The sequence below is a fragment of the Protomyctophum parallelum genome (assembly GCF_964188405.1).
Source record: "Protomyctophum parallelum genome assembly, chromosome: 4".
In the NCBI taxonomy this organism is placed as follows: Eukaryota; Metazoa; Chordata; class Actinopteri; order Myctophiformes; family Myctophidae; genus Protomyctophum; species Protomyctophum parallelum.
In genome coordinates, this window is record NC_139700.1 from 12,716,395 (window position 1) to 12,860,573 (window position 144,179).

Below are 144,179 nucleotides of genomic sequence, written 5' to 3' on the forward strand. Positions count from 1 at the left end.
GCGCCAGCAGGCCGGAGCTGAAGAAGAAGAGACTGAGGTTGAGACCGAGGATGGGTTTGGAGCCGAGACTGAGCTTAATGCTAGTGTTGATGAGACTGAGCTTAATGCTAGTGTTGATGAAACTGAGCTTAATGCTAGTGTTGATGAAACTGAGCTTAATGCTATTGTTGATGAGGCTGCTGGCGAGGATCCAGGCATTGAGGCTGGTGTTGCAGCCGGCGCTGCTGAGACAGACGGTGAGACTGACGTGGAGCCAGCTGTTGTTTTTCCACAGCTAATTTTGATTTCAGTTTTAGTCATAGTCTTTTGAATAAAACTTAAGCTAGTTTTAGTCATATTTTAGTCATCTGAAATGTTTTAGTGTTAGTCTAGTTTTAGTCGACTAAATATCATACGATTTTAGTCGACTAAATCTATAGTTGATTTAGTCGACTAAAATGTATTTGATGGCTGATTTTACAGTTGCTGAAAATAAATAATACAAGCTCCAAACGCGTCGCAGCGCGACGTGTTGGGAGCTTGTAGATCGGCTATTGTCAGCATGCAAGTGCATGCAAGTGTAAAATTACTTCTGTCTTTTACTGTCTCTTGTCCACAAGTCCCTCCCTAACATTTTAGTCTAGTTTTTATTTGTAATTGTCAATATATTTAGTCTTAGTTTTAGTCATCATAGCTTAGTTTTCATTTAGTTTCCATTTCGTTTTTGTCAGTGAAAAAAGGTAGTCGACGAAAACAGAAAAAGGTCATAGTTTTGGTCGACGAAATCAACACTGCGTGGAGGCTGGTGCTGAGGCTGATGTTTTGGCTGGTGTTGAGACTGCAGGTGCTGCTAAGAAGACCTGTGCTGAGGCTGCTGGTGTGCGAGGGGAGACGGAGAGCGAGGATTTCTGTGGCGTGTGTCTGGACGGAGGGGAGCTCCTCTGCTGTGACGGCTGTCCCAAGGTCTTCCACCTCGACTGCCACATACCTCCTCTCATCAGCTTCCCATTGTGAGTGTATACGTGCTAAAACATGGACTTCACCTTGACCCTGCAAATAATCGGAGATCGGATTTCGGTCATAATTTCATAATCGTGCACCCCTAATATATGAACCCAAATACTTGTACAGGTAGTCATCAAACTGTTTGAAAGGAGTGTTGTTAAGTGCTTTGATAACGTGGTTATTGTTGGATTCGCATAAATGTACGTATTCAGCTTTTGTCTTGTTGAGATAAAGACCAACACAGTTGGAGGCCTGCTCAAGAGACTGAAGTAGAGCCTGTGCGTCCTTCAAGGATTGAATGATAAGCGCGATGTCATCAGCGAAGTCAGTGTCAGTTACTACAGTTAGGTGTTTAGCAGGATGACGAGAGCTTCTAGGGTTTATTTGGTAGCCCTGGCCACTTATAATGACTGGTGACTGGTACCAGTCTGGTGTCTGGAGGGTGACTGGTACCAGTCTGGTGTCTGGAGGGTGACTGGTACCAACTACTCTGCCACAGTGCCCTTGAGCAAGGCATTGAACCCCGAAGATTACACAGTTCTCTGACCTGCCTGTTTAAATGCATAGGAAATGTAAAAATTAAACTAATTAATTAATTACTTAATTAATTGTAATTATAAACTAATTATAATGCATTTTAAAGCCTAGACTGATATTACCCTGAGAATCGGCAAAAGTAATAATAATACCAATAAGTAAGGATAAAGATATTGGATGATCACTGAGACCGACAACTATACCTATACAGTGTATAGTATACACTATATCAATCAGTGTTTACTTCCCCCGCGATAGAACATGGAATGCCCAAACCACACCAAAGGGTCGAGATGGGAGGTGGTTATGGTCGGTGGTTAAGGTCAACCAAACCTCAGTGCCCACGCTTTTATTCTCATTCTCATTCAAGGTCAACCACACCAATGCAACTCATTGAGTTGCAATGAGTTGCATTGGTGTGGTTGAACCTTAAAACAGTTTTGTCCCAATAAGGAGTCCCTACAGACCGGTGTGGTCTGTGCTTTATTAACTCTTCAACTGTTGTTGAAGAGCATCCATCTTCATCCTACAGGGGCAACTGGGTGTGTACACTGTGCAGGACAGAGCAGGACGACTCTGTGGAGATGATGTATGCCTGTGAGAACACACAACCAAAAACAAAAGCCCCGTACACGCTATCCAACGTGTACCAGAGGGTGAGTAGTAGTAGAATACAGTTCAGGAAATATTATGTCTGAACAACAACAATCTTACAACAACACACGATGATTGCTTTTGTCATCGTTAGGGATGGAGCTCGAAACCCGATACCCGGAAAAACCCGATAACAAGCTTATTGAGTACCTGGTATCAATAAGCTTTTGGCCTTATCAAGCCTGTTACCGAGCATAGCGGCCCATGACGTCGGGTTTAAACAATCAAGACAAGAGGCGATCAAGAAATAAATGTACTATTCATTCATGCTGGCACAAACATGTCGGTCTAAAAGTGTATTGATACCTGCATGCCAACCAACGCTGCACGGGTAAACAAAAGTAGTACTATAGTAAAAGATACTGGTTCTGTTCTGAATTTATTGTGGTCTCTCAAAATCATATAATCAACTCGATAGTGGGCTCGATAAGAGCCTGGCTCGATAAGCCTGATCAATAAGGTGCTCGTTATCAATCAAAATCTACGAGCTCCATCCCTAGTTGTCGTTCCCCGATGTCGTGTCTCCGCCCCACAAGAAAAAGAAAGTCCACATTATATTGTTGAGAACAGTCAACAGTGTGTCTGTGTTTGTCTTCTGCCCTTACAGAGATGTGAGAACAGTCAACAGTGTGTCTGTGTTTGTCTCCTGCCCTTACAGAGATGTGAGAAGTTGACCCTGCTGTTGTCCTGCCACAAGCTCAGTGCTCCGTTCCATGAGGCTGTCAGTCCATTGGTCAGTTACGTCAGTGGTTCACAAACGTTTTAGCCCGTGAACCAAAAGAGAGATTAGACTTCAATGTCTTTATATACAAAATAAGAAAAAAGTACAAATCATAAAAAATAAAAAACAGCTAAAGTTTAAAATAATGGTTAAAAGTGTTTAAAAGCTATAAGGTGACACAGATGCATCCTCGGGTCTAAATGGGTTTTAATATCCTAATGCTGTGACAGTGTGGGGTCGATTAAGGACTTCTATGTTACTTACTTCTATATTACTAATCTAATTACAGTATTATGATCTGGGGGCGTGTAGTATGTCATATTGCAATTTTGGGCATGTTAAGAAGCGCTTTTGACACCCCCCGGAGTGCGCAAAACGGCCTTGAATTAGTCATGGGTGTGTTTAAGGCGTGTTTGAGACGTACCCAATCAACATGTCCGTACTATTCTCTTTACCAGTCAGCTGATGTCACATACGGAATGCGCACTTTGGGGGTCGTGGTATGACATTTCTTCAGGCTGGCACCATAGAAGACATGACATGCCTTTGTCACATTTGGGTTAATTATTCCTATTGCACTGCATGCTGTCACCTTTATGCCTCAAAAGAACAGACCCACCTTTCAGATCGGAATGGAATTGCGAGTAGATAGCAGCATATTGGCAAATTGCCAATCCATGCGTAATTAATTAATTCGATAACGATAGAACCATGTACCATACAGCGAATGAAAGCAAGATTCCTAAGGAATATGGATATTTTTACATTTAATAAAACGGTTGAGAAATGAGAGAACCATGAGTGTTTATAGGCTAATATCAACGTTTTTTTATGAAAGACCAAACGGGCTGTGAACTTGAAGAGCTCAATCACCATCCCGACACGGAAGAAATATAGCCTAGTGCATGCATGTATATGCACTGTGACTGTTGCACTTGCACACAGTAGCCTACACACGCTCTTTATTTGTTTCTATTGAAAAACACCAGTAAAATAACGTTTATTATATTTTATTTCATTCAAGTCAAGGAATGAGTTGAATGCGTGCTGTAATGCTGTGGCCTGGTATGGTCTTCGCTGAGTTCGCTCGTAGCATTTTATTGAAGAAGACTTGAATCGGGTGTGATACAGCATATGAAAGCACATTTCCCACGGATTATGGAGATGTTTTTATTTATTTTTAAGGTTGAGAAATGAAAGAATTATGGCCGTTTCTAATCTCAACATTTTTTTTAAATAGACGCAAAACGGCCATGTCTCATAGAAACAAGTAAATGGGTCTATAAAAATAAGCGCATATAACAGGGGTCTGTAACCTATTTTAAATGAAGTGCCATGTTTTTATTTTCTAAATAGTGAGTCTGCCATATCCAGATTAATTTGAATGACACCACATTAAATTAAAAAAACATATTTTGATTGTCCACAAATATAAATTTCTTCCTTCTTTTTAAATATGTTCTTGCACATTGTTATAATGATCATTATATATCCCCCTGCAGTCAGAGTTCATAGTTTTAATGAATGAATGTGATGCATTGTGAGCTGGTATAGATCTGCTATTTTCAAAAGTAATCTTTTTATTTAATTTTTGGATTAGCTGTCCTTAGTTGGGCAAATGCATTCATCTGGGGATCCTTGACATGGGAATGTGCTTGTTTTGCACTGGTTTAAACAACATTAGGAGAAAAGCCCAAATAACCACTTTAGAAACAAGAAAAGCAATCACACAGAAAGCAACTTTACAGAAAAATAAGCCGCTTATAATAAACAGACATGGCAACACTCTACCAGCTTCCCAGAGCCGCTCAAGTGTCAAATCAAACAGTGCTTTTTGCGTTTATGAGGTGGTCAGACCCACGTCTAATCGTTATGCGCTGAGTGTCTTTAGGTCAAGGGGCTTAATAGCAAATTGCGCAAAGCGAGAATAATTAACATATGGACACTCCCACAATGCTAAAATATTCAGGGACGCGGTATGCCAAATGTGTGTGCGTTCAACACGGGCCGAGTGCGTTCAACACGGGCCGATATGCCTTTCATAATATGAATGTGCGCAGAGCGAGGCCAATTTATGTATTTCCATTGGTAAACCGCACCTTCAAAATCGACCTGAGTGTCTCTGAATGGCTCTCCAGGCTCGTAACTACTACCAGACCATTAAAAGGCCTATGGATCTGTCTCTGATCCGGAAGAAGCTGGATCAGGGAAACACTCTGCACTACTTCACCCCCGAGCACTTTGTGGACGACGTCCTTCTCATGTTCAAGAACTGTGCCACTTTCAACTATGTGAGTTCACACAGACAAACAAAGAATTCAGAAATTATATGCATGGTGGCACACTCTGTAGTGCGTCGCCTCACAGCTAGAAGGTCCAGATTCCCGCTGGGGGCGCTGGGCGGTGTTTTCTCTCCTTTGCATCATCAGTGCCCATACCCGAGGTGGGGTTGGTGAAAGGTAACCTCGCCTCACCAGGCTTTCCACCTCTGAGGAAAGCCTGGTCTCTGTTCCAAAAGTGCCGTATGATCCGGTCGGGAGCGGATGATATCGTTACGTCATGTTGTAGTGTTGTTTTGTAGTCATCGGGAAGGAACAATCAAATGGAACTTCCTTTTCCCTCAAACCGGAAGAATAACAATAAAAGCTCTCGTAGCTTTTATTGAGAAAAATCTGTTTGAGGGAAAAGGAAGTTCGGGAAGATTGCAGACTACAAAACAATACTACAACATGACGTAGCGATATCATCCGCTCCCGACCGGTTCATGAACCCGAAATGGAATGGTGCCCAGGCTAGGCCTTTCTGTGTGGAGTTTGCATGTTCTCCTCGTGTCCCTATGGTAGGTACCCTCACGTTCTCCCCATTGGTTGGAATAACGTGTTCCTGGACTCCTCATGCATAGAAGGAAGCATGATGTAGAGTGTAGAGCCCAGGATTACATTAGATAATTGACACTGGGTGAAAAAATGGGGTACAAAATCGTGGGATAAAATTTAAAAGGTTAGAGATTATATGATTTGAGCTTTCACCTAACTATAATCAAATTATTGTTCATGATTAATTCCTCATCCAACTACTCACGTGTCTCAGCGATAGGCAAAGTAGCATTTGGATCTCGGCATACATTTGCATAATGAGAACAGATCTATTTTTGAAATTAAGTGTATACGCTATTATTATGAGAGAGCGTGGGAGAGAGTCCCTGGCTGTTACAGTGCATTAGAACCAGTTCCCAACCACTGGTACTTGTACCACTGGTGGTATTGAGCCCCCCCTCAGGTGGTACACAGATGAGTCGCTCAGTGGAATGAAATAAATAATATTTATATACAGGTAGTTCTTCTGACCAAGCAATTGGATGAAATAGGCTATCCAGCCGTGCTGAAATGGGCATGACAGCACACCTAACAGTTAATAGAAGATTTGAGAACAGATTAGAAATATCATCAGTTGTGCTGATTAGTGATTAGACCGAGTTTGGTCAGAGCAGCAGCATTATTGGCGTAGGAATGGAACAAAAAGGGCAGGTATACGCTCCTGTATTTTTAACACCAGTTATTATGGTGGTACTTGGAGAACCAAATATTTTCTGAGGTGGTACCAATTGTGCTTTACAGTTTACACCACTGAACAGGTGGTCACTAAACAGGACACTAATAAAGTATGTGTCTTAATTGTTGTGTGCTTTGTGTTATAGCCAGACTCTGAGGTGGCCAAAGCGGGCCGTGAACTGGAGAAGTTCTTCTTGAAAAAGCTGCAGGAAATGTACTCTGAACAACACGGCTTCCCATTGGCCAGCCAGGGCAGAACGGAAAGAAAAAGACATTATATATTCAGTGGGAGGAAATACTATGACCTATGATTGGACCGATTTTTCGCACGCACGCACACACACACACACACACACACACACACACACACACACACACACACACACACACACACACACACACACACACAAACATGCACACAGTTTCATTTTCAGAATCTGATATTGTGTTTTATACAGAAAGAGGATAAATTGTTGTGCTTTATATAAAATTGCTGTTCAGTCATGATGAAGAATAGGAACAGGTGGGGAGAAGCAGATCTACAAGTACATCTACATTGTAGATCTGCTATTCTCAGCATGCAAGTGTAAAATGACTTGTGTCTTTTACTTATACTAGATCTCTTGTCCACTAGACTAGATCCCTTCCTAACATTTTAGTCTAGTTTTTATTTGTTGATGAAATATTCATCATAGCCATCATATAGTCAACATAGCTTAGTTTTCATTTAGTTTCCCATTTAGTTTTTGTCAGTGAAAAAAGGTAGTCGACAATAGTTTTAGTTGACAAAATCAACACTGCTTTACTTTATATTATTTTTGCCTTGACCTGGAGCCATGCCTCTATAATCTTAGAACTCTGCCTCTCCTATAAATAAAGAAACCAGTGGTTCTCTAACGTTTTCATGTAAAGGACCCCTAAATTGAGATGTGGACCCCCCCCCCCCCAAAAAAAACAAATATGTGATGCCAGGGACCCCCATACAAGATTTGTGTTGTTAAAATGTCAAAAGAATATTCACAATGTGCTGTAATGGATTGCGAGCTTGTGGATCTACTACTTTCAAATAGACAATATAAGGTTAAAAATGATTCTATCATTTGATAGATGACTCTATCAGCTAATTGGGAGTACTGGGGCTGCCAGAGTATTGTTTTGTTGCAGGTTTTTTTTGTTCTCTTCTCTATACATTTGCTAATTTTCCTGTGAGATAGTAAGATGTAAGAGACTTGAAACATTGAAACTACTGAAATGTTTGAACATTGAAATACTTTGGAAACAAAATGTAGCCTCTGAAATTGTATGGTTTCAACTGACCACATGGTGGTGCTATAATCCGCCTCCAAGTAAAAAAAAGTATACTGTAGTGTAGATGTTATCTGAACGTTTTCAGCTATTTGGGGGCAGTTCTTGTCCTGCAATAGAGTCAAGATGTGCTTGAATCTTAATAATAACCACTTCAATGAATTCCTTGGGTCCACACTGTACAGAAAAGTTGGTTCATTTGTCTCAGTAGGTTGTTTCCTTCAAAAGTTATGCTTGTTTCATCTTGCGGTTTAGGGTCAGGATGTGTAAGATAGGTTAAAAATGAACCCCATGGGACATATCTTTTTTGCCTGTTACCTGACAGAATCTTAAAATACACCCTTCAAGTATCCACCCTATGCCCGTTCCATCTATACTGTTTCTACTATTTGGGAATTAAACATCTAATTGTAGTGCGTTGAAAGAGTGCTTATCTACACATAATGTTTCACATTAATAACAAAGATTTATGATGATGGAGCACTTTCTAATTTTCTGCATGAGGACACATACATTAGGCTAATACTATTATTAAAATTTGTGTGTGTGTGTGTGTGTGTGTGTGTGTGTGTGTGTGTGTGTGTGTGTGTGTGTGTGTGTGTGTGTGTGTGTGTGTGTAGCTTTGAGTAGGCACGTAGTGCATAGAAAAGCGCTATAAAAATGCAATCCATTATTATTAATTAGCTGACTGCTCAGTGTGAATGACCCCAATGATCTGCAGGGGTCAATACGTCTACAAACCATTCTGTGCTCCAAACAAACAGACACACAGACAGACCTACACACAAAGCCCTTTATTGTGAGCGGTTAGCACCGCAAAAATAAACTATACTGGCATACTGTAAAAGTTGTGTCTTTGATCTATAGAAAACTTCCACAGGGATCCAGATCTAACAGCCCATGATTAGAATGAAGACGTATGGAGGCAGATGAGAGAGGTTTTTTTTTATGGGGCCAGTCACCCTGTGGCTAATGTTGAGTAAAATAAGGGAAATTGAGCATGATATGTTATCAAATCATGGTTTATACCCTGCTCGTGTCTGCTCTACCCCGTTCTACATTGCCCAATAAACCTCTGCCACATGTTTGTTGTTTCTCCTGCCCGCCCCCTTTTCCATATTGTTTGTACCACTTTCTCTTTCTTGCTCTCCATCTTCTTCTATTCCTTCCATCTTCCTTTTCTGTTCATCTCTTTTCTCCCTGTCTCTGTCTCCCCATTTGTCTCGTTCCTGCCTTTCCTGTTCTCTTTTTTTGCCTTTTTTGCTCTCTTTCAGTTTTTGACTGGTGCTATCCACTCCTATAGACAGCTATGTGTGTCCCTGGCTGTGTCTGTCTGTCTGTGAATACCAGACAACCCTTTAGAGACCCTTTACCAACTCGCCCCAGGCTTACAGCCGGCGGAACTGTGCGGCCTCATATTCCTAAAGTAATTAACCTAAGTAAATTATGCTTAAACGGTTAAACCTAACCTTATTCCTAACCTTTAAACTCAGTAAAACTATGCCTAAACCTAACCCTATACCTAAACTTAACCCGAGTATAGATTAATTCAGAAACGTCTGTAGGCGGAGACAACATATCTGCGGTGTAAACTCGCAGGTCTTCTACTACATTGAATGGTAGAGTGACTGATGTTAGTCTGCTCAAACGTTACTCTTTTACCTGCTTTTTACTAACACTAACTTTACAAAGATGCCCAGAACATCGGGATGAACCTGTGTAGTTTATGGCTGCTCCAACAGTAGAGGCAACATTCAACTTGGGAGAGAAACGGAATGTCAAAAAATACACCACCAGAGCCATAGAGTAATGGTTGAGACGAAGCAGTGAAAGGTCCTGAAAGATACATAACGGCAGTCTTACCCAATAGCCAATCTTTCTGTTGTATGAACACATGGCTGCTGTACTTTTTATACCTCATACTTAAATGCTTAGTAGCTGTACTTTATACCTCATACTTTAAATGCTTAGTATCGCCTGCAATGACATACATCTGGTCATCCCAGCTTAGTAAGATGTTAAAAGTAAGAATATTTAGGACCACCGATTCTACTCTATGGCTCCGAGACATGGACACTTTCAAATAAATTAGATAAACGGTTGGATGGCACTTACACCCACCTTCTAATGAATTAATGAATAAATCTGTCTTGGAAGAGCCACCCATCGTCGTCGAGTAATCTAATAATTATACAGCAACCTTCCCTGTGTTTCTTCACTAGTCCGATCCAGAAGAACACAGTTTGCCGGCCACTGCTACAGAGCTGATAATGAGGTTATATCTTCCCTTCTCTGGAGTCCTGCCTCAAAGCAGACCAGAGGTAGAAAACTGTCGTTCCCTGATGTCATCACTAGGGACACATGCATCAGTAAGCAGGAACTGGGGATGGCAATGAAGGACCGGAAAGTCTGGCATGGCATTGTGATGATCTCGACCGCGGTCGAAAAATGATGATGATGATGATGACAGCATGTGTACAGTACAGCACCACTCACTCCAGACTAGCCTGATTTTCTCTTCCTCTTGGTCTCTGCATCTTAATGCACGCATGATTCAAATCCTCACATCCTGTTCACATTCTGGATATCAAAGCGATAGAAATGAATGAAATGTGAGCACTGCAGGGAGCCCTCTTCATAGAGGGTGTGTTTATATCAGAGCCTGCAATACAAATGATTAGTAACTTTCAGGATCAACTTTATTGTCACATCACAGCTAGGTTAGAAATATGTTTTTGTGTGAGCTCCATGCATTGTTTTTGTTATATAGGGGAGGCATTATCATGTTGTAATGGCTAAAGCATGCAGAGCTCGTTTCTAAAAGCTCAAATAAAGACATTCACTCACCCAAAGTAAGTGATTCAATCAAGATGCAAGAAGTGTCCAGTAGAGTCCAAATTTTAATTTTTTTGTTTTGAGCCAATGTACTTTAGTTACTGTCTGTATCAACCATCTTGCTAATAACTCTAATAACTATTTAAGTGAACGTGTAGTTTAAGTAACTGTTACCAATCACAAATTTCTGTTTGAGGTGTTAGCTGATGATCTTGGTCACAGTAAGTGCCTCAAACAACACGGTAAGTTAATCAGCATGCTGGGAGAACAAGCTAGGCCGAGGTCTAGTCTAGATGTCCAGTCTAGTGGTCCAGTCTGAGGTTCTCATAAAAGCTCACATCGTTGTGTGCTGCTAGATCTGCCTATTTATGGTCAAGAGATTACGTAGCCTAAAGAGGGGGGGAAAGGGGTTCAATGCCGAGGTCTGTTTTATTACATCTACACGCCAAATATCTGCAAACTGCAAAGCTTCCTCTAGATTCTAGAAGGCTAGAGGAAGGTTTGCAGTTTGCAGATGAATTGGCGCTCCTCACTTCCTCGTTTTTTTTTTGTAATAGAGTGGTCCCTTGATTGATAACATAAAGAGGTTTTCTTTTGCTTTATTTTGGTCTGTACTTTTTTCAGGAGGAGAAGATAATGGTTGGATGATGTTTGTTCTAATCTAGGCTTTGACTGTTGCTATGTTGTGAAAACCGAGGTTTTGAATGTTTTCTGATAACTGAAACCAATGTGGAACCTCAGAATACACCCGGCCAAACCGTCACATCTATTTTACTTCAGACGATGTTTAAAAGTGTCTCTGCCATTGCCCAAATATGGGAATCCAACATGAGGGAGAGCATATGGCTGGAGGTGCTTCGAGTGTGTGTGTGAGCGAGGGGGGATTAGGATGGAACTGAGGCTATAAGGCGACAAAGTAGAGGGGTCCATTAATTGGTTCGTGGAACAAAAGCAATAGGGTCTTTGAAATGATGTCATCAGGCTGAGAGGGGCTTCTATATCGCTGCACTTCAAACTAACTGAAACCATGCCTCGGGGTCTTAAGTCATATGTGTGCTCAGTTCCATTTCATTTCACTGTACATTCTCACATTGAAGTTGTTTAGCTTAGCTTGTAAAGGCAGGCAGCGTGGCCAGGCCTGAGCCGGTGCATGGGCAATATATGGCATCATACAGAGTAAACATGACCCACAACCACAACCATGGTGTAGGCCAGGTGTGTCCAAACATTTTTCAAAGGGGGCCATATTAGAAAATATTAAAACACCCAAGGGCCAACTACATCTCCTCGACTGACATAATGTGCCTTCAGATAACAAAGTCACATTAAACCATTAATGATTTTATGTAACTGTCATCAACAATATTTAATATCAATGGTCTGTGCTGGTGTGCTGTGAACAAAATACAAAAATAACTCAGCCTTTTTTCAGCCTTATTTCACTACCAAAATGTAGCCAGACGGCCAAAGTTAAATATGAAATAAAATGTTTTGACCCCTTCAGAATGAGACAACAAGGAACATTGAATGCTGACAAATTATACTCTGGGAAATGCCCAGGTTAATAAAACACTGGGATTATCCAATTCAGGTATGAAGCAGAGGGCCGTATAAAATATGTCCCCAGTCCAGTCCCCCAGTGGTCGTGGTGCACAGGAACTTACTCTCAGCTCTTTTGTCTTAACTTTGACGTGACATTTAAGACCATACATACATACACAGTAAAACATTGAGGATTTTACTGTGTATTGTGGGTCGCACCGTTGCAGACATATCATGTGCGTGGACACTGTTTGCACTGACAGAAATGAGTAAATTGTGTGCAATGTTTCAGGACCCCCCCCCCCCCGCCTCCCCCACCCCCCAAAAGAAAGAACAAAGATTTGAGTTAAAAATGTTCGCTCTGACAGAATATATATTCAAAGATTTGCGCCACATTTTCACGGTTTTTCTAAAATAGGCACTCGGTGCGCGGCACTCGGTGCATCGCTATGATGAGCTTGTAGATCTGCTATTTTTCAATAGCTAGAGAATAACATAATGCTTAAAACACCAAAAGGGGTTCCCGTCATGAATGGGTTAACCACTTCAACCCTCTACTCTTAGTAAAGCAGACCTGTGGTTACAACTGTATATAAAAATAGCAGCAATGCTATTTTTGGTAATTATTTTGGCGAAGACATTTGGTTCCTCTTGTCTCTCTCTCTCTCTCTTTCTGTATCTAGGGGTGTTGTGGTGTCATGGGTGGCTGGGCCTTACTGTATGCTCTCACCCTGGAATCAAAACGGAGGAATTTGATTCTGATCAGAGCTGGAATGTAGAATGTTCATTGAGGAGATTATGAGATTGAATGTTGAGGGGCATGTGAGGGAAAAACACAGACCCGATTTGGGATTTAGAAAGTTAATTTAGTCTATTATTATTATTATTATTATTATTATTATTATTATTATTATTATTATTATTGTATTTATTTTCCTATTTGACTAAACCAACCAATCAAGTTTGAATGCTTCAACAATCTGCAGTATGGGTCAGATTTAGATTAGATGTAATGGTTTAGGATTACGTGTGATTAGGCCAATCACTGGAAACATATTTTTCCCAAATACGCAAGATGAATTAATTAATTCTGTTCTGATCCCTACATTCCACAATCAGATGAATCTGAGAATTAAAGTGAGGTATAGGCCATTACTTTATCCCCATCTGAACTTCTTTTAAATATGAAAATGTCTGGTAACAATTATTTTCCCTCTCATGCGAGCTGTACCATGGTGCTGTGAGATTTCTAAACACCATTGACAAGAAAGAGCATATTTGGTAAAACCTTTGAGAAAGCCCCAGGCAGACTACATGGACAGTGAATGGCTGAGAACTGACATAATGCAATTTTTTGCTCCATTGTTATTGCTTTTGGTTCATGGTATCTAAATTCCACTCCATGATCCAAACACACATCAACAACTAGCCCAGCAACAACAACAACCAAAATTGTGAGTCATTCTGAGGCTTTGAGGCATTTTCAAATTGAGTTGTATATAGTACGGTATATCCTGAAGATGGAAGGTGTGGAAAAAGTATAATAATAACTTGCGATAAATGTATTTTGAGACACTTAGTTATTATATTATATTCCTGGTCCTGGTCTTGGTGAGAGCAGGAGTGCATGGACCTGGTGAGACGTAGGAGGGGCCCGGACAGGAGTCAACCCACAGCCTATAGTCCTTCCACGTGCCATAATCTGGTTAGGGCCTAATCAAAGGCTCGCAGCCTCCGGGTTGCTTGGATTTTATGCTGTAACCCAAGATGACAGCCATGTAAACTAACACACAATGTCATTTAACTAAACAACATGCTTTCGAGGATGTTTTTGAAAACATTTGAAGCGAGAAATAGACAATGCTCTACCCACAAATTGATTCCATTTGATCAACACTCACTTCCTTGTTTCCGAGGCGACTTGTTGCCTCTGTGGAAACAAGGCGAACTTGGAATACTTTCATTATCGTAAGCAAGGCAGTACTTTGTTTTGTTGTCACTTTTGGGTCAATTTATTAATTTGTGTATTAGCCGTTGAATAAGCGGGATAATGTCTGGCTATAGATCATTTTTGGGAGATAATTCACCTTGAGGGTGATTAACCACCTTACCTCTGCTTAATTATCTCCCAGCCACCTAGCACCTATAGCCAGACATTATCCCTTACATATTATATTATATTATATTATATTATATTATATTATATTATATTATATTATATTATATTATATTATATTATATTATATTATATTATATTATATTATATTATATTATATTATAGGCCTGGGAAAGCTCATAAAAACTCAAGATATACATACACAACATTTAAAATGTTCTATGGTCAAAATAAAGTTATGGGCGCAAGTCTAATAGGTGAACATAGGCAAACCTTCGGCAAAAATAGCTGATATACAAGTTCACTTTGCTCATGTTGTGAGCTTGTGGATCAGCTATGTTTGCTATTTGATGCACAACAAAGTATGGTTTAAAACTTTAAGTGGTTAGAAAGTGTAGTTTTAGGTTTCCAGTCAGAGTTAAAACCAACCCATACACAGCAGTCACAATTAACAGACTTTCTTCTGTAAAAGGCTGAGCAACGGCCACAGATACAGCATCAAATAGAACAGTTTTGGAACAGGGCCCCAGTGGGGAAGGTTGGACCGCAGGGGGAAAATGTGGTTGAAGTCTAAAGATGTATTTGTGTTTTATTGGCTGATGTTCCCATCTGTGAAATGGCGGTTAGGGGCAGATGATTTATTGGTTGCGTGCGCCACATTTCATGTGGTGGGGAAGCCAATGGAGATGGATGGCCCAAAGTGATTCTGCAATTATTAAAACGATATTTCGATACAGTTACTATATCGTTACACCCCTAGTGTGTGTGTGTGCGTGTGTCTGTGTGTGTGTGTGTGTGTGTGAGAGAGAGAGAGATAGATGAGAGAGAGAGAAAGAGAGAGAGAGAGAGAGAGAGAGAGAGAGAGAGAGAGAGTACCTTGTGTTTTTATTTTATTTGTAATTATTATATCTTGTGTCTCACTCCAAAGTGCAATGCTGTATGCGCTGTTCATGTGTGGTAAGGTTTTTCCACTATACTACAATATCTTTATAATAAGTAATAACATTAGGTGTCTACATGAGATCAGACATGATTAATATGATGTGAAGAAAACAAAAAAATATGTGTTAGGACCAAATACATAATACTGTATATGCATGTTTTGGTAACATTATATTATTTTGAAGAATGTCCAAATGTGTGTTAGTCAATTCAGTTGTGCATATAACAAGCATATTCAAGCATACCGTAATAACGTTTGGACAAATAAAAGTGTTACCAATAAATAGTATTCCCTCGAAGCTATATAATAAGAAGCCAAGTTCTGCAACAATATATTGTTTTTTATTTCTTGTTACTGAGAGTTACCTGCATGATGCCAGACATCAACCCCATGAAATACTACTACAACTATGAGTAGTACTGACGCTGAAACTAGTTCTACTGCTATACTGCAAATGATGCTTCTTCTAGTACTGTAGATTTCAGCCAGACAGTAAACACACTATTCAGTGGATAATTAAAATACTATAAGTGTCTGTAAAAAAGCAGTGCAGCCAGTAGCCTTTGTCTCCAGGAACAAAACAACACATTTACCGGTACTCTGGGCCTGACCCTTGAGTAGCCTCTATCTCAGAGGGAGGGGGAAAGAGATAGAAGAGCTAGAGAGACAATGTATAACAGCCTAACAGGAGAGAGAGAGAGAGAGAGAGAGAGAGAGGGAGAGAGAGAGAGAGGCTGAAATGTGAGAGGGAGGAAATAAGAAGTAGTGAGACCGGGAGACAGGGAGCGAGAAAGCATTTGAGAGTGAAACAGAGAGGCAGAGAGAGAGAGAGAGAGAGAGAGAGAGAGGGAGAGAGGGAGAAAGAGAAAGAAGAGGAGTGACAGAGAGAAAGAAAAAGAGTGAGAGATAAAGAGAAAGAGAGAAAGAGCGCACAAGGAGGGGGCACAAAAACAGGGACCTGGAAAAAAAACTCCTGACGGAGTGAATCGAGAGGGAGTGGGAAAAAGTCCTCACGTCTCTCAGGAGTGAAATGACCCTTTGAAGAAGAAAAGAAGGAGAAAGGAAGGAGGAGTCAGACAGTCCTGTCAGACAGTCCTCTCGTGGTCCAGACAGTGCTAGAAGTTAGTCCACTGACACCATAAGTCACAACAGAGCCACGTACCTGTGGACCTGCAGGCAGAGAGCAGCAGCTGCGAGGGGGGGCCTGTGGACCTGCAGGCAGAGAGCAGCAGCCGAGGTGAGGGGGGGCCTGTGGACCTGCAGGCAGAGAGCAGCAGCCGAGGTGAGGGGGGGCCTGTGGACCTGCAGGCAGAGAGCAGCAGCCGAGGTGAGGGGGGCCTGTGGACCTGGCAGAGAGCAGCAGCTGAGTCAAGGCGAGGGGGGGGGGGGGGCTGTGGACCTGGCAGAGAGCAGCAGCCGAGGCGAGGGGGGCCTGTGGACCTGCAGGCAGAGAGCAGCAGCTGAGGTGAGGGGGGGCCTGTGGACCTGGCAGAGAGCAGCAGCCGAGGTGAGGGGGGGCCTGTGGAACCAGGCAGAGAGCAGCAGCCGAGAGGAGGTGAGGGGGGGCTGGGCGTCCAGCCATGAACGACATCAAGCTGGCCCTGTTGGGCAGTGAGGGAGCTGGGAAATCAGGTGGGTGACACTACTGTACAGTGAACACCAGTGGTTTTCAACCAATGGTCCTTGAGGGGATTCCAGGTGGAACCCCAGCTAAAAGATGGAGAGTTGGTAACCAACCCTTCTTAAAATCGAGTAAAAGTATTGTTAAACATCTGCATTACTTAATTAGTAATGTGTACAACATTTAGAGAATGGAATTGTGGATTGTGGAAATTCTATCCAACGATAACAACATTCTTGAGTTTAGGGTCAGCAAGTCTAAATGTCATCAAATGGTGGCCCGTGGCTCACATGCTGAAAAAATAACGCTGGCCTTGATATGAAAAGGTTTGAAAACCACTGCTACACCACTCGCGTGCTGGATGGGTTTGTTGCTGATGTTTTCATTTAGGTTTTCAACCCTTTTCACAGCAAGATCCATTATTTATTCGGCATTTGAGCCGCGTACTGACCACCATTTGATCAGGGCCGGATCTACCATATGGGCACTTTGGGCACCAGGGGCCCCTAAAAAAAAAGGGGGGGGGGGTTTCTTTTAGTTCCACAGATAATTTCCCTGCTAATCCGAATGAAATAAATGGTGTCTAAAAAGATTAGTGTTTTATTGTTGGTGAGAAGGGCAGCTGTAAAGTGCAATTGTGTCTAAAGCAGCAACAATGCGCTAGATTGGCTGCCAATATAACGGCATAAAACTGCCCCAAAACGGCTACAAAACAGCAAAAATGTTGCGTGCGCGTGAAGGGGGGCCCTTCTAGCTTCAGTGCCCAGGGGCCCTCAGAGGTGTTAATCCGGCCCTGCATTTGATGACATTTAGCCTCTCAGATTTCATCCACAATTCCATGCTGCATTGATGTTGGTAGGCTACCATTAGGAGAGAATGATAACAGGCAAACATTGATCAATGTAATAATTCTTCTACATTCTCTAATTGTGTCAACTTCTTGTAAATTAAGTAATTCAGATGTTTAACAATAATTTAACTCTTGAGAGCGTAAAATGAAACCAAATGGACCATTTGGTTTCATTTTACGCTCCCAAGAGTTAAAGATCAATTAGGGTCCATTTGGTTACCAACTCTCCATCATTTAGCATGGGGACCACTTGGAACCCCCTCAAGGACCACTGCTGGTCCCCAGACCACTGGTTGAAAACCACTGATTCATAATTTGAGGTGTTCCTTTTATACTCCACCACAGTACGTCAGTGACCGTGTCGATTACATTTCGCTGCAGTTCGATAAGACCGATATCTCCAGTGAAATGTGTTACCAGGTATTTTTTCCCCATTAAAGGATTCAGTGCATCACAAAAATTGTAACGCAGACCTCTGAGACTATATATTCAGAACTTGAACATTATGTATAATTGTACTCGATACTTCTTAAGAAAGAATTAAGAATTATGAAAATACAGCGTAAGCAAAGCAACAGTTTGAGCAACAGTTGCACTAGGGTGGGTAAATCAGGCAACAGGGCAGTTTAACAACACACAGATGAAGAGTGAAGACTCAAACATTTTTATGAAGATTTTGTGCCAGCTAGGGAGCCCCACAAGATTTATTTTGTTAATATGTTTTCAAGATTGCTCCAAATGTTCCAGGCTGGTATAGCTGTGTATAGCTAGTACACTCTACAACTGGGTTTGAACTAAGCTAACTTTACCATACGAGTAGACCGCATGGGGAAGATGCGAAGAATAGGAAGCGGGCCAGGCTCTTATAGACACTGGAGGTGATTGGTGATGGAAGGCAGGTGTGGAGACTGGGAACTGCATGCAGTGGAGCTGGGAATGTGCTATGGAGCCCTCTGGGGACACTGACGAATCCACAGAGACCATAGCACAGGGATGTGAAGGAGATGGGGAGCGAGACGTAACAGGACCTCTGTTACTGTTTGCACAGTATGCATTTTAACCATTGTTTAAGTGAACAATATTTGCACAGCATATGGGCACTTTAGGTATTGGCACTTTATTAATCATGATTTTATTATTGAATAGTCCCTTCTAGTTCCTCTCCCCACTGAACAGTACAGCTCTCCCCTGCAGCTTCCTACCCCCCCATGCAAGCTCTGTACGATGAACGCTGTGTCAGCAAAGCTTGAGGAATCATGAAGGATTCAAGCCATCCCAACCGCAGACTGTTTGAGATGCTGCCTACATGGGAAACGGTTTTGCAGTCTCAAAGCCACTGGAAATACACTGCAAAAAAGCTTCTTTCCCCTGAACAATCAGATACATGAACAAACTGATAAAAACACTGACCAGAACAAAACAGGGAATAGCACTATTAAGCTTGAATTGCACATTTATGGAACATAGCCTATACTGTGAAGTTGTTCACAAAAAGTACACCTAACCTTGCTACTTTAAGGAAAACATGCACATGCACATATGATACTCTTTTTCTACTTTGTTGTCTCCACCAGGCCGAAGGCATGGGGAGAGAGTATGTTTTGCACTCCGCCCGTCAGTCCGTTTGTGTGTGTGACTGTGTGTGTGGCCGTCCGTCCGTGTGTCCGTCCGTCTGTGGACAGCTAATCTCCGGTACCGTTGGCTTGATCTTATAGCCATACTCTGCACACACACTCCCTGAATGCCACAGCTGATCCTCTGCCCCAAGGTTTTCACATTGGCCTCTTATAGCGCCACCACCTAGCTGAGTGCTCAGTTTCAAACAAAATGCAGCAAATCATGAACACATTGTGTGATTTCTGTGAAATTGTGCATGCACATTCCCACTAGGCCGAGGAAGAAATGCCACTGGAACATTTTCAACTCAGCCTCATGGTGGCGCTATAACTGGCTTTGTATGCACACTCCCTAGAGGCCAAGGAAAAACCTTTGCCTGGAATTTTTCACATCTGGTCTTTATAGCGCCACCAGGAGGCCGACATATGTAAAACACATTTTCTAATATTACTCCTTCAAATTGTATTCAAATTTCACGCAAATCGGTACACATGCTCTCCATAGTCATGTGATCAAGATGGGTTTGTTTGATTTGTCATTATCCATCCTGATTGACAGTTTTCAAATCAGCATCATGGTGGCGCTACAACAGGTCAAGTTGTGTCACACACACACACACACACACACACACACACACACACACACACACACACACACACACACACACACACACACACACACACACACACACACACACACACAAAACATGTTTATATTACTCCTAAACATTTTGCCAAACTGATACTGGGAGACAGTCAGATTGATTTGGAGAGCCTTTCAACTTGAGTTATGAGTCTGCAGAATCATACAATGTTATCCCATGTCATATACAGTAGTACATTAGTATAGTTAGTATGTTAGCCCTGGTAAACCATAACCTGACTCCGTAGAGAGTACAGGTTCAGGGAGGGGGAACCTGTGTACTCTCTACTGCCCCATCTGGCAGAGTCAGGTTAGGTAAACCATCCCGGTCAGTCTTCTCTGCAGACGGGTCTCGCCACAAGCGCTGGGTGGGCGTTTTGCCGAAACCCTGTGATTGACAGACGCTGATTCCAAGTTTTTTCATCCACGTTTTGGTTTCTGCCAAATGCCCTCCCAGACCGGGTCTTCAGTATAATAAATTGTTTGCTATTAAATATAATGTTTGATTACATTACAATTGCCTGTGGCCACACTGTGAACAGCTCTATATATTTATTTTAAAGCCATGCTTTTAGTCCTTGATTTAAAAACTCAATCTCAAATTGAGTTCAAGAGCACACCCATGTGTATGCAGTCATGCACGGTTTTGATGGTCAAATAAATTCTTTAGGCCTCAATAAAAATGCAGGTCAGAACGAGGCAGGGGGGCTACAGTATTAAGAGTCAGTGTGTCCTGTTGAATGTCAGTATTGACTCTCTGTGGCAGTGGTGCTTGTGGTTGTCTGGATCTGTTCTATGTTGCTGTCATAAAACAACACAATGTATGTCCCTCTCTGACCTACCCCCGCAACTGACTGCCAAGCAGGGTGTGTGTGTGTATGTGTGTATGTGTGTGTGCACGCGCGCGCGCGCTCGTGCAAGTGTTTATAGACCTATATACAGAATGAGGGTCCGTTTTTCTGGCTTGTGATTCTACTATCTACATGCAACTACACACGTCTCTCATGTGTGTCTAATAATTGTATCAGTTTTTCTGTCTTATTGCTGTACTCTAGGTAGTAGGTGTGTGTTTAATATACATGAGCAAGGTATAATAGATAGGCTACATACAGAAAGAAAGAAGGAGAAAGTGTGTCCATTTTCTATGTGTTTCTGTATGTTTGTATAATCTCTGTGTAGCTGCAGTGCGTTTCTGTCTGAATGTAAACATAAACCTAGAGCATCAATCTAGGACTGCATACCAGAGCACACCAGAGCATACCATACACGAGACATGGACAACGCATTTCCGGGGGTCCCCAGCCAAATAAAAAACATGAGCAGTGGTTTTCAACCCATCAAGATCTATTATTTATTCAGGATTTGAACCACGGAGGGACCACCATTTGATGACATTTAGCCTCTCAGACCAAAAACGTTGAATATTTTGTTGTCTTTGGATAAGATTTTGTCCACAATTCCATGCTGTATTGATGTTGGTACCATAGGAGAGTTAACAGGCAAATGTTGACCAAAATAACAATTATTCTTCTACATTCTCCAAATGTATAGAATTCTTTCAAATTAAGTATTGCAGATGTTTAAGATTTCTACGGGTACATTTGTTTTCCTTTTGAGTTCCAGATCTAACTGGTCTATTTGGTTTGGTTATACCAACTCTCATCATTTAGCTGGGGACCACCTGGAACCCCCCCAAAGAACACTGATTGAGGCCAACCTACAAGGGACGGCTGTCACGATATGTGACAGATCAAGGCAGGCAGATCAAGTCCAATGATGACTTTATTATCAAACTGGCCAGGGCATACATGGGCATGACACACAACAACTATAAACTGGCAAGCAAGGGAACACCCCCTCCAGTTGTCCTGGAGGGGGGGGGGGTCCTGTTGGTTTCACTGGTGTCTAATGTGTCTCTGCCCCCCCATAGCTGTCCTGGTGAGGTTCCTGACCAGGAGATTCATCGGTGAATACGCCTCCAATGCTAGTGAGTGTTCTCTCTCAGCATTGTAGCTTGATGTCGCAAAGGGTTCGAGTCTTTGTATTTTACGTGTCTTAAGTACCAGGTCTTATTACCTAACTTGAGTAAACTAAAGACCTGGAGGCGTGATCAATGCCATTTGGCTATTCTGAGTGGCCAAAGAGCATTGATCACGCCTCCAGGTCTTTAGTTTACTCAAGTTAGGTAATAAGACCTGGTACTTAAGACACGCAAAATACAGCAATTTGTGTCATATGATTGATCTATTGATCAACTTTAGTTACTAGTTACTTTGTAGATTTAGGTTATTATTACAAAACATAAATTAACCATTGCGCTGGAGAGGGAAGTCTGGAGCTCTCTGGTGGAGCTGTTGCCCCCGCGACCCGACTACGGATAAGCGGTTGGAAGATGGATGGATGGATAAATTAACCACTTCAGCCCTATATACATTTCGGGCAATTTGAAATTAGCCGATCCTCAAGCTCACAATGCGTCACTATGCGACGCATTGGGAGCTTGTATATATTTTCCTAATATTTGTATACATACGAAATGGAATATTCTGCATACTTTTGTACTTTTACTCTCAAGTACATTTTGAATTCCGGACTTTTACTTGTATAAATGGAGTAGTTTTATATTACAGTTATCCTTATCTCAGACTCCCTGTACCATAAGAGAATGTTTTACTCCTTATCTCAGACTCCCTGTACCATAAGAGAATGTCCATCGATGGAAGACAGCTAAACCTGGACGTGTTTGACCCCTGCTCACAGGTAACATGGTAGCAACAGCCCACTCAAACATGGCTATAGCCTACTGTACTTCCCACTGTAGGCCACTTTTCCACCGGTTGGGAACCGGTTCAGTTCTTTTTGGTGTTTAGTCCATGAGCCTCCAAAATTGGAACGATAATTATGAATAATTGAGTGGGCAAAAACATACCTATATTAAATTGTTTATAGGATCAATATATGATAACCCTTCTAGTAGCTTTTTCATATTTTCTGCACATTTTCCTATGTAATGCCTCATTTGCATATTTAAATGAATATTTGTAATACAATAAATCATTATTTATAAGTACTGTAATCAACTGCATGGGGACGTTTCATGGTGTATAGGTGAAAATGACAAATTGTGTGATAAATATGAAAAAGCTACTACAATATATACAATTTAATATAGGTATGGTTTTGCACACTCAATTCATAATTAACGTTCCAATTTTGGAGCTCTGGCTCATGGATTAACAACCACAAAGAACTGAACCGGTTCCCAACCGGTGGGGAAAGGGCCATGAGAAAGGCTTGTGGCTGATGATCCACCTCGATTATTAATCATTTCTGGAACTGGTTAAAAAGGTAGATTATGTTACATGAAAAGCAGGCTATGATTAGTGTCATGTATCTCTTGATTCATGTCTCCATAAATGACTGTATGAATAGCGTACAGCCAATGGGCAGACAGTGTCCACAAACACTGTCTGCAATATGCCTACACATCATTGCCACTGTACAAACATTGCTACTGTAGGCCTATACACACAGCTCCGACCTAGAATGAACTCAATTCTGCTCAAATGTTTACCTTCGCCAAGCACGTGTACCTTCCTTTCCGTGAGGGTCCAGTGAGATTTACGAGTGTCCCGAGGAAATGGCCCTTTGAAGGAAAGGAGCCACAAAGCCTCCGACATGTATCTCCACCGACATGGCTGGCCAGAGATGCCGAGAGGACCTTTACGGCTAACGCTTACGGCTAATGCTTTTATTGGAATTGCCCCCCAGCCATTGTCCTCTGCTAAGTTCACTGTAAAGCTGAGTCCTCTAAAGAAGGAATGCTATACATTTAGTCTATTCCCCTTCCTTTATGACCTGGCCCTCAATGTAAGGAGAAAAACAACAGACGTACTGTAGGAATCTTTTAATGGCGTTGAGGCATCTGTGTTCCAGCTAGGGGTTCAGACACGTGCTTTGGCTGCATGTCCTTACGGTTAACTCTCCCGAGTCCGAAACCCCCCACCCCCCACAGGTTCATTATAGGTTGTGTATGACGACATGTTTTCTCTGTGCACGTGTCATGGTCATTCAGGATAAGAAGAACTACTGCACAAAATAGTTATGTAATGAGGTGGGCAGCGTTAAACTTGATTAGAGAGCTTGTTGTTTCATTAACCATGCTGAAGTAATGTTGCTTGGCAGGACCCATGTGTTCATCTGTATTCATGTGCTTTCATGCTCGAACATTACGTTGTCTCAAGCCTGTTTCAGGATCTGATCAATTAATACGGTTGCTGGCGGTGATTTGGCAGAGCTCGGAGGCCAGGTGTATCCTGGAGGAGCCGGTGGACTGGGCAGACGGTTTCGTGGTGGTCTACAACATCAGCGACAGAACGTCCTTCATCGATGCAAAGAACATTGTGCGTCAGATCAGGGAGGCACGCGCACACGACTGCAAAGGGTAAGACGCAGTACAAGGATGTTTTAATTAGCCCATGTTTGGACAGTGGGCATGCAGGCCGGGCTTATCCAGTTCTTATAGCTACACTGTACTGTAGCCTACCTGTTGGATAAAAAGGTCTCAATAAATTACATTATACATTTTCCAGAATAAATGTTTATAAACAAAATATTAAAAGAAATTGGACTGGGCCATGGCTCAGTGGTCCAGGCACCTTGGCTGCTAATCCAGTCTGGCAGTGTGCCGCGGGTTCCACTCCCGATCCCGACGGCCCTTACTGCATGTATCTCCCCATTTCCTGTCAGACTGCTGTCTTGTCCCTCCATAAGAAATATCAAATAAAGGCGAAAGCCACAAAAAAACATTAAAATAAATAATGCAATGGATAGATATATCATGTAGCATTAGTAGCTCTGTTTGGAACCTCATACAGTATCTACACCTGCACAGGTAGAAATGTATCAAAGGTATCAGAACCTATACAGATGATAAACTTAGGACAGGCACACAACATTTTAAGACAGGGGTGAAACAACTGCTTAAATCAGGCTTAAATAAAAAAGGCAGTCCAGCCAATTAACCCCTGACCACATGTGCAGAACTGCTTCCGTAAGATTGCATTGGGAAAACATGGTAATGGCTGTACATGTGTTCATAAGCTTTGTAAGCGGTTGTTTCACATCTGTCTAAAACTTGTATGTGCCTGTCATAAGTTTATCATATAGCTAACCAGAAATATCTTAACTTTTTGGAAACGATACTGTGAAAGGGGTTTTCGCCAATCTCTCCGGTTCAGTCTCTATCCTTTTAATACTCTATGGCTTGCACCAGAGTAATCTAGTAAGAGAGTGGCAACACGCTTTGATCTCGCCACAGGCTATAGTTGCGGGCTATAGTTCCAAACATTGGAACTATCCCATTGAGATAGAATGAGCACTTAAGCATTCCATTGTTACAATGGGAGTCAACGCTAGTGTTGCCACTCTCTTACTATATTACTCTGCACGCTTGCACATCGATGATAGACTCAGCTTGCTATTGCATAGCAGCTGGTAAAAACTAGTTAAAGCTCTATATAATTATTTTGCTAGTAACCATTGCTAGAGTGTTTGTTCAGTAACAGGAGTCTTTCCAGCTCTTTAGTAAACAGAAAATAGCAGGCTTCTCATCTTTATAACTTCCTACCACTTTATTCTACAAACACATGTTGCCGAACACACTAGCATGTGCTGCAATGTGAGGTATGCTGGAAATTTTGACAAGACCTGACATGATATATGGAGGGATTCACCTCAGAGCCAGAAACATGATGGAGATGCAGTCTAAAAAACACCACAACGTGGGCCATATCCAACATACCACATTATTCCAAAAATATCAATCATGTAACAGGAAGAGATTTACTGTTGGTATGTAAGCCTAATCCGTTTTTTGCTCATAAAAATAAAATAGGTTTAAGTCCAGGGGTATAGTTAAAAGTATTAGTTAGGTCATTAAAAATAATCTTTGTGACCTGTTGGCAAAGACGACTCGTACGTTCTGTACAAGGAACTTGTTTTTGGGATGAGAGACTATCATGAATTAATGTCAGGTGGCAAAAGCAACAGCTTTTATTCCATTTCTGGTCCCATTACTCAATTTAACCAAAGATACCAGGGATCACAAGGGACAGTTAAAATGAATAAACTTGTCTTTGTGTAATACACCACCAAACAAATAAGCATAATGTCCATATGATTCCTATAATAATACACATGGTCTCTGCACACATACATGTATGATGTCTCTTATTTTACTAGTAGGCTATGCACTTTAGATGCATCCATAACTTATCATGCAGATTAGTTACATACTGTAGCATATGTACATTTGTGTCCTCTCCCCCTCTCCTTAGATAGATAGATAGATAGATAGCTTTATTGTCATTCAGCAGATACATAAAATGCATAAGAGAACGAAATGTCGTTTCACTGGCTTTTAGTATGTTAGTTAAAAGAGCTAAAATACTATTAAAATCTAAAATCCACTTAAAAACAAATAAATTAAAAGCACCATTAGTTCATTTGGAGACAAGATATTGCACAACAGGAGTCCTTATAGCAGCATATAGGGGGAAAGGTTAGGGGATATTGCACGTGTTCAAAAGTCTGATGGCTTGGGGGAAAAAGCTCTTGGAGAATGTTGCTGTTTTACTTCCAATGCTTCGATACCTTCTGCCAGAAGGCAACAGAGTGAACAGTCCCTGGTGTGGGAGGGTGGGGTCATTTCTGATGTTGTTGGCCCTAGACAGACAGCGGTTGTGCGCAATGTCCTTGATGGAAGGCAGTGATGTCCCGATAATTTTCTCCGCTGTCCTCACTACTCTCTGTACTGTTTTCCAGTCTGCTTCTTTGCAGCTTCCAGACCAGACAGAGATGCAGTTTGTCAGGATGCTCTCTATAGTTCCCCTGTAGAACGTAGTGAGGATGGGAGCGGGGAGTTATTATTCACTTTATGCTCTTATTCTCTATCCTCTCACTGCAATGATGGGTCTGCACAATCAAGAATTTCACCCATATTACCTGTATTGTGATGTGACAAGTAAGGGTTGATTGACTGATGTACTATACTAGCAACTTGTTGATTATAACATTTGTAGTTCAATTCCAACCCAAAAGTCCCAATTAACGGCCTTCTTCATTTGATTACCAAGGTAATCAAAGGGTCTGAAATCTGAACCATTTTTTAATACATTTCCGTTCAGGTCTCGTATCACAGGCTATGTCCTGACCCAGTGTCCTGACCCAGCCCTGCCTTCAAATAACTGTCCTCATAACTGACTTCAAATACACGTTACTTGCTGTTCCCAGCCACAGTACTCAAGTACAATTGTACTTCAGCTTTATTTTTGTGCTTTACTTGTAGTGTTTCCAATTTCCAATACTTTTACTTCTACTCCAATACATCTCGGGTGCAAATATTATACTTTTATACTTTTTTTTATACATTTACATAAATAAAAGACTTGAGTACATTTTCCACCACTGTGACCAGTGTATATTTGTACTAAATAATGTTCTGATGAATTGAAAATGGTGAACCCTGTTGTAAACAAGTGCTTAATCATGGATAGTCCACAAAGTACCAGTTTCTGAATTGAGTTGTGCTTTCGTTTTGAAATGTACCCATTCTGCATAGGCCTACTGTGAAATAAAAATGTCAATCAATCAATCAATCAATCAATCAATCAATCAATCAATCAATCAATCAATCAATCAATCAATCAATCAATCAATCAATCAATCAATCAATCAATCAATCAATCAATCAATCAGTCAGTCAGTCAGTCAGTCAGTCAGTCAGTCAGTCAGTCAGTCTATCAATCAATCAATCTCTCATGTCTCTCCCATGCAGGGAGATGGAGGTGCCCGTGTGTCTGGTGGGCAACAAGCGGGACCTGTGCCATGCACGGCAGGTTTGCGAGGAGGAGGCTCGCTGTGTGGCTCAGGAGAGCCACTGTGCCTTCCAGGAGGTGTCGGCGGCAGAGAGCTACCAGGACATTGCCAACCTCTTCACGCAGCTCATCCGTCATGTGATGGAGCACCTGAAATACCGCGCCGACAGCCGGCGGCGCCGCTACAGTGGCTCCAAGTCCATGGCCAAGCTCATCAACAACGTCTTCGGGAAAAGGAGGAAGTCTGTGTGATGGTTTGAGTTAATATATAGTGTTATTTTAGCGGCATCTCTTGAGGCGCTGGCTAGACTGGAGTGTTTGTCTTGGGTCTCTGCAAATCAAAATGAGAGGGAAATGCATGGGCATTTCAACAAGAAGTAATGTGCTGTGTCTGAAAACCGCTGCGGTACATTCAAAATACGTTGCTGTCGGGAGGAGACCACATAACTCAATTTTTGAGGTTTTATTTTTATTTTTGCATAAATCAGTAGACTACTATATTGAACACCCTTTACGTCTGTGTGTTGTTTGAACCAATGAAAAGTAGTAGCCTACTTCGGACAGAACCTCTTAACTCCAAACTGTCTGCTAAAGCAACTAACTCCACCATCTCCTCATCTCATCATACTATCATCATACTATAATTCTAACAATGTCTGTCTGTCTGTCTGTCTGTCTGTCTGTGTCAGAGCCGTAGTGTCAGAGCCGTAGCTCCTCATTGCCTGCACCAATCGCTCCCACTTTTCACACAGGCATTGGTCAATGGACGGGCGTAACGAAGCCCTTTTTTTGATTTGACACATTAATGATTATTAATGCATTTATTAGTGGGGGGGGGGGGGGGGGGGGCAAATATCTCACAACGGGTAAGGGCTAGTGGAGGTAATTGATAATATATAAAGTCACAACACCCACTTTGATGAGGCAGTGTTGCTTTGTTTTCAAAATATACGGTTTTCTTCATATTTCATATTTCATTTCCTGAAAAATGAACATTTTGGAGATGGTTTCTTCCCGACAGCAGATATGGTATTTCCTATCAGTAACTAAGCACGATACCAGTGGTTCTCAGTAACCTGCAGACCAAAATTGTAAAATGGTTGGTTTCATTTTATGCTCTCAAGAGTTAAACTTTTGTTAAACATCAGCATTACTTTATTTAGAAGAAGTCACACAATTGTCAAATTATTGTTATTTTTTATCAACATTTGCCTGTTATCTCTCCTATATCTATATGGTACCACACATCAATACAGCATGAAATTGTTGACAAAATCTTATAAAAACAATAACAAAATATTCGTTAGTTTTGGGTCTGAGAGGCTAAATGTCATCAAATGGTGGTCCGTGGATCAAATGATGAATAAATAATGGACCTTGAGACGAACAAGGTTGAAAACCAATGCTCTAAAAACCACATACTGCCAGTCTGTCACACAATAATGAAACACATAGTAGGCCTACTTCACTTCAGGAATTTCACTCACTACCATGTCATGCAGAAAAGCAAGATACGGTATTATTATACTGTAACTGTATGTAGATTTTTTAAACATATTTGTTTATATAGGCTATATAGGCTACTAAACCATTCTTAACCAAAAAAGGGGGTCCGTACACTTTTCCGACTTGGCCCGACATGCGGAAAACGACCAGATTAAAGTTGGCGAACAGCCGAACATGCATTAACCCATTCTGACCTGAGATCAGATTAATACGAGGTTTCCGCCGGACACACACTGGTCTGACGAACCCATTCTGACCTGAGATCAGATTCTAAAAATGTCAGTCATTCTTCGATTTTTACAAAAATAGCAGACCTACAAGCTCGTATCGCGCCACTCGGTGGCGCGATATGAGCTTGTAGATCTGCTATTTTTCAATAGATAAAGCATAACATGATGCTGACACCAAAATGGGTGCCCGGTCAGAATGGGTTAAGGTTGGCGACCGGATTAAACATGCATTAAGGTTGGCGACCGGATTAAAGTTGTTGAACATGCATTAAGGTTGGCGAACATGCTTGATTGATTGATTGATTTACAGTACATTTCAAGCACAAACTCAATACAAAGACTGTTAACTGTGAGTGGACGACCCAATTAAGCATTACACTTGTTTACAAGAGGGTCCACCATGTTCAATTCATCAGGTTGGTGACCGGATTAAGGTTGGCGAACATGCGCTGCTCCGTGTTTGCAGTTATGGTTAGGTTAGGGTTTGAGGTAGGTTGTCGTTGTCGGACCAATGACTGGTTGGAACTTAGTAGGCCTACTGCACCATGCAGCTAACTGACTGATCAGCAGATATTACACACTTTTTGGACATGCAGACAATTTCTCTTCACGTTTGAGAAAGTATGTTTTTAAATAACACATGGAGCTATAATGCTAATAGGGTTTTTACGTAGTACATAGGTCCCATTTAGCCTGACACTCTGAAACACTCTGAATTATTATTATTATTCATTATTTAATCGCCAGAACATATTTTCTTAATGGGCGTGGCTAGCGATTCAGGCTGGAGCCAGGCTAGGTCTAGCCTCGGTCCCAGGCTTACTTATCTGCAAAAAGAAAAGCCTGGTCACAACGTAAGGCAGAGAAGCTATCGGAACATCGGAAAACATCCGTCAGCTGTATTTCCCCCGAATACGATATTTTCCCGACCAATCACACACTTTAATTCGAAGAGAATGTAAACTGATTTGTAAAGCATCAACGTCATTTCCTTGGGCGATACTTCCGCTAAAATCCTGCAACTTCCGATGATAGTTTTTTCAGCGTAGGTCTTGCCCAGGGTGGGCTAAGTCCCACTTGTTTACATGCTTTAAAAGCTCCCCCACAAGACAGCATGCTAACGTTCCATTAATATACTTCCCTTCACTTTACCAATTTAGCATTTCTAAATATCTAGAAGTTAAAAGAACAGAAAGGTTTTGAGAGGACACTAACTAACTCACTCTGTTTGTAGGCTACCACTATACCACAGTTAAAGGGTAAGATCACTTTTGTAGAGGTTTGGGTTGTGTTAGTTACTGAGCCATGATGTAACTCCAAATGTGGGCAAGAAATCAAAAATAATTGCTCCAGTGATTAGAAATTCATAATTCAAAATATGCTCCTCATTGACTTACATATTGTACGCAAACAGCTCTCAATTAAAGTCACTCTTAGTACGTTTAAATCAAAATGTTAACTTCCGGTTGATTTTACAGTCCCGGTTTTCTTCCTAACCCAGAAAGCCAAATGACGTCATGATAACGTTATGATGACGTCATCCAGTGACTCCGGTGACGTTCAGGACTAGGCCAGATCACAGCCCATATGGGGATGATCTTTACATAATTTCCAGGACGTCTTCACCAGTTTAAATAACATAGCTTATTCTGGGCCAGATCTGACTAGTTATGATATGACTTAAATTGATCTGGCCTCGATCGGACTCTCTCATCCAGGCTCTGACCGTGCTTGCTGGGAATAAAAATGGCAAAATCAACAGGAAGTTAACATGAGTTTTTGGTGATGCTCTATATTGTCTGAATCAACTTTGTGGCGTGTACGTACTAAAAGAGAGACTTTGAGTGCTGTTTCAGCGTACAATGTAAGTCAAGCATATTTTGAATTATCAATTTCTAATCACTGGAGCAATTAATTTTTTATTTCTTGTCCACATTTGGAGTTACATCATCTAGGTCGTCCTAATGCCACATCATGGCAAGGTACAACCCAAACCTCTACAAAAGTGGTTTTACCCATGTGTCCATTTGCATCATGTCATAAAAGGTAAATTAAATAAGAAATAATTATATAAGCTTGAAAGATATATCTTACATCAAACCCAGGTATGCCAAGTATGTCTGTCTTTCTTTTTTTTTCTTTTTCTTTTTTACAGTGTTTGGTCATTGTTATTACTGTATATACTGTCAAAACATTTTCAGTTTGAGAGGAAATGAAAGTAAAACATGACTTAATAAGACTCCTGTTTTCCTGCATGTGGCTGATGCTAGGAGCTGAAAGGAAAAACATTCCTTATGTGTGCACTGCAGCGCCGTGCTTGTTGAATGTATTTGGGGAAATGGCACGCACACACGCACACTCACACGCACACGCACACACACAAACTACCGGTATAAAATTGGCAGGGAGGGATGTAGGGAGGGATGTCTCTAAGTACATTTACTATTTACTTAAGTACAATACTTAAGTACAATTTTGAGGTATTTGGACTTTTTGGATTTTGTGTAGATTATTACCACAAAACATACATTAACCACTTCAGCCTTATATATACATTTCGGCCATTTGAAAATAGCTGATCTACTCATGAAGCTCATAATGCATAGCGATGCGACACGTTGTTTGAATATGAAGGAGTCGGACTCCAATGGAAAAAGGTCATAGGCCTTCTTGGGTTTTAGATCCTCTTAGTAGACCTTGTATTTGAAATATGGGTTAGCGCAGCCTGTGTCCTCCGTGAGGAGGAAGCCCAACACACCTCGGTGAGGCCTTTATAGGAGGGCCATTATAATCCACCACTCCTGAATGAAGTGCCTGTTGGTGGGAGTCTGGTGCAACGCACAGGTCCTGGGCCTGGTGAGAGCAGGAGTGGACCTGGTGAGACGTAGGAGGGGCCCGGACAGAAGTCAACCCACAGAGCCTAGTCCTTCCACGCGCCAAAATGTAGTCCCAGCAGAGTAGTTCTGGAGCAATGGATTGTGTGGCCTTGCTCATTCCCTGATGGAGGGTAGCTACTGGGACGTAAGTCAGGATTTGATCAACCCTGGCTGGGTCGCCTGAGTGAGGGGTGATGTAAACCCGAAACCCTGTTGACCTCAGGATACATCACTGAGGAAACATCCCAGGTGCATCCATGCGATGTATTTTAAATTCTTAATAAAGTATTCAATCAATCCGTCTGTATGTACAGTATGTCTGAGCACAGACAGCTGCAACACCTAAAGTGGCCGGTAGAGTACAGCACAGAGTAAAGTGGCACAGAGCAGAGTCCTGCAACGGGTCGGATACCCGCGATAACCCGTGGGTACCCGAGTTTGACGGGTGGGAACGGGCGGGACAATATAACTTTATAAGTTAATGGGTACGGTACTCTACAGTATGAGCCCTGGGTGCATTCCTGGGAGTCTGGATGTTCCGGGGACCCCCACATGGTAACTCTGTCATTTCTCAACCGTTTTGGACGCGGGCAGCTCGCCGGAACCGGGGACCCAGGACCGATGTTCCGGGGACCGCCACACAGTACACTACAATACAGTACAGAGCACAGTACAGTACAGTAACTATAACAATAAATGTATAGTTGCACCAGCACCACTCAGTTCACACAGGTATGATTTGAAATGCTCTTCAATAAACCAGTATAGTTTTTAGCAAGGAAACATTCCAATGTTGGACCCACTAAACTAAAGTACAGTATAAGTAACCTTAAAACACCCTGAACAAATGTAACTTTTGTTATTTTGTTGTGTCCTTTAAGCCCTTTTCTAAAAACGGCAAGCTTGCAGTTGCAGCCAGGGAAGGTGTACAAAACAGGGATATTTCCCATTTGTAACCACTAGATGGCATTAGACTTCTGTTACCACTTGCTTGCTGCAAACAGCATACTCTAGGAGGGAGGTACATTTATAGTGCCCAGTGGAAATCAATATGCTTAGCCTTGCAGTTATAGTGTCCCACCAAAGTATACTAAACGTATACATACAGCATAGCCTACTTACAGCATCAACTACGTACGGTTATGCTATATAAGCAGTTTATGGAATTATTGTCAAATTTGTCACTAAACCAAAACCTACGGAACACTAATGTTACATTCTAACAAGCACCATTATACCATTTAGGCTACTCGCCTTTTTGTCAAATCCTCTCTGTTGAATTCTTATTTTTGAATCTAATTGACATTAATAATTGCAGTGGGCCATCTCTATAGCAATAATATAGGCTATAGCTTATGTTAAACAATTTTAATGAACTCAGCAGCAACTTTCCCTTTTCCTCACTCAGACACACAGGCCTTTTCCCCACTCAGACACACAGGCCTTTTCCCCACTCAGACACACAGGCCTTTTCCCCACTCAGACACACAGGCCTTTTCCTCACTCAGACACACAGGCCTTTTCCCCACTCAGACACACAGGCCTTTTCCCCACTCAGACACACAGGCCTTTTCCCCACTCAGACACACAGGCCTTTTCCCCACTCAGACACACAGGCCTTTTCCCCACTCAGACACACAGGCCTTTTCCCCACTCAGACACACAGGCCTTTTCCCCACTCAGACACACAGGCCTTTTCCCCACTCAGACACACAGGCCTTTTCCCCACTCAGACACACAGGCCTTTTCCTCACTCAGACACACAGGCCTTTTCCCCACTCTCAGACACACAGGCCTTTTCCCCACTCAGACACACAGGCCTTTTCCCCACTCTCAGACACACGTTATGTCAGTCCATGCAGCAACGCATCTGACCTGCTTCAATGACTTGAATGCATCCCACACGCATTCATGCAAACACACGCTGACGCACGCACGCGCACACGCACTCACACACGCACACGCACACACACACACACACACACACACACACACACACACACACACACACACACACACACACACACACACACACACACACACACACACACACACACACACACACACACACAACCATGGCCTGCCTGTTTAAATAGGTCAAAACTTGTTTGTATTAATTTGATAATTATATCTTGACTGGTATATTAAAATCATAGTTTAGATCTCAGGTCTCTGTAAAAGTAACTATTGTGCTGCACGGCCTACACCATATATAACATTGACTAAACTTGAACTTGATTCTGTGCGGACTCTTTCTCTCTTCCTCTCCAGCATCTCTCCATTACCCTTCTCTTTTCTCCCTGCTTGTGTTTCTCATTTCCAGGGGCGGAGAGACGGATGACAGCAGAGCCTCCAAGTGTGGCCTCTCAGCTTCAGGTCAGCGATCTTATTCGGCCCTGGCATGGAGGAGGAATTGGTTTTGGCTCAGTTGAAGACAGCCGTCCAACAAAGGGGATTGGATGCCGCTGGGACACACGGGGGGAGGGCCAATCAGAGGGGCCATCGATCAGTTCCCCTTAATCTCACAGCTGGTGAGCATAGCGTCCGACACTCTGGAAAAAGTCCACCAGCTAGAGTCGTGCATGGGGACACTGGCTCTCCTCCAGACACTCTGACTCTGGCGAGAATACAGGAACCTTTTCTCTGAAGCATCTCTGATAAATACTAATAATGTTTCTCGCTAAATCACATGTCCTCCCTTTTTCCTGCTCATACCTCTCCGGAGCCTCAATGTGTGGTCAAGCACGATGCCCTACAGCAGTGACTCTCCTTAACGCCTAGCTGTGTGTTGTGGTCCCAGAGTACTGCAGTACTTTCATTCTACAGTAGTATAGCGATCTATTCAGGGACTAATTCAGACTATATAATCTCCTGACTGCATGGCATCACACATATCCAATTTAATGATTACGTTTTGCCGATAACATGTCAGTGATAGGCCTGATCACTGACAACAGCGAGATGGCCTATACTGGAGGAGAGGTCAATAACGTGAAACAATGGCAGGAGAATTAACAACCCCTCTACTCAACATCGACGGAACCAAAAGGAGCTGATCGTGCATTCCAGACAGAGGAGAGATGCTCGACCCTGTCTACATCAGAGCCTGCTATGGAGAGACGGTAGACCCCATCTACACCACAGGGTCTGCTACAAAGAGGAGAGATGCTCGACCCGTCTACATCACAGGGTCTTCATGCTACAGAGAGAGTTTCTTAATGACAACCAAAACACCACCAAAGGACCTCCGCTGGGATGAGCACACCGGACACTTGGTCACCTCAGGCAACTTCATGGCATGGGGCCCAAGATCCTATGGAGTACTTCTACAGAAGCACCCACTGAGAGCATCCTGACTGGGTGCATCACTGCCTGGCATGGCTGCAACTGCACTGCCCCGTAGAGCAGAGGTTTCCAACCACTAGTACTTGTACCACTGGTGGTACTTGAACCTCTTGTGGTACACAGAGAAGTCGCTCCAAAAAAGGAGAAAAAAGACAAAGGTGGAATGAACTATTTATATTACTACAGGTAGTTCTTCTGACCAAGCAATTGGTTGAAATATACTGTAGGCTATGCAGCCGTGCTGAAATGAGCATGACAGCACACCTAGCCGTTAATAGAAGATTAGAGAATGGATTAATCATGTTAGAAATATCATCAGTTGTGCTGATTAGTGGCTTAGGAATGGAACAGAAAGGGCAGGTATACGCTCCTGTATTTTAACTAACTAAATAAATAATACATGTCATTTATTATGGTGGTACTTGGAGAGCCAAATATTTTCAGAATAAAAAGGTGCGGATATAAAAAGGTGTGGATATTCCTTCTTCTTTGTATCTTCATGAATCTGCACCCAGCTATTGAGACTACTCCTCAAGACTCCCCCTGAGTAGAGCGCGCTTCGATTGGTTTCTGATCCTGGATTATCATCAAGGACCTATGATCATCAAGGATCTATGATCCACCCCAACCATGGGAAGCATCTATGATCCACCCCAACCATGGGAAGCGCTGCTGCAGCCTGCATGGCCCAGACCTGCAGCTTTTCCCACCAGGCAATTAGGCTTGTAAACAATACAATACACACAAAGGCTTGTTGCCTAGGCCTTACTCACACACAATTAAATTCAATTAAATTCAATTCAAAGGGCTTTATTGGCATGAGAAAACATACGTTTACATTGCCAAAGCAGAAAGAACAATACAACAATACAGCAATACAATCAAAACAAAAATGATGTACATTTGAAGGTCAGACTCTTCAATAGATCAAATTCTATGTACCAAGGTCACTCGATGCAGGTATAGTGCAGGAATATACACAATGATTAGTCTTTAGGGTGGTTGTGTTCCATTTGATATCCTTCTCCTATCACAGCAACTCACAAATCTTGCTGCTGTGTTTGCACATTGTTGTACTTCGCCCAGCAGATATGGGAGTTTTTTGTCATTGCTCATGTTTTCAAAATCTCTTTCCACACTGTCCTGTGTCTTCTGTGTGTCATGGTCGCCTCAATGCATTTCCAATGGGAGTCACATGGTTTCATGACACAACCTTGTTGCAATGGCTGTCTTCTGCCCTCCCCCCTCCATGCAACAAAGTGTTGTCTTCAAACCATGTGACTCCCATTGGAAATGCATTGACACACACACACACACACACACACACACACACACACACACACACACACACACACACACACACACACACACACACACACACACACACACACACACACTTGTATGCGTGTTACATTCAAGGTTCAAGGTTGTACTTTATTGTTAGAGTAAAACATATTTTTGTTTGGCTTCCTCCAGACAATAGCAGCATAGGTAACATCAAACAGCAACAACAGCAAAATATAGAATAAAGAGAGTGCCAAAACAAGAATTGTTAAGGCAGAACCTACCGTACAGTACCCACACAGCACCGTATACACGTCACCGATATTTAAACACATCTCAGACACACAAGCATGAAGCACCTGACACTGTATGTACACACACGTAGGCCAAACATAGAAAAAAACACACACACACACACACACACACACACACACACACACACGCACACAGACATAGTTTCACATATGCCGCAAACATACAGTACTCATGTACACGGCCCGCACCACAAACACTGCAGCACTGGGAACTACCCATAGATCCGAAGTCCCGTTAGTCCGAACATGCACTGCTCCCGTGCTTGCGGTTAGGTTTAGGTTTGCTCCCGTGCTTGCGGTTAGGTTTAGGTTTGCTCCCTTGCTTGCGGTTAGGTTTAGGTTAGGGTTAGAGATGGGGATAGTAATTTCGGAACAATGAACCTTCTGACTAATGACACAGCACCGCAGCACTGAGGCTCACAAATGTGCATGAGACAGCTCTCAACACGCCATATGACGCCAACCGACTTTGTGGTTGTAAATAGAACTTTAACCCCTAATTCCAGTCTCCCCTTTAAAGGGGGAGAGAACTGGCCCAGGCGGTGGCGTAACCGTCTGGGCACCCGACTGGTAATCCAGTCGCAGTGTGCCGCGGGTTCGACTCCCGAGCCCGACACGGCCTTTACTGCATGTCTTCCCCCATCTCTCTCCCGTTTCCTGTCAGCCTACTGACGTCCCTTCAAAAAAACCAATAAAAGGCGTAAGGCGCAAAAAAAAATATATAAAAAATAAAAAAAAGGGGGAGAGAACAACAACAGGGGGAGAGAGACATGAGAGAGAGACCAGCTTTTTCTAACCACTTATCAATAATAGGAAAATGAAAATTGCATTAAAGGACCACTTCACCACTTTTCAACCTACCTTCATATAATTGGTCCTCACTAATGTTCATGATAAAATGCTTTCCAGAGTCTGTTATTCATGAGGCATATATAACTCCTCCCTAATAACCCAGGAATGTGAGACAGCTGATCCTGATTGCCCTCAACACTATCAGTATGTGATTGGTTGAATGTTTAGCCCTGGCTCTATATAATTGGTTCTACTCTTCATCCTAATAAATAATCAGCACTTTGGCTATCAGTGTGTGCGGCCACTCCTTTGTCTTCTTAATAAAATGCCACCATTTGTGGGTCTTTTTCTGCCTTTATTGATAGGATGAAAGTAATCTGACAGGAAATGGGGAGAGAGATGGGGGGGGGAAGACATGTGGCAAAGGCCGCCGCGATCGGGAGTCGAACCCGCGGCTCAGCAGCCTAGGTGCCCAGACAGTTGAGCTAACCTCCAGGAAAATGCCACCATTTGTCTGTGTCTCATAGGTCTAGGAGGGCTGTGGGCATTTCAGAAAATGGCAACGAGAATAACCCGCTCTGGGCGAAACTCCTCCCTGATCCCTATAGTATAGCCTGCCCTATAGAGCCCTGTCCAGTCAACTAAGAACAGGGTTAAAGTAGCGGCAATAATATATCAAAATGTTTGTATTCATTCAAGTGTTATTTATTCTCGAAATTACTAGTAATTAAACTCATTTTTAGTGTCGTTGAGTATTACAATAACATATAAAAAACATCACAATACATCAGTAGATCAGGAAAAGGGAAACAAAAGGTATAATGTGAATTATATAGGTTACAAATAGAAGCTGAGACAGATTTCAAAACGATCTAAAAACAGATCCGTATGCTCACCAAGGTTTTAAAACGACTCAGGGGTACCAATGTGGTCAATTTTAATGTAGTTTGCAGGTCATTCCATGTATTAGGGCCACAGAAGCTCTACCAAGTTCAGAGTTAACTTTTGGTACCTTGAATTTGGGGAAATTAGTTGATCTGGTGTGGTAGGATTCAGAGTCCCATTTCAGAAATGGTCCCATTTCAGGTATTCAGACAGCCAGCAATGAATAAAACGCTCCCAAAAAGAATTAGTCTCTGTGACACATCTAGGGGCCACAATCTGCATTCAAAGATGTTCCTAGATGCTTTGTCATTGGTCAAAAGAAACCTGGTCGAAATGACTAACCAATCAGGAAGTAGGTCAGGCAAATCTAAGACTACATTTTTGGAGCGTTTTACCCATTGCTGGCTGTCCGAATACAAAAAAGAAAGAAGAAAAAAAGGTCATTAAGATTTGGACATAATATTATTGTTTATAGCAGCTTTAAGGGCAGATTCACGTGCACTCAGGACCACTTGGCAGATGTTGTGGTTAGTGTGAATGCTGCATACCGTTCCCCGGAGCAGATCACCCAACCGTTCCCGGGACCGCATCGGGACTGATTGAAGTGTACTCGGATATGGATTGATGCATTGTGAAAGCATTGAATACCGTTGAAGTGTACTCGGGTGCGGAAGAGCACCAGGCAATCGTATTCGGAAACAGTTTGAATCAAAAGGACTCAGTGTGAAGTGTTGGGCCGGAACATCCGTCAGATGTATTTTCCCCGGATACGATATTTTTAGAACAATCACAACACAGATTTGTAAAGTGTCAACGTCATTTCCTTGAGCGGTACTTCCGCCGATACACTCTACACTACAGCTTATAGGTCTTGCCAAGCGTGCTATCCAATAATTTATTTGTGAAAACACACGGTTCTTAATTGTCTCCACCAGCCGAAGGCATGGGGAGAGTATGTTTTGCACTCCGTCCGTCCGTCCGTGTGTCCGTGTGTCCGTCCGTCCGTGACCAGCTAATCTCAGCCACCGTTAACCCGGTCCATGCCAAATTTTGCACACACACTCCCTGGATGCCAACCATGAACCTCTGCCCCAAACTTTCCAGAACGGCCTGTTATAGCGCCACCAGGAGGCCGCTTTGTGCAAAACAAGTTTTTTCACAGTACACCTACAGATTTTGTCCAAACATCACGCAAATTAGTACACAGTCTCTCTAGAGCCATTCAACGAAACGGGTCTTTCAGATTTCTCAGACTCCATCCTGATTGGTTAAGATTGGCTTCCAAAGTTCACAGGAGTGCTCAGTTTCAAACAAAATGCTGCAAATCATGAACACATCGCGTGATTTCCCTGAAATTGTGCACGCACATTCCCACTAGGCCGAGGACGAAATGCCACATGAACAATTTCAACTCAGCCTCAAGGTGGCGCTATAACTGGCCCAAAAGTGTTTTTACCTCTAACTGCACAGATCTGTGGATAACCTGGTGGAGACCTGTGCCCAGAAGGGCACTTTTTCTAGTTGTTTCTGTGGTCAATGGGGGTAAAAATAATCTATGACAAGAGGAGGCTCACCAGTCCATATTTGAAACCACCACTGCCTGCCTGCCACAAATCCAACTGTTAGGCAGACTGAATGAGATCAGGCTCCTTAGCTCTGGTCCATAGCCAATGCTTCTATGATTCTGCCCTGCATTGGCTATGCTACTTTCGCTTTTAACTCTCACATGGAACTCAGACCAGCCTCTCCTCTTTAGAGTACCGGTAAATAAAAATAATGTTTTTGCTAATCACCAAAACAAAGGCGGGTTGTGTCATTAGAAAGCCTACTTTCCTTAGTGGACGCACTCTGAGCCCCCCACCACACGTATAAACGGTACTTTTTGGCCAAAAAGGGATTTTGTTTCCACCGGGAAAAAAATACTTTTAGTTACTCCAATGCGCCCTCTACCGATATTGCCCAGAGAACTGCCTCATAGAGAATATTTTTCCTCCGGTGAAAAGAAATCCTTTTCTGGCCAAAAAGTACATATTATACGTGTGGTGGGGGGCTCAGAGTGCGTCCACTAAGGAAAGTAGGCTTTCTAATAACACAACCCGCCTTTGTTTTGGTGAGTAGCAAAAACATTCTTTTTAAATAAGCTAAAGAGGAGAGGCTGGTCTGAGTTCCATGTGAGAGTTAAAAGCGAAAGTAGCATAGCCAATGCAGGGCAGAATCATAGAAACTCCTCTGACCCAAACTGCAAAGGCATCGTGACTGATAAACAAGCCTTTAGTTTACACTGAACAAAAACACCATCCAAATGTCTTCCTGCTCCTTTCACCAAGTACGTGACAACCAGGCACTGCAGGCAGCAACAGCAGATGGCCCAAAAAGGGTTCCTATTTCCCCAGACTGCTAATTAGAGCCGTAGCAGCCATCTACCCCCACTCACCTTTAATGTCAACGAGAAAACTCCCTTTTAGCGCAATTAGCCTAATGGACCCTGGCTGTGAATAGTGTGTTATGTTCATTCCAGGCTGTATTTGGCATTGATGTAGCAAGGCCTATATGTCAAAATAAAGACAATATGTCACTAATGCACTGTTCTCCCTCACTACAGGCACTGAGAGAGAGGCTGCAACAATGGTTACCTAACAAAGCTATTTAATTAGACGCATTCATAATTGAAGTAATTAGCTCCCATGTGTCTCACAAATGAACGGCAAAACCCGGAGCCGTATCCACTGATTAATTAGTGTATTGATCGTTAGCTGTCTTGACGTCCCAACGATCGGATGAGAGGGAGGATAATGAGGGTGTAGGCTGTCAATAGGGCTGGTTAATTAGTGTGACCCGAACTAGAGGCCATGCTGGAACAGTTGTTTGTGCCTGGCTCTAATGAGCAGGATTTAGGCTTGATGATCTGTTTGGGAGAGGAAGGAGATGGCCCTGGTTTTCAACACAGTGGACAAGGAGCTATAATATAGCTCCTTGTCCACTGTGTTGAAGCTATATGGTCGAGTCTGACATTTCGATATTGCTGACTAGAATAGAATAGAATATGGTAGAACTGTATAGGCCTGTTTGTCTACTTCAAAAGACCACTAAAACAAACATAGAAATGAACAGTACAAACATATAAATAACATATGCAAAATTATGCATGCACACTCACAGGCACTCACAGGATTTGTGAATGGAGGATGGTGCTAAACAGACATCAGGTTAATGGTAATTGCTTAAGGGGGTATCAGGGATATCAAATCTATCTCTATTTTCTTCTTTTTCCAGCACTCTCTCTCTCACACACACACACACACACACACACACACACACACACACACACACACACACACACACACACACACACACACACACACACACACACACACACACGAAGTACAGTATAGACTTGAACGTCTGCTGAAGTACAGACATTAGTATAGTACAGTACTTACAGTACAGTATACAGTATAGACTTGAACCCACTGTGAGGCAACCCAGAGGAGAGCGAGCCGTCATAGGCGAGGGAGTGGCCGCGCCACATGGTCCGAAGTCCGCCTCTGCTGACTCAGCCCCGTTCATTGGAGTTGCATATCAATAGGCAGAAGAGGGTAAAGCATCCGTCTTCGTCAACCTACAACGCCACAGGACCCGTCAACGTCAAACAGGGGCTGATATAGAGCGTCGCAGTCCCGCCCCCTGTCATGGCGACGCCAGGCCTAGGAAATGATTCCCAAAGCATTTTTCCCTATAGACATTTCAAAAAGTATTTATTTAAACTAAAGACGGTTACGCCGCGGACAAAGCCAACTCGAGTCGTGACAAATCATGACAATAAACACAATATTTTGGACCAAACAAATAATTACAAAGAAGAAAAACAACAAAAAATGTGTTGTAACCTGCCTTTTTTTCCTTCTTTCTAATTCTTTGTTCGGCCCAAAAAATTTTGTTTGTTGGCATGATTTGTCACGACAAATCTCTTAAAAGGTCTTTAAATAAATACTTTTTGAAAAGTCTATGACGAAAATGAACGGAGAATAATTTCCTGGAGCCTGGTAGGGGCGGGACTGCGACGCTGCCGGTTACAACTAACCCGTGCTGCGGGTTAAAACTCACCCGTGGCTCCCGACATGCGCTGCCGGTTACAACTAACCCGTGCTGCGGGTTAAAACTCACCGTGGCTCCCAACATGCGTGGCAGGTTACAACTAACCTGTGATGCGGTTTAAAACTCACCCGTGGCTCCCGACATGCGTGGCAGGTTACAACTAACCTGTGATGCGGTTTAAAACTCACCCGTGGCTCCCGACATGCGTGGCAGGTTACAAACAACTAACCCGTGTTGCGGGTTAAAACTCACCCGTGGCTCCCGACATGCGCTGCTGGTTACAATTAACTAACCCGTGCTGCGGGTTAAAACTCACCCGTGGCTCCCGGCATGCGTGGCAGGTTACAAACAACTAACCCGTGTTGCGGGTTAAAACTCACCCGTGGCTCCCGACATGTGCTGCCGGTTACAATGAACTAACCCGTGCTGCGGGTTAAAACTCACCCGTGGCTCCCGGCATGCGTGGCAGGTTACAGCTAACCCGTGGCAGGTTAAGACTAACCCCTGGCTTCCTGCAGGTTAGGTTTAGGGTTTGTTTTGAGTATAGGGTGTCGGACTCATGACTGTTAGTATGTCGGACCAAACACACCCGGCAAAGTGAGTTTAATGCAATCATAGGCCTATAGGACTTCTAGTGTCTCTCCTCCCACACAGTTGTAGAATTGTATCCTAAATCTAATGTAACAATATAACATCTACTATTGTCCCCCCCGCCCCACCTGGGTCTTAGATCTTTTTCAATAGGGGTCCCTCCTCTCACACACGCACGCACGCACGCACTCACGCGCGCGCACACGGAGCGAGGGGGGGGGGGGGTCGGGGCACGCACAATAGCAATGCATCTGATCTGTTCGGTTGAAAAAGAAAACTATAGAGCGCCCTGGAGATAATTGGTGTCCTTGGACTTGAATATAAGCTCATTGTAAACCACCTCAGGCTCTGGGCTGTCCTGTCCTGACTCCTGGTGTGGTGCGACTGTGTATTGAATAATTGATTTAAAGAGGGGTGGGGGGGGGACTATCAGATCTAAGCATAATGACTTCATATAATTAGCATTGGGCAGCTATTGGACTGACTGTGGGAGTTTTTTTTACATGGGCTAGCTAGAGTGAGACCGGGTTGTCGAGCGAGAGAGAGGGAAATAAAGGCACCGAGAGAGGATTGAGATTGTTTGAAGTGTTTAAAGCTTATAAGAGAGATTAAACACCAGTTCCCTCGGTTCGCCATCGACTGCAAGATAATGCTGGAGTCTCTCTCTCTTGAGGACATTCATTCTTCCAACCGAGCTGACATGGAGAGGAGGGAGCAGCCGCAGTTCTTCTGATCTAATCGGTGCTTTCACTACTCGCATCCAGGCATCCTTATTAGGTTTTTACGCGCACGTTTTTTCTTTTTCTTTTTTCCACTCCGTCCGGACTGGAGTCCACGACCAATCGACCATGATGACCGTTTTGCGTTTTCCTCGATTTGATCCGAGATGATAGGCCTAATAACGCGCTTTTCTGAAGTTTGATAGGCTACTGAAAACTGTCAAGATCATACCGTAAATCCCTGACTGACTGACTGCAGAGAAAGCGATTTATTTTCTAGCAGGAATTGCTGTCAATTAATATATATAAAAACTATGGTTTTGGACAAGGAAGACAGTGAGTGTACAAATTAATTATCATTCCTGCACTTCAATGATTCTGTTGAGAAGTTAACTTTGGGTTTACCATATCACTTCATTAAGTGAGGGCCACCTGCAAAGCAAAATTGCTTCAGAGATATCTAGGCATAGCAGCTACAAATATAGTTTTACTTAGAACATAGCCTGCCTTGTTATTATTGTGTATAGGTTAACAACCATAGCCTATAGTGATTTAATGTTATTGTGTATAGGTTTGAACAACAACCTTAGATTTAATGCAGATTTGGACAATATTTGTAGCTTAATTTTCATCATAGGCTACTGCTGCTTTCATTGTGTCATTTGTAATTGGTCTATAACTATAATTCTGTATCTGTCTGCCTGCCTCATCTCTGACTCTCCTTCTCCGCATTCTTCTTTTCTGATAGGCTACTCCAGTGGTTCTCAATTAAAGTGGGGTCCGGGGACCCCCAGGGGTCCTTGAGGGAGTTCCAGGGGGTCCCCAACTAAATGATAGTTAGGAACCAAATGGACCCTTATGGGACTGTAACTCTGAAAGTTTATACAACTGGACCCTAGCTAGGTGAGGTAATTTTCTTTTGTCAAACTGGGGTCCTTGGAATTAAAATGGTTGAGAATCACTGCTATAGAGCCATAAAGATCTTCTCTTATGGAAGTTATGTGGGGTCCCTTGCGAATCTTTTCAAATGGGAGTCCGCGGGCTAATAAATGTCAATTTGGGGGTCCTTGATATGAAAGAGTTTGAGAACCACTGGGCTACTCTACCCGTTTCTGGTCTTGCTGCACAGAAAGACACCTGCCAGCAAGAGTCTTTCTGTGTCTGTGTTTGTCTTTCTACTCATGTGTCTGTCTCATATGTCTCTGTCTTGCTGTCAGGTGTCTCTCTGTGTCTATGTTTGTCTTGTTTCTACTCATGTCTGTCATGTGTTACTCATGTCTGTCTCATATGTCTCTGTCTTGCTGTCTATAGGTGTCTCTCTGGTGTCCCTCCAGTCCAAGGAGAAGCCGAGAGGCTGCGCCGGGTGCAACGGGAGGATCCGGGACCGCTTCCTGCTGCAGGCTCTGGACAGGTACTGGCACGAGGACTGTCTGAAATGTGCCTGCTGTGACTGTCGCCTGGGCCAGACACCAGGCTCCACCCTCTACACCCGCGCCAACCTCATTCTCTGTCGCAGGGATTACCTGAGGTAAAGTCATGATGACCTGAGGTCCCCCGAGGTCATGCTTCCACAGGCATGTGTTTGAGTATAGAGTATTGAAATGTCTGACAGTAATTCATCCTTATATTCTGGTATGCTGTTCAGTGCCATGGTCACAACCAATTACATCTTAACCCATTTAAGACCTCATGAGGCAGATTTTAAATCAGTAGTTCTCACTTTCCAAGTTTTTGAGGGGCGCTAGCCTCTCCTATATGCCTTTTGTCACAACTCATGTCACATTTGCCATTGACAATGACAATAATTTACGTCATATGTGTCTGAACAAATCGTCTTTTTGTTTCAACACAAACATTAAATGCCATTGACAATGAAAGTATAAATATTTACTGCATGTTCATTATTTCATATTTGTAGATGACATATTTAAATACAACCACCTGGATTTCCAACATCTACTGCTGATTTACTGCTCGTCCAAAAGGGAATCCTGCGTGGCCATGATGGGAGATGTTTAGGTTTCTGTTCTCCATGGCAGGGTTACTCTGCTACACACTCACCCCCCTTTGACCTCCCTCCAGTAGGAAACCCGATCCAGATGAGTCCCCAATGTCCCCAACCACCTGGATTTAAACCTGGGTCACCCTCATGGGAAACCAAATGTCTACTACTGCTCAGCCCAAAGGCAAGACCTAGGCTGTAAAGTGGATCGTTTTTTTGGGGGGGGGTGGAAGTTGCGGGAATTTGGTGGAAGAATACCGCTCAAGGAAATGACGTTGACGCTTTACGAATCCGTTTACATTCTCTGTGAATGAAAGTGTTATGATATTATTATGTGATTGGTCGAAAACATATCGTATCCGGGGGAAATACATCTGATGGATCCGCCGATACACTCTCTGCCCTGGGTTGTGAGTGACCAGGCTTTTCACAGATGAGTAAGGCTGGGACCGAGGCTAGTCCAAAAGGAGAATCACCCCTTGGCCAAGGAAGATAGTGTATAGGCTTCTGGTCTTCAGGAAGGACTACTGTCTGCTACATACGTTTTAGAGCTTAAAGAGCATAAAGGACTAGTGAACTGAAGATTGGCAATTATACTCATATAATAATAGTCACAGTGAGTATTTTCAGATGTGGGTCCCTGGCCAAACATGTCAATTTTGGGGGTCCTTGCACCAGCCCCCGACAGGGGTTAATGTCACGGCATTGAGCGGTTGAGGGTGGCTGAATAGCGTGATGTGACCCACACACCACTAAGGGCACTTAGTAACCCATCTATTACTTGAGATGGATAATTGAGATAATTTTCAAAACTGTGCATATTGGTAGACTACATTAACAGCCCTAGTTATTTCAAATGGAACCAAACGGGTCCGTTTAAGGTTCCATTTGAACACTCCATGTTACAGACCTGTTATTCAGGGCTATCTATTCATGTGTTTCTGGTATTATTATTGTCCACTCATTATATTGACAAAAATGTCCACCACAAGCCAACATGGCGATGACCCCTGAGCATTGCATGAACTGTGTCAGTCTGCAATGAGATCAGCCATGCTAATAAACTGCTGAAGGAGTCCACTGAATGGGATATGATAATGGAATCTTTCATTATACAGTCAGTGTTACAGTCCCAAGTGTTTCCCAGAGCCTGATCGATGCCACATTTGTGGGTCCGATCCAGATTTATGACCCATTTGTTTTGTGTTTATTAAAGAGTTGGAGAGATGGTGAGACCCCAGTTACCAAAGAAACACTGTATACTTATTAGCAATTATAGCAATAATGTATATCAATATAGAGATTTAACTTCATAAGCATAAACATATTGTTTTAACCAAACAAATATCAATTAGAGCAGCTTTACTTATAAAACGAACAATCCAAAAAGTTAATATAAAATGTACATAAACAACTAATCATTCTTTTATTTAACCACTAGGGCTTTTCTCTTCGGAGATGAGTAAGGCTGGGACCTTAAGCACTATGGCACGTGCACTTGAATATTTGCTATTTTTGCAAAATAAACATTTTAAAGGTTAAAAACCGGGACACATTTGGCTGCATAATTAATTGCCAAGACCGATGTAGTCAAATAATGGCCGAAATATCGTCCAAAGCGATATATCGGTCAGGCTCTATGTGCTTCCCAGGAGTAAAGACGGATTGGCGTCAGGTCTGTGGGAGAACTCCTGATATCTCCACCACATTGCTGAGCTCATGTGTTAGTCTCGTGTAGGATCCAGCTGGATTTGGTTGGGGCTAAGTCTCTCATTAGCCGCGCTGCTCTTATACAGACCAAAACCCCTTTTGACAGTTAAATTGGCTAGATTGCCTCCTGTTTTCCTCATCATTGCAACGGCGCAGGCCAAAACCCCTTTGAAGACCGGGATTAAAACCATGTGATTTCTTTTAATTGGACCATTAGTAGAGAATTAGCATCAAGCTTCGTACACTCTTTAAGGAGGGGGGGGGGGGGGGGGGCGGACCCTCACCAGGTGCCTACCGAAGGACTAAGGCTCCTCGTTAGATCAGAACATTCTGTTAATTAGAGCCTTGCTTTTGTTCTCTCACTGGCCACTTGTTCCATGACATTTTCATTTGTCTTCTGAAGTTCTCTCAGCGAGCCGTCTTGTGCGAGACATCACTGCCTCCATCTGGGGATGTACTTCCTCTTTAATGGCTCTTCCAAGACCTTTTCTCTCCAGGTGGATGGAGAGAAACACGTTTCTCACCCTGGTTCATGTTCATTAGACCAGCAGCCAAAGAGTATTAGCGAATTCTCTGCAGCGATTGTTTTAATCTGCTTGGGCCCGCCAGATGAGTGGCATTACTGCCGTAAAGACCATCTGGATTTTGTCACAGGTTGTCAATGACAGGCATGCTACATTGATTTCCCTGATTGGCTAAACTAAACTCTAGTGCTGATTTTGTCCCACGTGTCAAACTTGAATTACGGTAGTTTCTATATGCTTCAAGTGGGAGTAGAACAAAGACTTTAAAGTTATTTGCAGAAACAGTTGAAAACGCTCAGAAACAAGGACCAGCTGTTTTGAGTACCATTCCATTAGTTCTCACTTAATTATTACTCAAATCCACATTAATACAGATCCTCACTCATCCCTTTCATCTCTCCCTCTATGCTTCTTCCATCTTTCTTTCTTTCTTTCTTTCTTTGATCTCCCTGTCATCTCTTCTGTCCCCCCCACTTGTCTTCTCTCTTTATTGCTTTCCTTCTCTATCCCTCCGAGTCCTTTCTTCTTTCTCTTTTTAATCAAACTTTCACTGTGTCGTCTTCCATGCTCTCCTTCCTGTGCTCTGCTCTGCCTCTGCCTCTGCAGGCTGTTTGGGTGACAGAGAAGCATGGATCTATTCTACGTCCGAGCATAGACATGGTAACACCCCGCCTGCCTCTGATTGGCCTACCGACACTGCCCGAGGTGGATAGCTGTGGATAGTGTGGTGAAAATGATGCAAGGTTACTCTGTGGTCGGAAATAATATAGCTTTGAGTTGTATTATTAAGTACGGTATAATACGAGGGACAGAGAATGACAGCTTGGGACGCACGACAGATGATGCTCCAGAATGGAGCCTTGTAACTTTTATTTTTGTAGAAGAGGTAAACTAATATTGTTTATGCCGTTTGCTTTGATTGAATAATTGATTGAACACATACGTTCTGTGTTCTAAATAAAGTGTTTGTGTTGATTATCGTGTATGAATCTAATTATAGTAAACTAATACTATTATACTAAAAAGGATAAAGATGAAAGGAGAGTTTTTCTCTTCTACAAAAATAGAAGTTACTGTCGCGCGTGCCAAGCTGTCATTCGCTTGCATTATATCGTACTTGTATTAGTCCACCACGGAGTAACCTCGCGTGAGACTATCCAGCATAACAGCTATCCACCTCGGAGGAAAGTCTGGTAAGGCCGGCAGTGTCGGTAGGCCAATCAGAGGCAGGCGGGGCGTTACCATGTCTATACTCGGACATAGAATAAATTCACACGACAGGGAACTGTGCAGCCTGCAGTAATGCTCTCCTTCCTGTCCTCTGCAGGCTCTTTGGGGTGACAGGGAACTGTGCAGCCTGCAGTAATGCTCTCCTTCCTGTCCTCTGCAGGCTCTTTGGGGTGACAGGGAACTGTGCAGCCTGCAGTAATGCTCTCCTTCCTGTCCTCTGCAGGCTCTTTGGGGTGACAGGGAACTGTGCAGCCTGCAGTAAACTGATCCCAGCCTTTGAGATGGTGATGAGAGCCAGAGACAACGTCTACCATTTAGACTGCTTCGCTTGTCAGCTCTGCCGCCAGAGGTAAGAATGGGGAAAGGCCAGGGGGAGGGGGGCAATTAGGCTGAGGGATCAAATTCAGTTGAGTTATCTGGTATAAACTACTACACCTGCACCAGCAGGCTTGCTTGGTTCCCCCCCAAAATAAGCCTGTGTGTTGTATGGACCCTAAACAGTGCTGGAGAGGGGGTCATTTAAGCGTTCTCACGGAAGACAGTTGACTGGCCCTTAAATAGGCTACGCGCTGCTTAATAATAATATTAATATTAATATTATATCACAACATAGCAGCATATCATTGACCTAAACATGCAGAGAGGCGCATTTACTTAAAGTAAGTGCGATAAAACCTTGGCAATAGGCTATCGAGGGATTAAATAATGCTGGCGGAAATTGGGCTAAACAAGTACTTGTCTTGCTGTCATTGATGCAAAGGAATGTTGCGAAATTGCATACCTACTGACAGTGATCATATGGTGAAAAATGGAAATTGGAAGTACGCAATAAACTACAAATAAAAAAACTGATATTTTCGTTGCAGGACACCGCTGCGCGGAATATGTAGCCTATAAATCAGGCATCACATTACAGTACCAAAACACTACACAACACACTACACTACATTATACACATTACACATTTACAGTACCAAGACACTACACAAAGAGGGCTGTGCAAGACCATTAGTGGACACTCAGTGGACAGCAGACTATAATTATCACTCTACAAATGTGCATTCAGCTTTCAATCACTATGCATTCAGGCAGCATGGCACAGCATGGCCGCAGCTAAAGGAAGTATCATGGCATGTGTTTCTATCACTATACATTCAGACAGCATGGCCGCAGCTAAAGGAATTAAGCATCATGGCATGTGTCCAGCGGTGAAGTTGCTCACTGTGTCATGACGCATAGCTGTACTGACCAGGATGAAATAGGTTAGTGCTGCCGTAACCCTCTGAGGCTGAGAGGTTTCGTGGTATGCAGACTGGATTTTGAGTGTTGATGTTGACAGCAAATTTAGATTTTTAGTTTTAGTCATAGTCTCTTGAATAGTTTGTCACATTTTAGTCACCTGGAATGTTTTAGTGTTAGTCTAGTTTTAGTCGACTAAAATATTTTAGTTACTAAAATGTATTTTGGCGGGCCTTAATGCCGTCGTAATGACAGATTTTACACTTGCTGAAAATAGCAGATCTACAAGCTCAAAACGCGTCACAGCTTCACAGCGCGACACAAACTATACAACTGTAATGCCTGGTAATTGCGAGTGGGCATGCAGTTTATGCTTTTGGTTAATTTGGGGTCATCCAATGTCGGTAGAGGATTGATATGTCATTGTGATATAAGTGTCGGTTTTTGAAACAGAGCTGTACTGTACATAACAGTATGATTTAAGCCATTTAGACCTGAGGAGTCAGGACGCATCTGTGTCACCTTACAGCTTTTAACCACTTTAACCATTATTTTAAACTTTAGCTGTTGAAAAATCTTGAATATATATGTAACGGTTGTGTACCCGTCCCGTCATGAAAGACACACACAGAGGCACTGGGTTGGATGTTGAGGTTCTTTACTGAAGTAGCTCTGCAAATGAGTGGTTTCAGACACAGAACAAAATGAAATGAAATATATAGTAAAAATATAGTAATACATGACGGTAGACAGAATTAATTAATAATCTGCATAATAGCTCTGGTGGTACACAGAAAATACAGTCGGCACCACGTTAGGCGCGATCATTCTAAAATGGCTTCCGCGGTACACAATACAATATAAACTTGTAAACATATCTGACTTAATACAGAACGTAGTGCAACAACATTTACCTGCAAATGAGTGGTTTCAGACACAGAACAAAATGGTTTAGCTCCTCCACTGATAGTGACGTCTATAAGAAAGATAACATGTATTGAGTATCAAAATAAATAATACAATTTACAATTTACAATTTAGGCATTTAGCAGACGCTCTTAATCCAGAGCGACTTACAATAATCAGGAACAAAAGCATGGGAATACATCACAAAAGCATTTATCATAAAACATGCGTAAGCTAAGAAAGTAACAGTGGAATATCTATATTATGAGACTATACATATAAGCTATATATATATACTACTATGCTATACAGTACATATGTACTATGGCGTGCTATGACTATATACAATGCAATTATAGTGCCGTCTACATAACATGCTATAAGTCTGTATCAGATGCTATCTAAGTCTACAGAAATGCTATCTAAGGGGGTAGGGTAAGTGCTATGGGCCATGATGGAGTCTAAAAAGGTGGGTTTTCAGACTACGGCGGAAGATTGGGAGTGATGCTGCAGTAATAATACAACCAACGTGAGCAACAAATACAAAACGAAAATACACTGGGGTAGCATCTCCAATGCTGTTACATGACTGTGTATCATACAACAAGTCTCATGTGAGCTTTTTAGTGTACTTTATAATACTTTTTTCAGAGCAACTCCAGACAATACACTTACCACAACAGAGAGCTAGTCAGACTGTGGGGAACTTCCGTTTCCGGTCACCTTTATAGACTACCAGTAGGGGGCGCTAAACAACCACTCACGCAGGAGGATAAACTATACACACATATCTTAGCAGGAATTTCACTACAATAACCAGAGTATTTCTTATACCCATTACATATATTCGTTCACAATAATGTTTTTAACTCATATCCTTACTTCTGGGGGGGGTCTCTGGAACAACATATTTTCAAATTGGGGTCAGGGGCCAATTACATATAATTTGACATGAATTGTTTGCTTGACTGTGTGTTTGCTTGCATGTTTTTTTCCCCCAACCTGGGCTCCATTTTCCTAGTTGTCTCCAGCATTATGCTGATCAGTTGTGATAAAACGTTTCATGACCTGTTTAACATTCTCCTTTTCACACATCAATATCACCGCTTCATGTAGCTGTCAAATACAACCGGGTATTGTAAAACCATACATTACAAAGCCATATTACACACCCTAACCGATAATCTATTAAAACACATTTCAACACAATAACACTACACAGTATAAATCCTCAATTGTAACTCTGAGAGTTAAAGTAACAGTGTGTAACATTCCAAGTAGACCTTCAGCAAACGGAACAGACCTGTTCTTCAAGTCCCTGAATACATAACTAATTAAGCAAGGCACATGCAATGTAACCCTCTGCCCCATGGTGGAGTCGAGTTGCGTTGCTCAGTAGCCAATGGTAAAAGACTGTGGTTTATTGGGCTGAAGTTATGTGACTGTGTAAATGTTAAACAGGGTTTTGTGTAAACGCACGCAGAGCAGGCTTAGCAAATTCTATCCCAGGGTAAACACAGTTTAAATATGATCACCTTCTGGCTAAACCAATTCATGCATTTGCTAATTATTGGGCAAGGGTTATGTTCCGTCCCATCCTGTCTGTCCGTTTCGTTTGACTGACTTTGAGCAGGATATCTACAAAAAATAACATTTGATATCTCGTATCGTTTTGCAATGCAAATAATCAGTATTGAATCGTTTTGCAATGCAAATAATCGATTGTATCAATAAGCACTGTGCGTTGTGGGACCCTGACGAAGGCTTGTAGCCAAAAAAACGTGTTGGTCCATTTCTAATGCTCATTGCCATGCCATAAAATAAATGCTTTTTCACTTGACTGGAACAGAGTGCCTTGGACCCCTTTTCATACTTGTGCGTTGTATTTAGCAATAGCAAAAAGAAGAAAAAGGGAAAAGAGGGGGTTCATTACTTTTCCATTCGATATTGCTACACTTGGTCTATTGATAAATGTGTGTATTCTCTGTGTTCATGTCAAGGTACAGGTTTGTCCATATGTGTTCAAATATAATGTCCATGTATTTGCCAGAGAATCACTGTTTACCTATTTATATGCATATTAATACATTTTTCCCTTTAAAAAAATCTGCACTGTTCACACAGATTAATTTCTTTTGCTAAAGCTTACAGGACAACTTTTACTTAATTTACTATTATTTACTTGCATTTTTGTATTAGTTAGGAGAGAATGAAGAGCCAGAAAAAGCGAGAGACAGAGTGAGCGGAGGACATGGTTTGAGTAAGATTCAAATCCCTGTACTCGTCGTGACTCACACTCGTTGAATATTTATTAAGAAATATTCGACAAAGCAGGTCTCCTAGTTCAGCCACATAACTCACGAATAGAATGACCCAATATGTTATTGTCTCCACCAGGCCGAAGGCATGTGGGGAGAGTATGTTTTGCACTCCGTCCGTCCGTCCGTCCGTGTGTGTGTGTGTGTGTGTGTGTGTCCGTCCGTGAGCAGCTAATCTCGGCCACCGTTAACCCGGTCGATGCCAAATTTTGCACACACACTCCCTGGATGCCAACGATGAACCTCTGCCCCAAACTTTCCAGAACGGCCTGTTATAGCGCCACCAGGAGGCCGCTTTGTGCAAAACAAGTTTTTGCACAGTACACCTACAGATTTTCAGATTTCTCAGACTCCATCCTGATTGGTTAAGATTGGCTTCCAAATTTCACAGGAGTGCTCAGTTTCAAACAAAATGCTGCAAATCATGAACACATCGCGTGATTTCCGTGAAATTGTGCACCCACATTCCCACTAGGCCGAGGACGAAATGCCACATGAACAATTTCAACTCAGCCTCAAGGTGGCGCTATAACTGGCCGGAAAGTGTTTTTACCTCTAACTGCACGGATCTGTGGATAACTTTGTATGCCAACTCCCTAGAGGCCAAGGAAAAACCTTTGCCTGGAATTTTTCACATCTGCTCTTTATAGCGCCACCAGGAGGCCGACATATGTAAAACACATTTTCTATTATTACTCCTTCAGATTTTATCCAAATTTCACGCAAATCGGTATACACTATCTCCATAGTCATGTGATCAACACGGAGCCGCACCATTTCCCATCTTCCATCCTGATTGGCTAAGATTGGCTTCCAAAGCTCACACGATTCGTCCATTTCGAAAAAAGCCCACAAATCACAAACACAGTGTGCAATTTCCGTTAAATTAGACACGCACATTTTCACTAGGCCGAGGACGACATGCCACAATTTTATCCTCAATCAGCCTCACGGTGGCGCTATAACAGGCCAATTCCTGTTTTTAGCTATAACTGCATCGATCTGTATACAACTTATTTATGCACACATGGAAAAACATTGTACCTGCATCCCTCCAACACGAACCTCCGGCCCAAATCTTCCTCAACAGCCTGTTATAGCGCCACCATGAGGCCACAACCTGACCTGCCCTGGTGGAGACCTGTGCCGATTGGCACTTTGTCTAGTTATAGAATGTGAATACAAGTGTGGATATAATATTTTATCTTGGCTCTGGCTCTGCTACATTTTCTCCTTGCTCAGACAACCGTCATTAACCATTAAGAGCAGGGAGATAGATATACAATAACAACCCCCCATGGGGAGCAGAACTAATAGAGCCCACCGGTGGCCCTGGGGTGGCGGTGGGAGCAAACAGTGCATAACAACCAGGAACGCATACACAGAAGGAACTTGGGTGAGCTTAAATAACCCGACCAATTGTCAGCTGATTGCCACGTCAGCATATGACGTTACTTGACGTACAGTATGGGACTTGCAGAATGCTGAATACACTCACATAGTAATGCGCATGTGTTTAACCTCTCGTCTCGAGTTATTCTGCCTGAACTAGCTCACAAGCTAGCTGAGCATGGTAGCTGACCATTCCACCCCAGGAGAAATGTCCATTTAAACCATTAAGACCTGAGACCGATTCTACAAATGCCTTCTAAACCAGTTCTAAAACGTTTCCGTGCCAAGGAAGGATCCCCCAAATTATATGTTTTCGGCCGCAGACCCCCCCATCTGAAAATGATTTGTGCCAGGGACCCCCAGAGAAACGAAGATTTGTGCTCTCCCGATTTGAATGGGTTAATGACTACAAAGTTGAAGATAAATGCTCTCTTTCACAGTGGGTTGGAATGTTTTGCTCTCACAAATGTTACATATTTTACATTTCTCTCTCTTACCCTCTGCAGATTTTGTGTGGGAGACAAGTTCTTCCTCAAGAACAACATGGTTCTGTGCCAGCTGGACTACGAAGGAGGCGTGGATGTTAATGGCACAGAGCGACAGCCGCAGTAAAGCAGAGATGTCCTCTTTTTGGTGGCAGGATTTCATGTGACAATGCCGTACAATGCCTCGTTGTCACCTGACTGGCTGGACGATTTGGACTACTGCTATGAATGGAGACAGCGATGGTCATTGTTTCAAGTTTCTCAATGACAAGTTTGGACTCTCGGGATAATGTTTGCTAGTGATCTCTGACTGCTATTCCCGATCGAATGGACCCTTGAATCGATACTACTTACAGTAGAAGATGGAGTAAATTCACATGGAGATATTCCCTAAAGATCAAAGCAGATGACAGGCAGTGTTTGTAGTGTTTGTTTTACCAATCTTGGAGTAGCAGTCGTGTGACATTTACCACATAGACAGTTCATATAGGGCATAGTAGTGGACGTGATTTGCTGTACCCACTGAAAATTCTGCCATTCATTTTTCCCCATAGAGATTTTCAAAAATATTTATATTAATTATTCTAAGCCTAGAACCATCCATCCACGATCCTGGTGACTGATTCATCCATAAAACCTTTTATTCTCTGGAAAAAAACTAAAAACAAAGAATATTTAATTATATAATATTATACTACATTTAATGAATATCCTTTTCCACAATATCAAAGTCATTCATATCTTTTTATGGTCATGATTCAAAAGGATCCTGGATGGCTTATTTCTAGGCTTAGAATAATTGATATAAATATTTTTGTGGGGGAAAATGAATGGCCGATTTTTCAGTGGTGCCAGAAAACCACGCCCACTGCTATACCCTATAGTTGTTAGTTGTTCTCCATCAGTGAGTGGGTCAGGGGGGTCATGAGATGTTCTGACAGGGTCACAGAGAAACAAGGGCAACCTAGAGGTTTACATGGCTTGTTACGTTGTCGCACAGCACCGCTGCACGCCACAAAATAGTAGATCTACAAGCTCATAACGCAAGCTAAAGCGAGGAACTGAACTTGCTTGAGACAAGCTTTCTAATGATGCCAGTCACGGTACCAGGGCTGGATTAACACCTCTGGGGGCCCCTGAGCACTGAAGCTCGAAGCGCCCCCCTGCAAATGTATTTTCACAAAAAACTGTGAAAATACCAAAATACAGGCAGTGTGTTTCTGCAGGTAAACATTGTTGATTTCTAAACTAAAACTAAAACTATGACAAAAAGTGTTCGTCGACTACCGTTTTGTCACTAACGAAAACGGAAAATGAAAACTAAATTAAAACTACCGGTAAGCTACGATGACTAAAACTAAGAATAACTATATTGACAATTTTGTGAACAAATAAAAACTAGAATAAAATGTTAGGAAGGGACTAGTGGACAAGAGATCCAGTATACGGTAAGTCATTTTACATTTTGCATTCTGAAAATAGCCGATTTACAAGCTCACAGCACGTCACAGTGTGACACGTTGTGAGCTTGTAGATCGCAAGTGTAAAATCATTACAATTACAACGGTATCAAGGCCCGCTAAAATACATTTTAGTCAAATAAATCAACTAGAATTAGTCGACTAAAATCTTATATTTAGTCGACTAAAACTAGACTAACAGCAAACACTAAAACATTCCAGGTGACTAAAATGTGATTGAAACTAAATGATGGGGACTAGGTTGGCGGAGGGTGTGTAGAGCCCAGGATCACAATAAATAATTGACCCGGGTGAAAAATGGGTTACAAAATCGTGGGATAAAAAATATTTAAAAAAAGAAAAAAACTAAATGAATGAGACTAAAACTAAAATCAAAATCTGTTGTCAAAATCAACTGGCTGGTATGTATAGAGGGAAATGATGGCTAAACATTTGTATATTGTTGTGTTATGTAAACAGGTTTAAGTTACATTCTATGGCTTTAATAATAATTAACCTGCCTGTCCTGTGCCCACCAAATCGCACCATGTCCCAGATTGAGTTATAGATCAGATGGATGTTTCATGGCCTTGTTTTTTATTTGACAATGATATAGTTTGAGCCGAATGCGACCGAAAATCAAAGCCTGAGTACCGAGGCTAATGATATAGTGACAGACTGACAACACACACGTGCACGCTCTCTCGCACGCACGCACGCTCTCTCTCGCACGCACGCACGCACGCATGCACGCACACACACACACACACACACACACACACACACACACACACACACACCCTCCATTGAAATAGTTTCATAATCAATGTGGGGCTCATAAACAAATACCGGTAAGCTATTTTAATAGAGGAATATTGCCAGACCTATATTTAATATGGTAGACCTTAACTTTGTTGCCAATGCAAAATCCAGATTCCAGTGCAATAGGCCTACCACTTGAGTGCCACAGTATTATTAGAGAATGTACTACAATGACTTTCAAATGCTGTACTGATTGTGTAAACCCACAGATACTTTGTGCATGGCTCTGGGGCAAACCTCGCCCCTCTGGCAACAAATAAGGAATAAAACAAAGCATCAAACGGTTTGCTAATACTCATATGCCTGCTTTTCAACTCTGGACTCTGGAGACTGAGCCGGTATCTCATGCACTGTTGTAACTTTGTTTTCCCCTTTCATCTCCTGAATAAATAAACGTGGTATAAAAATTAATGGAATGTGAATAGGCTATTATTATTATATTCACAGTAGACTAGTGGTGGAAAGTAACTAAATACATGTACTATAAGTATTGTACTTAAGTACAATTTTGAGGTATTTGTACTTATTTCCAATACTTTTACTTCTGCTCCACTACATTTCAGAGGCAAATATTGTACTTTTACTGCACTCATTCAGTCACTCATTTCTCAAACGTTTTGGACACGTGGAAGGCTCACCGGAACCGGCCCACCCCCATGGGTGCGTTCCTGTGGGCCTGCCTGGATGTTCCGACCCCCACACGCAACAACAAACTATAACTGCAACCAACCAAACAACTCCAACCACCTCCCGAACACAAGGTTGCACAGACTTTGCACAGAGCTACAGGCACACAGTAAATTTGATTTGAAATTTTGTTTATACAAGACTAAGTACTGCTTAGATGTGTGGTTCATGGCTGGCTGCCCATTAACGCATTGTAATGAAAGACTCATTTATATCTGGGACAGAGAGAAAGCTATCAGATGGGTCTCCAGGAGCAGAGTGGAGAGGCCCAGCAGAGCAGAGTGCAGACTCTACGGGTCTTGTCGGATCCACTCGGGCATGCACATAAGACCCGAGATCTCCGGGGGATACGGACGATTCTGACCCTGCCCGAGTGATTATGATAAAACACGGCTCCGACGGTCCAACCTATGCGGGTCTCGGGTCCACTCGGGTAATTTCAGAATCGGGGGCCCTGGTGAAGAGCTCTAGTGCAGAGTCCCATGGCCCAGCAGAGTCCCATGGCCCAGCAGAGCAGAGTAGAGAGTCCCATGGCCCAGCAGAACACAGTGGAGAGCCCCATGGCCCAGCAGAGCACACTGCTGACCTGACCTGTTAATACTTTATTCTGAGTACATTGTTGAGGCATCAGGAGAACTTTGTCGCCATCGAGTGGTGAAACTGCTCTCCTCACATAGGCCCTTTCTTTGAAGGAAGTAGACGATCAGTGTTGCCATGTCTGCTAATATTAAGTTATTATAAGCGACTTTGGACTTGATTTTCTGTAATGTTGTTTGTAAATAATGGTGGTTGCTGTTTTGGGGGGTTTGTTTCTAAAGTAAATAAGTGTAGTTATTCATACCAAAGTTCATGTCAAGGACCGCCATATGTATGTGTACATGTATGCGGACCCAGGCCTACATGAAAATAAATTCTGCCAGGGACCCCCATACGAAATGTGTGTTCAATTTTTATCTATCTATAAATGCACCAAGTCTCTGTATCTATACGTACGTACGTGTGTACGTCTGTAATCCACGTAACTCCATTTATTTCGCCCCAACAACTTCACCCCCACAGGGAGTGCAGTGCATGGTGTCGAGTCCGTCAGATAGTCGGTTGTACAGAACCAGCACAAAAGCCTCTGACATCTGCATAGATTCCATATTTGGGCATGCCTGACAAAGAACTCCATACATGGACATAAAAGGGTTAGGGTTGGCCAGCTGCACAACGGTCACCGCTGCAGGCTTTGGGCAGGGCGCAAATTAGCCAATTGATCGCACCTGATCACCCATAGATCTCCATATATGGAGCTGGCCTGTTTCTGACATTACAATGATAACATCATTCCGCATCGACTACACATTTGGGCATGCCTGATAAAGAACTCCATATATGGGCATAAAAGGGACACAGACATAGCCTAATAACTGGATGCATGCATTTCCAGCTTGCATTGTTCCAAGTAGGCCAGTGCCCAAAGGGCACCGCTCTAGTTAGATCTAAATTGCTAATTTTGTGGAGTAGGCCTACGTGCATGGCTTCTTTTGGCCTTGTTTTCATAGACCTGTTCGCTTATTTCTGTCACAAAACCTGGCAACAATTAACACTGTAAGCGATATACAACAAATGGATGAGAGACGCACCATCATCCCAGTGTGAAAGCATCGGCGATCTTTTTCACACTGCAATTCGTAACTAAGATTACTGTAATCAACCGAGCAACCTATCTATCTATCTATCTATCTATCTATCTATCTATCTATCTCACACGTCAAAATGACGATGTCAACATTTCAGAAGGTGACTCTCGCCACATGCATTGTGCTCTGCGTCGCTTTGCTGCTTCCTAAAATGCTGTTGTCCCGAGGAGGGAAGAAGGATGCTGACCGTCCTCCAGATGGTAAGGTAACGTTTACTTAATTCTGACCGTTATTCAAAGATAAGATGAAATAAAATAAAATAAAATGCTGTTGTAACGCGGAGGGGGGTGCTGAGCGGCCAGATGGTAAAGGTTTCTGACCGTTATTCAAAGATAAGATGAAGATTGATCATCATTGCATTTCCATCATGGCCTCCAGTGCCCTCCACCCTGTGGGATATAGGCTACAGCCGCTACAGTAACCTGTCCTGAGGTGGCATTAACACTTTATAACAGTGGTTTTCAACCCTGTTCATGAAGGTCCCCATTATTTATTCTGCATTTGAGCCACGGACCACCATTTAATGACTTTCAGCCAAAACGAAAGAATATTTTGTTGTGTTTTGTCCACAATTCCATGCTGTTGATGTTGATACCATTAGGAGACATAGGCTAATAATACAGGCAGATGTTGATCAAAATAACAATTCTTCTCCATTCTATAATTGTGTAGACTCGTAAGTTAAGTAATGTAGATGAGTATACCAATACTTTAACTCTTGAGACCCGTAAAAGACCGGTCCATTTGGTCTCATTTTACACTCTCAACAGTTCCCAACTCTCCATCATTTAACTGGGGGGACCATGTGGGACCCCCTCAAGGACCACTGGTTGATACCACTGCTTTATAATAACTAATACTATGTTGTTATTAAATTTATTTTATTTTGTCAATCGTTATCGGCCTACTGTAGTAACAGTATCCTCCCAGATGAGGGCGCTCGCAACATGCAGCACCGGTGCGCACAGCTTCTTCTTTGCAGCTGAATTAATGAATTCGCACTCCATTTTATTTGTATTTTGTTTTCCACCAGTTTACTTATTTTGCGATACATATGCTTTCCGTATTTCTTTAAGCTAAAACTTAATTTGATTTTATGTAGTTTTGTTTCTTGCTATCCCCTCTCCCTCCCTTGTCCCAGAGCCATAGAGTAGCCTAAGACAGAAGTTGACAGAATGCACTGCACTCAGGCAACAGCCCATCTTTAATGATCTTAAATCCCTTTATTTTATCGTGTTTTAGTAATAGTAGGCTACAACATAAACATTACAGAGACTTTAGTTGTTTGTCACTGTATACAATACTTTAAAACAGTTGGCATGTTGCATACATGCCTACAATAGTTGATATTTCCGATTTTCCGCCGCCTTCATTGAAAACGATGGATTTCAAACTTCAGCTTGTCACTCTCCAGGCTGCACGAACAGCGCTCGAGCACTCCGTTTTCTGCCCCCTCAATGTCATAACTCTGTCTTACTCATATGGCTTTGCCTCCTGTAGGAGGTCCTGGGCGCTTCCCGCCCGTGGCCAAGAAGGCCCCGGATGGCCAGAGAGCCGTGGGGTCCCGGTCCAGGGCCCACAACCCGGAGGCCATAGCCAGAGCCAAGGGCGCTGGGACGGGGGCCGGCACCGGCGCTGGCAAGTCCAATCTGGCCGGGCAGATCATACCCATTTATGGCTTCGGGATCCTGGTGTACATCCTCTACATCCTGTTCAAGGTGAAATGATGCACACCATACTGTACCTCAATGTTCTACATGCACAATTGCACATCTTCATTTAAAGATGGAGTTTTGTATATGTCTATGGAGTTAACATTACTCTAATAGACCCCCAGGTGTAGTTAGAAATTAGAATATTCAAATATGTCTTCCCTGTGTATTTTTGGTTTCTCAAAAGGCCCAATCGAGGCCCTGGTCAAAAGGCCCAATCGAAATGATAGTGATATAGTGACATCACAATATCATGCCCTCCCCTAACCCCTCCCCCTTTCCCAACAACAGCTGTGGGTGTGGCTTCAGTTCAGGTGGATCACCACCCACCAGGCAAACCTCCACATAAAGACATCATCCTAACACTTTCTGTACACTTTTCTTTTTCTCCTAGTATAATCACAATACCCGATGATCATGTTTTAGGGGGGAAACAAATCACTAAGTATAAACAAATAAGCAGTTTAGTTCCATTCAAATTCTTATGTGGTTGGCTGGTTGGCACAATGGAATAAGGAAATCACATAACCGGAATTTTTGCTAGTACGCACAATACTCGCACGCACGCATGCACGCACGCAGGCAGGCACACACGCACACAGAGACGAAGAATTCTTAGAATTGTCAGGGGAGGCAGCCCCGTACTAAATCTTGTTTTTGTTTTATGTTTTTATGAAGGGGAAAGGAACTGGTCGGAATAACGTGTTCCTTCCACATGCTACGTCCGGCCGGCGAAATTCCCCCCTATCAGGTGAAAAGAAGCAGCTTGGACTCCTCATGCATAGAAGGAAGCATGAGGTCAGTCCACTGTCCCCCCCCCCCCCCCCCCCTAGGTTCCCAGGTTGGCAGAGGAAGTGTAGCGCCCAGAATTACATAATAGATCATTGACACTGGGTGAAAAAAATGGGTTGCAAAATCGTGGGATAAAGATTTAGATACAAATCTTGGTTTCTTAATCTCTCTCAGCTAACGTCCAGGGGCAGCACCAAGCCAACAGAAAACAAGTTTCAATCTGTCCGATCAGAGAACATGAAGAGGAAGATCAGTGAGTATCTTTCATTTCACTGCAGTCCTATCTGTCACACCATTACAAAATGAGTTCACTTTGAGCATCATCATGTATTATCATTATTGTAGGTAGTAGTAGTTATGTAGTAATATTGTTATTAGTAGTTGTAATAGTACAAATTGTAGATTTGAATATTTATTTAAAGCATGGCCATCATGAAAGTGAGTTTGGTCAACAGAAGAGGCCTCCCTCACCAGTTTCATGACCTTCTCTCTAGCGGACTTTGAGTTGGTCCAGCTGCAGGAGAAGCTGAAGGAGACGGAGTTGGTGATGGAGAACATCGTGTCCAAGGCCAACCACAGTCCTGAGAGGTGGGTGTGTTGCAACGCTCAGATATTTATATCACAGTTACTAAAATGATCATCCTTTAAAGATAAAATTGATATGTTTAAAAAATGTATACTCTGAATGCTTATAAACCACTGACACCAACACAGAAATAGGTTCAGATAAATAGTTTATCTACTGTATATGCAATACATCAACAATGACAATTAAGTTACAACAGTGTTCGTGCCTTCGTGGTGACAGGTTAAATGTTGGTCGTATAATGTCCGAACGCACGCACGCACGCTCACTCGCTCGCTCTTATTGTTTGTATCATTCCTTGATTACTCACGCGTCTCCCTGACGCTCCAACACGAAATAATAAACGTAAAGGTGATCCCCGAACGTAAACCAATCCAACGGAGAAGATCCACTGTCCCTCGAACCGGAAAACAAATGGTTCTCCTCGCTGGACCCAAACAGACAAACAAAACTCTCACCGGAGCAGATGACGGTTCCTGGCCGGGTACACTCCTGTCACCGGTGAGTTGGTGGCCGTGGCTATCTTCCACCGTATAGCATACAGACAACGTTTATACGAACGCGATCGGGTCTCACGTGGACTCCCTGCTCGTTTGTCTCTCTGTCCCCACAAGTCTCTAGAACTGGCGACTTCCGTGCGTTTAATGACGGAAGCGTCACGGCCTGTCAATCAATCAATCTCCTTCGTGTGTGTGTGTGTGTATGTGTGCGCACGCACGTGCGTGCGTGTGCGGTAGTCAGTCCACCCAAAATTTCAGTCCTGAGAGGTGGGTGTGTGAGCCTGCGATAGTGTCCAATGTCTCCATGTTGTTTAACTGTGTTTGCTAATTTGATAACAAATAAGTAACAATCTCCTAAATTATATCCGGAATGTTCTGTAGTGATTGCGTTGTTTCTCCTCAAGGGCACATATTAGAGATAATCTTCTCGAGACTTAATTTTTTCGTCCAAGTACAGATATGCATCTGAATGAATCTGAATATACTTACATTTTGTCTTGCTTTTGCTTTAACCCAATTCAAATACAATTTCACTAGCTCATTTGTGATAGATCCCCACACCATTATGGTCCCACAAATGTGGCCACACATAGCAGTCAGTGTAGGATAGATATTTTATTAAATTATAATCATGTTGTGAAGCCCTGATACAGATTGTGCTATTGATGGTCTGACATTTCACATCCCATGCGTATTTGAATTCACATACCTTTTTTCATATCGCTCAGGGATATCACTGCACATCTATCTTTGTTTGGTCCGAGAACAGCCTGGGAGTATATCGTTCTTGAAAAATGTATATTTTTAATTTCCTGAAAAAAATATTTCTTTTTGGAGAGGTGGTTTCTTCCCAACAGCAGAGCTATACAGTATGTCTCCTCCTGTGTGTGTGCTCCAGGGTGAAGGGAGTAACCTCTGACCAGGAGGAGAGCCTTCTAATGCAGCTCAGAGAGATCACTAGAGTGATGCAGGAGGGCCGGCTGATGGAAGGAATGGCCCCAGAGAACAAAGCCCAACCACAGTGGGAAGGTAAACACGCAGCCAGAAAACATGACATATTGTCTACGAAAAATGTGTTTACCTGACATGTACGTAATTGGAAAGGACTGACTCGCAAAATAAGAATACAATGGGGTGGAAATAAGTTCTGTCAAAAATCATTCAGTAAGTGTGTTCAGTTCCTGCCTACATCAAATGACGTTATCTTTGTTCAGCATTACGAAATGCATTACCAAATCTACCAATATACACTTGGACTTGGATACACAAAGAGCATTTATTTCTGTAAACTATAAATCAATGGCCCCATTGGGGGGTGGGAATCTTTGTCTGGCTAAAGACAGATTCAGATCTTTTTTGCCAATGGATTCCCAAATTGGTTTGGAGGTAGTCCATTGGTTGTATCAGCAATTTTCACTATTCAGCGTATGGAACTGCTCCAAGGAAAGAAGAATGACTCATAACTGCCAGGTGCAGCAAGCTCACTATGGGTTTAATCTCCCATTGGCTTAGAGGCAGCCAATCATGAAAAAGTGTCCACTAGGTCCTCACCAGAGCTGTAGAAGAAGAAGAGTCGTGACACGCTTTGATCTTGCCGCAAAGTGTGGTGCTATTGGCTATAGATCCAAACATAGTAACTTCCCATTGAGACAGAATGAGCACTTCGGCATTCCATTATTACAATGGGAGTCAACGCTAGTGTTGTCACTCTCATACTAGATCACGCTGGTCCAGTATAGCCAGGTTGCACGTAGCTAAAAAAAAGATTAGGATCCACTGCTATAAACTGTACTGTGTGTGTGTGAGTGAAGTGACTGACTCCCCATGCTGTATTGCCATCATGTAGTATTTTCCCTTTGAACAGTGTGCATTGTCAAACTGTGTTTCAGATTTTCCCGAAGAGGCAGAGCCACATCAACACTGGGAACACTCCCACTGTCCTCATCACCATGAGCAGCCCAATAACCCACAGACACAGTCACATGCTGAGAGGACGCTGGGCGATGGAGCAGACGACGGGGCTGAGGAGGACTTGAGGGAGAACCACCCTGAGGACCACCCAGACTCAGAAGAAGCTGAGAAATCAGAGGATTTGCTCAAAGATTTGAGAGAAGCTCCTCTCACTACAGCAGGCGATGAAAATGTGACAGAAGGTGAGGAAGAGGATACAGGGCCTGAGGGTGGTCCGGGCTGCAGGAACGAGGAGGAGCCGTATGAACCGGTGGCGGTGGTGGGTCAGGAGGAGGGTGGGGTTGAGGGTGACATCGATCTGGGTGTCCCCAAGGAGGACCTGGTGGGGGTTTTGGAAGAGCTGGAGCTGACCCTGAAGATGACCTCCGCGATGGAGCAGGAGAAGATGGAGGACCTCAACTCAAGCCAACTCCAAACGGCAGACGGAGACGCCACGAGTTCCTGTACCCAGGTGGTCCGACGCAGGAACAGGAGGAGGAACAAGAAGCGCGACTGTCACTGACCATCTTGATTTTGAAATTGTTAAATGACTATTCCTCACGAAGGCTCGTAGCATGAAGGATGGCAGCGGCCATTGAATATGGGAACACATGTTCTGTAGCCAAGGAAGCGTCACAACCATCTTATTTTGCTATACATGGGCTAAAGATGTGACAAAATTAGCAGAAGACAGCAGCAAACAAATGATCTTGGCACAAAGGCTTTTTGGAAAACACAGAGCCTCCTTTGTAGAAAGATCACACAATCAAATTGGATCATACTAATAATGATCTCTAACTTGACACTAAACAATCAAAACCCCCAATATTCCAAATTCTGGGGTTGGTGGCCTCAGTCCACTACTTCATTGTCCTGCCCCATATTTACATACTGGGCCCTGGTTGGTTATAGCCTGGTTCCAGACGAATCTGGTTGGCTCGTCACCACTTCGGCCGTGAAGTCCTCCCACAATTGAGAGGGGCCAGACTTAATCTGCCTGGGGCAATATGCATTGAGAGGGGCCAGACTTAATCTGCCTGGGGCAATATGCATTAAGAGGGGCCAGACTTAATCTGCCTTGGGCAATATGCATTGAGAGGGGCCAGACTTAATCTGTCTGGGGCAATATGCATTGAGAGGGGCCAGACTTAATCTGCCTTGGGCAATATGCATTGAGAGGGGCCAGACTCAATCTGCCTGGGGCAATATGCATTGAGAGAGGCCAGACTTAATCTGCCTGGGGCAATATGCATTGAGAGGGGCCAGACCTGCATATTACTTGAATGGCCAATTTTATGAACACAGATTTCCTTGTGTGCATCAGTGTGCTAATCTTCAGAGATCAGGTATTTCTACAGATGAAGCTCAGCTGTATAGTAGAAATGAAAACTGTATTGTAGCTATTTATTTATTGACTTAATTTATTGATCAACAAAAAGGGACACGAGGGATTGGATCAAATTATATATATTTTCCTCTCAGCAAGCTGGTTGATACTGAATCCTTTTTCCAAGTAGTTTTACACATGGGGCTTGTTGGATTGTTCTCGGCAACACATGAACTTTCAATATAAATGTATAGACCTGCAGTCAGTGTTGATTTTAGTTTTAGTCAGTCTCTTCAATAGCTTTCATTTAGTTTTAGTCAGATTTTAGTCACCTGGAATGTGTAGTTTTAGTCGACTAAATATAAGATTTTAGTCAACTAAATCTAGTTGTTTTAGTCGATTAAAATGTATTTTGGTGGGCATTGATGCCGTCGTAATGACTGATTGTACACGCGCTGAAAATAGCCGATCTACAAGCTCGTTGTGAGCTTGTAGATCGGCTATTTTCAGCATGCAACATTTTTATTTGTTGAGTTTTCCCTCAGTGAAAAAACGTAGCCGAACATTTTTTGTCATAGTATTAGTCGACAAAATCAACACTGCCTGCTGTACATTTATAGATTTTAACTTGGAGGTGGGATTCAATAGGCGGCTTGCTGATAGTGACTGGGTAATATGGTTGGCAACTTGGCCATATCACTTTATAGATGAATAGTTTTATTTTAAGCGGAAATAAAGAAAACTGTCTACAATTTACTATGTAAAAGGTTGTCAATGGTTCACAAAAAAAAAAGTTTTTCCAGGGCCCCCCCTCAGAAGCAAAGATTTGAGTGAAAAGCGTTCAACGGGACAGCATATATATTCAAAGATTTGCACACATTTTCACGATTTGTGAAAAATGTATGATCTATGAGCTTGTAGATCTGCCATTTTTCAATAGCTAAAGTATGAAGACAGACAAAATATAACAAAAAGGGTTCCCGTCCTGAATGGGTTACAAATGTTTAATTATGCAGAATATGTGAGCTTTTCCCCCATTATCAGTGATGTTTTCAGTTTGTCTTCTATAATCTATAACTTTATAATTATATAAACTGCGGTTTTAAGTATTAAGGGTCACTTTTATAAATGCACCCATCTTTGCATATCAGTGTTTGAGAGAAAATACTGTGAATGATTTAATAAATACAATATGTCCCGTTTCAACATACAAGTTTCATCCGTTGCTTTCATCATGTATGGACAATGACACTGCAGTTCAGAAAAAAGAGTTTATTTGTAAAATGGAAATAGTATACCCATACAAAAGCAACATCACCTGATGTTAGCCGAGAGCATAACGAGAAACAATTCAACAAGTGGCACGCTACAGCTTGCTTTTCGCTTGGTCTGTTGTCGTGTATTTGACGTGTATATTGGTGTATATTGGTTTCCAGCCACTCTAAGGGGGGAAACTGACTGGCTCTATCATTGAGTGACAGGTCTGTCTCACTGTTCCATTGGCTCGTCGCCGGGGGCGGGTTCTGCCGCTGCAGGCTCGTCTGCTGGCTGGGCGACCTTCAACACAAAGAAGAACAGTAGTTGATTATGAGTAGAACATTGGAGACCATTTTGTGATCACTAGTTTGAGATTCTTGATAGTCATTAGACCAGATTCTACGAATGTCTTCCAAATCATGACTGTTTCTGTGTCAGTGGTTCTCAAATTATTTCATGTCAAGGACCCTAAAAATTTAATGCATTTGCGTATGTGGGTGGCCCCTCGACCGATTGGATTGGGTCCGTGTGTTGGTGGGCGTCGCTCTGCCAATAAAAGCGGACATATGTGGATGACCTAACCAATTTGAGCTATATATATATATATATATATATATATATGCATTTCTAGTTATTACTGTACCTTTCTCTGAGGCCTCTCCTCCAGTCCCTCCAAGTAGGGAGCCACGGCCTCGTCATCATAGATGACAAACTCCATGTCCTTACCCACAATGCCAATGGACACGTTCTGAAACAAAACAAAATATACCAACACCATTTCGTTTATTTCCATCATCATCACTATAGCAAGTCATTACGTTTAACATTTTATCCACGATTTACTCTTTTGGTTGATCAAAAAGGCATAGGCTGAAGCTCAAAGCTTATTAATGTCAGTTTACCCTATAATATTTACAACTATTCATATTTAATTTACTTAACATTAAATATTGACATCATAGACTTCATTATTATGCACACAGTAATGCATACATATACTGTACAAACATACTGTATCATACATACATGTGAGTGGGCCCAAACCAGGATGACCGGTTGACTGATTTTACTGTGTAATGTTACCTTGGTGGTCAGAACCTGCCTACTGTGTAGATGTGTGTAATGGTACCTTGATGGTCAGATCCTGCTCTGTGTAGATGTGTGTAATGTTACCTTGATGGTCAGATCCTGCTCTACTATGTAGATGTGTGTAATGGTACCTTGATGGTCAGATCCTGCTCTGTGTAGATGTGTGTAATGGTACCTTGATGGTCAGATCCTGCTCTACTGTGTAGATGTGTGTAATGGTACCTTGATGGTCAGATCCTGCTCTGTGTAGATGTGTGTAATGGTACCTTGATGGTCAGATCCTGCTCTATTGTGTAGATGTGTGTATAAGTGGTACCTTGATGGTCAGATCCTGCTCTACTGTATAGATGTGTGTATAAGTGGTACCTTGATGGTCAGATCCTGCTCTGTGTAGATGTGTGTAATGGTACCTTGATGGTCAGATCCTGCCTACTGTGTAGATGTGTGTAATGGTACCTTGATGGTCAGATCCTGCTCTACTGTGTAGATGTGTGTAATGGTACCTTGATGGTCAGATCCTGCTCTACTGTGTAGATGTGTGTAATGGTACCTTGATGGTCAGATCCTGCTGTGTAGATGTGTGTAATGGTACCTTGATGGTCAGATCCTGCTCTATTGTGTAGATGTGTGTATAAGTGGTACCTTGATGGTCAGATCCTGTTCTACTGTATAGATGTGTGTATAAGTGGTACCTTGATGGTCAGATCCTGCTCTATTGTGTAGATGTGTGTATAAGTGGTACCTTGATGGTCAGATCCTGCTCTACTGTATAGATGTGTGTATAAGTGGTACCTTGATGGTCAGATCCTGCTCTGCGGGCAGCGTTTCTCTGAGAGCACGGAGGCCATGCTGCACCAGCTCATTGAGATTACCTGGAAAACATCGACAGGTCTGTACTTCAACTTCAAAGAACTTTATTTTTCCATTCAGAAACTTCTTTTGCAGTGGTTAAAAGACAACGAGGAATAGTTTGCCTTTCGGGCAAAACACTACCCACATAAGGTCAAAGTGTGACACACAATACTACTGTATATAAACAGACTATAAAAATGGTATTAAAAAAAACTAAGCCTCAACCACACCAAAGGGTCACCATGCAACTCCTTGGGTCAAAACGGTTGCAAGGAGTTAACGCAAAAAACCATCTCGACCCTTTAGTGTGGTTTGGGCCATTGAATTCCATGCGTTGATCACTAGGGTCAACGTGCAACAAGACATATCACACCGCAGGGACAACGCTAAAACCGTCTTGACCCTTTGGTGTGGTTAGGGCTTTAAATGCATAATATATTCAAAGTAGTGCTAATAATCTGATATACTGTATGCAACCCGTCTATGTGTTCACTATAGTCCGTCAGGTGGGAAGGAGGGATCATTAGATAGTCCGACGAGAGGGGGGGGGGGGTTCAGCTTGGGCATTCAAAAGCCTGATGGAGGTGGGCACAAAGCTAACTGAGGCCCTTTTAGTGAGTTTTGACACTATCGCTGGCCTGTGGGCATTATATTAGTTCGTAGTGGGTATGGAGGGTGTGTGTGTTGTCCTCAACTATTTCAGAGACCTTCTTTACCATCCGTTTTCTATGGATGCCGCCGAGTGGCTCCTGGTTCCTCCCAATGATCTGTACTGGTTGTTCTCGTTTTAAGACATTCCAGATCAGTTCTAATGTCTAGCCTTATGCATGAAATCAATTACCGGTACACGTTTCACTCTTGTGTGTCTCTTTCAAAAGCACAAGCCTCAATTCAAACAGTAGAGTGTCCATGAGCAGCTGTAATATATCAACGGGTGAAATTAATCCTGCTCAGTCTACCATTCAGGGCCTGAACGCCTGTCTGAATGCACTCATGTAGGTGAATGAGTGGTTCTTTACTTTCTGCACCTCTATAACCATCATAACAGTCGGTCCACAGCAGTGCTCAATGAATACACTAAGTTAAATACTAGTGCATGCTCTTACAGTCCATGAACTTGTCCATGCTTCTCTCTAGGTAGGTGCGTGCAGACTGCGAGCGTGCTCCAATGGACATGGCTTTGCAGTCAAAGTAGTTTGCTGAGGGGCATGTCTGGAAGATATGAGGTCCCATATCCTAATGGAAAACAATACATAGATTATGTGTGATGGATAAAAAACAAAAAACAAGTCTGGTGCACATGCAGGTTTATGCTCCATGACCTTCCATTAGCAAATACCTATTCTTGCAGAACCATAGCCTCTCAAATCGTTTAGAATTGTTTTAACACTGATGAACCATGGACATGTCGTTTGTAGGGATGTACCGATGAGACAATTTGGCTGATATCAATATCCGATATAATTAATTGCTGTTATGGCCGATGTCTCATTCTGTATTTAAAAAATATATAATAATTTTGTCCATTCTGAAAAAAGGCTTAAAAAACCCATTTATGAAAAAAGCAATGCCTCTTTAGTCCAAAACTAGAGATGCACCGTTATTGAAATGTTGGCCAATATCTCAAAAACATTAAATAAAATGGAAGCCTCCTTGTGTGCCGTGAACCTTTCGGATTAATGATTTAACTATCGATTCCTACTTTCATCAGCACCCTGGAGGATTGTTGCTGCACAGAGCATTCTTGCCATAATGCCATTCAATAAAATATAAAACTCATAATCATGACAAAGCAAACTTACATCATATCCAGCAATGAGGAGTCCCACGCCATAAGGCCTTCTTCCATATCTCTGCGTTGGGATTTGGGTTTCTAAACACGTGTTTAAGGAGAACATGCATTTTTACCTTATACAGTACGTCAAAAGCTATGCCGACTGTGCATAATAGTTGCTAAATTTAAGATATAACCAATACATTACTCTTATACCAGAGAGGTGGACAGTACAACCAGTCACTGGATAGTTAACCTCTTTCGCACCTGTATTAATTCAAGTTGTTTGACTCCTTTATTAGTTCCTGTTGGTCATTTTCAGTATGTAAGTTGAAGTATTTGAAGCTTTTCATTTACAGTTATACGATTAGTTTTTGTGCCAATTTCTGACAAACTTTGAACATTAAACCATAAAAGTAAAACGCAACGATTGCCTCATTTCTCCGGCAGCTTGTTGCTTCCCTTACTCCTTAACAACAACAAAGCATTAATTAATTTATCATTTAATTCATGACATGCAGCAAATGAAATCGGCATGTCTTCTATGTAATTCAAATGACAGAAATCAGTCGTGGCGACTGAGAACTTTACTCTATGGATGAAACAACAGCAATTGAAAGGATACTGCTTCCGATCAGAGTGACGAGGCGTGATGTTGGGAGGGGCTTATCGAATACAAAGTGGGAGTCCAAACACTCCTGGCGCATGAAGTTACTGCAGGAGAAATTAATTGGAAAATGCTGGTTAGATTACAAAACATTCTATTTATTCACATTTCACAGCTTGAAGGAAGAATAAAAGGAAGGGAAATGCCACACTGTCTTCACTTGCAGCTAACAACGTTTCGGTCTAAACAACCCTTCAGCAGGTATCATCAGGTATGTATTCACAGCTTGACTTGATGTGTGTGTGTGTGATCCCTACCAGAGCAATCTGGCGTCAGCAGTCAGTCCCGCAATGGAGATACCGATATGGTTATCAACATGGAGGATCTTCTTCTGGTGGGCAGCCAGTTCAGACTGAGCTCTCTGTAGAGACAACAAACACATTAAGTAAGACACTGATAAACCTCAGCAGGCCAAATAATAATCGCATCTATTTAAATGTTCAATCCAATACAGTGGACCCTTTGGTAGCTCCACTCTTGCAACAATTGGAGACTGTAGGTGAAGAAAAGTAATTTCCCTTATAGGGGTGGGGGTTATGGAAAAATATGTCACAATATTTTTTCAAGCAGTATCACGATACACAATATTATCACAATATTTCTTCATGCGATTGTTCAAGTTACTTAACAATACAACCATCTACAAGGTAACAGAAACTAAAAGAAAAAGGAGTAACAGAACATTTAGAGTAGACCACAATACTTATTAACTACCCATCTAGATTCTAGATGCTTCCAAACGCAGTCCACAGGGAGTTGGATTGTCAACTAATTTATATTCGCAAAACATAAGCTTCATAGACAACTGTATAGCATACATATCTGGCTGTATTATAATTAATATACAGACTTTGATATCATACAGCACATTTTCCAGATCTACAAGCTCAGACTGCACGTTGTCATGTGATATTATCAGTAGTTGTGTGTGATACTGTTCTAAGTATAAAACAGGACTAATCAATTGTCGATTATAAAATACATTGTGTCAATTTGTAGATACAAAAAAGATAAAACAAATGATAAAAGTGACAGCCAGTGAAAAACCTAAAAGTATGCCATACTAGAAGTTGACTTGAAATAACGTCCTAGTGAAAAGAGTACAATTAAAAGTGAAGATGTTATATTACCTTAAGTGCCACCAAGACTGCGTGGGTTTTGTTTTTGAGTCCTACAGTAGCTGAGCCCTGCTTCACTGCCTCCATCGCATACTCAATCTGGTGGATACGACCCTGGATCAGAAGCAAATGCCTATGTTAATGCAACAACATTCTGTGGGATAGAATTGAATTACAATACATTGTTCCATTCGATTTTTGAAAGCCTATGAGGGCTAGGAACTCACCTGCGGGCTCCACACTGTGACGTCATTGTCGTACTGGTTGCGGAACTAGAGAGAGAGAGATTGTAAAATGGATCATGTTTTGAATAAGACATTAAAGGCAATTTCTAGCATATTAAAATGTAACACGTTTTACTGAGCTCACGTAATTGTCTTGCATTTCTGTTAATATTCCACAAACTCAACCAAACACGGCTGAGCTCAACAAGAGATTAAAGCCATTCTGTGACATGGGCTTTTCTACACTAAGGCATTAGATTACCAAATAAATAAATAAGGAAGCCAGCTGGGACAGCAAAGCAGGTGCAAGCTTTGTTTGCAACTTCTCCATGGCACCAGGAATCCGTGTCATCATTCAACATGGTAATGCAGTGGCTCTCAACCTTTTCAGGCTGCGAGTGCGAACCCCCAGAATAATCATGGGACCCACCCCCCCCCCCCCCCCCCCCAACACACACACTGATAAGCACTTGGGTAGGAGTTGTACATTTTGTTTGACTTTCAAATTTTGTCTCTTTGTAAAAATGGGACCCAATGCCTGATTCCCGAGTGCAGCACGGCTTCGGCTCACCGCTCCAAGAGATGGGTCAAATGCGGAGACCAAATTTTGCATACAGCAATGTATGCAACAAATAGTAGGACTTTAACCATTCTAATATTATAAGACACCTTATAGTATAGTTTGTTGATTACCTCTGATGCAATAATGATCTTTATTTGCATTAAGAAAATGGTCTTAAGTCCTTAAATTGAAATGTCACTTCACTGTCATCTGCCCCCCCCCCCCCCCCCCCCCCCCCCCCCCCCCAAATCATGTAAGGGGTAATGGGGATTGATTGATTAAATATATATATACACATGGTATATATATTTCACAGTATGCAGAATGGGCACATTTCAAACGAAAGCACAAGTTAATACAAAAACTGTTACACTTGTTTACAACAGGGTCCACCATTTTCAATTCATCATACACTTCTATTAGCCTAGACATCTACGACAGTTTACATTTTAGACAACAATATACAAAAAAAACAAACAAACGGGAAATCATCATATAAAGTAACCCTAGCCCTATTCTCATTTCAAACGCTAACATTAGATACTCTTCTATTGTAGGCAGGCTAGCTGCTGGGCAAATTATTGTAAAAAGCGGTAGCGAAACAATAATGAAAAGGGCAAATAGTTGAGCTAATTTAGCATGTTAGCTTTCGTTAGCTAGATGAAATGCCAACGTGCAAGATTATCAACAATAAAAACGACGACCTTCATTATTATACAGACATATATTTGTATTTGTTTAATGTTGCAACGGTTCAATTAAAAAAAAAGAAATTTAAATTATTTCTGCAGCCTCACTGAGCGCAGAATGAATGGATGCTGCGGTGTTTTGCTTACTCACAGTGCAGTGAACATGTTCATGGCTAACTCGTTAGCTTTAGTGTGAGCTCCTTATGCTTTATAATAAACATTATTGAAACGTTACATGATGATGCGACTCATCATGAGACCGAGAAGCCGTTTCCGGTAATATCATATAAGACAAAGAGAAGGAAAATTGTGTCAAATGTTACATTCAATCTTACCATGTTTAGTTTGTTTCTAAAACCAACAAGAGCTTCTGAAGCAACCCGAGGCTCTGAGCTGTGACTCCGGTTTGATTTATTTTCCTGAGTTCTCCTGCGTCACAGCCAGGATTGGAAGAGCAGCAGATCTCCAATCGATGTCAAACAGCTTATTGATCATCAAAATAACAATTCTTCAGCATTCTCTAATTGTGTAGACTTCTTGTAAATTAAGTAATGCAGATGTTTAACAATAATCTAACTCTTGAGAGCGTAAAAAGAAACCAAATGGACGGGTCCATTTGGTTTCTTTTTACGCTCTCAAAAGTTAAAGATCAGTATAGACCCATTTGGTTACCGACCACCACCCCAAGGACCACTGGTGGACGGCCCCCGGACCACTGGTATGTATAGGAGGACCCTGAGTGATATGTAAAGTGCTTTTTCTGGTTGTTATCCTCGTAGCAGATTTTGTAAAAACTTAATCCATTCTCTTCGGATCAAATAGTAATCTCAGCAAGGCAGATGGCTTCTAGAGTGGGTGACAATATTATCACACGAAAAGATGAAAATAGTTACCTAGGTTCCATCCTGGAGGCCAATCTTTCCGGTGATAAAATGGCCACTAATGTAATAAAAAAAGTCAATCAAAGAACAAGATTCCTTTACAGAATCTCCTCACTGGTCAACAAAAACACCTTGAAGACCTTAACAGGAGCCCTCGTACAAGGTTTCTTTGTCTATGCATGCACCTCTTGGTACCACAGCACCTCAAAGGCCCTTAAAACAAGGCTCCAGACCTCCCAAAACAAACTGGTCAGGCTCCTACTTGGCCTCACCCCCCGAACCCACCTCACCCCTGCCCACTTTGACAGGCTGGGATGGCTTAGGGTCGACGACAGAGTACAGCATCTTGCAATGGGTCTGGTCCACAAGATTCGATACACCACCAAGATACCCATGTACCTGTCTAAATCCTTCCTTAATGTAAACGAAGTCCACACCCACAACACCAGAGGGAGTGCAACAAACCATGTACAACCCAGATTCGGCACAAACAAGGGACTAAATTATTTTCGCTCCTATGATAGATAGATAGATAGATTATTTATTTTTGTGTCATGCACCAAAGGCGCCCAGCCCACATGGACTTACAAGACACACCATATCATTGCTACAATATTGCATTGTGTACAAGAAACATTTTTACACAAACAAAACATTCTGCCTTATTTCCCACGATTTGCATAAAATGTCTGCTAAAGCAAAAATACCTTTCCTAAAACAAAATTCAAGTTTTTCATAGTCCTCTAACCAGAAAAAGTTAGCACAGATGGTTGTCATTTTACAAAATAATACATGTCTTAATTCTTCATATAAAGGGCAGTAAAAAAAATGAATTTCATTTTCAATTTCTTTCAAATCGCACACTAGACACACTCTGTCCAATGAATCTACCCGTTTCTAAAGCTAATGGTAAGGTCCCAGAATGCAGCTCTGCACAAATAGATGCCACCAAAATGTGGAACGCCCTACCAACAGTCATTAAGACATGTGAATCCCTTGACTCCTTCAAAACCGCTCTCAAAGGGCACCTACGGACAGCTGCAATTTGAAACTGGCCCCCGTAAAATCTGAATCCTCCCCCCCCCCCCCCCCTTTCCCCTCACTGTATATGTTTATTTTCCCTTTTTGCGTCCTTTATGATGAATTCCTGTTCTGTTCTTTAACTATATAGAAGTGTCTATTTGTACGTCTCTAAATGTTTTGATGAATTGAACATGGTGGACCCTGTTGTAAACAAGTGTAATGCTTAATTGGGTCGTCCACTCACAGTTAACAGTCTTTGTATTGAGTTTGTGCTTGAAATGTACTGTAATTCTGCAAACTGTTAATAAATATTTCAATCAATCAATCAATGTATTGACCTGTAGGCTACTTTAAGTTTCGTTGAAATGTACCTATTCTAATCTACAAACTGTGAATACAAATTTCAATCAATCAACCAATCAATCAATCAAATATTGAATGATTGAATCAATCAATATATAGCTAGCTATATAGCTGCTATTAGAAACATTTTAAAAGTGGTAAATGTGTCTGATTGTGGTTTTATAAATATGTATTTGTAACCAATGAAGCTATTAAGAGCTTAAATTATAACTGTAAAAAATTGCCTACATAATATAAGGTTTCCAGTTTCCATATGCTCTTACATCTATTTTTCTACAAAGCAAAGAGAGCCTTATGCCTGCAGAAATGAGGACAGCTGACACACACACACACACACACACACACACACACACACACACACACACACACACACACACACACACACACACACACACACGGGAACGCACAGTGGCACACACACACACACACACACACACACACACACACACACACACACACACACACACACACACACACACCACCGCATGGGCACTAGATGGCAGCAGCTAATTGAAAGTCAGTAATGGGTGTGCTTTGGTGTTAATTGTAAACACAAACAAACTTGTTCGATGCAGTTATAAACACATTATCATTGAACTTGAAATAACAAAACAAAAACTGATTTCACGCGCACGCACGCGCACACACACACACACACACACATTCCATTTTTCCCAAGTTTCCTGCTCTTTTACAGGTGTATTTCATAACTTCTGCTTCTACTTGTTTATCCTGCTATACTGTATACGAGTTAGCTCTCATGACTGGATGAGATTGGTATCCCGACCTGAAAATGTATTTTTCGTTTTCTATATAGAGCTGGAAAGACAGGGAGACTATTGAACATAGTCTTTGGAATGAAACTTCCTTTAGTTTTAGTCATATCTTAGTCACCTAAAATTATGTTTTAGTCTAGTTTTAGTAGACTAAAATATCATACGTTTGTAGTCGACTAAATCTACAGTTGATTTAAAAAAAATATTTTGGCGGGCTTTGATGCCGTCATAATGGCTGATTTTACGCTTGCTGAAAATAGCCGATCTACTGCAACGTGTTGTGAGCTTTTAGAGTAGAGGAGACCCAAGGATTGAAGTGATTCAAATGAATTAATTTGTTCAATTTGTTGGAAGACATTGAAAAGTTGATGATTCACACATTTTCTGGGTATAATAGCAGTGGGCAATTGGAAAGGTTACCTACTGTATATGAATTGAACTTGAATAACCTTTCTAACTAGCCTAATTAAAATGTAGGCCACCTTTCAAGAAAGAACAGGCATCATTGGAGAATTTCTGAAAATGTTATCAGACATTGCATGCAGGGTATAGTGCATTGCTGCGAAAGGGACCTTTGTCAAATTCTGCTCAATAAAGTGATTTAATGGAACCAATAAAAATTAACATAAAATTGAAATGATAAAATAAATTATATCCCAAAATCCACTATGGAAATATTTAACTAATCTCCTTATGACTTATGAGCTTCTCTTCTTCCCAGCTAAGTCCTGCCCTATGCGGGAGCTAACTACTGTATTTCCGCCCATGGTAACGTCTGTCCCAACAGCCAGGAACCTTGGTGTTGTCCTGGACAGCCAGCTCTCATTCAAAACACACATCACAGCTGTCACTCGATCCTGTAGGTTTACACTCTATACAAGTAAGACGCGCAAACGTGGGAAGCGAACGCAGCTCGTGTGTGTGTGTGTGTGTGTGTGTGTGTGTGTGTGTGTGTGTGTGTGTGTGTGTGTGTGTGTGTGTGTGTGCTACAGCTGCGCCCTGTGTGTGTGTGTGTGCTACAGCTGCGCCCTCTGGTGGCGGGCGGGTGGTGTAACAGCGGGACACACAGACATTCAGCCCTTGCTGTCATAGTAAGTGGCTCATTGCGTTCGCAAACATACGACGAATTAGACCGTTCCTCACCCAGGAGCCCATGCAGCTCCTATAATCCAGACAACAGTCTTGTCAAAACTTGACTATTGCAACTCCCTCCTTACTGGCCTACCGGCATGTGCACTTAAGCCTCTCCAACTGATCCAAAATGCCGCAGCTCGCTTGGTCTTCCACCAGCCAAAATTCTCACATGTCTCCCCCCTTCTCCGCTCCTTCCATTGGCTCCCAGTCGCTGCCCGCACATAATACAAAACTCTGATTCTGGCAACCAAAGGTATGGACTATGGACCCCCCATATCTTGCAAGTATAATCGAACCCTACAAACCCTCCCGCGCACTCAGATCAGCCAATGCAGGGAAGCTGGAAGTACCTTCTAAAAACGCTCCACACGTTCCTAACTCTTCTCCCTTCTGGCTCCAAAACTATGGAATGCACTTCCGATCACAATCAGAACCGCAGCCTCTTTTTAAAATTGGAAAAAATTAAATATACATTGCGTGGCTCAATCTCCAAATTCAGTAAAACATGGCAGCCTTTTCTGTCTCATGTTGACCGCCTTACACTTGTGCCCCCAATTGAACCTGATTGAACCTGATTGACTGTCGCCTGACTGGCCAACCTGTCTTGTCTTGGATGATGTTTGTGACCGGGATCTGCTTTGTATATTGACTAAATTGGAGTGCTTTTCTATCTCATGTTGACCGCCTTACACTTGTGCCCCCGATTGAACCTGAATAACTGTCGCCTGACTGGCCAACCTGTCTTGTCTGGATGATGTTTGTGACCATGATCTGCTATGTATATTGACTATATTGGAGTTTTTTTTCTTTCTTTTATATATATTTTTAATATATTGTTTTTATTGTTTTGTTGTGTTTTGAATGTTCTTTGGTTGTCTTTTTCTTTCTTTTTTTTTTTTTAAAGATATTTTTTTGCGGCTTACGCCTTTTATTGATTTTTTAAGGGACAGATAGTAGGCTGACGGGAAACGGGAGAGAGATGGGGGGATGACATGCGGTAAAGGCCGTGTCGGGTTCGGGAGTCGAACCCGCGGCACACCGCGACTGGATCACCAGTCCGGTGCCCAGACCGTTACGCTACGGCCTGGGCCTTCTTTGGTTGTCTTGATTTGGATTTTGTGTTTTGTTATTGTGTGTGTTTTAGTTTTTTTGTATTTGTCACTCAAATGAATAAACAGAACATTAAAAAAAAAAAAAAAAAAAAAACGCAGCCTCACTCCCAATCTTCCGCCGTAGTCTGAAAACCCACCTCTTCAGACTCCATCTTGGCCCATCTTGGCCCATAGCACCTGCCCCTCCCCCCCAAAGCCCCAACCTATGTAACTTAGATAGCACTTTATGTAGACTTAGATAACATTTTATACAGACTTATAGCATTTGATGTAGACAGCACTAGAATAGCTTTTTATGTAGACAGCACTTTATAGTATACATGTATAGTTTAATTATATAGATATTCCACTGTTACGTAGTAGAGCTTACGCATGTTTCATGAAAACTACTTTTTATGTATGTGATGTATTGCCATGCTTTTTTGTTCTTGCTTAATGTAAATCGCTCTGGATTAAGAGCGTCTGCTAAATGCCTAAATTGTAATTGTAAATTGTAAGGTAACAAATAAACATTTGTGTGTTTCACAACAAAAACACTTGGAGAAGGAGCACGGAGCTAGATGTCAAACAGAAGGGACTGACGTGGAAACAGCGGGAGAGGATGGCGCAAGACAGACGAGGGTGGAAACGACTCATCAATGGCCTATGTTCCGAAAGGAATTCAAAGGCCTAAGTAAGTAAGTGTTTCACAACACAAACACTTTATTTTAGAACACACCCAAATCAAATCATATGTGCATGTTCAATCAATTATTCCATCAAAGCTAACGGCATAAACAATATTAGTTTGCCTCTTCTACAAAAATAGCGTTCTCTCTCTCTCTTGTATCATACCATACTACGTATTATTTCCCACCACGAGTAACCTCGCAGATCAGACTATATCCAGGCATCTAGCATATCCACCTCGGAGGACAGTGTCGGTAGGCCAATCACAGGCAGGCGGGGCGTTACCATGCCTATACTCAGACACACGCCTCTCGAGTCCAGGTCTTTGTTCAGGTGGACCAAGGAACGGTATGTGTGTTATAGTTATGTAGGTGAATGGAAAGTAACAGGTGAATGCTAGGATTACAAATTAATATAAAATTACTGCATTATTTTGTTATGCTTCCCAATTCAGTACATACTTTCCTCAAATGGGATCTGTCCTTCAGTAAAATCCTGTGTTAATTTAACTCAAGAGTGTTTCAGAGTGAAAACAAATTTGACCTCCATTTGGTTCCATTTGTACACTCACTGAGTTAAATAAGGATAAGGATTTTACAGTAGCCTATAGATAAATTGCTATGCAGTCACAGAAAATAGCCATTAACGGCCCAGTCCGTATGACTTCATGTCTGGTTTTTAGGTTGAAAAGGCTTGGCCCGTGCGTGGCTAGCCATCCCTTTTTCCCTCTCTCGCTCTGTTAATGATATCTGATGTACGTACCCTTGATCCGGGAGGAGATGAATTAATAGGGCCGTGCTGACGAGCTTGCCTCTTCTGCCAAGGCAGCGGCCGGCGCACGCACGGTGTGTGTGACCATTACATCAGCATGCCAGGCCTCCTCCTCCGCCTTTGTGATTGAGATGGTATAGGGAGCTGTTGCTGAGCTCAGCACGTTTCACCCCAGTGCCTCATTTAACTCTGCCAAACGGCCCCCGGTTTAATTTTTCAAATGGAAAAGCGGCCTGAGTCACTCTGTGTCTCTCGGTCCAAGCTAGACCGTGCGGACAACTAGCTGCACGCACGTTGAGGAAGCTGTGTTTTAGGGAAGAGTGTGGTGGGCCCTAACGGAGCATTAGCCGTTATCACAAATGTGATGAGGTCAGCACATTTTGGGCACATTTGGGCAAGTGGCTATGGCCGTTTTAAGCCCAAGGACTGTTTTTGTGCAAAATAATACTTGGAATGGATTCAGAATCATGAAAACCCCCTAGTTTGACATGCTACTTAAAGCATAATGAAAATGTGAAAATCTTGCCTTATATAAGATGGTATATGGCCACATATAAACCCCTATAAAACAAACACTGACAGCCGGTCCGCAAGTGGATTCATGAATGTATATAGACAATATTTTAGGCCAATAAAATAGACTATACCAAATTTCCCACTCCACAACCCTGGCTGCCGGACTACCATATGTGTATGTTTGCTTGAGTTTCTTTGTGTTGGGGAACTGATTTTTTTGATTGATTGAAATATTTATTAACAGTTTGTAGAATTTACAGTACATTTTAAGCACAAACTCAATACAAAGACTGTCAACTGTGAGTGGACGACCCAATTAAGCATTACACTTGTTTACAACAGGGTCCACATTGTTCAATTCATCAAAACATTTAAAGACATACAAACATTTAGAGACATACAAATAGACATTTCTATGTAGCTAAATTCATCATATGGGAAGCAAAAAAGGGAAAAGATACAATATACAGTGAGGGAAAATGGGGTGGGGGGGTGGGGGGGATTCAGATTTTACAGAGGCCAGTTTCGAATTGCAGCCATCCGTAGGTGCCCTTTGAGAGCGGTTTTGAAGGAGTCAAGGGATTCACATGTCTTAATGACTGTTGGTAGGGCGTTCCACATTTTGGTGGCATAGGAGCGAAAAGAATTTAGTCCCTTGTTTGTGCCGAATCTGGGTTGTACATGGTTTGTTGCACTCCCTCTGGTGTTGTGGGTGTGGACTTCGTTTACATTAAGGAAGTATTTAGACAGGTACATGGGTATCTTGGTGGTGTATCGAATCTTGTGGACCAGACCCATTGCAAGATGCTGTACTCTGTCGACGACCCTAAGCCATCCCAGCCTGTCAAAGTGGGCAGGGGTGAGGTGGGTTCGGGGGGTGAGGCCAAGTAGGAGCCTGACCAGTTTGTTTTGGGAGGTCTGGAGCCTTGTTTTAAGGGCCTTTGAGGTGCTGTGGTACCAAGAGGTGGATGCATAGTCAAAGAAACCTTGTACGAGGGCTCCTGTTAAGGTCTTCAAGGTGTTTTTGCTGACCAGTGAGGAGATCCTGTAAAGGAATCTTGTTCTTTGATTGACATTTTTGATTACGTTGGTGGCCATCTTATCACCGGAAAGATTGGCCTCCAGGATGGAACCTAGGTAGGTAATTTGATCTTTTCGTGTGATAATATTGTCACCCACTCTAACCAAGAAGCCATCTGCCTTGCTGAGATTACTATTTGATCCGAAGAGGATGGATTCAGTTTTTCCCAGGTGTAAGGATAGTTTGTTATCAGCGAGCCAGGTGCAGATTCTACCGAGTTCAGAGCTGAGGGTCTTTTCAACCTGCAGTTTGTTCCTGTCCGAGACCAGCAGTGCTGAGTCATCTGCGAACAGGAACAAGTTGCAGTCACAAGCTGAAGTCATGTCATTAACATATATTAGGAACAGTAAAGGCCCTAGTATGCTTCCTTGTGGGACGCCACAGCTCACTGGGAGGGGAGGGGACAGTGTTCCGTTCACCTCCACCATCTGTTCTCTCCCCTCCAGGTAGGATTGCATCCAGCTCACTGATGTGCTATCAAAACCAATAGCTTTAAGCTTGTTAACCAGTATGGAGTGGTTCACGGTGTCAAAAGCCTTTTGGAGGTCCAGCATGACCATGCCGCAGTATTTTCCAGCGTCCACCTCGTGTTTGATGTGGTCGCTCAAATAGAGGAGGCATGTGTCAGTGGAGTGGGATGTTCTGAAACCAGACTACCAGAAACCAGATTACCACTATGTACAAGTTAAAGTTCTATTGTGGCAGTCAGTAGGCTATAGGCCTACACTGCAGTCTGAGATCCAGGGCCCTATTTTGGCAGCGAAACTTAATTACTGCCATGTCACATGTTCTTGACTTGTGCCGTGGGGCTGAGTCCGGATATGTTTTATAGTATTTCCACAAAGCTAAAATGCAGTAGCACCAGGCGCTATCACTTGTGCTCGGCGATAGAGGCACGTCATTATTCATGGGTGTGTTTGGGGCGTTACATTCATAAAGTATAATAGAAATTTGTGTACTTGGCGACCATTACGAGGGAGGCTCAATTAGGTTTTTCGCTAGCTTAAGAACAACATTTGACCTTCCTCAGTGCAGTACTGGAAATACCTGCAAATTAAACATTTATTGGTACAAACATTTGGGTCACCTTCTCCTCCTCCTCCGAGGGCTGATATTCTGATTTTAGGAAAGGGACATGAAGCCTCTCATTATTACACATTTCTTGTAGAGCACTCTAATAAAAAAAACGCCTCTGCTCTCAGACAGATATGGGAGGTTGATCTGGGTGTCTCTTACACAGAGGGGGAGTGGACTCGGCTTTTAAGATTTTTTTGAAAAATATCCAGAGAACTTATTCAATTCAATATCCTAAATAGGATCTATTGGAACCCTTCCAAGTTATATAAAGCAAAATTGCGAGACTGCTCCACATGCTGGAAGTGCCAGGAGGAGGAGGGCACTCTCATGCACATGCAGTGGGACTGCCCTCCAATGCACGATTATTGGGGGGAAATTCGTGATCACATGTGTGTCTTGGGATATGAGATCCCATTCTCCCCAAGTTTGTGCATACTAGGGGATCCCAGTTCTCTTGAAGACCTGACACCTTATGATGCTGAATGGGCTCAAACAGCGTTAATGCTGGGTCGTAAACGTCTTATGTGTGAGTGGAGAGCTCCCTCTGCCCCCTCTGTGAATGTTTGGTTTAGTCAACTTGAACTAGGTCTTTCAGACTTCTTAACAAAGTAGACAACTATTTGTTGAAATGGGATAAGTGGGAGGCGCACACTGGAGGCACTGTCTAATTGTAAACTGAGCAGGCTATTATATGAACTGTACTTGAAGTACTCAACTGAGTGCTTGCTCTTCCTTTCTTCTTCTAGTTATCTGTACTGTTGCGAAAACATTTTTCTACCCTGTGATTGAAAAATAAATAAATAATAATAATCATTAAAAAAAAAAAGTATAATAGAGTGTCTTCACTGTCTTGTGCAGTGGCGCCTTCCGGACGTAAAAAGTGAGGGGACAATATTCGAGATCGAGAGTTGAGACTAGAGCCAATACACAACGACGATTGCACAACAAAATGGGATCGGTGCTAGAGAGAGAGACCACCAGCACCGGTCGGGAAAAATAAATAAATAGCCCAGTCATTCCCCAATTAGTGCGGGGGATATTCAGACCCAGAGTTGACTTCATTACTACTTGTACTTGCATTAGGCTATGGAGCACTGCTGCGCCATAGCTCCAATATCACAGATTTGTCTCTTAGCACGAGGAAGACATTAGGCCCTAATGTCTTCCTCGTGCTAAGAGACATCTGTGATATTTTGACAAATCAGTTTAATATTTACATGCAATATACACCAACTCCTCGCCCTGCATTGCTTTAAATAGGTCAGTGATGTGTTTTTAGCCTGGAAACCGACAGGGCTAATGGGCAGGACGTGGCAGCCCCTCTCTCTGCCAATGATCATGGATGTGCCAAAGATGCATTCAATTAAGCTGGCAGTCATCCTATCACGCAGCAGTTCAAAGGTCTCTAGCTGAACACCGAATGAACGGGGGCCATCTATTGGCAGCCTATCTCAACCCCTCCCTTTCAATAACATTTTAAAAGTGGGTTTACGGCATCACTGACTACATTCCTACATGAAATGCCAGAGCCCTTGCAATTAAGAGAAGAGAGAGAAAGTGAAGAGCTTGAGAGCGCTTCAGCGATGCTATAGAAATATAAAAACAATATAGCCTACTAGCCTGCCTACTATGTTGCAGTACAATTGAACAATCAGTCAGATTGAAGGAGTGCTCGTATTCTTCGAGTTCACCACCCACCTGCCCACCTCGGGCAATAATGTTTTTCCCCACATTAATTAAATAATCACAACATGTAATAAGATTATTTATTTTATTCAGAATGACGTATATGAATCCATTTTCTGACCACTTCGAAGGGAGGCAGCATTTGTTTGTTGTTGCCAGCTGTGAGTGGACAAACGCCTTATTATAGCCTACTGTATATTATAATCACTAGTTGTCACCAGAAATAAGATCCAATCCGATCATACACCATGAGCATGGTCTATGAGTCGGCAGTGGATGCTACTGGGATCTGGCAATAAATGGCATTGGTGTGGGGTGACCAGAAGTGTGTACCCTTTCATACCATTGGCGAGACTTGGATTGACGAGGATCTTTGTTACAGTCAAATTAGTTTAACTTAGGTCAGGTGTGAGTCGACAATTTAAATTAGCCATCACCAGTAGCATACTGTTTTGGGCCGGGCTGGCCACTTCTCTTCAGTGCTTCACTGTAAAAAGCACAATAACCCCAAAGGGTTATCCTTCAGATAAGAGGCATGCACTAAAACCAGTGCATTAGCACCATTAGTTCATTTGTTATTGCCGGTGTCAGACTGCAGCACGGTGATGCCAAGAGACATCAGATGTCATTATTTTAGTGCTCAGGCAAATGCTTAAACAGTAATTGCATTTGTTCATTTGCCATTGCACTCTTTTTGTCTCTGGCAGGCCTCCGTCCATCCGTCTGTCTGTAATTCCATGATTGATCCCTCCCTGTTAGTTAGACATACTACAATAAATGTTACCCGTACAAGTATTTAATGATTGCTCTGGTTATACACTGTGAAAGCAAGACTAATTCCAACCGTTTGGAAGAGAGCACAGTTGAGAGAATCTTGACTCACCTTTATGAGCTACTATAGCCTTCCATTTTGGCATCGTCCCTGATCAGATGTTTTTGGAGACAGTGATGTATGGTGTAATAGACATTATAGTGGATGTTGTCTTAAATCTGAGCCCTTAATTGTGCTGCACAATTAGCACAAGACAGTATACAGATTAGGAAGATAATAGCCTACAGACAGAAAGAAAGAAAGATTAGGCTACATGTTGCTTTCGGGATCAATGCTAAGAACATTTCATACAAAGTCCATGTATTTATTAAAATAAGGTTTTGTAATAGAGGCACAAACACAAGTAGTAGAAGTAGTAGAAGTGCCTGCCTGTACCAATTTATTTTTCAAATTAAAAATATACCAGTTGTATAACTCATGTTGCTATGATTAGGTGATGTAATGGTGATGTAAAACAAACACGGACAAAACAAACATTAGACTCTCTTTATAGTAAATTGCATTTAATATTTGTGTTAGGGACAAGATGATGTAAATTTCCCTTCATTGTCAATGGCGTTTTTGAGTGGTGCAACCACTCCAAGGAACAGCAATGTCCGTGTTGTTCACCTATGTATGTGACGTTCACCTATGTATGAGAACGAGTATGACTATTAGTACCAGTAGGGGCGCTGTTGTGCCAAACAGAGAGAGAGATAGTGCTGTACTGTTGCCTGCTAATGTGAGAGAGAGAGAGAGAGAGAGAGAGAGAGAGAGAGAGAGAGAGAGAGAGAGAGAGAGAGAGAGAGAGAGAGAGAGAGAGAGAGAGAGAGAGAGAGAGAGAGAGAGAGAGAGGAGGAGTGGGGGGAGAGAGGGAAGTTGCACCACTCAGTTCACACGGGTGTGTTTTAATGTTTGTTTAACTATAAAAACAAACATTAAACCTGTATATAGATATAAATCAATCAATCGATCAAAGGTTAGCCCCAAAGTGTAATGACCGTAAAAGAGAGGGAATCATTATACTGTTTTTTCTTAGCTATGGTCTGAAGTGAATATTTCAGAAAGTTTTCAGCTCATCTTCCATAGTATGCTCATCTGATGAGCCTCCATAATAGACCATGCACAGCGGCCATCTTTCCATTAAATTAATGAAATTACATTTTTGTGTTTGTGTTTTGTGTTTGACCCCCTCTAAAACAAGAGCTCCAATAGAGCACCGAAGTCTGACGTCAATAGCGGTAGGGCGCAAATCCACGGGTTCATGTACTTTTTATTGATTTTAGATTGCCTTTTAGATTGCCTTTTAGATTGCTTCATATGGATATGAAGAATCAACTGACTGAGAGAAAACGCTATTGTTACTGCTACTGAATTAGTTACATTTTCGCTAGAAACAGACTGTATCATATATGAGTGACTGACTGTCGCAAACGATACAGAGACACCTCCCTGACAATAACGCTGAGACAGCTTGTTTATTTTTGGACCACAATGCTTATAGTAGACAATATTAAGATCACCCCATGTTATTCTCCATAGAGAAATTACTTCTGTGGACCAGGGAAATCGATCGAGGGGATGAGCAAGTCACGTCAGGACTTCGGGGGTATATTCTTTTTAGGTTTGAGACTCAGAAAGGTGGGATAAACTTCGCATAGAGGATTTCACCTATTTGGACATTTAGCCCCTTCAGTTTATCTCTTAAGGATAGAGGGAGACAATAGCAATTACTTTTTCTACGAGGAACCATTTCAGCCAGCTATAACCAGAATTAATTTCAATCACCTGGCAACCTGGCTGGCTGCAGTGTTGTCAAAGTTACTCTAAAACAGTAATATTATTACTTATTACTTTTAAAAAGTACTCTACTTATTACTCCATGCCAAAATGAACTAGTTACTTATTACTTTACTTATTACTTTTTTTCCTTGCCCTCAGTAATTCCATCTTTTGTCCCCAAAAGTCTTACTTTGCATTTTCAACATAAGCAGTGATTTCTCCCCCTTTTCTGCAGTGTTTATTTAACTCTGAAAAGTGTTCTGTATAGTGAACACATCATGATGGGTCCATTTGGTTCCATTTGTACACTCATTTGAATTAACCCAGTCTACCATTATAAATAAACACTCAAGCCCAAAGTACCACCAAGGCTTGTGAAAATAGTAACTAGTTATATTTGGAAAAAAGTAAATGTAATAGTTTTACTCAAAATGAAATGAAAGTAACTAGTTACGTTACTAGTTAGTTAAAATATTACTTTAGTTACTTGACAACACTGCCTGGCTGGCAAGATTAGATCAATGTAGTGGCTTGGAACCTGTGTGATTTGGCACCTTGCGGGACCATGACGCCCACTCAAGATGGGCAAATGATCAAATGTTGTCCTGTGGACACCTGTCTCTGCTTGGGCTATAATCTATTCATGAAAACATTTTAATGTGCTCTCATGCCTTAGGAATTAGGATCCATCATGTCACAATAATGGATTTAGCAATTTAGAGGCACTTTTTAAACTGCGTTGGACTGATTAGATAAAACCATTCAGCATGGAGAGAATGCAATGGGCACGTCAGAGCACGGTGTATTACTTTCATCACCACGCATTGCCAATCGACCCATTAACTGAAAAAGACTCAATTACGTCAATGGTGGTCTCATAACATGAGAAGGAGCTTCGGGGGTCAGGATATTGATGGGCCGTGATTTGAGGAGCTTGTCACAGAAAACGGAACATGTTCCTCAGAAGATTATGGCTTTTCCGGGTGATCTTTTCTCCTTTTTTTTTTAATGCTGTTTTTATTAGGCATTTTTTGTATGACAACATCAGAATATTATCGACAATGATAATGAGTAGTTCAGTTATATAATTTTTTTTTTTTTTACAGGCAATGTAAATGTTCCACATACAATACATAATAAAAAAGACATATAAATGTGATAAACATGAAAAAACAAAAAACAGTTAAACAATGTGATCTTTTCTCTTGACAGCATGGAATACTGTACAGTGTACTGTACATACTGACCAAAGAAAAACAGACAGACAGACAGACAGACAGACAGACAGACAGACAGACAGACAGACGGGCGGACAGACAGACAGACAGACACAGTTTTTTGTTTTTGTTCTTTTTATTATCACATGTTTGTTTTTGTTCTGTACGTTCTGTCATTGGAGGTTTCATGTTATGTTATTAAAACTGTATTATTGTCTCTTTCACTCAGCGGAACATGAGTGTCTTGAACTGCACCTTGCACCGACAAAAAAGAAAGAAAGAAAGAAAAAGAAAAGAAAAACTCATCTTTGCTGCAGAGGCAGAAATTATGGCTAGCTCTTGGCCATTGGCCAGGTTTCATAACCGCATACCGTTTAACTTTCTATAAATACCACCGGGTATGGTCCAAGTTGATCAAGTGTGATTGAATCTGAACGGACTCCAAACACTAGAGCCAAGTTTCTTTTAAGGCAGTTTAGAGGGGAAATGCTTCCCTCTGCCCAGCTTCTGATAGGTCTCTCATCTGAGTAACTTGAACATCTTATTGAGATGCAATGCACTCTGGGGGGTAATTTAAAGAACCACCATTCTTCTGTGCGTTAGAATCTGGTCTCAGGTCAGAATGCGGCGGCATTGGTGTAATGAATGTGTGTATCACAGTAACAAAGGTGATGATGACTAGGGTTGGAGCTCGATAACCGATACTCGAAAAAATCCCATAACAAGCTTATTTAGTACCCGTTATCAATAAGATTTGGGTTTATCAAGCCTGTTATCGAGCATAAAAGAAATGTAATCATCCATGCTGGCACAAACATGTCTAAAGTGCATTGATACCTGCCAACCAGCGCTGCCCGGGTAAACAAAATGACACTTTTAAAGTGACTGTACACATATTAACCAGTTTCTTTAATATTATTTTATTGGCAAAAAGGTCAATTGCCTTCCGTCTGTTAGAAACGTACTGTATTTGATGGCTATAGTAAAATATACTGTTTCTGTTCAGAATGTGTTGTCTCCCGTCTTTCCACAAAAGAATAGAAAATGCTCGATAGCGGGCTCGATAAGCCTGATCGATAAGGTGCTCATTATCAATAAAACTTAACGAGCTCCATCCATAATGATGACACACCCAATACCAATCACTGAAGCACCACCAGCAGAATCATTGCCGTATGAGCAGCAGTCTTTGGAACTACAAATACTACTAGGCTGATATGAATAACGACTATGGGTTGTCCCGATCCGATCACGTCATTTTCAAATAATCTGAAACGGATTGGGAGCAAAAACGTAATCGGGACATCCCTATAGTATCAATATTACATTCATATCATATTAAACTGGATATTGTCTGTGATTTTGGATGTTGTACTATTGTGATATGGCATAAACGTGTTCTATGAAAAGATAAACATCGGATCAGGAAAACTCGGTATCGGCAGATACTCAAAATCAAATGATCGGATCGGATCGTGAGCAAAAGAAAATGTGATCAGGAGGTCCTCTTCTTTACTCTTAGAATTGAATATCATTTCAAACCATTGCACAGTTCAAATCCCATTCCTTTATCATGTTTATTGTTTAGCAGTCAGGTTGATTCATTCAGTCTTGTGTAATCATGACAAATAGGTTATCCACCAGGCACTTTTCGGAAGCACAAACTCTCCTTAGTGTTGCTCCCGGCTCCAGCCACACCATTTGTAAGTGTCTGCTCATCGATTTCTGAAAGGTCTCTTTATTCAGTCTCTCCTCTTTTTTTTCTTGAATGAAAGTGGAGTAGCTACAGTACAACAGAGCCTGCATGGGCCCATTCAGACAATGATGTCATAGCTTTAAGCCAACTGCCCCCTCACCCCCCCCATGCTGCAATGCTGATTGATGGCTCTCCATTTCAGTGGTTAAATGTAATCTCCCTAATGTTTCAGGACCAAGAAGTGACCAACAACAGCAAAGGCAGCAAGCCCCTTACATGTGACATGTCACCTCAGATGGTTCATTAAATAATAATGGGGACAAGGAATTGGGACCTAAAAATATATATATATATATCTGTGACCTTTCAACTTGCATAGTGATACATAAAACACATACCGGTATTCCATAAACATACAGTAAATAACATGTTGTTAAACGGTGCCCCATCCATCCACCATGTGTCCGGGTGCAGACGTCACACTACATGATTTACAGTATGCCACTGCCTATCCCCCAAATTGAGTGGCTACACTGTCACTTGCAGCTCCTTGCCTTCTGTTGTCATGAGGGGAAGACTGTGAATAGTGTGTTCGTATGAGTAAGCTCACATACTATTGCATGTGTATGTGAGCAATCTACAACCTATTTACAATTTCTGCACTTATGCTCTTTTCCTGAGCGACTAAAGAATGTGCAAGATCAAAGGAAAGGCGCCATGAACAATAGTGTATGGCTATTTTTAAGAATTACATGTGGTGTAGTTCCATAGCATTCTGAGATTGTGGAATAGTTGTCTGGCTACAGTACATGAAGAAGACCTCTTAGGTCTAGGTCTTTTACTTATTTACTGCCTTAGGCCAGCACCTCACCAACACTGCTTTCCTGTTTTGGCTACATGAGACTAACATGTAATTAAAGGGGCAAAACAAATGTATTTAACTAATAGATGCCTTATCAGACACTGATAAGCACCATCATGTGCGGATTGCGTGCGGATTGTCTCTCATCAATGGAAAACTGCACTCGCGTGTAAAAATGCACCATAAAACTTTCAGATGCTGTTTTTCTCCCAGTGTGGAGGAATAATGATTAGGATTTTTATTGTGATCTCTCACTCTTGAAAAAATCCATTGATTTCTGTTGTGTGTGAACAATAATAGCAATTCAAAGCAGTTGTCCTCAAAACCATGCACGATGCACCTACATTCGCTGTCAGAAGAACGGGAGGTGCGCTCATGATCACGGCAGCAGAGCCTGTTTGTGCATGGCTGCACGCGGACCTGCAGCCCATCAAGTATAATTTATGCTTCGTCCTGCGATGGTGTCGTGCATGCAGACCTCTATGCTCACAGTCACGTCCAAGACGCAATGTGAGCACATATAAAAGCTGCTGCCTAGGAGGAGAGAGATAGAAGAATGGCCGTGGTCAGCTTTGTTAAATTGGCACCGGGGATCATTGGAGGCAGGTGTGACTCATTTCCTGGACACACCTCTGACAGGTTGACCGCCTCATACACAGGAATAGAAAAATAACAGAACAAAACCAAACCTAACAAACAAACCACAAATCAAGTAGGAAGCGTCGTACGCCAGGGCGGTGATGCATGCGTCAGTGCCTCTACAGCTCCACAGTCCCAAATATTCCATAAATTATTGTTCTACATAATACATTACTCAGAGTGTGTAGAGTGTGTGTGTGTGTGTGTGCGTGCGTGTGCGCGCGTGCTAACGTGCATGCGTGAACACGTACAGTACCTGCCTAATGCATGTATGCACTTGCACACGGGGTACATTTGTGGTTGTGCGTCCTTTGCTGGTTAATCTCAGTCAAACGCTATCCCAGGTGTTCAAACACTCCCACAACCAACCGCCAATCACACTCTCCCAATATCACTTGAACTTGCATTTAATCAGGCGCTGATCCGTCATTTGTAGTGGTGAGCCAGCGATTAGATTTGGTAGATTGAGGGCCATTACTGGAGGCTGTGCCGTTTGCCTAATGACTTAAGTGCTGTTTGCTCCTTCCTCTCCCTATCCTTTCAGGAAGAGATTTATCTGGATAGACTCACGGACGTTTCCATCCCACCTTTCTACCACGGACAGACATGGAGGTGTCATCCCAGTGTCACTCTGACCCCATCACTTCATGTCAACTGCAGAATGATTTAATAATGATTCTACCATGAAAGAGTTTTCATTATTCTAGTGCTCTGTTACGGCACGCCAGTGTGTTGTTGTTGGTCACATGATCACATCACATGCAGTGACATAAAGTGTATATTCCGCCCAGGGCTGGACTTAGACAACAGTTAAGGCCAGATGTCACACACACCCATCAGGCCACCTTGCCATATCGTTGGGTCATTTCTGATACTTCCGTGACTGTCGAGAGCAAAGGTCTGTTTCTCAGTGGATTTATCATCTATGAAGGTTAAATAACAAATTGAGCTGCCATGCGGCCCATATGCCACTCGCAAAATTGCGAGCAGAATTTGTGAGAGCCCAAAAACCAAGGCCTAAAAAAACACCTTATTAGTAAACCCTGATTTGTATGATTTTAAGACCACCAAATATTGCAAATGTAATACGATCATGCTGTTTTTGTTCACCTTTATATATAAATAGCCTCTAACATTCTATGCTCCGAATAATGTATTCTGAAGCATTCTGATGAATTGAAAATGGAGGACCCTGATGTAAACAAGTCTAATTAGTGTTTTTTCTTGTTTTATGGATTCGTTGAACTGTACCCATTGAGTCAGTTCTACAAACTGTTAATAAAAATTTCAATCAATCAATCAGGCATCCATTTTAAAAGTTTTCCTCTCTTCTATTTATGTAACTAGACCTGTGCCCGTAGGGCAGAGGCCTACTGGGGGAGTCGGGGACGATGCAGCATCCAGTGTTAGCTGATTGGAATGTTCAGGCAGTTGAGCTACAATTATTAAATGTCTCCAGTAGTAACACAAGGGGTGTGTTCATTCATCTGGCCTCAAAGGTTAGTGTATTGACTTTTACTTTGGAACAAATCAAGAGCTTTGAAGAGCTTGTAATGCAGCACCATGCAGCTCCCTGGGGCAAGCTGTGATGCAGAAGATGACTCAAAAGACACCCATGCAGGAAAGAAATGAACACATATTCTACGTGTACTCCCACTTCAGTTACTCACAAACTTACAAACGTTATTATAGTGCTGACAACGCGCTGTCGCATCGATCAGCGTGTTCAGCTTCCGGTAGCCATGCATGCATGCATTGGCCGGGTTATTAAGTGGGTGAAATAGGCTCTCTCTCCTCTCCCTCTATCAAAATATACGTACAGTACACATTATAGGCAGAAGAAGAGTATGCATTTTTTTGCAGAATTAGGTAGAAAACCTTTCTCCCTCCTAAAGTTTGCGTGTGTGTGTATAGACCTACAGGCGCATTGCTCTTCACATGTCATGAGGATCTTCACCTGCACCACCTGAAACCGCAGGTGAGTGATAGGACTAGTAACTCGGACCCCTTCAGTTTGCGTACCAGGCTGACATCAAGGTAGAGGATGCCTGGCACTCGGGTGGTGCAGTGGTAAAGTATCTGACCACCGCGGAGGTTGTGGGTTCGAATCCACCGTGGTGTATAGAGCTTTGTCGAGCGTCTGTTATGAACACACTTGGCCTGTGTTTGGGGGCCAGGAAGCCGGGTACAAAGGATGTATCTGCATGCATTTATATGTGCTGGGGTAGCACGGTAGCACCTGTCACAAGGGAGTGTTGGGTGGGAGGAGTAGAACGAAGGCTCTAGGACTATGTCCTCCCAGTGTGGGCTCCTCACTGGCAGGTGCAGAGTCATTTCAGTCAGTAGCTTACAACAGCAATGACAACACAGACATGTGCGGAGACTGGGGAGGAATTAAATGGCAGCCTTCAGCTGAGTCAATCAGTGTGGACTCTACCATGTTACACATTGTTGCAGGTAACCTTAAAACATGCAACAAATCTACATCACATATTGTCATTATATTATATTGCACTGAAACCTATTGCACACTTGTTTGCCCCAGATGGTACAGTGAGTCCACGGCTGAGTGTGTTTGCCCAGGTGGTACAGTCCAGAGCCATAGAGTAAGTAACGACAACTCTGTTCACTTCATGGGGCCAGCCCAATGGTTGCTCTTCTACATAGACTTCTATTGGCGGAGAGCTTTGCGAAGACTGACAATGTCCTGGACCGGAAGTCAGGCAGAATGCACTGGACTCAGATTAGATAGTGTTTTAGTAATAATACAACATAAACATTACAGAGACTTTAGTTGTCACTGTTACGAAGGAACGTAGTGCCTCTCTGACATCACAACCAGGACGTCCGGAGTGACATCACTATCGACGTCCAGAAACTATAAATATATGCCTACCGCAGGATCTAACTGGAAGATACCATTACAGCAACAGCAGCAGACTTAGACGCACCATACCTAACTCTGCCAATACTGCGGCTCAAGAAGACAAGTAAACCAGCCTAGCCTTGTCTCCTCGGCATCTCTCCCCCAGAATCTAGATCATACTAGATCTCGGCCACATTAGTGGTCCCTCGAGCCGGATCACACAGAAGAGGTAATTTTTAAGCCTGTACTGATACACATTATGGATTACCAAGGGTGTCCAACGTGCAAAACAACCAAGTTCAGTAATCCATCCCTGAAACTAATGGTGAACGTCTGCGGTCACACACTATGCGAGAACTGTGTGAATTCCAACATGTTTGAGCACGGCACAGGTAAATGTACACAGTGCGACACGCCCCTGAGGAAGAACAACTTCCGCGTTCAGCTCTTCGAGGATCCTGCCGTGGACAAGGAGGTGGACATCCGCAAGAAGGTGCTCAGAACATACAACAAGGCAGACGTGGACTTCCACAGCCTGAGAGAATACAACGACTACTTGGAACAGGTGGAGGACATTGTCTACAGGTTGACCAACAACATGGACGTGGAGAGCACTAAGCAGGCCATGGAACAGTACCAGCGGGAGAACAGAACGCTCATCCAGGAGAACAAGGCCAAGCTGACACGAGAGCAGGAGGAGTTGGGGAAGCGATCGAGGTAGCAGGGGGAGGGACGGCCAGCCGCGAGCGCACACCGACACGGCCACCGTGACTCATCTCAACACGGCCAAAGACAAAAACAAGTTCTGTCCGATCTGTGACACAGACCGACACTACACCGGCGCATGCCCCACCCTCCGTAACATGACCAAAGCGGAGAAGGAAGAGTGGCTAGAGGCGAACAAAGGCTGCTACAAGTGCGGCAGAAGCCACAAAGCTAGCGATTGCAACCTCAACTCCGATTCCAACCCCTGCGCCACGTGCGGTGGCGACCATCTCACAACCTTCCACGAACTCAATAAGGGCGCCAGATACCCAGAGTGACTGGCGGGAGGCTACGGTCGACGGGGGGAGAAAGATCAACCGCGAACCCCCACAGTTCGAGGGAAGGCCAGAGCCACCCCCCACTCCACCGAGTCACCTCTACTGATGTCATCATGCACCAACCATGCGCCACGCTAAGCGGACAGTCAAGTGTCCAAGACGTTCGGCTTTACGACCCGAACGCCAAGGCGGCAACCGCCTCATGCCTTAGCAAGAACAGGACTTCGATCACGTCCGGATCAAGCACACTAGCCAGGCCTGTCCGTCGTTCGGTTTTACGACCCGAACGACTGGTCCGGCTCCGCCGACCGACTGGTCCGGCCCGCCGACCGACTGGTCCGGCTCCGCCGACCGACTGGTCCGGCTCCGCCGACCGACTGGTCCGGCCCGCCGACCGACTGGTCCGGCCCGCCGACCGACCGGTCCGGCCCGCCGACCGACCGGTCCGGCTCCGCCGACCGACCGGTCCGGCTCCGCCGACCGACCGGTCCGGCTCCGCCGACCGACCGGTCCTGCTCCGCCGACCGACCGGTCCGGCTCCGCCGACCGACCGGTCCGGCTCCGCCGACCGACCGGTCCGGCCCCGCCGACCGACTGGTCCGGCCCCGCCGACCGACTGGTCCGGCCCCGCCGACCGACTGGTCCGGCCCCGCCGACCGACTGGTCCGGCCCCGCCGACCGACTGGTCCGGCTCCGCCGACCGACTGGTCCGGCCCGCCGACCGACTGGTCCGGCCCGCCGACCGACTGGTCCGGCCCGCCGACCGACTGGTCCGGCCCGCCGACCGACTGGTCCGGCCCGCCGACCGACTGGTCCGGCCCGCCGACCGACTGGTCCGGCTCCGCCGCCCGACTGGTCCGGCCCCGCCGACCGACTGGTCCGGCTCCGCCGACCGACTGGTCCGGCCCGCCGACCGACTGGTCCGGCTCCGCCGACCGACTGGTCCGGCTCCGCCGACCGACTGGTCCGGCCCGCCGACCGACTGGTCCGGCTCCGCCGACCGACTGGTCCGGCCCGCCGACCGACTGGTCCGGCTCCGCCGACCGACTGGTCCGGCCCGCCGACCGACTGGTCCGGCTCCGCCGACCGACTGGTCCGGCTCCGCCGACCGACTGGTCCGGCTCCGCCGACCGACTGGTCCGGCTACTGATCGACGGGTCCGGCTACTGATCGACGGGTCCCGCTGACTGCCAGTCAGCAGCGAAGTCGGCGTTCCGCAGCCCAGTACCGTCCGACACCCCAGCCCCGCCCCACAAAGGACGCACCAAGGCCACTGCGTTTAAATAACGCAGGGGGGGAGAGGAACAAACGGGACAAACAACAGCGACAGCGCACGCCGACAAGATGAACACGCTACAACGGTCCAAGCATCGTTGTGCAGCTCACCTCCAGCACTGATGCATCGCCACCACTCAGTCTGGATGACAAGCCTGAATACCAGCGACGCACCCAATCTGCAATACCAGCGACGCAAGCCGCCCCAGAGGAAGTGGCGAGTTCGGCGCCGATCAGGAGGAGCCATCCTGGACCCCAGGCTTGTGAGCCACGCCTGATTCGGACACCGGATCGCCCTCCCCATGGGCCAACCCGATCCCACCAGTCACCTACATCCCCGGTTCTACATCGACCAGGCGCCCCTCGTGAAGAAGCCCCAGACGCAGCCATACAGCTGCATCTACCCACGGCACACGACGCGGCAGCTCGAGTCCCAAGTAGCCGCCGGCTACACAGCCACAATGATCAGAGAGAACGAATAGTGAAGCCCACGGCCTCACTAAGGGGGAGTGTTACGAAGGAACGTAGTGCCTCTCTGACATCACAACCAGGACGTCCGGAGTGACATCACTATCGACGTCCAGAAACTATAAATATATGCCTACCGCAGGATCTAACTGGAAGATACCATTACAGCAACAGCAGCAGACTTAGACGCACCATACCTAACTCTGCCAATACTGCGGCTCAAGAAGACAAGTAAACCAGCCTAGCCTTGTCTCCTCGGCATCTCTCCCCCAGAATCTAGATCATACTAGATCTCGGCCACAGTCACTGTACAATACTTTAAAACAGTTGTCATGTTGCACACATGCCTGATATTTCCAGAAGATAGTGGTTGCGACTGAGCAACAGAGGTAAAGGCAGGTTCATCCTAGCTCCCCCAGTAGAATATTGATAGATGGGTACTATTTGGCTATATTGCCGTGCTGTCTAATGTTCTAATTATGACAATAATGTACAAGAGAGACTCGGAGTAGAGTCGCTCGCTGCTTCTTGGCCTGGAAAGGAGCCAGCTTAGGTGGTTCGGGCATCTGCTTAGGATGGAACGTCTCGGGATCCCCCAGGAGGAAGTCACTAATGTTGCTCTGGAGAGGGAAGTCTGGAGCACTCTGGTGGAGCTGTTGCCCCCACCACCCGACTACGGATAAGCGGTTGAGGATGGATGGATGGATGTACAATGTAATGTACTGTACATGTAGTCCAGACCAGGTGGCAAGGGTAATAGTCCAGTAATAATGTAATTTGACCTCAAACTAATTGCAAAAAAACCAAACTCAGATGATTTTGTATCTTACATATGTCCTGAATAACATACAAAAAGTTGCCTGAAATTGTCCGAGGGGAAAGGGTTGAAAATGACCTGTACAGTATGGCCACCATAGACATCCAATTTAAGGCAAATAATTTCAAATTTTCCTTTTGCTTTAAGTAGCATGTGACATGTCAAACTAGGGTGTTTTCACGATGCTGAGTCCAAGCATTAGTTTTGCATAAAAACACTCCTTGGGCTAATACCGGCCATAGCCACTTGCCCAAATGTGCTGACCTCATCACATTTGCGATGACGGCTATGGCCGTTATTAGCCCAAGGAGTGTTTTTATGCAAAACTAATGCTTGGAATGGACTCAGCATCGTGAAAACACCCTAGTTTGACATGTCACATGCTACTTAAAGCAAAAGGAAATTTTGAAATGATTTGCCTTATATTGGATGTCTATGGTGGCCATACTGTACAGGTCATTTTCAACCCTTTCCCCTCAGACAATTCCAGGCAACTTTTTGTATGTTATTCAGGACATATGTAAGATACAAAATCAGCTGGGTTTGGTTTTTTTGCAATTAGTTAATGCCTGTACTATAAGACAAGTTTGTTCTGTAGTAAACCTGATGTCTGGCACTTCTTTCCTAGCTAGTTGTTGCTACCTGCCAACCCCCTTTTTGTATTGTTTGTTATTGGTTGCTGACCATAGCTGTATCTTTTAGTTTTTTTCTGTATCTGTCCCCTGTGTTTGGTTTCTTACTGCTGTACTGTCTTTTGACTCGGTCGACTGTCCGTCTCTAATACATACAGTTCATATACACAGCGGTTTGTACAGACACATGTACACCTTTCTCAGACAAAACGAAAAGTGCAGACACAACTCCATGCATGCCTTGTCGTTTCTGTTGTCGCCAAAAGCATAAATGACTCTTCAGCGGCTGGCTGTGACATGGGTGAGCCTTGCAGCTGCTCAATAGCACTAAAAGGCTCATCCTCGCTAATGGGGTTCCTCTATGACGCAGGCGAGGACCCCGCTCCTCCCCGCCCGCTTCTCCCCGCCCACTCCCCCCCCCCCCCCCCCCCTACAGTAGCTGTCTCCTATTTCCCTCCTCTTAGCTGCGCTTGTCTTCCTCTGACACATACTGTAGGAACACACTCAGACACATGCAGTACAGTCATCATTATGTAGACTGACACATGATGTGCAAATGCACAAAAATGCTCAAAATAATTATATCATTCATGTTATATTGCACGCGGACGCGCACGCATGCTCGCTTGCACGCACACACCTACGCACACAAGTCAGGGAATTGAGACCACAAACAAGTTGTGTAATTGCCTTTCAGAAACGGATGTGCTGTTCTGGGGGCCATTGATCAGTGTTTGCCAAGGACAGCCTCGTTTACTCACTTTGTGTGGGAAGACGAGATAGGGCCAGTGTACTGTACAGACAGTGGGATCACGTCATTAATTCTGTGGGCTACTCTTTGATTTTCCTTTGCTAAACGGATGCAAGTTTTCATACTTTTTCCCATACTTTTTAAAGAGCTGAGTGAGATGTGGTTTTCACAACTTCATGCGTTATCATACAAGTTAAATAGTGAGTGACCAGACCGTGACATATAAACATAATTATGTATAGAAAATTGCTTTAGTGTGTTTAAGGTTAAGGCCGGGTAAGGTGAGGGACTCTGTGAGGTTCCTGCCAGACTGGACACATATGGCAATTTGCATCCCCAAAATAGATCTTCACTCTGCTCTTTTTCACCTGGCTGGAGTAGAGTGAGTATTGTGTGTGAATGGTGTTTTATGAACTGCAAGCAGAAAGAAACACAGCGCATCGTGGCCCATTATCAGCTTGCCCACCGTTACTGGGCGCTGACAACCGGCTGAGGCCCTCAAGAAGAGAAACATGGCGCTCGCTAGGCCTATGGGCATGTTCGGAAATACTGCACCGGAGCACACTCGCCTATTAGTTTGCATAGGGTATAAAGCGTCGCAGTCCCTCCCCCTTTCAGAACAACGAGTGGCCCAGGAAATGAATCCCAATGCATTTTTCCCATAGGCATTTCAAAACGTATTTATTGAAAGACCTTTTAAGCGTCGTACGAAGCCAACTCTTGTCGTGACAAATCATGACAACAAACACAATTTTTCGGGCCAAACAAATAATTACAAAGTAGAAAAAACGGTTGGCTTGGTACGACGCTTAAAAGGTCTTTAAATAAATACGTTTTGAAATGCCTATGGAAAAAATGCATTGGGATTCATTCGTTGTTCTGAAAGGGGGAGGGACTGCGACGCTCTATAGAGTACGTCCTGTATATCAAATCAACCACAATAATTCCAGTACCAAAAAAAAAGAAGAAAGATATCTGGTCTAAATGTGTGGCATCCTGTAGCTCTGCACATGCTTTGAGAAGCATGTCAAAGGGCTGATCGACAGCAGGATGCCACTCTCACTAGACCCCCGGCACCACCAATTTGCTTACCTCAAAACAAATCCACCTTATTCTGGCGTCATAGCATTTTACACTGCCTTCTCCCACCTGTTGAAGAGGAACTATGTTACAAAATACTGATACAGGGCAGAGTTCAACATCACAGTCCCCCTGCACACTTGACTCCAAGCTCAGAAACATATAGGGTCAGCTACATGTAGCTTAAATTTCACAACGCTGGTTTTAATTATTCCTTCTTTTTTTATGTTTTTATTGTGGCTTTCGCCTTTATTTAATTTTATGGAGGGACAGACAGTATGCTGACAGGAAATGGGGAGAGAGATGGGGGGGTGACATGCAGTAAAGGCCGTCGGGATCGGGAGTCCAACCCGCGGCACACTGCCAGACTGGATTACCAGCCAAGGTGCCTGGACCGCTGAGCCACGGCACAGGCCTTAATTATTCCTTTTAGTTATTTATTTATTTATTTTATGTCTTTTTTCCAGTAAGAATTGATGCTCGAATACCTGCACATAGTAGTGGTGTAAGCAATAGGTCTATTAAAGTTAATTACGGTAATAGGTCTTTTATATGATTCATTGTTATCTGCAGTGTTGGGTAAGTTAAGCTACATGTAGCTGGCCTGGGCAGCATTCCTTTTCGGGTTTATGATCCGGCCGGGACTCAGCGGACGATATCGTTACGTCACGTTGTAGTCATTGTTTTGTAGTCATTGTTTTGTAGTCATCAGGTTGGAACCATCCATCTGGAACTTCCTTTTCCCTCAAACCGACTTTTCTCAATAAAAGCTGCTGGCTACGAGAGCTTTCATTGTTATTCTTTCGGTTTGAGGGAAAGGAAGTTCCAGATGCCTGATGACTACAAAAGAATGACTACAACATGACATAACAATATCATCCACTCCAGACCGGACCACACAGCAATTTAGTAACGCAGACCAGGAGGTGGAAAGCCTGGTGACGCCGGGTTAATATAGGTCTCTACCACCAGTTGAAAGATCGTGGACGGTAACGTGGCATTGATCCGACCTCCCGTTATAGTCCGACCATTACTAACACTATCCCAAACCCTAACCTAACCCTAACCTCGCAGGAAGCCACCCAGGCGTCTTACTGGTGTAGTTGTGTATTTATGTTAACATTAACACCTTAAACAATTAACACCTTAAATAAACAGTTAACAACCAAAGTCACAGTTAACTATGGAACGTGCGTTTTTGTCACCTACCTAACCCACAATCCCCGTCACTCTGTCACGACACTCGCAATTCCCGTCATTCACCCCAGCCCCCAGGTCATCGTGACATCACGTGACATCAGCCCCCTTGTCACCCCAGGCAAGCCCCCAGGTGCTCAGGTCATCGTGACATCAGCCCCCTGGTCACCCCAGGCAAGCCCCCAGGTGCTCAGGTCATCGTGACATCAGCCCCCTGGTCACCCCAGGCAAGCCCCCAGGTGCTCAGGTCATCGTGACATCAGCCCCCATATATGGTACCCAGGTCATTGTAACATCACGTGACATCATCAGGGATGGATATATAGTAAATGCAACCTACTGTCGCAATTAATCCCATATATGGAGATCCCTGATGTCATCAATATTGGCCAGCAACTCATCTGACCTCAAACCCTTAGATCTCCATATATGGATGTCAGAACCTGTTCTCCATCCACCATTCCTCTTCGATGTATCCCTTTTGACTTATGCTACTGTATACTGTACCTGTCCATTCAAACTCTAGACAGGCTAGCCCCAAAGTTATTAATGCAGCCGGCAAAACTAGAGTTCTCAACAGGCCTGAAAATTAAGGGCCGGGCCTACCTGGGCCCTCATCAAACCCTGTACACTCAAAAGAATGTCCCCCAGCCTGGGCCGTGGCTCAGCGGTCCAGGCACCCTGGCTGGTAGTCCAGTCTGGCAGTGTGCCACAGGTTCAACTCCCGATCCCGACGGCCTTTACTGCATGTTACCCCCCCCCCCCATCTCTCTCCCAGCCTACTCTCTATCCCTCCATTAAAAATATTAAATAAAGGTGAAAGCCAAAGAAAAACATTAAAAAGAATGTCCCCCCTACCACTCTTATAGGCCTGACTCACACGTGCACAACAGATTGATGTATGCTTGTTGTATTAGACTTGTTTACTGATGCAAGCTCGCAATGCATTTCCAATGGAAATCACATGGTTTGACACAACATTTTTGTTGTATGAGGGGAGGGGGGCAGTCGAAACACAGCCGAAAGCCGTACAACAAAAATGTTGTGTCAAACCATGTGACTTCCATTGGAAATGCATTGGGAGCTTGCATCAGTAAACAAGTCTCATACATCTAGCATGCATCAATGTTGTATGCTAGATCGAAAGGTGTGAGTCAGGCCTTAGCGCCAGCGCTCGCCCAGCAGTCTGCCGTCAACAAGGCGGATGAAGGGCGAGGTTGCTTCTCGCCCTCAGGCGTCTTACTGGTGTAGTTGTGCTGATGTTGTGTATTTGTGTTGACCAACGTCACTCTTGGCTCTGCACTCCGGACTCCTCCCATCCAGACATGCCCAACATGAAGGCGATTGGTTGGCCGGTTCTTGTCTGGCATTCAACATGATTAGAGAGAGAGAGAGAGAGAGAGAGAGAGTCAGTTGGTCAGGTTGACATGCAGTGCTTTGTACTTGTACTGTACTGTTTTTAAGGGCTCAGACATGGTGAAATGCATAATGCATTCCATTCCATATGATATCAGATCCCCATAAAGCTATTAGCTATAAAGACAGCCCTAGTAAAATAAAAACACCCGTGCGAACTGAGCGGTGCAGTGTGTGTGTGTGTGTGTGTGTGTGTGTTTGTGCGTGCGTGTGTGTGTGTGTGTGTGTGTGTGTGCTGCTGTAACCTGCTGACTCACCTGTCAGTGAGGAGCCCCCACCGGGAGGACATACTGTTGTATCCTACTGACTCACCTGTCAGTGAGGAGCCCCCACCGGGAGGACATACTGTTGTATCCTACTGACTCACCTGTCAGTGAGGAGCCCCCACCGGGAGGACATACTGTTGTATCCTACTGACTCACCTGTCAGTGAGGAGCCCCCACCGGGAGGACATACTGTTGTATCCTACTGACTCACCTGTCAGTGAGGAGCCCCCACCGGGAGGACATACTGTTGTATCCTACTGACTCACCTGTCAGTGAGGAGCCCCCACCGGGAGGACATACTGTTGTATCCTACTGACTCACCTGTCAGTGAGGATCCCCCACCGGGAGGACATACTGTTGTAACCTGTTGACTCACCTGCCAGTGAGGAGCCCCCACCGGGAGGTAAATACACAACACCCTAGCTCTTATACATGACAGAAAATCGATCCCATCATGAACAGTGTTATTGAACCAGTCCTTCTTAAGAGAAGTTTCCAGAGAAAATGATGCGATTATAACGTTATACGGTCCAATTCTATTGCGTGTGCAGTGCTCTAAGTTTTAAAAGACAGTCAGACCATAGTGCTGCGAGGTTGACTGTGAAATCCCCCTCAGAAGAACCAGTTAAAGCCCAGTGTTATCAGTGTTGATTTTAACAGCAATTTTTTATTTTAAAGAATCTTCTCTTGAATAGTTTTCATTTAGTTTTTGTCACATTTTAGTTACCTGGAATGTTTTAGTGTTAAGTCTAGTTTTAGTCGAATAAATATCATAAGATTTTAGGCGACTTAAATCCACAGTTGATTTAGTCGACTAAAATGTATTTTGTCAGGCCTTGATGCCGTCGTAATGACTGATTTTACACTTGCTGAAAATAGCCAATGTACAAGCTCAACACGTTGTGAACTTGTGACCAAACACATCATACTGTGTAGTAGATCTCATTTCCCAGTAGATGGCCCTGCCTGCCAGTCCTTTGCTGGGAGGTGCTTGGCGTGGGGTCGGTTGCTTATTGATTTTGGCATTTGAAAAATTGCATGTCATGTAAGTTTGTAACATATTTTGGAAGCACTCCTCAAATATTTATCGCCGGTGAGGTGATGGGTCTTTTTCTTATATAGACGGCCCTCGCTCGGTCTTCTCTCCTCTCCTATTTAATTAATGACCCCAATGCAAATTTGGGACAGCAAAATGGCCCAAAATGACAGGTGGATTTTGTGAATGGGGGCACTTAGAGACTGGGTGGAATGACGTCATTGGAGAGTCACATCCCCCCTGGTTGCGTGCCAGGAGGAGCGAGGGGGGGCGGCGTCCCATTGGCCCGCCGTAGCGGCGGAGACACGCCATTGGCCGACAGTGGATAATTAAACACCTACACGGTCAGCGCACAAACCCGAGTGGTGGGATATATAGGGGTGGTGATGCGTTTGGCGCTGCATGCAACAGAATCAAAGAGTGTAGTTCTTTCAAGTTGGGGAGAAGTCAACAACCGGCTGGTCGAGAGCCCACAGAGAGAGAGAGATATATTTCTTTATTTTTTTGATTATCTTTGAAGGTAAGCAGAGACTTTTATGACACTAAAGAAATGATGAACAATGTACTTAGTGTGCAAGTTGACCGTAGATATTGATTGTCTTTTGTGTGTATGTGGTCAGCAGGATGCAGGCTTGACTGTGATGTGGGAAGTGATAGTGTCCTTAATGGCATTGGAGAGAGCTAGGCTGCAGGGGCCACCACCACCACCACCTCCTTTTGCTTTGTGAACTCTGTTTCTTATTGTGGGGCCAAAGAGAGAAACAAGTGTGTGGCTCCTACACAGGGAGGAGGAGAGTAAAACTGCAAAGAAAGAAAGGCAGAGATGCAGCAGGGTGACAAACAGTGAGATGGTGGGCAAAAAGAGGATAGAGCACAGTGTGTGTGTGTGTGTGTGTGTGTGTGTGTGTGTGTGTGTGTGTGTGTGTGTGTGTGTGTGTGTGTGTGTGTGTGTGTGTGTGTGTGTGTGTGTGTGTGTGTGTGTGTGTGTGTGTGTGCGCACATGCGTGTGCAGAGAGAGAGAGAGAATGAAGCAGAGAAAGACAGGGGGAGAGAGAGAGAGCGCGAAGGAGTGAGTGGTGGCAGCTCATTACACTAATGCACCGCTTCCCAAGGGAGTTGGCAACACACACACACACACACACACACACACACACACACACACACACACACACACACACACACACACACACACACACACCTCACACACACACACACACACACACACACACACACACACACACACACACACACACACACACACACACACACACACACACACACACACACACACACACACACACACACACACACACTATCTCTCTCTCTCTCTCTCTCTCTCTCTCTCTCCTCAGCATTACTTCATACATGCACCACCCAACCACAGTCTAGGACCTCAGGAACTCCTCCATCCTCCTCCCTCCTCCTCCCAGCCCTGTCAGCCTTCAGGAGCTCTGTCACACGACAGACAGCAGCATGGCACCAAAGAACTTCCCGTCCTGTCCCCTCAGTAGGACCCCGCCGGAGGGGAGAAATGCATCAGCACAAAAAGATGATTATTGTGAAAGAGTGGCTGGCTGGTATTGTGCTTCTGAGTCAGTGAAATAGCGAGTTAAGAGCATGGATGTATCTGCAGGAGATCAGAGAAAAGTATAGTGGGCAAAGCTGAGGTGAGTGCTGAGCGGAACTAGAGAGCTGCAGGGAGCTTCTGAGAAAGTGACAGAAAAGGCATTTCAAGTAATATTTCCACTTGTGACTGTTGTTGTTCCCTGTCATCATTGAATGCACGATATACAGGTGGTGGAGGTGTTTGGTTGACTAGGTTGACTGGAGTGTCTCTCTCTGTTTTGCCGTGTATAGGCTCCATGGTTATGTTGAAGATCTCTGCTTTTCTCGTTGCCTATGCGCTGGTCATTTGCCAGATGTACTGCTCACAAGCTGCCCCTGCCAGGTGAGAAGGAATACATCTTTTATTATTTTTAGGCATTTTCAGCTGACTGTCGTTTGTCCATGACATTTGGATCATTTTACATTTTGAGGTGTCCAATATTTGACACAAACAATGCCTGACAATAGGACCGTCAGCTATTCCTGCATGTGTTTCTAATTTCTATATAGAACTTTCGTCATTCTTAAAATCAGACTTTAACAACATCTGGGTTTTTAAGCAACAAAGAATATTTTCAGTGACACCTTTGAAGAAAGTTCAGGCACAAATGGACAGGTTTCCTATTCATACATAGTGGATATACAATTATAATGAGACACTTCAAAATTATTTACATTTTGTATTGTTAAATTATGATACAAATGGCTTAAATGGTCAGGGTTATGGAAACTTATAATAAACTTAAAGTTCCTTTTTTTAAGAGTGGAAGATTAGAAGTATACACAAGGATAATAAGTATAGTAAGTCCCACGTAAGTATGTATACACCATACTGCAGTATATGCATGCTTTTGAACTGAATAACGCAAAGTACACACACTCTTTATAGCCATTATTAACATAATATGATAATTAATAGCAGTTGAGAGGGGAAAAAGAGGTTGAAAAGGAGGGGGATAGACCCTTTAAGACCACTCTAAGTATGTTAAAGTGGTTAACATCCAACTCCCTGGCAGTGTTGATTTCATCTACTAATACTATGACGTCGACTACCTTTATTCACAGATGAAAACTAAATGAGAACTCAGCTACGATGACTAAAACTAAGACTATATATATATATATATATATATAATATATAATACTAAAATGTTAGTAAGGGACTAGTGGAGATCTATAAGTCATTTTACACTTGGTTGTTTGTCGACCTACAAGTGCACTTGTGTGCTTGTAGATCTGCTATTTTCAGCACTAAACTATACAAAAGACTATAACTAAAACTAAAATAAAAACTTGCTGTCAAAATCAACAATGCTCCCTAGTCCCTACACACTGCCTTGTTGCGTAAAGCATTTCTCATGCTGCTTGACAGATCCCCACCGGCTTCCATTCCAGTCGGTCGGTAATTTCACCTCGTTCCTGCTGTCATTGGTCACATCGCTAAATCCATAAAATGTACGACATCTTGTTTGTTAATCTCTTTCAATCCAATACGTTAAAAGTGCCCTCCCGCTAAGTAAAGTGTTGAATGGCGAGCATGATGGTGACATTTGCCAGGGAGAGGAAGGAAAAAGTTTTAATTTAATTCGATTTTAGAGTGGGATAAATGTAATCTATATATTTCTATTAAAAACCCCCATATAAGGCACTCCTTCCATGAAATTATTGATTTTGCCATAAATCTGACGTAAGTCAGTCACACACACACACACACACACACACACACACACACACACACACACACACACACACACACACACATACACACACACGCACACACACAACTGGCTCCCCACCTCTTATCGTCCATATCACCACCCCTTTTAGACACAGGGCACTTTCGGCAGATTGTTTTTTGTGCCTGGGTATAGGGGCCCTATAGCTCCCTCCGCCTTCAGACGTCATCAACCCCCCCCCCTCGACAATGTGACGCGTCAGCCCATCACCGCACGCACCCCTCCTTCTATACTCCCTGCATGCCGTGTCCCATGCAAGCCCCCATCTCAAGAGTTAAAGATCTTTAATTGTCCATTTGGCTACCAACTCTCCATCATTTAGCTGGGGGACCACCTGGAACCGCCTCAAGGACCACTGGTGGTCCCCGGACCACTGGTTGAAAACCACTGGCATAACGCCTCAATGAGATCAGCATAAACGTTATGCTGATCTCAGTGCCTCAACCTCTCTCTCTCTCTCTCTCTCTCTCTCTCTCTCACTCTCACTCGCTTTCTCTCTCTCTCTCGCTCTCTCTCTCTCTCTCATACTCCCTAATCCCTCCCCCCCCACACACACACACACGCACACACACACACACACACACACACACACACACACACACACACACACACACACACACACACACACACACACACACACACACACACACACACACATTCCTCTCCTCCACACACATCACCCTACAACATACTTTCCATCCTCTTCACCTCATCCTGTATAGAGCGTCGTAGTCCCGCCCGCTTTCAGAACGACGAGGGCACGTTTCAAAAAGTATTTATTATTTATAGGCATTTAAGCCTCGGACAAAACGAGTTGACAAATCATGACAATAAACACATTTATTTTGGGCCGAACAAATAATTTGAAGGCAGGGTCCAACACTTTTGTTTTGGTTGCCATTTCGTGGTTGGACAAAAATCCTTTCACTCCATCCAGGACCACTACCATTGAAATAACGGGTTTTTCAGTTGCTTCGTATTGATATTCTGTGCATTAAATTCTTCATTTAAACTTGGTGTCAGTAAAAAACACCACCAATCAGAAGGCTGACAAATGGTGAATTATGAATTATGTAAACCCCCTTCCCCCCCCCCCCCAGACCGGGTATGGAGTCGATGACAGACCACGTCACACTCACGGACTACGAGGCACGGCGGTTACTGAACGCCATCGTCAAGGAGTTCGTTCAGATGACGGCAGAAGAGTTGGAGCAGCAGCAGCAGCAGCAGCAGCAGCAAGCCAGCGAGGGCAACAGGTACAGACATGTTTACACTCAACCTAACCGTTTAAACTAACCCTAACCCTAACAGGTACAGACTTGTTTACACTCAACCTAACCCTTTAACCTAACCCTAACCCTAACAGAAGAGCTCCAGCAGCAGCAGCAGTAGGACGCAACTGAAGCCAGTTTTACGCGATCGCTACATTTACAGTGAAAACGTGTACATAGACATTCAGATTTGAAATATAAAGTACTCACCACGTGTGCCACGGGCGTTAAAAATGTGCTGGTACAGCAATTAGCATTGCTGCATTCCGCGTTGTTTAATAAAAGGCATTTTTATCCGAGCTCGCCGGCAATTTTTCTCAAACGGGGTGCGTTTCGAAAACTCACAGTTGCATACCGGGAGCACACTCGCCTATTAGTTTGTATTGGCAGTGCGGTCAGCGTAGCTTTATCGAACACACCCAGTGTTTCAGAGTGCAACACTCCTCCCGACCGATAGGGGGCGCGTAGTTGAAAGCATATGGCAAAAAACCAGCTCGGATAAAAATGCATTTTACTAAACAACGCGGAATGCAGCAGTGCTAATCGCTGTACCAGCAAATTTCGAACACCCGTAGCCCACGTGGTGAGTACTTTATATTTGAAATCTGAATGTTTATGTACACGTTTTCACTGTAAATGTAGCGATCACGTAACAGGCGGAAGTTAAGCCATGACACTCGTGAAGTACGAGCGTCATCCGTCATGTGAACCATGGCTACAGCAGCAGCAGGCCAACGAGGGAAACAGATACAGACATGTTTATAAACTCAAAGTTTCACTTTGATTAATAACATCCTTTTATTTTAACCATTTCTATAAGGTTCCCTCCTCCTTGTTACAGCAAACACCAGCAAAATGACTTGACGTGTAGTTACATTGGAATGGTAATTAATTAAAAAAGGTCACTTTTTTAAATCCTTAAAAAGAAATACTGTATAAGAAAGAAGGCTATTTTATCAAAGCGAGACTTTTTGTAGACATTCAAAATAGCCAGAGAAGGTTTGGGGATCCTCAAGGGATTAGTAGTGATAATGGAATAGTAAAATATAAACGTAATTAAACCTAAAGGTAAATACACTGCATGGTTTTAGTTAATGAACAGAAATCGTGGGTGCTTATTATAGTGGTCTGTATTCCTTGAGCTGTTCTTCATTCAAAACTCCTTTTCAGTTTCTCAGTTTTCACTAAACATTTACAATTCTACACCGCCTGAAAAGGCATCAGCCACTAACAGACACACTGTAGAGGCATGGCTATAATCTACGGAAGCAATAGCACACACGCAGGACACACATATCCCCAGGAGGAGACCAAACAAACTCCTTATTCTCTGTCATGACTCATGACCCTGCGCTCTCCTGCATGGGTGAGTTTGACTATGACTTGATACTGAATGTATGCCTGCCTGCTGCAGCGTTCATTAGCCTTATGTATGGACCAAACGGGTAAGCATGCATGCTGTCAATTAGACACAGTTGCATGACAGCGTTGGGGCGGCTGTGGGGGAGGTGGGGGGGACAAGGGGGGGTTTCCCCTCTTTCTCTCTGTGGGGGTTGAACGGCTATGATGCGGAGGTGCCTGCCAGGGTATTTGGGGGTGGGTGGGGGCGCATTTGAAGAATGCATGGTATAGAACTGAAGCATGATCTTTGTTCAATAACGTGGATGCATGAAACAGGACATGCATTTTTCTGATCTTGTTTTTCTTTGTGTATTGAGGCAAATGCATGTGAGAGACAGTTAAGCCTGGTGCTGCTGTATACTAACTTGTGTATCTGTGAGAATGTATGGGTGCCCAGATGTGATAGAAGAAGAGAATTAGAATGTGATGTTACATGTGTAATCACATTTTAATTGCATATTAACCCATTTAGGACTGAGACCAGTTTTTACAAAATGTCTTTTAAATCATAGACAGTTTTCCCTATGTTTCTATATCAGTGGTTTTCAAACTATTTAATGTCAAGGACTCCAAAAGATTATATGAAATTGGCCGCTAACTCCCATCAGAAGATATGTTGTTCCAGGGACCTCCCCCCATGTAGCAGCAAAGATTTGAGCTAAAAACGTTCGCTCTAAAATAATATATATTCAAAGATTTGCACCACATTTTCAAGATAAAAAAGCAGATCTACAAGCTTGCACTGAGTGCTTGTAGGTCTGCTATTTTTCAATAGCTAAAGTATAACATAATGCTTTAAAAACACCAAAAGGGGTTCCCCGTCCTGAATGGGTTTAACTTAATAATACTGTAACGGTAATTATGCATGAAAGAAGAGAGAGCGTGTGAGTCCAATTAACCATGAGCAGACCTGCATGTTTTCCCTTATCTATAAGCCTGTTCTCTGCATGTTTTTTGTTTGTTTGTTTGTTTGCATCCCTCCACCCCCTCCCCTCCTCTCTGTGACAGCATGATGGACAGAGCCAAACGGTGCTCCAACCTCAGCACCTGCGTCCTGGGCAAACTGTCCCAGGAGCTGCACAAGTTGCAGTCGTACCCGCGCACGAACGTGGGATCGGGCACGCCGGGCAGGAAGCGCAGCAGTGCCGCTGTGCCCGAGAGCGACAGCTATACAAGCTACGGCGGGGAGGACTTTGACATCAGCGTCTAACCCTATACTGCACTCAACCCCATCTATCTGTCCCTCTCCTCTCCTCTCCTCTCCTCTCCTCTCCTCTCCTCTCCTCTCCTCTCCTCTCCTCTCCTCTCCTCTCCTCTCCTCTCCTCTCCTCTCCTCTCCTCTCCTCTCCTCTCCTCTCCTCTCCTCTCCTCTCCTCTCCTCTCCTCTCCTCTCCTCTCCTCTCCTCTCCTCTCCTCTCCTCTCCTCTCCTCTCCTCTCCTCCAGTCTCCATCGTTTCTTCCTCCTTTGATTGACATGTCCCAGTGCATGTGGATTTTGCCTGCTTGACTGACACCAGAAAGACAAACCATTAACCACGTCAAATCATTCCCCTTCCCACGATATTGTTTTGGCAGAGAAGTTTTCCTCCATCATTTCAATCGGATTACGTTCTCCTAATTGTAATTTGTATACCAGAGAACCAGTCTAAAATATGTTGATTCTGTCAGTCCCTCCGTGTGTGTGCGTGTATAAACAGATCATTTTGAAGGCATCCTGAGGTCCTGAAAATAATAAGACTTGAGACTATAGATCATCTAAAAACCAGCAAAATTACCCATTCATTCAGACATCATGTTTCTTGTTCAATAAACATATTTTTCTACCAGCCGTAGCCTATATTCATTCTTAGGGATACTTTAAATTACTTTTAAACCAGTGGGGAGTTTTTATACACCTGTCAAAAATGGATATACATTGTTGAGCTTCTGATAATGCCTTGGAATATCTACAAAGGTCTCATCGAGTCACAAGGTAAGACATATACTACAGGTATATAGGCTAGAATATTATGTGATTACAGTGAAATTGTAATGTTTGATGTGCTATTATTCTGTACATATATCTTTTGTGTGTGTGTGTGTGTGTGCGTGCGTGCGTGCGTGCGTGTGTGTGTATACGTGCGTGTATGCGTGCGTGCGTGTATGCGTGCGTGTATACGTGCGTCTGTGTGTATGCGTGTATGTGTGCGTCCGTGTGTTCCTGCTTGCTTGTGGCACACAGTTTGACTGTTCATGATGTCAAATACATGTGAGTTGAGTGGGCGAGTGAGTATAATCCTGTAAGTGGCTGTGTGGACTACACAGCTCGACATTAACCATCATCACATTATCCCTTTCCCGTGAAGCAGCGTTACAGCACAGAAGCGAGCGTGCAACACGGCCACATGCGTGACCCACCGCCTGGCGGACTTCCTGAGCCGCTCGGGGGGGATGGGCAACAGCAACTTCGTGCCCACCAACGTGGGCTCCAAGGCCTTCGGCAGGCGGAGGAGAAACACCCAGATGTGAGACCAATTCCAACAACCACCTTCAGGGACATAACGGTGAGTGCACTCTCTTCAACCTGGCTTTGTTTCTAGTAGTACTATTACTAGTACTACTAGTAGTATTAGTAAAATATCTAGTACTATTACTTACACAGTAAAGTCCTCATTTAACTCTGAGGGGCTGTGAGGGCCTTGTTTTGCATGTCTCAAAGCAGTGCTTTTCAACCTATATCAACCTATATCAAGGCCTATATCAACGCCTCTCAGACCCAAAACTAAAGAATATTTTGTTATCATTGGATAAGATTTTGTCCACAATTCCATGCTGTATTGATGGTGGTACCATTAGGAGAGATAACAGGCAAACATTGATCAAAATTACAATTATTTTACATTCTCTAATTGTGTAGACTTCTTGTAAATTTAGTAATGCAGATGTTTAACAATAATTTTACTCTTGAGAGTGTAAAATTAAACCGAATGGGTCCATTTGGTTTCATTTTACACTCTCAAGGGTAAAAGATTTAGAAGGGTCCATTTGGTTACCAACTTTCCCTCATTTAGCTGGGGACCACCTGGAATCCCCTCAAGGACCACTGGTGGTCCCCGGACAACTGGTCTTAAAGGACCACTTCACCACTTTTCTATCTATATCTTCACTAATTGGTCCTCACTAATGTTCATGATAAATTACCACAATTTGTTTCTACTCTGTGTCTCATAGGAGGGCTGTGGGCAGTTCAGAAACCCAACCACCAGTGACATCATCGTTAGGCAGATCTTTTTAAACAACATTTAAAAAATATATACCAACTAAATGGACCCACGGGTCCATTCGGTTTCATTTTACACTCTCAAGAGTTCAATTATTGTTAAACATCTGCATTACTTAATTTACAAGAGGTCTACACAGTTAGAGAATGTAGAATAATTTAGAAGTTATTTTGATCAACGTTTGCCTGTTATCTCTCCTAATGGTACCAACATCAATACAGCATGACAAAATATCATGCAACGATAACAAAATATTGAGGCTAAATCTCCTCAAATGGTGGTTCGTTCATTGCACAAATGAATAATGCCAAATATGAAAAGGGTTGAAAACCACTGCTTTAAATGAACACTCTACTAACCTACTGCCTCATTTATGCCCCGAAACGCAAACATAATGGAGGTTGACTTCATTTGGGTTTTTCATCCACCCAGTCAGTCCTATACAACCATCTTGCTTCAACTAGCAGCGTATTACGGCTTTTAATGCAATGTAATGGAGATCAGCAGATGTCTGGCTCACTGCTCTCTGTGCAGATCAATATGTGTGTGTGTGTGTGTGTGTGTGTGTGTGTGTGTGTGTGTGTGTGTGTGTGTGTGTGTGTGTGTGTGTGTGTGTGTGTGTGTGTGTGTGTGTGTGTGTGTGTGTGTGTGGGTGTGTGTGTGTGGTTGTGTGGTTGTGTGGTTGTGCTGTAATGCGTTCATTGCCCACTTATTAATTATTATTTTCCTCCTCTCTTTTATTCTTTTGAGACAGAGTGAAACACGACATGATGACATCATCAGAACATATCTGGAGGAAAAAAGTAACAAAAACCCAACAGAAACTGAGCTGGCCCTTTATCCAGAAAACAACCTTTATCCACTCTGTCACCAGAAAACAACCTTTATCCACTCTGTCACCAGAAAACAACCTACCGGTATATCCACTCTGTCACCAGAAAACAACCTTTATCCACTCTGTCACCAGAAAACAACCTGCCGGTATATCCACTCTGTCACCAGAAAACAACCTTTATCCACTCTGTCACCAGAAAACAACCTACCAGTATATCCACTCTGTCACCAGAAAACAAACAAACAGAAACACCACCTGTTCTCCAGACTTTAAAGGACTATTCTTTCCATTCCCAACTGTTTTGCTTTTATCAAACAAATTTGGAAAAGAGAGACAGTGAAGGAAAAACAGCACTTTGGTTATGTATATACGTACATGAAGAAAATGAATTCAACAACATTGTTCAACAAAACAATTCCTCCGATTCCTCATTTTTATACATAACGATAAACTGAAAACAGCAGTGCTTATTTATGTTTGTTTGTTTGTTTATTAATTTATTAATTTATTCATTCATTCATTCATTTATTTATCTCTTTAGAACACATTTGTATAGAGCGCCGAAGTCCTGACGTCACTCGCTCATCCCCTGGTTCTGATTGGTTCACGGAAGTAATTTATCTATGGAGAATAACATGGGGTCATCTTAAAATCGTTTCATATAAGCATTGTGGTCCAAAAATAAACAAGCTGTCTCTGGATTATTGTCAGGGAGGTGGCTCTGTATCGGTTGCGACAGTCAGTCACTCATATATAGCGAAAATGTAACTAATTCAGTAGCTGCAGTAACAATAGCGTCAGTCAGTTGATTATTCATATTCATATGAGTGAAACGGCCGGGATGACATGTTTATTTTTCAAACATAGTTATTATATGGGGCGATCTAAACTCCCCCTATGGGGATTACAATGCAAATAAAAAGTACATGAACCCGTGGATTGCGCCCTCTACCGATATTGACGTCAGACTTCGGTGCTCAATAGGCCTACAACTACAATGCAACCTCCAATAGATATAGATTCATAAAGACATGACACATAATTCTCCTTTGGACCCACCCCCTTTCCAAATGTCCCCACGTACCTCTAAGTGCCCCCCCCCCCCCCCCCCCCCCCCCAGATACCCTGTTGTTGCAGTGCGCCAGAGGGACGCCATTAAAGATGAGCCTACTACCCAAGGCTTCTCCACCACAGCGGCTGTTGTCTTGTGCCTTTGATGTAGAACCACTTTTACATGACATGATTGTACAGTTTTGTTCTGCGACAACGATGGTGAAACGAAGACCACGAGTGAGGATGGAGGGCCAGAGTGAAGACCACTACTACTATTGTAAAACAACATTGAGGAGAAGAAAATAATATATATATACAAAGAATTTCAGCAAGATTAAAAATGTATTTTAGATACATTCGGGTTTGGGGTACTTGTGTTATTCTTCAAAGAGTTTTTTTGTTTTTAGTTTTTTTAAAGGAAATTTCAGTGGTTGAATGAAGTTTGTGGTTGATGTTGGGTGTTTAGTAAAAATCACACCTGTGTGAACTGAGTGGTGCAACTCCTCTCTCTCTCTCTCTCTCTCTCTCATTAGCAGGCAACAGTGCAACACTATCTTTCTCTCTGTTTCTGGCACAACAGCGCCACTTTTGCCCCTATTGGTAGACATAGTCACATTGGTTGGGACATAGGGACATTGCTGTTCTTTGTAGTGGTTGCACCACTCAAAAAGGTCCTCATATAGGCAATGGCGTGAGCAGTGAGCACGCAGCTATAGCCTCACTGGAACTTGCGTGATTTCATGCTGTGATCATTCAACAAACATTGGGAACATGCTCTGCGACAACATTCACACGGTTGGATACATATGCATGCAGTGGCATTATTATGACTCACTGAGGACACAGAGAGGGAGATTTGTTTTGTTGATTTATTTCACATGCACAGCGCATTCATCACCAGCATGAGCGAGATGCATCGATCCATACCGCGCGGTGCGGCATGACAATATTATATATTTAAAAACCCATTCTGGACAGGAACCCCTTTTGGTGTTTTAAGCATTATATTATACTTTAGCTATAGAAAAATAGCAGATCTACAAGTGACACCGAGTGCAGCGCTATGAGCTTGTAGGTCTGCCATTTTTGAAAAACCTGGAAATGTAGCACAAATCTTTGAATATGCTTTCAAATCGTTACTTCTGGGGGTCCCTGGAACAACATATTGTCAAATGGGAGTCCACAGCAATTAACATATAATTCTGGGGTCCTTGACATGGAGTAGTTTGAGAATCACTTACATAGAGAAACAAGGTTTTTCAGAAAACTGTTAGGATTTAGAAGACATTTTGTAGAATCTGGTCTCTGCAGTCCTAAATGGGTTAAATCCCTTATTAGTGAAGCAGATATTTTGCATGTTTCACAAGGTCCATTCTTATTTTAAAAGAATATATATATCCCACGATTTTTGTAACCCATTTTTCACCCCTGTGTCAATCATCTAATGTGATCCTGGGCTCTACACAGTACACACCCTCCACCAACCTAGTCCCCCATATATATGGGGGACAAGGGGAGAGCAACGGACTTGAACTCATGCTTCCTTCATGCCTGAGTGTCCAAGTTGCACCTTTACACCTGACAGGGGGGTGTTTCCCTGGTTGGACGTAGCGCGTGGAAGGAACACGTTATACCAACCAGTTCCTTTCCCCTCCATCAGGTGCCCCGGCTGGCCACAAGGTCCATTCTTTTCAAAAAGCACGGTATCCACCCACAATTTCAAGAGGATACACATTTTTCAAGATGGCCGCCACATTAACGTTTAAATTAAAATTTCTCATAGAAATGGATGGAGTTTTTAGATTAAGTGTTTTTTGTGTGTTAGACCAAGATTCAGTCAACCAGAAATTCCAACATGGTGGCCATTTTCCAAGATGGCTATGCAAAGCTCCGTAGAAGGCTCTGGTAAGGCTTGCATTTTTTGCGAGGCAATATCCCCAGCACATAACCTAAGACAGGTAATGACAAGTGACCTGGATGACAGACTAAATTAATGGCATGGAAAGCTGTTGGCTATACTGAGTGGTGGTGATGCCAGGAGCTGAAATACCATCTTATATGTCTCACTGGTCTCTATAACAGAAAGAAATCCCATCTAAGAACCCTTGAGAAAGAGTCATCTCAGGCTCAAACAGAACTAGACATCTTTCCCCTGGTTCTCTCAGAACTGGTCAACTACATTGTAGAAACCAGTCTCAGTTCTGATGGTCTTACCATCTTCCGTCTCGCAGATATGACCAACCTGTACCAGCAGCGTCTGGAGCAACTAGGTGTAAACAAACCTACAGTCAACTCTACCAGATTAAAGGAACAACTGTTGGAAGAGATCTGTGAACTCCAAGCTCACAAACAGGGCAGAGATGTGCTCCTGGCTTTCCAGGGAGATGTAGGCATTGCTCTCTTTCAGCTGCAGAATACTCAGAGGCACTTATCATGGCCAAGGCCGCCAAAATCCTGAGAGGGCACATTCTGGACAATTAGTTTTTTTTTTTATGTATTTCTTTGCAGCAGAAATAAGCAGGAGGCAACAGCATCTCCCACTGGCTGATGCAGCCAGCAAACTATGACAAACAGAAAATATCACCACGACAAGGTTAACAGTCACAAGTTTTTTTTGTTGGTAAAAAAACTCCCTTGTGACTGTTAACCTTGTCGTGGTAAGGGAGCTTGTGTACCTCACTGAACCTTGAGAGCTATGCCGGATGGGAGGCGATTCCTGGCAGGTTTTATCACACCGGACAGGTCAAAGGCAAGAGGTCAGACAAGGCACAGTCATACAACCCCTGTTGACCTTGTCTTTTTAGGAAGAAAAAAAAATCGGTCTACGACCAGGCCTGGAATTTCATCCTTTTAGGGGCAAGGCCACTTGGCCTTTAGTGTGGTCAACTTTTTGAGGGCTCAATGCCGAGTGCCAGGGCATGAAGGCCATCAATTAAAACAATGATTTTAAGTCCCCGGTCATAATTATTTTAGCTTAAAAGTTAAGGATGATTACATTTATTTTATTAACATTGGTTCAGAACAGTGCTTCTTAAAGGTATATTCAGTGATTTCACTCAAAAAACCTTAGGTTTAGTTTTTGGCTGTGGGACCCAGCCTTTCGTCCAATCAGGATAGAGAGTCAAAAACGAAACCTATGGTTTTTTGACCCCCAGAAGTTAACTGGGGACAGGGAGGAACTCCTTATATGGCCAGCACACTCTATAGTAGGGAGGATTATCACAACAAAACAAAAAAATAAGTGATATTTGAATTAAGTGAAATCACTGAATATACCTTTAAATAAATAATCACAGCTTTAAATAACAAAATATAAGTAGCTACTGTTGTAAAATATTGTCAGTGACATGTATTGGGGTCCCAGTCCAGAGATGAAAATCTCTTAGCCTATAGGCTAATTTAGATACATTTAATGTGGGGGTCCTTGAAATTAAAATGGCTGAGGATCACTGGGTTAAACTGTGAGTTCATTCACAGAAAATACAATGACAGCCTACATAACTTTTGAATGAGGGCTTGGTTTAGAAAAGCCTATATTTTGTGCTAAATTAATATATTGTATAACACAGAAATAAGATTTTCCCATTCAGACACAGAAGTACAGGCCTATGTCTGCATTAATTTGTCTAAGGAAAAAATAAATACCTCATGTCACTCAAGCTGCTGCAGTTGTTTCAGTTCATTTTAAGCTCTGTATAGAGATTCAAAATGTTATAGGCTATAGGCCTACACTTTCTGTTGTAGTGTAGTTTGTTAAATTGGGAAGCTTAACGATGTTTAATTGACTACAGGCGATAGAGTGAGAGACAACGCGTTGTCACAACGCTGCATACCCAGCTGTGCATGGGTTGAGATGAGTGGATGCTTTTCTTTTTTTCTTTTTTTAACATGATCACAACTTCAGTTAGTGTTGTTGTTGTTGTTGTTGTTGGAAGCTGTTGCTGAATTAAGGACTTTTCAGATGGAATAATTTATTTGGAACAATAATGAAGACACGTACGCGCAGCAGGAGGACTGCCCAGGGAAACAGGTAGAAGACTATACGTTTGCACCCGACAAGCTCATATTGTTCAACTGTGTAAAACATGAGTGGCTGCGCAGTTTATCAATTTGACCCTGCATTTATAACAGTGAAGGGCCAGTTACTTTAGTATTACCCCGCTCTGAATCTCGTCGGCCATCATCTCCCTTCATGTTTGTTATGAAATAACAGCAGAATAGCAGCGTGGCTGGGGCTGGGCGCTGTGACGTGTTTTTGATTGATTGATTGATGATTGAAATATTTATTAACAGTTTGCTGATTTACAGTACATTTCAAGCACAACTCAATACAAAGACTGTTAACTGTGAGTGGATGACCCAATGAAGCATTACACTTAATTGTTCCACCATGTTCAAATCATCAACACATTTAGAGACGTGCAAATAGACACATCTAGCCAAAGAACAATTCATCATGAGGAGGTAAAAAGGGAAAAGAAACAGGCTATAGTGAGGTGAGGGGGAAAATGGGATTCAGATTCTACGGGGGCCAGTTTCGAATTGCAGCCGTCCCGTATAGGTGCCCTTTGAGAGCAGTTTTGAAGGAGTCAAGGGATGCTCATGTCTTAATGACTGTTGGTAGGGCGCGTTCCACATTTTGGTGGCATATAGACCGATTCACAGAGGGGTGCCCTGGGCGCGGCCATTACTGAGGTGTAATCCATGGAGCAGGTGCTCCGTAGGCCAGGTGTAGCTAATCAGTGCTGCTGCACTCAATGGTACACCCAGGGACGGATTAACCTCCCGAGGGCCCCTGGGCCGGTAATTTTTGCAGGGCCCCCGTAGCGCGCATGCGCACACAATTTTGGTGTTTTACCGTGTTTTTATCATCTTTTTGACCTAAATTTAACAAAATCAATGGCCAATGAAGGGCCCCAGGAGCCCTTTTCAGGGCGTCAAACCTAGTACCTTACCGTCCAATTTCCCTGAAGGGCCCCTGAGAGCCAAGGGCCCCTGGGCCACGGCCCCACTGGCCCAATGGCTAATTTGTCCCTGGGTACACCTCAGTAATGGCCGCACCCAGGAAACCCTCTGTGAATCGGTCTATAGGAGCGGAAATAATTTAGTCCCTTGTTTGTGCCAAATCTGCGTTGCACATGGTTTGTTGCACTCCCTCTGGTGTTGTGGGTGTGGACTTCGTTGACATTATATAAGGAAGTATTTAGACAGGTACATGGTATTGGTGGTGTAGTGAATCTTGTGGACCAGACCCATTGCAAGATGCTGTACTCTGTCGTCGACCCTAAGCCATTCCAGCCTGTCAAAGTGGCCAGGGGTGAGGTGGGTTCTGGGGGTGAGGCCAAGTAGGTGCCTGACCAGTTTGTTTTGGGAAGTCTGGAGCCTTGTTTTAAGGGCCTCTGAGGTGCTGTGGTACCAAGACATTGCATAGTCAAAGAAACCTTGTACTACGAGGGCTCCTGTTAGGGTCTTCAAGGTGTTTTTGTTGACCAGTGAGGAGATCCTGTAAAGCAGCGGTTCCCAAACCTTTTTGGCCATGCACCCCCTGTTACCTCCTGACCTAGCTGATGCACCCACCACATGGAAATATAAATTGCATAAGCTATATAGAGACATATATTTCCTTTTTATCCACATATATGAACCTGAATATGGCATAATATATGCACCATAGGCTATATTCTGCAGTACCATATATTGGCATAATAAGTTAATACATTTAAAATGAAACCATAGCACCACCATTAGACTTTTCATGTTGCGCACCCCCTAGAAGGCACTCACGCACCACAAGGGGTGCACGCACCACAGTTTGGGAACCACTGCTGTAAAGGAATCTTGTTATTGGTTGACTTTTTTGATTACGTTGGTGGCCATTTTATCACCGGAAAGATTAGCCTCCAGCAGGGCTGGACTGGGACAAAAATTCGGCCCGGGTATTTTCGCGTGAATTTGGCCCAGACCGGCCCACCACAACCAGCGCGCTGATAGCAGAAACTCTACCGCCTGCTCTGTCGCGGCACACACTAACAAACAAGCCCTAATACCACCACATTTACAGAACAACATAGACCTAAATGATACAAACCAACAGACAACTACACAACTAATCATGGCGGCCCCCTGCCCCCTGTGGCCAGTCCAGCCCTGGCCTCCAGGATGGAACTTGTAATTTCATCTTTTCTTGTGATAATATTGTCACCAACTCTAACCAATAAGCCATCTGCCTTGCTGAGGTTACTATTTGATCCAAAGAGAATGGATTCAGTTTTTCCCAGGTGTAAAGATAGTTTGTTATCAGCGAGCCAGGTGCAGATTCTACCGAGTTCAGAGCTGAGGGCCTTTTCAACCTGCAGTTTGTTCCTGTCCGAGACCATTTGAAAATAGCCGACCTACAACTATGCAACCATTTGAAAATAGTCGACCTACAAGTGTGAAACCATTTATGAGCTTGTAGTTGGCGAATGTTCACAGCAGAATATAGGGACGCTATAGAGAGCCGCAGTCCCGCCCCCGGCGAGCGGCCCAGAAGACAATTTCCAAAAAATGTTTTCCCATAGACGTTTCAGATTTTTTTTTAAAGACCTTTAGGCCTCGGACAAAGCCAACTCGGCTTTATATGACAATAAACACAATTTTTTGAGCTGAAAAAATAATTAGAAAGAAGAAAAAAAGAGCAGCGTACAACACTTTTTTGAAAATAAGTTTCTTTTTCATGATTTGTCACCATCCGAGTTGGCTTTGTCCGAGGCTTAAAAGGTCTTTAAATAAATACTTTCTGAAACGAAAAATTAACGAGACATTTTTTCCGGGCCGTAATGAAAGGGGGCCGGGACTGCGACGCTCTAAAGGGTTAAAAACCGGACATTGTTATAAGAAAATGGGGTCCAACAGGAGCAGCATGAGGAATGGCTCAATAAATTCAGCCAAACCTGAATCTGGACTGTACAGTATTTTGTTCTTCTATAGCTCCAAATATACCACTTACAAAATGTCATACACTGACCATGCAAAATGTTCTGCTGTCCCTTGCAATGTCATGCTCTTTCAAATTCAACAACACTTGGGGTTCTCTTGTTTTTACTGCATTGCTCCAATAGGTGGCAATCTAATTGCCTGTAAGATGAAGCTGTGCTCAGCTTAGTCTCAAATTCAGGTTCCTCAAATTTGAACGTGACATTAGATCCTATAAAGTTCAGTTTTCTGAGAAAAAGAGAGAGAAAACAATTCTTTATTGTTCTGGAAGCCACGGACATTCACAAGCAGATCAACAAAACAAAGAAAAGAATAGCAATCACTCTTACTTATACATTGAAAGGTTTTTGGAAATATTTGTTCCTGTATTGTGAACACAGGTTTGCCGTTCTATATATTGGGACACAATCATATAGCAAACCAGTCATATGAATGGCAGATACATGCATACTTACATACATTAATGTGCATGAAAAAAAGTCCCCATTGTATAAATCCACATATTCCCCCAGCAAAGACCCAAAGAGAGACCTGAGGAATACCTCAGTTTACATTGAATGGCATCCACTTCAATGCCTAATATTAGTGACAACAAGCAGTTTTTGAATGATGCACATTTGATTTACATGCTAAGAAGTGGTATGTCTTTGTGATAGTCATACTGTTTACTACTGTAAGTCAGCAGAAGTTGACAATCAAACACAACACAACATATCACCATTTAGTATTTTGTATAGGTTTACAAAAGCATTCTACGGAGGAATATGAAACATCAGATACATTGAATTGCAGCACTTGGGAAAAGGGTGGATGCAAGCATGCAACTCCACCAATAATTCAGCTCAACAAATAATGCAGTAGATTGGGAAAGTGGTGGGGTAATGAGCCCATTCAATTAAGCAAATGAAAATGGATAAAAACAGGATGCAGTTGATCCTATTTGGTCGCATGGATGAATGGCCAAGTGTGCAGCGGAGGCAACACAAGATATTTGCCAATGATTGCACGTCACACCCATGTATGCACGTATTGCTCATGCACGCAAGAGAAACGGTCACAAGTTCACCCTCTTTCCTGTCAAGGTCCATTATTAATTTCTTTGGTATTTCAGCCACGGTCCACCATTTTATGACATTTTTATCCACAATTCCATGCTGTATTGATGTTGGTACCATTAGCAGAGATAACAGGCAAACATCAAAATAGATGTTTGCCTGTTATTATTATGTAGAACATTCTCTAATTGTGTAGACTTCTTGTAAATACTGTAAGTAATGCAGATGCTTAGGGGAGAGAGTATAAGGTTATAATAGTTAACTAAAACTAACAAAAAAACGAAAACTAGAATTAAAAAAACATTTTAGTTAACTGAAACTAAATAAAAACTAAAAATTAATTAAAAACGATAACTGAAATGAAACTGTATTGTGTGTTCACAAAACTAACTAAAACTAAGTGAAATTATAGAAAAAATACCCTTAGTTATAGTTTTTATCAATATTTATATGCATTTCGGAAATTCATAATATAAACCTTTTAAATTCATTTGATTAATTTCCTCATTTCTCCAACAAGTTTTACGGCTGTTTTCAGCACCGTACGGCAGCATGTAGCCACACTTTACATTGCTTGTTTACATTCTGCACTGCCTGAAACTGACTGCATGTTACTTGGAAAATCAAACCCGTCTTAAGTGGTACTGTACTGTACTGTACTGTACTGTACTGTACTGTACTGTACTGTACTGTACTGTACTGTACTGTACTGTACTGTACTGTACTGTACTGTACTGTACTGTACTGTACTGTACTGTACTGTAAGCCTTCCTCCCTGGCCTGTGTGTGTCTGTGTGTTAGGCTGTGCAACAGTGAAACTTGGTGGTGAACAAACGCTATTTTCGTGCTCGGACACTGCCAGGAAAAGTTGGAAGAAAGAGACAGTCCAATATGGGAGAGAGACGCAAGGAAGTGCCTTGTGGAAAAGGATGATAGTAAAATATGCGGAGCACTTCGGAAGGGTATAGGCCTATTATATAAGGATCAGGCATTTGTGGAATGAGCAACACAGCTAAATGTGTGGGTAGCACACATTTGCCAAAACATTTGCCAAAATGGCAAGTGGTTGGTATTTATTCACCCTTGCCACAACAGCTTGGTTTGGTATGGAACAGTATCTCTCTCACGGGCAAGACAGAACTTGTCATCATTAAAGGCAATCTCAATGCAGTGAGATTCTGAAGCCAGTGGCGATCTCATATCTTCAGAATCTTGGACCTAACGCCATCCTCCAGGATGCCAACGCTCGCCCCGTAGAGCCAGGATCACAGAGTACCTCCAAAATGTAGGAGTGGAAATGCTGTGAGTCTAGACCTCAACCCAATTGAACACTTGTGGGATCAGCTTGGGCGTGCTGTACGAGTGCATGTGCTGTACATGCAACCAACAGAACCAAGTGTTGTTTTTTCCTTATTACTGTGGGAGAGTGCAATCATCCAATCCACTAAGCAACTCAAAGCAAGGGTTGGTATACCAACCATTTGTATTTTTGGCACATTTTATGGGGGCGCTACCCACACGTTTAGCTGTGTTGCTCATTCCACGAATGCCCGATTCTTACAATCTATACAGACTATACCTCGTTGTACAGGTGACAACGATCAACGATTAAAATGATATAAAACACAATACCAAATGGTATCATCAAAGTGGAGAAATAAAGGACCAAAGTTACGTTTCTGAACTTTTAGAGTTTATATTTTTAAATGGTCTTTTAGGTTTTATTACACAATACTTATTGATCTTTTTTAATCCTATACCTGACAAATAAACCAAAGTACGAAAAAAAAACTAAAACTAAACTAAAACTAAACTAAAACTAAGCATTTCAACAAAATAAAAACTAAATAAAAACTAGCAAACCCGCTCTAAAAACTAACTAAAACTAACTGAATTAGAAAAAAACAAGTCAAAACTAACTAAAACTAAACTATAATGAAAAAAACAAAACTATTATAACCTTCTGTCCGTCCGTCCGTCTGTGTGTGTGTGTGCCACACACTCCTTGGATGCCAACGATGAACCTCTGCCCCAAATTATTCAGAACGGCCTGTTATAGCGCCACCATGAGGCCGATGTTTGTTTCGTACACATTTTATCGATACATCACAGAAATCTGTATACACTATCCCTATCGTCATGTGATCAACACGGACCTGTCCGCTTCCCCATATTCCATCCCCATTGGCTAAGATTGTCTTCCAAAGTTTGCAGGATTGGTCTGTTTTGAACAAAATGCCACAAATCATGGACACGGCATGCGATTTCCGTGAAAATATACACACACATTCCCTGCGAAAATGGAAGCCATCATTCTCACGATAATGAAAATCTAAACATTTTTATAAATAAATCTTGTATAAAAAATAATCTGCCTAATGATGATGTCACTGGAAGACGGTTTCTAAACTGCCCACAGCCCTTCTATGAGACACAGACTGAGTAGAAAATAATCGTGCCATTTTATCATGATTATTAGTGAGGACCTATTATATGAAGATAGGTTGAAAAGTGGTGAAGTGGTCCTTGGACCACTGGTTGAAAACCACTGACATAGGACATTGTCTTTGTACACTGGGACTTGTAAAGCATGACACAATATGGCATACAACAGTGGTTCTCAAAGTGGGGTCTGGGGACCCCCAGGGGTCCTTGAGGGAGTTCCAGGGGGTCCCCAGCTAAAGTTAAATTAACATTGATTTTGCAATAAAAATTGGGATCCCAGAGATAGAAATGCCATTAAATTTACAATTTAGGCTCTTAATCCAGAGCGATTTACATTAGGCAATAACAAAAGCATGGCATACATCACATATATAAAAAGTAGTTATAAATGGGGGGTCCGTAGCCTAATGCTTATCAAACAGAGGGTCCTTGAAATTAAAATGGTTGCGAATCACTGCTAGAGCCGTACAAATATTCTCTTATGGGGGTCCCTGCATGGCATACGTTTTCAAATGGGGGGTTCACTCACTGGCCAATTAGTGTCAATTTGGGGGTCCTTGGCATGAAGACGTTTGAGAACCGCTGGCATACAAACATAAAAGCAGCAAGTAAATGCGGACAGAACTGTCACCAATGAACAGCAGTCTGAGTGACACTGAATGATCATGTTGCTTTGAAAAGGCATGCAGCGTGGTGGGTGTGATCAATTCCTGTCACTGAGGCACCACGTTACTAATAATAAATATATAATAATATATCAATATCATAGTGTAATCAAAGAGTACACCATCCAACCCAATTAAGAACTCTCTCTCTCTCTCTCTCCTCATGCTGGAATCTACATTGAATATTATGACTGAGAAAGGACAGCTCGTAGTCACGATGCCATCAAATCTTTTATTTTTTATTATTATTTATTTGTTGGAAAAATAAAAATGTTGATGGCATGGTGACTACGAGCTGTGCGGCCTCTCTCCTTTCTCAGTCATAGTTGTATCTCCTGCGGGTCAGCACCTCCCCACTACTGGTGTGCGCTCCTACCTTTCCGTTTGTTGGAATCTACATTGAACACATTTCTTGCATGACTGAGGAAAGAGGAAAGGAAGAAATACACAACTTTTCCATATTCTGATAATTAAGGGCCAGTTCAAGGAGTAAACCAGTAAACCGCCCTTTCTCAGCAATCTCACAATCCCGCTGTATATATGCCAATGAGAAAAACAGTCCTAATAGTACACAGCTGCTTTTTCGTGGGGCGCTTCCAGTTGGAAATTAGACGGTTTGTATGAAAGAAGTCCAAGGAGCAAAATCATCCCCCCCGATATCCAAAGTGAAGGACAGCCCCTATTCCAGTTCCCACAAAAGTACACCGCAAACCCAGAGGCCCCTGGAAGCTGCTTCCCTTGTAATATTTGGAATAACGGGGGTCTGAGGTGGGATTATATGCAGACACAGCAGCATGCTTCTCTGACACTTTTGCTGCCATTCCCCCGCTCTGGACTTTTTGCCAGGAAATGAGGTAAAGATCTGTAAGGAAATTGGCTGTTTACACTCGGATTAACACGAGAGCTAATATTTGTTGTCTTTATACAAAATAAAAGGCCCTGTGTGTGTGTGTGTGTGTGTGTGTGTGTGTGTGAGAGAGAGCCCCCCCCCCCCCCCTTTCAGATAATGGCACAGTAATTATTCACTCGAGCATATAGCAGTAATATTAACTGGAGCGATGCAAACCAGCTGAATCTCTTCTCATAATGGGAACCAGCAGCCGCCTCCTTCCCATACACATGATGGTCTTTTTTTTCTCCTTCCCTCCTCCATTTTTAAAGCTCCGTGCAGAGTTTTCCAGTTGGGAATCGTTTTCCGACGGCCGACATCATGAAACCAGACACCGAGGAGCACCGGTGGTTAGCGTCCAGGAACAACACAGCCTGCTGCATGGTCTGGTCAGGGCCTACATCCTTTCACCTCAGTGTAGTGTTCATGATGTCGTCGACTAAAACTATGACAAAAGTAATGTTGGTCGACCTTTTTTCACTGACACGCTGTGAGCTTGTAGATGTGCTATTTTCAGCAAGTGTCATTACGACGGCATCAAGGCCCGCCAAAATACATTTTAGTCGACTAAATCAACTGTAGATCGACTAAAATCTTATATTTAGTCTACTAAAACTAACACTAAAGCATTACAGGTGACTGAAATGTGACTAAAACTAAATTCAATCTAAAAACTATTCAATCTAAAATCACAATTTCAAAATCAACACTGCCTCAGTGCCCAGACCCCCCCCCCCCCCCCCCCCCCTCTTGTGAGCGCTCCCGGGAACGGGAAGGTAAACACCCTTTTCACTGTGTCCAAAATTTCATTCTTGCTGCCACGGCAGTTCCTCGGTTGGTCTGGCTCTCCTCTGTTTTCGACCCTCCCTCCATCCCTCTCTCTGCCTCCCCAACCTCTTTCTTCTCCTCCTCCGCCCGCTTTCTCCCCACCCTTTCTTCTCTCTGTTCCTCCATGTAGCACATCTGGATCCCAGCTCTCATTTATTTATGTGGCTAGCTGCGATGTGTGTTTTTTCTCTTTCGCTCTTTCCTACTCTTTCTATGACTTCTTTAAAGGTCCTTTACCTTGCGTCTCGTTGGGAGTCACTCTCCTTTCTGACGAAGTATACAATTACATCTCTCCATAACTGGCCACTTGGCAATTACATGCTCCACCACAGAGCCCCCCCTCTCCCCCCTTTCCAACTCCCTCCTTCACTCTGCACGAAAAGAAAGAAAGAAAAAAGATCCAGCGCCACTGCTCATATGGCAGACCGAAATAGAATAGTTTCATGTCTGTTTGGAAGGCGGCCCGGGCGGCTGAAACTATGCTTCACCGTTTGACTTGACTGACAGTGGGATGTGGTTGTGTTTTTTCTTCCTTTCTCCCTCTCTCCCCCAAAAGAAAGAAAAACCTTAAGGCCAGTCACATTAAGACTCAGTTGTACTCTGGCAGGCTACGGTGGTGTCTGAGCTGGACGGGGGCTCTGAGGACAGAGAGACTGAATGAGAGAGAGAGGGCTCTGAGGGACAGAGAGAGAGAGAGAGAGAGAGAGAGAGAGAGAGAGAGACTGAAAAGATATAGAGAGAGAAGGGGTGGCAGACAGACAGAAATAAAAGTGGGAGAAAGAGAGAGAGAGGACTCTGAGCTGAGGACAGTCTGAGAGAGTGAGAGAGAGACAGAGAGAGAGAGAGAGTCTTTTCTAGACAGAGGACAACAACCACAACAAACTGCAATGAATCCCCCTGGGAACTATTGACCTTTTTTTAGGAACGGACCAACTGAACAGGGTAAGTCCGGCAAGAAGTCTTAACTACTCACTCTGGAAGTATTATAAAGTATTAGAATTGACAGTAAAAAGTCCTTTGTTCTAGCTTCAAACTATAACATCAGAGATCACAAACAGTGGCAAGGTTTCAGCTAATGTGTCAACTTGAAGGGGAGAAGAGAACAGCCTTGATGTGTTTTCTCAAAGTAGGCCTATCTGGGACAGGTGTATACAATCAGCCCTTTGATTGGTCAAAGCTTTGAGTACTGTGGGATGCAGTACAATAGAATCTCTCAAGGCAATGAACGCTGTCGTCACATGTCAAGGTGCTTCCAGGATTTAAAGGGCATGCTTAAAGGGACACTTCACCCCTTTTGCAACCAGATCTTATTTTAATGATGTTTGGGAGACAAGAAACACTCCCTGGGTTTTTATGTGGGTAATATGTGTTTTTAGATATTTTAGTATTTCAAAGTGTACATGATGTCATGGACACTGTGCTCACTTCTTTCCTGGACTACAATTCCCATAATGCTTTGGTGCACTGCTCCTCCTTGTGGATAGGGGGAGGGCTGTCTTACTGAGACAACATGTAGTCCAGGAAGTAAGTGAGCCCAATGTCCATGACATCATGGACACTTTGAAATATTAAAATATCTAAAAACATATATTACCCACATGCAACCCCCAGGAAAGTGTTTCTTGTCTCCAAAACATCATCAAAATAAGATCTGGTTGCAAAAGGGGTGAAGTGTCCCTTTAGGCCCCCTTTTAATGCAAAAGATAAAGGCTTTATCAAAGGCTTTTCTGATTGGACGACTTCTTGTCATCAGCCCGTGCTGACTCTGAAGATTTTCAAGTGGTTTCAGAGGAATTCCTACTGTAGGTGTTTCTGAATGAAAAGGACAACAATAAAATGTATATGAGCACCAACATACCGATGACATTGCCAGTAGTCTTTACCGATCATATATGAACTTTTGTTGCCATACTAACTGCAAGGCCTTATAACAGATTTGCTGGAACCTTTGTTTACTTTATATGATGGTTTATACTGAGTTTATTATTAGTTTATTATTCTCATGTGAACATTACAATGCCACTTAACCTATTTTGTCTTGCACACACATTAAATTCCCATTGACAATGAATGGAGAAATTACGTCATGTGTCTGAGCAAATCGGCTACTTGGGTGTGCTTGTTGGATATCACTCAACAGCCCATGCGTGCCACCTGTTTTGAATTTGCACATATTGCAGGAGGCAGCAGGAGGTTGCTAAAAACGAGTGCTTCCAAACTCCAATACTTAGAAAATCACCTGCAAGGAATTTCTTGACATGAAGAAGCTCATAACAAGTGTACAGTGGATTTTTATGAAACAAACACTTTGCAGATAGAAAGAGGATAATTCAAGCTTTTCGCACAGCTGCAATATTGGTGAGTTTGATGTTGTTTAATACAATCAGATAGGACATTTCTGTTTGGATGAATGGGCTGTCAATGGGAAATTGCATCTACTGTAGTTAGCACCTTGCTGGCAAGATAGCCGTGGTCTGCATAGTCAATAGCCTGAAGAGAGTTCTTATCCAGTGGGGTTTTATTCATTAGTGTTTGCTTAAGTGTTTATTTTCGGCCTATTTCTATTTTGGCCAGTAATCATTTTTGCTATTTTCCTAATTTTGTTTGTTGTACTGTAAAAAAATCTGTCTGGAGTTTTGGTGGAGGAGGTTTGGGGAACAAAATATAAAAACCTTTAAACTACATGTTTGGATTGTTCTTGGAGCCTTGGCCATTCGGGCAACTTTACACCCTATGCCATACTTCCAGAAAGGCAATAATCCCTCAATATTCCATATACAGTACCATTGACGACCAATGCCAGGGGGCGGTGGTAGTAACCATCAACAACCACTAAATGAATCTGGTTCCTTTGTTGTTTTATTGCAGAAAAGAGGCATTGTTTGTGGGTTTTTTCTTCCCTGAGTCACATTGGCGCTCACTAGTGATCTGGGATGCGTGGGTGCGGACGTTACAGATACTGGGTTTGTTTGCCACGGAAAAGGACCTTAATTACAGTGTGGATGACAGTAATGATGAGGACACTGGTCTCATGTGTGTGTGTGTGTGTGTGTGTGTGTGTGTGTGTGTGTGTGTGTGTGTGTGTGTGTGTGTGTGTGTGTGGCGTGCTTCTTTACTGTTTATATGTTTCAATGCAGCGCATGCTGGTTGTCCGTAAAACAGTTGGATTGTTTGTTTGTGTGAACCAGCAACTGCTAGCTTTAGCCTTGTCTTTAGGTTGGCAGCTAGGCTTCGTCATTCTTAACTGAGGATTTAAGGTAGCTGGATAATGACTAATGTCAGTTCGGTTTGTGAAGGCTTCCAAAAAAACAAACATTTGACAGACAAATTGTATTTTATACTGGCACAGTGACACTATCTCTACTAACCCTAACTTCACACTAATACGGTATTCGGTCACCCAAGATCTCCAGCAGTACAGGCTGGTATTCCCTGTCCAACATTGATGTCTTTTCCTATCGTGGACCATACCATATATGGTCAATAACATACAGTAGGCCTAATAGACTTTTTTTAATGCGTCCTGAGTTCTGAAGACATGGCCTCTCTTAAGGAAGCCTGCGACATTGCCTGTTTTCCTCAGTCTCTCTCCATAGTATCAGGTGAAATATTTCAATTAAAGGCAAGACCACCTTTTAGGGGTCCTAATTTATAGCCTTCCAAAACCTTTCTTAGGATATTTAGAATGATTTTTATGAGCTGTAATATTTTTTACAGAGTTCTTTAATATTTTCATATCCATGTTTGCTGCCCTTGTTCATCTGCAGATTTTTTTTTTATCAAACTGAATGGTTTAATCTTGTTGTGTCTGCTACTGGTCCTGAATAATGTCCATATAATAACATTTCCTGTCTCGGACAATGTTTCAGATCATGCTCTCTTGTGCTGCTCCCTCCATCCCTCCCTCCATCCCGTCCTCCCGCCATCCTCCCTCCATTCCTCCATACTCCCTCCCTCCCTCCATCCTCCCTCCATCCTCCCATTCTCATGCTTTTAATTCAAAGTCTGCTCATCGTTCAGCTCATAGACCTTGGGGTATGTCTGCTCTTAAAGATGGAGTGCCGCGATTGTTGCCTTTTTCTGTTTTCTGTCTTGTTATGTGTATTACGCTAAATAGGTGTGGTGTGGTTATAATATTCAAAGATGTCTTCCCTGTGTATTTTTGGTTTCTTCATGAAAACTGAAAGACTTTGAGTCAAAAGGCCCTGCACATAGCACAGTGCTAACTCTGTTAATGTTCACCAATGATTTATTGCTTCCCTGAATACTCCTAGATATTGACTTAGATATTGGCTCTGCACCTGATCATCCAATTTTAATCAACCGCCTGGTAAAATGGGTTGGCACCATACAGTATGACTGGCTCTGCTCTTATTGCTTCACTGATAGTAGCTCCGTTTGGAACCTCAATATCTATGCTGCTACTGTACGCTTTAGCTCCGAGATGAGGTTCTGTCCCGTGATATCCCTGCACAGGTCGAAATGGGGTCTAGATGGGTCGAGCCCGTCCACAGTATATTAACCCTTTTCGCAGTATTGTTCTCAATGTACATACATGTCTTCCCTTGGGTCACATATTACTCACAACCACAACACCCATTTTCATTGTTATGCAGATGATACACAGTTATACATCCCACTAAAATGTAGTGATGCATGCAAATGATGTCCCGGATCCTCACGTCTTCCTGACATATTACACTGTGTAATATTCATTTGAGTACCTTGAGACACCTTTGGTAGTGAAATCTGCATGAGATCCTCCTTTGGTCCCCAAATTCCACACTCTGCCAGTCACACTTTGGCAGCTTGTCTATTATCGTATTATGTGCTTATTTTTTACTCTGATAGTGATGGCTTGTCCTTCGATGGTCAACTTAGATTTGCTGCTATTTCAACAGCCCCAGTTTATTGATCATTTCCACCAACCTACCTTTGTTTTTATTTTTAATATTAGATTTTTACTCTTTAGTTCTTTTTCCCCTTGTGGTATGGGATGTTTATTACCGCGGTTATTATTAAAAATAAATAAATGGTGTGTGCGATAATAAACCCTGTTTGGGTCCATTTGGTTCCATTTGTACACTCTCAGAGTTACAGGGTCCATTTGGTTCCAAACCATCATTTCCCTGGGGACCCCCTGGAACTGCCTCAAGGACCCTGGGGGTCCCCGGACCCCGAACCCCAATTTGGGAATCACTGCTCTATGTAATCTGATCTTTATAGTCTGATAAACTATTCTCACGTAAATAAATCTTGTTTAAAAAACAATCTGCCTAACGATGATGTCACTGTTGGCCGTGGACGGGTTTCTGAACTGCCCACAGCAGTGAGTGTGTGTGTGTGTGTGTGTGTGTGTGTGTGTCCGTCCAGCTGATGGTCGTTAATGTCAAAGCAATGCTGTTTATGCACTGTCAAATAGCTCTAGGGCTACATCTATTCTAAGGTAGCATATACCTGTTTAGACATATTATCCTGCTCATTACTGTGTATGACATGACTGACTGAGCGTCACTGTTTATTATGATAAACTTTTCATTTAATAAAAAAAAAACATATATATTTATTTATTTATTTTTTAACCGCGGTAATGAACCCGACACCGCGGTATGCGTTACATACCGGCGGTATGGCGGTATTGCGGTTATTGCAGCCAGCCCTAGTGTGTGTGTGTGTGTGTGTGTGTGTGTGTGTGTGTGTGTGTGTGTGTGTGTGTGTGTGTGTGTGTGCGTGCGAGAGTGAGAGTGAGAGCCGGGTCTGTACACAGTAGGCTATGTGTGTGTATGACTAGGTCGGACATGTCAATTATATTAAGATTTAAGCATTTCAGTGAGTGAATTTGGTTGAATATAAACATCCAGTACCTCTGCTGTAGACTGGGTTGCCTAAAGTGGAAATTGGGAATATCCACATAGGGATCAACATCAATATGGTTACAATACATAGGCTATTGGTGTTAAATAGTGTTTTCTGGCTTTACCATCTTATGTTCTGACTACAAGTTGTCTGTTCAGCCCAGCACCTTAACTATCGTCCTGCGGGGTCATATAGATAAAACACTCACCCACCACCACAGAAGCCTGTGCCATTTACCATGTACACAACAAGGTGTGTGGAGAAGCAGGGTTGGTCTCAACATTGTGACCAGTGGCTGCATGTCTCCCGTACTCTCTTCTGCCAGCTGTCTGCTGATCTGCTGGAGAGAGAGAGAGAGAGAGAGAGAGAGAGAGAGAGAGCAGGGCTTGACTTTACTAATGTGAACCACACATGTGGGTGTGGCCCTGCGCTGCACTGACACACTGTTTAATTACATTCAGTCCACAGGCGGGGGTAATTGGGGGGTTTCCGCTATAAAAAGAGAACCTCTCCTCTCTTTCCAGTCACACCCCTATACATCTATTGTCTGGCAGTCATCAGGAGATTGCTCCCATGGACAAGATGTGGTGAGTTGTGACAGTGAGTGCACGTGCATGTCCTTGAGGGTGTGGCTGACAGAGCTTTGTAGCCAGAGCTAAAGTTGGAAACATGAAGCTATCCTTGCGGGTCCCTTTGTCTGTCATGTGGGCGCACAGTAAAATCCTCTTAATTTAATCACTTGAATGACAACATCCATATTATTGGGGGGGGGGGGGCTACTTAAACTTAGAACATATTACAAAACAATAAAGGCTCACAGGGAGAATAAACAGTACAATGATCCAGCACAGAGAGCAGTCACGGACAGTCTTTAAATTGAGCGTCACGACGATGCACGATGCAGCTTAGAGCATCTTTCCTGGTTTTTAAACAACTGGTGGATGGAAACGCGTTTACATTTTTTTGCTGACGCTTTCCATCTACCAGCTGTTTAAAAACCCAGAAGAGATGCCTGGAGGACGCTAGGCGATCATTAGGCCAACAGTTCGCATCTGTGAATCCGGGTGGAGCCCAGACTGTCAATCATGGACTCACCAGGGGGGGGGGACATCAGGTGCCGTGTCATTAGTCAGAAGGTTCATTGTTCCGAAATGACTATCGCTATCTCTAACCCTAACCTAAACCTAACCGCAAGCACAGGAGCAAACCTAAACCTAACCGCAAGCACGGGAGCAGTGCATGTTCGGACTAACGGGACTTCGGATCTATGGGTAGTTCCCGGACATCACAGGGGAACAAGGGGAAAAGGCGACACAGGCGTGGCACACTGGGCACGTTTTATTTTTATGTATTACTCGACGACACTGAAAATGAGTTTGATTACTCAGTGTAATTTCGAGAATAAATAAAATTTGAATGAATGAATGAATGTTTTAGAGGGTGTAAGACTGCACTGACCCTGGGTTAGAGTTATGGACACTAATGCTGTGCTTTAGCTTTGACTGTATGAGCTCATTATAATTATAATGGTTACAGCTGTAGAAGACTAGCTCTCATGCTGAGTAACTTTCTTACAACATGGACACAAATTAACCTGTGACATATACTGCCCACTTTCTGTATGAGGTCATACAATTAGCACCAATAAGAAAATTGTTAAATGGAAATAAATAGTAAAAAAATCACACCATTGTGAAGTGAGGGCGCGCTCTTATCATCATACTTCATCTCATTCTGACCAATGACAACTTGCGTCCTCACCTTCGTCTTCAATGTTTGTGTTTACGCAACGTTTACACTCAAAACTGGCCATTCATTGTCAATGGCATTTAATGTTTGTGTTAGGACAATGTTTGTGTTTACACAAACCCTCAAAGCTGGACATAGGAGGGGATAGCGCCAATCAAAAAAGGTGCATAATAACAGAAAACTGGCAGTTCTGCAAGTTCCCCCGTTAGTTAATACAGTCCGTGTTGAGGTCCAGGTCCTAGTTGGAGTTCAACGTGGCATAATGTCCATTGTTTCCCATCAGTGGTTTTCTTCTTTGGGGTGAGGTAGTTTCTTTCTTTGTCCGTTGCTATTTTTCCAGCCCTCCTTCTTTCTCTTTCTGTGTGGCCGCCGTGCTGGAATCGGGTCAGATTGGGTTCTCTGACTTCTCTCCTCCCTGCAGTCTAGCTCAGCCTTTCTCTCCTCCCTGCAGTCTAGCTCAGCCTTTCTCTCCTCCCTGCAGTCTAGCTCAGCTCAGCCTTTCTCTCCTCCCTGCAGTCTAGCTCAGCTCAGCCTTTCTCTCCTCCCTGCAGTCTAGCTCAGCTCAGCCTTTCTCTCCTCCCTGCAGTCTAGCTCAGCTCAGCCTTTCTCTCCTCCCTGCAGTCTAGCTCAGCTCAGCCTTTCTCTCCAACCTCTCACTCTCTGACCAAAGCCTCTGCAGCTATATAGCTTTGGAATTAATCCGTCCATATAATTTCCTACTAAGACAGCTGATCCAATAACGTTGATAAGCAGAATTCAACACAACAGAGGCAATGACATAATGTTGCATGTAGGCCTAATTATTTGGCAACAATGACTGCTATCTCCTAGCTTCAGTATCAAATGTGACCAGCTTTGACTGAGGGACGGCCATTGGATCTTTTTTCATATCATATGAATGCATAGCTTCAAATTGACATACTTGGTTGTTCAATTTGACCCACCAGTTTTGGAGATATGAAAACAGCGAGTTGAGAAAACAGGCTTAAAGGTTCACTTCATTACACCTATAGCTAAGTATTTATTTCATAATTATTTTTCATGTGATTTCATGGCTTTGATATTTATTTCAGACATGCTCTAGTAAGAGTCTGCCTAACTCATTTTTGATAAAAAAATAAAATATATATATCATTGTGGAGGGATTTGATATCACAGATGCTAGCAATTTTACCATACCATACCATAAGGCCACCATCAATAGCTCTGTTGGCTAGCTCTGAGCTGTTGACCTATATGACCCCAGTAAGAGGGGAGCCATGGTCCCCAGCATGGAGCCAGCAGCCTGTCTCTGACACTCATCACAGCTACCGTGTAGGACACAACATGTTAACCACTTAGCATGCCAGGAATAAGGTAGATGAAAGCTAACACAAAGCAGATGGAATTGTATTTGTTTTGGAGAGGCGCTATCCCCTCCTATATGTCCAGCTTTGAGGGTTTGTGTAAACACAAACATTGCCCTAACACAATCATTGAGTGCCATTGACGATGAATGACCAGTTTTGAGTGTTTGTGAAGACAAAAGTGAGGACGCAAATTGTGATTGGGCGGAATGAGATGATGTATGATGATAAGAGCGCCCCTTAATTCACACAGGTGTGATTTAATTTTTTGAGTGGTGAAAAACTCAGTGCATGTCTGATATTATATGTTGCCGTTAATATTGGAGGTACTCCGGTCCGTGTAGGCTACATGTGATGATGTGACATGGGTGTCGATAGCCACAGTGTGTGCTTTGAAACTGTGCAAGATGTCTATGCTGGGGTGCATACTTTGGTCCGATGTGTAACAGTCCAACACCTGTGTGAGTCTAAAACTCCCCCACTGCTTCTCTGTAAGGCAGTGGTTTCCAACCTTTTTCATGTCAAAGACCCCCAAAATGACACTCATTAGCCTGCGGACCCCCCATTTGAAAATATATGCCAAGGACCCCCATATAAGAGAAGATTTTTTTCAGCTCTAGCAGTGATTTAAAACCATTTTCTTTTCAAGGACCCAACAGTTTGATATGCAACAGTCTACGGACCCCCATTTAATGGCATTTCTATCTCTGAGACTCCAATTTATATTGTAAAATCAATGTTAATTTAACTCTGAGAGTGTACAAAAACTATCATTTAGCTGGGGACCCCCTGGAATTCCCTCTCCACTTTGGGAACCACTGCTGTGAGGTTTACAGTTTGGGGTAGGTTGTCGGACTAATGCCTGTCGGGCTGTTAGTACGTCGGAACAAACATGCACCCGTTATTAATATCTGCACCGCCATGACAATGTACGTATTATTATCACTTGGTGAATTAAAGTGATCCTGGTGGCTTTTCCGTAGGTGGTATAATGTACAAGATACTTAACTTACTACTTTCTTTCTTCACAAAATATGGACCGGCATGTGCGTCACACTTGCGTCTTCGGGGGCTGCATCATTGTGGGAATGGTGTCTGTTGACACATCAGTGAGAGACTGAGAGACACTCAATTAAGAAAGTGCAGGTATAAATTTTTGCGTAGGTGGGCCCAATATGGCAGCCACTCTGGGACCCTGAGGCTGTGAGATAAATCAATATCAGACCAGTTGAATTAGAGCCTATGGGCTCCGACCTCGCGTCATTTCCCTCTCTATCTTTCCCTCTCTTTCCACCCGTTAATTGGAAGGGAGGTTTCTGCTAGCTTGTTTGGGCTTCGCTCATTCTGTCTGTCTATTTCTCCCCTGTGATTACGTCGACTGTATAGGCTCTTTGTGGGTGTAATGGTTCACCGGGGAGATGGGGCGGAGTGTTAGGAAATGGGGAGTTCCGGCTCTTGTTTGGTGTCTGAGATTCTCACAGCAGAGAGAGAAAGAAAGGTCTGGATCTGTTTTCTCCTCCAGCCCTGAGTGTTGATGCAGTGAGAAGACAGAGTGAGAGGATAAACAAGCCTATTGCCAACACCATTTATGCAAATGCCGATTCCCATTCGGTTAGGAATGCATGCCCCACCGGGGCCCGTTGTACCCAAGGGTATGCACATGCACAAAGTGATTGGCAAATCAAGTGGCAAAGTGAGTTTAAGGCCAGAAAGTAGTTTTTTGCCACTCAATAACGCATAACGTCCGGGTATGACGATGATGTCATGTGCATTGTGCATACCCTCTATATGTCACATGACTATCCATTATCATAGTACTTTGGGCATATAAGTGTCTGTGGACCGCCACCGCCACAACTTGAACTTCACTAGTAAGAGACCACACCTTCTGCTAGAGTTTAACTGTATTTATTGCACAGGTGAGATGTAGGTGTATTGATGAGGAGCCCCAGGAGGGGCGAGACTCAGGGTGGGGGCGTGGCCTTGGGAGCCTGACGACCGCCGTGCTCTGCTCGGGAGCGACAATGCCCCCCTCAGGGCTCCTAGGAGAAGGGGAGAGAGAGAGAAGTGTTCGCGGGGCAAGGCTGAGGATGACGGGGTTTGTTGGGGAGGACTGGGGGGAATTTGACGGCACGAAGCAGCATCCAACAGCTAAGTGACGCGATAACAGGTATATGCTGTCGTGAATGTTACGTGATTGGCTGTGAGACTAGGAACGCAGGTGTAAATTATACGTTTTTAGGGAATGGGAGTGATTGAGATAAGCAGAGGGTGGTCTCTACTCTTGAAGCGGCGTTGAATACAACTTCAAAATAAAGCTATTTGAACATAATACCATTGAGCAGGTTGGTGCCTTGCTTGGTTGCCACCACCGTGTGTGTGTGTGTGTGTGTGTGTGTGTGAGTGTGTGTGTGTGTGTGTGTGTGTGTGTGTGTGTGTGTGTGTGTGAGAGAGAGAATCGGTGAATGTAACCCTCATTGTAAAGCACTTTGGATAAAGGCCCTAATACAGACCATTGACTCTCTGCAGACCAACATTTTTTAGATGGTGGATATCTCACATTCGGATTAAATTGTTTCATTTATTCCTGTTTAAGTCAAATGTGACATGGCAGACTGCACTCCAGAGACCCAATTACACACCTTCAAACGTGTTTACTTTGCAATACCCATGGTGGAATAAATAGCACGGAAATGGCTTTTGAAGTGCCACGTGTGTGCTCAGCCAGTCACATGTGGAAGACTTTCTTGCATACCTTGTGTGATTGTTGCTGCCGATATTTACTTATCGCACTGACCCCACGTGTGTTCCATTTACCCCAGGCAGGCTCTACTGGTTGGGTTGTGTGGTGGTGAGTTAAACAGAAAACACCTCAAAAACACTCCCGTCCTGTCCCAAAGTATGGGACAGGGAGTCCGTGTTTCCTGGCTTATAGAGCTGCATGTATACTCATCACATACTAGAGCATGTCTGAAATAAATGTCAGAGCCGAAATCAACATGTAAATATGAAATGTATTCTTTAACATGTAGCTATAAGGTGTAATGTTAGAGTCCACAGAAGTGAAAAAGACTGTTTTCTCAACTCGCTGTTTCTCTGCAAGACATTACTCTATAAGCCATATCTCCAAAACTGGTGGGTCAAACTGAACAACCAATATGTCAATTTGAAGCTATGATTCCCTGCTTTCATGACATGACAATTTTTTTTTTTAATTCAATGACTCCTCAGTCAGAAACGGTCACATACTGTATTCTCTCTCTCTCTCTCTCTGTCCCTCTCATTCTGTCTGACACACACATTCATATGGACTGAACCCAACCAACTCCCCCCACCCCTCTCTCTAATGTTAACCATCTGTACTGAATTGCTGCCGCACAACAAAGTTCCTCTTCCCCAGCCTCCATCTCCCTGCCGTCTGTCACTGCCTCTCTGTCTTCCCACGTGCGGGGCAGCCAAATGTCAGCGAGCATGCAAGGCCCAACCAAAGGACCAAGCAAGGCCCAACCAAAGGACCCCTCAACATTGTCTCTCAATCCCCGTATCCAGTCAACTGCGGAAATATTTACGACCCTCGGCATTGCATGTGAGGTCAGTTATTTACATGACAGGTGGGCGGAGATGGATACATAGACAGACAGCGGGCTGTAAATTGTGATTATGGATTGCCCTCCGACGCCTGTGCGTGCGTAGTTGCTATGGGGTCTCTCTCTCTCTCTCTCCGACATGCGAGGCAGTGACTTTCCAGTATAGCACTCTATCTTTTTTCTGCTCTGACACGTGCACACACCCGGTGAGATCATTCTCTTTTTGCTTGATTGACAGGTAGAAGATCAAGCTTATAGCGATGCTGCTGACAGGGGAAAGCTCCCGGGCGGTGCTTTGTTGTCGGGAATTGGCTTCAGATGATTGTTTTGGCTACGTGGCCGCATGTGGTCCAGCATGGAGATTCCGCCGAGCGTCTCTGCCTTATAGGTTGTGACCAGGCTTTTCTCTTACGGCTCTAGCAGTGATTCTCAACCTGTTTATTCTCAAGGACCCCCACTTTGACAAGCATTCAATCCAATCCAATCCAATCCAACTTTATTTATATAGCACATTTAAAAACAACAGAGTTGAAGTGCTTTACATAACATGAACAATAAAAGTGCACAAAATCGTCAAAAACATATTATAGAAAACAGAAACAAACAGTAAAACAAAAAATAAATACAAATATCTCACTCTGGGGTAAAAGCTTGGGAATAAAAAAGTGTTTTAAGACGGGATTTAAAAA

General features: G+C 43.1%; 7 protein-coding genes across 11 annotated transcripts in view; 6 read left to right on the top strand and 1 right to left on the bottom strand.

Annotated features, from left to right (window-relative positions):
* The first annotated feature begins 16,595 nt into the window (after positions 1-16,595).
* Positions 16,596-28,490, top strand: rerglb (RERG/RAS-like b). Of its 2 annotated transcripts, XM_083763065.1 has the most exons (6): positions 16,632-16,695; positions 16,739-16,820; positions 21,849-21,905; positions 22,605-22,678; positions 24,214-24,362; positions 27,756-28,490. In XM_083763065.1, exons 2-6 carry the CDS (start codon positions 16,769-16,771, stop codon positions 28,045-28,047), a joined length of 624 nt encoding a protein of 207 aa, XP_083619191.1. In that variant the 5' UTR covers positions 16,632-16,695; positions 16,739-16,768; the 3' UTR covers positions 28,048-28,490. The 2 variants fall into 2 exon arrangements, with proteins under 2 accessions (XP_083619190.1, XP_083619191.1); XM_083763064.1 differs by having other exon boundaries at positions 16,596-16,820.
* Positions 28,491-44,231: 15,741 nt separating this feature from the next.
* Positions 44,232-56,514, top strand: LOC310857367 (rhombotin-1-like). The gene is made up of 4 exons (XM_083763009.1): positions 44,232-44,768; positions 45,744-45,960; positions 50,122-50,247; positions 56,260-56,514. Exons 1-4 carry the CDS (start codon positions 44,747-44,749, stop codon positions 56,363-56,365), a joined length of 471 nt encoding a protein of 156 aa, XP_083619135.1. The 5' UTR covers positions 44,232-44,746; the 3' UTR covers positions 56,366-56,514.
* Positions 56,515-60,939: 4,425 nt separating this feature from the next.
* On the top strand, positions 60,940-66,995 carry ric3b (RIC3 acetylcholine receptor chaperone b). Its single transcript, XM_083763215.1, has 6 exons — positions 60,940-61,092; positions 62,393-62,610; positions 63,571-63,649; positions 63,891-63,984; positions 65,381-65,511; positions 66,372-66,995. The coding sequence occupies exons 1-6, from the start codon at positions 60,969-60,971 to the stop codon at positions 66,953-66,955; spliced, it is 1,230 nt and encodes a 409-aa protein (XP_083619341.1). The 5' UTR covers positions 60,940-60,968; the 3' UTR covers positions 66,956-66,995.
* Positions 66,996-69,016: 2,021 nt separating this feature from the next.
* psma1 (proteasome 20S subunit alpha 1) lies at positions 69,017-76,425 on the bottom strand. The gene is made up of 10 exons (XM_083762380.1): positions 76,327-76,425; positions 74,744-74,788; positions 74,529-74,630; positions 73,656-73,759; positions 73,357-73,445; positions 72,760-72,830; positions 72,064-72,193; positions 70,898-70,977; positions 69,660-69,764; positions 69,017-69,316 (listed from the first exon to the last, which is right to left on the bottom strand). The coding sequence occupies exons 1-10, from the start codon at positions 76,327-76,329 to the stop codon at positions 69,248-69,250; spliced, it is 798 nt and encodes a 265-aa protein (XP_083618506.1). The 5' UTR covers positions 76,330-76,425; the 3' UTR covers positions 69,017-69,247.
* A 20,787-nt stretch (positions 76,426-97,212) lies between these two features.
* LOC310857067 (CDK-activating kinase assembly factor MAT1-like) lies at positions 97,213-97,674 on the top strand (the record flags this gene model as incomplete). Its single annotated transcript, XM_083762677.1, has 1 exon — positions 97,213-97,674. One exon carries the CDS (start codon positions 97,213-97,215, stop codon positions 97,672-97,674), a length of 462 nt encoding a protein of 153 aa, XP_083618803.1.
* Positions 97,675-108,460: 10,786 nt separating this feature from the next.
* On the top strand, positions 108,461-117,111 carry LOC310858142 (calcitonin gene-related peptide 1-like). Of its 2 annotated transcripts, none has more exons than XM_083764222.1 (5): positions 108,461-108,668; positions 108,792-108,882; positions 111,376-111,531; positions 115,293-115,490; positions 116,962-117,111. In XM_083764222.1, exons 2-4 carry the CDS (start codon positions 108,797-108,799, stop codon positions 115,453-115,455), a joined length of 405 nt encoding a protein of 134 aa, XP_083620348.1. In that variant the 5' UTR covers positions 108,461-108,668; positions 108,792-108,796; the 3' UTR covers positions 115,456-115,490; positions 116,962-117,111. The 2 variants fall into 2 exon arrangements, with proteins under 2 accessions (XP_083620348.1, XP_083620349.1); XM_083764223.1 differs by having other exon boundaries at positions 115,296-115,490.
* Positions 117,112-131,442: 14,331 nt separating this feature from the next.
* insc (INSC spindle orientation adaptor protein) overlaps positions 131,443-144,179 on the top strand; it is a 91,188-nt gene continuing 78,451 nt past the window's right edge. For 2 of the 3 annotated variants that reach the window (XM_083763607.1, XM_083763609.1), the window contains exon 1: positions 131,444-131,894. The gene's annotated coding sequence lies outside the window, so the exon portion shown is untranslated. Of the gene's footprint in view, positions 131,895-144,179 lie in introns of all 3 variants that reach the window. The other variant, XM_083763608.1, reaches the window with a different exon arrangement.

Excerpts from the sequence above, each read along its gene's own strand:
- rerglb (XM_083763064.1), top strand. The coding sequence starts at position 16,769 with ATGAACGACATCAAGCTGGCCCTGTTGGGCAGTGAGGGAGCTGGGAAA. Across the intron at positions 16,821-21,848 it reads TGAGGGAGCTGGGAAATCAG|CTGTCCTGGTGAGGTTCCTG; the intron begins GTGGGTGACACT and ends GCCCCCCCATAG. Across the intron at positions 21,906-22,604 it reads TGAATACGCCTCCAATGCTA|ACTCCCTGTACCATAAGAGA; the intron begins GTGAGTGTTCTC and ends TCCTTATCTCAG.
- LOC310857367 (XM_083763009.1), top strand. The coding sequence starts at position 44,747 with ATGGTTTTGGACAAGGAAGACA. Across the intron at positions 44,769-45,743 it reads GGTTTTGGACAAGGAAGACA|GTGTCTCTCTGGTGTCCCTC; the intron begins GTGAGTGTACAA and ends TGCTGTCTATAG. Across the intron at positions 45,961-50,121 it reads TGTCGCAGGGATTACCTGAG|GCTCTTTGGGGTGACAGGGA; the intron begins GTAAAGTCATGA and ends TGTCCTCTGCAG.
- ric3b (XM_083763215.1), top strand. The coding sequence starts at position 60,969 with ATGACGATGTCAACATTTCAGAAGGTGACTCTCGCCACATGCATTGTG. Across the intron at positions 61,093-62,392 it reads TGCTGACCGTCCTCCAGATG|GAGGTCCTGGGCGCTTCCCG; the intron begins GTAAGGTAACGT and ends TGCCTCCTGTAG. Across the intron at positions 65,512-66,371 it reads AGCCCAACCACAGTGGGAAG|ATTTTCCCGAAGAGGCAGAG; the intron begins GTAAACACGCAG and ends ACTGTGTTTCAG.
- psma1 (XM_083762380.1), bottom strand. Across the intron at positions 72,831-73,356 it reads CGTCACTCTGATCGGAAGCA|AAACCCAAATCCCAACGCAG; the intron begins GTATCCTTTCAA and ends ACACGTGTTTAG. Across the intron at positions 72,194-72,759 it reads TCCTCATTGCTGGATATGAT|GATATGGGACCTCATATCTT; the intron begins GTAAGTTTGCTT and ends GTTTTCCATTAG.
- LOC310858142 (XM_083764222.1), top strand. The coding sequence starts at position 108,797 with ATGGTTATGTTGAAGATCTCTGCTTTTCTCGTTGCCTATGCGCTGGTC. Across the intron at positions 108,883-111,375 it reads TCACAAGCTGCCCCTGCCAG|ACCGGGTATGGAGTCGATGA; the intron begins GTGAGAAGGAAT and ends CCCCCCCCCCAG. Across the intron at positions 111,532-115,292 it reads CAAGCCAGCGAGGGCAACAG|CAGCGTTACAGCACAGAAGC; the intron begins GTACAGACATGT and ends TTTCCCGTGAAG.